Source organism: Galendromus occidentalis, unplaced genomic scaffold, assembly GCF_000255335.2.
Source record: "Galendromus occidentalis unplaced genomic scaffold, Mocc_1.1 scf7180000077440, whole genome shotgun sequence".
NCBI lineage: Eukaryota > Metazoa > Arthropoda > Arachnida > Mesostigmata > Phytoseiidae > Galendromus > Galendromus occidentalis.
The window spans coordinates 422441-553769 of NW_003805428.1; the positions used below are offsets into that span (position 1 = coordinate 422441).

The following is a 131329-nucleotide window of genomic DNA, read 5'->3' on the forward strand; positions in this document are numbered from 1 at the left end:
CTATCCGAAGTCGGTGATTCTTCGTGTTGATGACACCGACTCGGAGCGGCTCGGCTCGCTCAGAATCGACAAGCCATTCCGACAGACTCCTCTCAAGAACGGATACGTTCGGGATCCTCCTCACGGTCCAGCGCGAGGAATCGCGAAATCATTCGATAAAAATAGGAGGAAATAGCAAATCTGAAAACAGGAGCCAGACTGCCAATCCGTTGCCAGTCATCTACTCTGCCGGCATCGGAGGGAGTAAGGCGAGTGGGATCCCTCCAGCCTCGTTTTCGCTCTGCGTCCGCGGGAGGGAAGGAACTCCAGGAAGGCCTTCTGAAGACTCCCGTACTCGTCGCGTGTCCGGATCCACTTCGGAGAATTACCCAGGAGTTCCCAGTTCGGAGTGGTGTAAGGAAGGCGAATGGGAAGTTCAGCCCCCGATTGGATTTGGGACGAAGCGTCATTTGAAAGGATTCGCTCAGGCCCGGTGCCGGGGGCATTTTTCTGCCGACCCTCGACTCCATACGGTCTCAATTCATATTAGCGGTCCAGCAGAATCGCTGACGAGCTGTACAAAAACCAAGCGCATTCCATGGGATTGACTCTCAGCCGAGGCGACGTGTGCTTCCTTCTCCTGCATCATATCTCCGAGCAACCTGACTCGCGTCGCCAAGGTAGGTACATCGCTCGTTTGGTCGGTCGATGATTCTCCGACGTCCACTTGTTCACTTTGTCCCGATTCTCGATCGATGCTTCAAGGACTCCGCAGGATGACTTCAGGCCGCTCAATTCCGGAGCGCTCAGAGAGGCTCTTCCCAATCAGGCGGCCTTGATGCAATGATGAATCCGACTCTGATAATCCGCACGCTCCTCAAAGGGAGTTGCGAGAAGGAGCCGCTGCGCCGTAGCCGTCGCCCCGTGATGCAACAAACACAGGCCAACACACAAAAACCAGAGGAAGGCAGAGAGGCCCACGTGCCCAAGCCGAAACTTCGCGTCTCCGAAATAGGGGGCAGGATCCGAGCGAGCAATCGATTATTCCTTCCCCATCACGGAAGGCCTCCTGAGAGAGTTGCTCCCCATTTTCGAAAAGTCGATCTTCCGGGAAAAGAGTCCGCCCGGGTTTACGATTCGATAAGAAAATGAAATGGGAGACTACGAGAAATCGCACCGATCAAAAGTATTTTCCGGATGCGTCAACACTCGTTCTATCGGGGTCTTCCTCGACGGCGGATGTACGGTTGTGATAAACCCAGAACACTCTTGAAGCCCTTTGGGGAATTCCAGCCGCCATCGGTACGCAGAGACAACCGAAACGATATCCATTGTGACGGTGATTGGGAATCAAAATCAATAACTATGCCAGGAAGAGTCAAAGAAGAGCTCGGAGAACGCGGTCTCCGGAAGACATTAGGTACCAGACAGGAGAGCTGCGTTCTCTGCTCGCCCTTCTCAGCGGTGACTGCAACAGAGTTTTTCCCACGTCCGCCCTTGACCTGCAATGGCTCAACCGCGTTCTCTTGCTGTAGCTCTCGGCGTTGGGGGAGCATTAAGAGAAAGGGTGCAACACGAGGGGAGAAATGGGGAGAGCTCTAAGCTCTTTTTCCTCGCCCGTGCTCCGGCAGCTTGCTTCCGCGACTAATTTTCGGAGCTGGAATCGCGTCTGCACCTTCATCTCGCCCTGCGCTCGAACTCAGCACGAATGAGCTCCCAGTATGAGCATAGGCTAGCGAAAATTATTCTCAAGCACTCAAACCAGCCGCTCGAGTACAAAGCACGTTTGTGCGTACAGGTGCCTATCATCCCGTGAACCCTCCCTCGAGTTCTAGGCTACATGCGTCTTGCTCAGTTTCCGGACTTTGATGGACACGAACTGCATATTTACCATGGAACAACGACGATTATGAAGAACAAGAGATTGCGGAACGAATAAAGGCAAAACCTTTTTCCGCTCGAAGCGCCGGTCGACGGTCACCGATCCCATTCCTGTGAGAGGGTGTGATGGAGTGGAACGACGATTATGATGCCGGTGCTTCGAGACGATTATCACCCAATATTTGAGGGCAACTCCGGCACCGGGAACTCCGGTCGGGAAGTCGGCCGATCAATCCCGGTCCACCGTCTTCCTGGAGCAATCGGGATAAGCGACCTCCGTCGGAAGCCGTGTGCGCCAGGAGTGCGAGCGCCTACCCAAGACCCATGGGAAACCGGCAGGAACTCTTGCCGTGGTAATCGATTCACGGCGACGTCGACCTGGAACGCAGAAGAACTCTCTCAAAGGGAGTCTTTGAGGAGCGCGGATTCAATTTGTGCGGCGCGAAGTCAGGTAAATCCTGTTGTCTGTTTCTAGAGGGGATGGATCGACCGCCTCGGAGAGAACGTCAAATTCGCTTCCTTTCAGAGTCCATGTACAGAAATCGATCGTGCTCGCATACGTTCTCGATGTCGTTGGGTGGGTTCTTCTCGCGGACGCCGATGTCGCCGCATAGCTCAGTATCTGCCTATGCAAGCAAAATAGGTCCCTCTCTAAAAATGAGCGCCCACCGACGGCGCCGCCAGTGTGTACCGGGTATATCCGTGCATCACGTAGCGAGCTCAAAGCTGACTGCGATGGAGTCTGCTCAGGGTTTTCCAATTCCTGCCCTTGTTCGTCTTCCAATATAGCTTAGGCAAAGCCTCATCCGTCGTCTTCAACGTTGGCCCGCTCGTCCGTTCTGCAGGGAGTCCGCCGCCGCCGCCGCCACTCTGTGGATCCTCCTCGCGGGAGAACGCGTGTTGAATAATTGACATGATTTTAGCCTCCGGAAAACCGAGAAGAGAACGTGAAACTGGAAGAAAATCGCGACTTCATCGGGCTCGCTTCTCCACGGAGAAACAGCTACCCGCGTATGTCGCGTTGGAGGCGCCTCGGGTCCGACCGGCGACCCAGCGGAGGCTCCAGAGATGTTCTGCTTCGACGTGCCCCTCCTGCCCCTAGTCTTCTCAGGTCAAATGACATCGTCGAGGCTCTGCTGGCTCCCACCTTGTCGTAGGGAAACTCACGCCAATGAGTTTCGGGACCGCGCTTCCTCAGCTCGAGCTCTCCGTTCCCAGTCATCGGAACCTTTGGGGAGAGATTCATTTCATTCCGATTCTGGGCTCCTTCGAGGCTCCGCATTTTTTATGAGTTCCCGAGCATCGCAGCCCCCTGCAGAAAGTTGTGGCTCCCACACTCTGTTTGAGTTATAAATAGGAGAGTAAGGTAGCGATGGCTCAGGTAGCTGCAGCGGCTGCGCGCGATGAGACAACCTGAAGAAGTTTCTGTTCATCCCTCGACCCGGAATCCTCCCGCACGACACAATTGAATGTTCATGGTTGCTGGAAGAGTTTCTGCTCGGATTCGCTCCGAGCGATCATCAAACATTAACGGATGCTTATTCCGGAGATTCGTTCATCAATCCAGGCCTCCCTCCTGCCTAATCCATTCCCTGATCTTTCCGGACGAAGGAGGCTGCGATCAGAGTAGGACGAACTCGATACACTGCCCTGGGGTACTTGGTGAATTATTCGTTCCTGCTGCGGGCTTCCAGAAAGCTCGTAATATTATACTTCCTTGATTTTCCTGGCGCGAGGAGTTCATCTAGAATCCAAGACCCCACACGGCTGAATCTTGTGAGTTGTGCCTGATCGATCCCCGATTAGCTTCTGCATTAGCGATCGCTCGAGGTTTTAAGCTTCACGAGAAAACGAACACAGATGTCCGGATATACCGTTCGGTCGATTGGAGATCTTTGACAATGGCTGAGCGAGTTTTCAGAATGCCTCCAAGCCGGCTCTGAATCCCGCTTGCACTTACGGTCAACATTCAATTTCAAGCGACCTTCTGGAAACGTGAAGTCGGCGTCGCAGCTGACCTCATAGACGACGAACAATTATTATTGCATAATCGAATCTTTTCGTAAGTACCATCGACAACGAGATAATTTGATTCTATCGTACTACGTGGGAGCAAACAGCGTGGCGACAAGGAGAGCACACGGAAAGTTGACCGAAAGACGAGCGCAGACTGTCTGATTGGGGACAGGATGGTTCCCAATCTGCTGCCAATATCAAGACGATCGAAATTCTCTCGAAGGCACAGAGAGAAGCCAACGCTTTTATCGCAGGACCGATCTCTTGAGTTCCACTCGTCTCATGTGGCGCAAGCCCGAATCCGCCGCCGGAACTTCGACGACGAAGTCGTCTGAAGTCTAACTGCATCGGTTTCCCTGATCTCCGAGTGATTCCGTCGCATTCCTTTGAAGTTCTCGAAAGCCTGATCCCACGCTGGGGGGTTTCCGCGGAGATATGAATTCCCCATCGTCTGTGGCTGGCAAATTCAAGGACGTATCATTTTTCCCGGCTCTAGCGTGGAGCATAGCTCAGGCCGGAGTCAGGATGTGTTTCGATCCTGATTGCAGACTCCGCGCTTTCCTGCCGTCGAGGAGCGCCTTGAAGCCCTGACGATCAACCATCCCGGAACATGGTGCACAAACTTTTGTATCCTCCCCGTTCACATTCACGAGAGAGATACTCAGACCCAGCGCTTCTTGGCTCCACCAAGCAGGAATGAAGTGAAGCTTATCCCGATGCCGATTCCGCTTGACGAGGCGAGTATTGAATGTCGACTACTCGATAGAGCTCCGAAGAATTCTGGCTATCGCTGAAGATCGAGGAGCTTGAGGCCCCCACGGAAGAGTTCTGACGCTAAGAAGCCTTCCAAAAAATTCAGGCATATGGGAATATTCACTGAATGAGCACCCGAAACTGGAATCAGAAGACGCAACCTGGATAGAGCGCTCGGCTCTCGGACGCGACCGAGTTGACTAGAGTTCAGACACCTTGGCCTCGCGTCCTGTTGCGATCGGAATACTATATCATATCCATTTCATACGGACATCGATCCCCGGAGCTCGATAAATCCACACACCCCATTGATTGAATTTTGAGCTTCAAGTGTCGAAACATCCAGAGAAGACCTTCACGGAATCTTCACCCGTCTTCCCCATTCACTTGGAAATAAACCGAATACTTCGAACCAGTCCGCGCGGGGCTTGATTCCTTCCCGGAGAATCATGTTGTTCCTGCCCTGTCTCGACATCCGAGCACGCTTGTCGGGTGCTGCAACGGCTGTTCCGGTCTTTCTTGCTCGAGTCGATTGAATTTCGCTTGAACAACATGATCTCATTACACAGCGAAGTTCACTCCATTTGGTGCTGCGAATGCCGCGTCAGGGGCATTCGGGGATTCCAGAGAACGACGGAGACGGGCACGCTCCTTGATGATGTCCTCCGCCCACAAATACGAATTGGATGGTTCAGGTGGGAGCCAAAGCTTCTCCCACGCGGAATCCGTCTTAGACTTGCCCCCATTTATTTCGCTGCTCTCCGAGAGGGCAAACTTCGAGAGATGATTTGATTGATCCGCTTTCGGGAGCGACGTCGTGCAATCTCGCATTGAGAAAGTCGTCGGGTGGAGTGCGGGGAGCTCCGCGAATTCTTGAAACTCTTCACGCGAGCTCGAACACTGCAGTTGAGGATCGACGACAGGTTGCTCCCTTTATAACAGACTTCCGCTGTCAGGATGCGTTCGCGGTCTAATCGTCGGAGACAGCGCGCCACCCACACAGTTTCGACCCGTACAATACATATTCCACTCAAGGAAACACCTGGAATTCGAGGATCGGCTTTGGATCCCGGGTCTCGGACTCACGTCGAGATCTGGCTGACGGAACATTCCGTCTTGCGACGTGAGATTCGACCTGATTACCACAGATGGTGAACCAAACGCGCGGGAATCAATTATTCGGCTCGCAGCGCGAGCGTCTAAAAGGGGAGAAGGGGCAGTTCCCCCAAATATCAGGACGGAGAGTAGTGATCCCAATCTACCAGTCTTCCTTCTTTAGACGAGCATCGGGCTCTTCCGCTCGAAAACATGCCGAACGATTTCTCAATGCTCCGCGATCCCTCGCCGGAAAAGCTCCGTGAATGTCGCAGACCGCTCCGAATGCAATCACGTTGCTCCCGGAGTTCCGGGTCTCGGAATTCCAAGGGAGGATATCGCGGACCATTTTTCAATGACGACGAGTTCCTTTCTTTAATCGACAAAATTGAACAAAAATTTCCTCGAGCTATCGAGTTCCGTTGCGTGCGCGCCAGAATCTGCTCATCGAAGATACGTCAACCTGGAAGCTTGCAGCATCTCTAATACCTTCTAGAGCCGCCCTCAAACTCCAAGCCGCTCCCGACGTCGATGGAAAATGAAGTTTCGCAGTCTCATTATTCGGGACATCGGAGCGAATCGATCGAGGGCTTAAATTCTACTCGCTCGCGCCGCCTGGGCACACTCTTTGATCACTTTCGATAATTTATTAGGAAATACTGCTCCATTAAGGGAATATTTAAGCTCGGCGTAAGGAAGTTCAAGATGGCTCCCGAAAATCAGCTTCTAAGGATCGAGCATCTTCCCGAATGCGCTCGGTCACAATTTGATCGCGGCTCACGCGATTCAGTGTTTACCTCTTGGAAGAGCTCTCCTTGGAGCTCGAATCTGATCATCCGGTAAATGAGAACTCATTGTCAGTGTGCTCCGAGTCGAGAATAGTGCGACGCTCGATTCGAATCACTGACAGCTGTATTGTCCGAGAATCGTTCGAATCGGGATTCCCGGATGGATCTCCGGAAGAATCTCGCCAGATTCACAGACCAGACGGTTCATTACATTCTCCTAAGGACGAACGAGCTCCCGCTGAACATGCGCCGCGTTCGAGATGGCTTGCGTCCTCGTAACGTATGCGTTTACGTTATCGCAAGCCTGGATCCCGCTCCTCATACTACCGGCACAAACGACCAACGCTACCTAAGAGTCCTCCGGTTTCTGCCGGAGGCTTCCAGCAGATCCTGGCCGAAGAGACTGTCGAACCAGTTCATCGGAAAGTCTACCGCGCGGTCTACTTGTCATAGAATCACCGATGCGCAGGTGGTTTATTGCGCCCCTGAGATCCTGTCCGGCTGGAAAATTCCTGGAATCTTTCCGGATCCGAGCAATGGATTAATTCTCGGCCTGACTCCGATCGAATCCAGGATCGACGTCGGGATGAGGTCATCTTCAGAAGCATCATCGAACTCTTCTACTCCGTCAGAAGAGAACTTCCTCTGGCTTGTGGGACCGCACAAGGTGCTCTAATTCTCCCCGAACGAGGCAGAGATCGTACGGGGGAGCCCTTGACATGGAAGCTTCCGTCCTGGGAAGTTTTGCCGAATTTCTGGAAGGTTACGAGTGCACCGCTTGCGGTCCCGTTGGATGTAGGCGCCGAACTCGGGAAGCTTGTAGTCTGTGGCAGCTGATTGGAAGCTCTGCGACACCAGACGAGAAGCAGAGCCGCGGCTTGCGGTCCAAGGGGACGTCACTTAAACTCAATCAAAGTGGCTCCTCTGTCGCTGGCCGAGAGGACCTGAATGGGCATCACCTGTCGCTCAAGCAACAGCCATCAGCTTCTCGCACTCTTACGCGATCGGACGGTCAGCCGACGGTGCCTCTCGAGCCGGCCGACGGACCGACTAAATTTTCTCTGCGCATTGCGCGCGCAACTGCAGGGCTCAGCCGGCGGCCACTCGAAAGGTTCCACTTGTAGGCTTCCCTTCGCGAAGCCTCATCCGAGCCTAAGCCGATCGCGTCATCATCCATCGACGCCGCTCTGATCCATTACGCAAACTCAGTCGGATGCAAGCTCGTCGACTGATGGCATCGATTAATAACAGAGACCGATTGAGAGCTGCCGAGAACAGGATCAACGCCGGCCGAGGAGGACGTTGCGTTCCGGCTAAATTCACGCGACACATCATCCCTCGTTCGGGAGACGGAGGCGCGGCGATGTCCGTTGGCCTTGGAGGCAACAAGTTGTTTCGGTGCTCTCACGGGCAGCTAACGGGAAGTCAAGACGACACCATATTCGAAGGGAATATCGATTCCGATGCAGGAGAGGACGCAATTGCGCCGCCGCCGCCAATACGTATGAACCGCTTCCACGTGAGCAGACGCCGCCGCAATCATCCGCTGATCCGTTTCACCGTTGAGGTATCCTACGCGTTCGATTTCAATTCCTGTGGTCCGAAAGGGACTGGAAGGTAAAAACCAAGAAGGCGAGGACAGACTCAATTGCAAGCGGAGTATCGTGTTCTACTGTGCTAGATAAGCATGCAATCCGGAGCAAGGAAGCCAGGGGCGGACGGAAGGGCGGGAGCGAGCGGGCGCGCGGACTGGGAAATAGGCGGGAGAATAGACGTGCAGGCACGCGAGCCGGCACGCGAGCTAACAAGCTCCGCTCGCAGGCGCACCGGGTTGACGTTCTTCAACGTTTCGAATTGAAATTCCCATTCAGCAGCCACTGATTCACCGGTCCATGAAATGGGTTTTCCGAATTCAGACGGCGGCTGCTGCAGCTCTCGCAGAAGCAGCAGCAGCAAGTAGAGCGGTGGCGGCGGACAAGGGGTGCTGGACAGCCGACGGCTTCCGGGGCAGATTCACTCAGGGGCGACCGCACGTCTGGTCTCTCTTCCTCTGATGCAAATTTCGGAGGTTTCTCCCGTCCTAAACAGCAAAAAGCCAACTCAAGCCACAATGACAATCCAGACAGACCTTTGTTTCGAAACATGCACCTCGGATAGAAAACGCGCGTTGCCTCTCGCTCGTGATTTTCGCTCGAGCCTTCCGAAGTTCGCTCGCGTCTCCCGATGCGGCTCGCTCTGACGGAAAAATTCCTGAGTCGTGATCGACTGTGCAGCTAGTCTGTAAGACTCGTCGTGAATCTCAAGATGACTTCAGCTGGGACCGATCAGTTTCGGGAGCCGCTGCTCCTCGCAGTGCAAGACGATCTCATGGATCTGAGAGCTCGCCCATCGGTCTCCGAAGGATGCGCATATGAACGAGACTGTTCTTTGTTTTCTCCGAGCACGTACGAAACGTCAAAAGGGAATATTCGTCCGGAAGAGCCCCACCGGTTCTCCCCCCGTGTTCCGCGGGTGTTTGCACATATTCAATGTTGACATAGGGCCAGGATCCGATCTCCGACATCGCTCTGCCGTAGATGCTCATTCAAGGTAGGATGTCGCGTCGCTGGGGAACACGAGCGGTGCTGATCGCGTTCGAATCGAATTCGTGCATCGATGGACGAATCCAATCAAGATTATTGTTCTCTCCACCACTCGTCCGGTCGCTTCACGCATTCTCTAGCCCTTGTGGGTCGTCGCTACCTCGGGCTAAACTTGGCCTTAAAATAGACGTCTCCGAGGTTGTTGACATTCAGCGGGAGGCTGTCCGTTCGCACTGAAGATCCTGTTCCCCCTCCTCCAAATAGTGCATTGTTCTGTAGCGGAGGAGAAGCATGAACTCAGCCCACCACTCGATATCAACAGGTGTTTATTTCGAGAGGCAATCCGTGCTGCTCCGAGGCCACCTCCTCCCACGGACAGACATCGCAGTCCTATCAGTCCCAGACAACTGCAACGAATAAGACGTGAGATCCTTCTCGCAGAGAAAGAGTGCTCGATTGTCTGTCCGACTAATCCTTCAAACGAAATAGTCGGGATCAAAAGACGATTCGGCACCCATTAGCAGCCACTTATGCACGACGGATTCGTAGTGAGCGTTCACAGAAGGATGTTCTCGCTCAAATCAATTCGCTTGCTGGGAGCTCTTTCCGGTGGCTCCCGGAAGGAATTTATGACTTTTCTCACATTCGTTGTTTGGAGTGGAAGTCCAAAGGTCCCAGAGGAGCTGGAAACGTTCGCCTATCGATCATGATCCGAGTGGGCGAAAAAGACAGTTGACAACTGGAACCGTCGACTCGGATGACGCCCCTTCGGTCTCCCTGCGGATTTCTGGGAGTACCTCTTGACCGACCGGATAAATCGAGCCCCAGAGCAGCGAATCGCAAAGCTAAACGACCATTTTTTGTCGAGCTCGATTGCTTGCCTCCCAAGAGCTGAATTCTCGACTGAGAAAGTTGGCTCCATCGGTACTCCCTCCTACGGCAGGCGATATATTTAAGGAGTCTACTCCGTTGGCTAACGTGCCTCGCAAGCTCAGTCGCCGCCAGCTTGCCTGCTGAATATCCCAGACTGTAGATAAAGCCTACGTGACGACGGCTCGCAGGAAGCTGAGCGCTCAGCCACCCAAATGGGCATCACACGTTTTCCGGCGAAAGGGAGAACGCCATTGGTACACAAGCAATGTTCACGTCGAAAACTGCATTAGAGTCCACCGATCAGGAAACTCCTGATCGCCGGTAGAGGGATCGGAGCTTCGACGGAGCTGAATAATTTTAGAAATTCATCTCCAACATTCCTCGGGCATTCGGATATCAATTAGGTACTGAATCTGAATGATTCCTTGAATCAGCTCCGCCGATACATTCTCCATAGAGATCGAATCAATTTCCCGATGCAGCAATTTATTGCAGATTGACGCTGAAGCGACTGGACGTCGCAACAAGGAGCAACATCTGCTGAACTCGGTAAGTTGCATGATTCGCTGTCCGTGTACTCATTCTTCCGTTTGCCATGAGTGTCAAACAATGAAGAATATGCGACGGATATGAGTCCGTATTCCTCTCTGCGGCGGCTGTCGTTGACGTCGCCGTCTCCAACAATACCCTCGTCGTTGTTGTCGTTGTCGACAGTACCCATGGTTGTTGTTGTTGTTGGCAGCGACGTCGCCAACTGTGGCGGCTATGGCGGTCGCGGCGGGAAAGCAGCGGGGAGCGAGTGCGGCTCTGAGGAAGGCGACGAGGAGAAGGGTACACGTTGCCCACGATGACGACGAGGACGATGGCGGCGGCGGCGGCGGCGGCGGCAGCAGCATCGGTGGGTGAGGGTCATTCTATGCGGGACAGTAGAGGGCGCTCGTCCCGCAAGGTGTACCCACCCCGAAGGCGCTTTGCCGACCAACAGCGCGCGATACTCGGGCCGCACTCTGACGGAGGGCGCCGCTCGTCGCAACCCACTGTGTCGACACAGCGCCTTGGCCCCTTGCAGCCCCGCAGCCAGCCCGCCAGGCAGTCAGCCAGCCAGCCAAGCAGCTCGGTAGGCAGGCAGGCAAGCAAGTAAGCAGACTAACCGACCTACCGACACACGGACGTACGGACGGACAGATGTTCAGACCGACGGTCGGACAGACGTACCGACGGACGAACAGACCGACAGACGCGCAGACCTACCGACCGACAGTCAGCCAGCCAGCCAGCCACGCAGCTAGCCGAACTGGCAGGGTGGAAGGAACGAAGAAGGCACCAAGCAGTCAGCTAGCGGGCAGGCAGGCAGGCAGCAGGCTCGGGCCCCGAAGGCATCAAGCAAGCTGAGAGAGCGGCTGGCTGGCTGTGGTGGTGATGCTGGCGGCTGCTACAAGCGCTGCGGCTTTTTCTTTCAAACGTTAGTCGACGACTATTCCGATTGAACAACAGTACAAAAACAAGTAAGCAGCCGTCGTTCTTCGAATATTGCCCGACCATTCGGCCGAGCTGAGGAGCACCTGCATCGGTCGGCCACCGAGCGACGACTCGTCGCCCTGCGGCAGCTCGAGCTCCAGGCACTCGGGCCGACCGATTGCAAGCAACGACACGATTGAGCCTCGGATCGGCCGACACGCTACTGAGCTGGGCTTCGGACCCGCCGTGCCTAGTGTTAGTTTTGCACTCGGCCGTTCTGGAGTGACCCGTCGAGCGACCGTTCGTGTGACCGACCGACCGACCGTCCGGCCGATGCACTGACGATTCGGGAGCAGTCCGAACGTTTGATACAATGATTATTTGATTGGTGATCGCTTAGACCGGATAAGTGTACGAGTGAAAAGTGCGCACTGCAGCAGCACCCGACGTGCTGGTTTCTGGATAGCCAGTGGTGAGCAAGTGAGCCATCGAGCAATTCTGTGATCGAGCATCAAAGCTCGGATCTCAGCGGGCCGATTGGCTTTTCCTTCTCCGATCGAGAACGAAATAGAGAACACTGACGCTGACAGACAGACACACTGGCTGACTTGTTCGGCGGTGCTTCACTGGAAGCCTACTCGTGTGTCCGTTCGCGCAGGCTGAGCCAGAGTTCGCTGGTGCTGGAACCGCAGCCGGATGCTGCCGTTTCGGACATAGCTTGTGCCCCTCAGCCGAACCCGATGCCGATCGAACTGTCGCGTAGCGAAGATCCGCCGCGGCGCGGAAAAGATCTCTCCGCGCGAATCGATTGACTGGTGCATTGACGGATTGACGATCTGGCAAACTGACGGGTGCCAGGTAGGTGATCGCGCGCGCGAACGCTGGCGTCTCGGCAGAGCAACGGAATCGCGCAGCCGTTCCCCGACGTCGTCGGAGAAACAGCTGAGAGTGAAACACCAGCCAGAAAGCACTCATCAGTCAGCCGGACTGGCTCGCAGCCGATCTTCCGCCGGCGCATCCGACAGGAGCGGCAGCGAACGTGGAGACGGTGCCAGCGGCGGCCCAGACGAGGGAAAGACGTCAAAGGCTGTGAATTTCGCAGCCGAAACCAATGCGTTCATGAGGGAGACGCAAAGTCACTCAGTTTGCTTCGTACGGCGTCGACCCATCATCCCGATCGATGCTCTTGTTGTTGATAATGTCGTAGTCGGCGTCGTCGTCGCCGGCCGTCATCGGGCTTTTGTCGGCAAGCTTGATCCAGATGCTGCCGCGATTATTATTATCGAAGCTCTGGCAATACGATCAGGCCGGGGACGGCGACGTAAGTGAGAACGGCGTAAGAGGAAAGAGAAAACTTGCATCATAAACACAACAAGAGAGCGGAGACGGACTCGCGCAGGCGAACAGACGACGACTGCGGAACTTGCAGAATGTTCTTTTCTCTCGTTCACGTCCCGTAATTGGCGAGCTAGTGCCAGCGTTGCGGATTACTGGTCGTCGACGAGAACAAAGACCACTTCGTGGGCTGCCTCTGGATGTGCCACCGGAACACCACGAGGTAGGTCGCGGGAGACGGTGGCGTCGACGGAGAGAGAGCGTGCGTGTCGGACGCTGTCGAATCGAGCAGACTTCTGATCATCAACAATAGCCCAATAGTGAGCTTTCCGCGCGTGTCACTTCCTAATGTGAATTCCGAGGAACCTCTCGATGGACCATGCTGTCAGACGATCGTGTAGTCGATCTCTCCCGTCCCCGATCAGTGGTGCCGTGAAGTTAGGGGAGCGCCGCACACTTCGCAGTTCTCGAGGTCCGGAGCTATTCTCGGTATTCGACTATAACGTCTATAGAGAATGTGTGATTCTCGCATTGATTTTGAGGCTGCTAGGGAAAACTCAATTTGCTTAATAGCTCACTGAGTTTTCTGAGTACCCAATCAGCTCGCGATTCCGCCGGACTTGGGACCGAAAAGAATCGAGCATACGGATTGACTAAGGAGCTATCAGTCAGTTTTTAAGGCACTTATGAGATTACTGCCGCGACATTGGGAGGAGAAGATCCAGGACGATCCTGGGTGCTGTAAAACGCAGTCAAACAGTGTGTTTTGGATCGATCGATCGATCGGAAGCACAACCGTCGAGTCGGTCATCTTGAACTGTATATTCCTTGAGAATGTATAATGTTTACTGATCTCGGCTGCCAAGGTAATACAGCTGGCACTAATAGCGCCGGGTCAACCCTGAAGAGACAGTGCACAGACGGGATCATTCTACAGATGCCTGTCATTGTTCAGTTTTTTTTTCCGGTCACTCATATGATGCGGCAGCGATGCCGTTATTTGAATCGATTGGATGACTTCGCCACTCATCACTCTCATTACACACTCCAGAGCTTCTGACGGTTGTGCTCGAAAATAATTAACGTTGATCCTTCGACTTCGCAGGCTTCGCTGCAACTTGGGGTGGATTGTCCACAACAAGACGATCATGGTTCAACAATTCGTGCAGTGTTGTGAAACGTAAATCAACAGCAGCTATTGAGGGAACATCAATATTAAGGGTCGACGAGATCAATCGCTGCAGTGGCAGCGGTTACAGTTCGGCTTGAAGACAACGTCGTAGACGACGACCATAACCACATAAGCGGCTGAACTCGGACTGCCTGAAGACGGTGTGTGACCACGCGCTCGCACGCGTGAATGCGTGTCTGCTCGTTGTTTGTGAACTCTCGAGCTCCGCTCTACAGCATTCTTAATCGATTGAACTCCCAGATCAACTGCCATAGTTGTTGTGGTGCTGCCACGGCGGAACAGAACTTCACACAAATCGTTCTACGTGCAATAAACGATAAGGATTCATCGACATCAAACGAGTTCTACAAAAAGCAGCGATGGCGGCGCCACCTACGCCCACAACTCGCTTCAGTGATAACTACGAGCTCAAAGAAGAGCTTGGAAAGTGAGTATTGCTCTGCCGGTCTTCATTTCAATTATTCCATGTATGAAGCAATAATAACTTTATGTGAACATTGCGGTGTCACGTCTCGTGTTAGAGGTTGCGTGAACGTCGCGAAGGCTGTCACGGATAGCGTCGACATTCTTGCTGCTCCACGATGAGCCGGGTGACCGACGGAGAACCAGAATCACTTCGCACTGGATGCAGTTTTGCGGATAGCGTCTGTGCAGTTTATCGTCGTGGTTCACACCGACCTTCCGATCTGGATGTTTTCGATTCGCATCGTTTGCTTTTCGCGCGATCAACCGCGCTCATCCATTCGGTCAGGCAGGGGGACTTTGATTTGATTTTTTTTCACTCCTCAGAGGTCAGTGTCGACGATGAGTGTTGTTCTCCGAATTGTGGCTATTCGCGGATCGAGTTGGTCGACGACGGCGCGGCGGCGGCGCGGGTGGATTTAGTGAACGCTGCTGGGCAGCTGATGGACGTGAAACTAAGGCACGAGAGAGGACGTTAGTGGTTCTCGTTTGGCCGCACGCCGCTATATGCAGTACTTTGTGCTCTGCTGCTGCATATGTGATGAGTTTGGTCCAGTGTGCTCTTGCTGCTTCACTGACCGGCTCAGTCCAAACCGTGTGTGCAGACCCGACGTAACTACGATTGCCGGCCGCGCATGCCCGGACACCGAATGATTTCAGTTCCATCTGAATTGTTCTGTATTGATAGGGGCCCATGGAGATGATCGGATATTGATAGAAAAAAGAAGATCCCCGACAAAAACAGCGTCGTAGGAACAGACGAAAGAAAGGAAGGCGAGCTGAAGAGGGCAGCTTGGCTGGCTTGCTAGCTAGTGAACTGGCTCGTGGCCGGCTAGCCAGCCAGCCTACAGTGTTCTGAGGGAGGACTAGAACATCAGGCGTTGCTTCAGAATAGTGAGCCGGCGAGCATTCAGATGGCCCACCGTGGAATTAGACCGTCCCTCACTCAGTCAGTGGCTTGTAGCCCGGTGGCGAGACTCACGAGTCAGTTCAGTCGATTCACTCCTCGAGATCGTGATCAGCACTCGCTTCACGAACCGTTTAGGACTGAACAAGCCTAATGGAAATCAAGACGAAGCTCGAACAAATTCCATCCAGGCCGGGCATCCTAATCGTATGACCGTGACCCACTGAGCGACCCGAGCTCCGATCCTGAGTTGCTTGCATTAGGCTCTGTATCGATTTTCCACGGGAGATTCTCTCGAGCAGCGGAGTTGAGACCCCTCAGAGACTTTGAGGAGTATTTCCCGGTAGAGGTTCAAACAAGAGCATCGGACGATTCGATCCGATGAAAGTCAAGGAGCCTGCTTGCTCCCCCTCAGGGGGCTCATGTAGTCCGTCTTTAAGAGTTCGAGCTCGCGGAAGATATGGTCTCTAGAACTTTCTAATTCGCCCATCAGGAATGGCCGGAATCGGACCACTTGTCATTGATGGAGGCGAAGGAGGAAAGCCGCGCCGAATTCCGGGAATTTTCCGCCATAATGCTTGCTCTCAAGGGTCCAGGAGCAGAGAGATGCATCATAGGAATTTCACGACTTCGAGGAACCCGAGAACATCCTATGCCACCTTGCGCGACCTGTTGCTCGACAGTCGATCGCCTCGTGGCCGTGGAGGCACAAATACCGATTTGCCCTCGAGAGGGCCCCGATATCAACTCCTTCACCGATCCTTATGGCGCTGGGAGCTTCGTCCCCTCGTAAAATCCTTGAGTCGTCGCTGGCACGGGGACGAGGAGATCGAGCAGTTATCAAATCAGAACTCTCACCGGGACCTTCTCCTAGAAACGATAATGAGCAGCGATTGCGGGCATTCCTCGGATGCATGTTGAGCACCGCCGCCGTTCCGGCGTGCCGGAAAGGAATTGAGACCCCTCCCCTCATCCATTCGCGTCGAGGAGCTCTAACAATCGGGAGGCGGTCGATCAGAATATGAGCTCTGCTCGGACGGATGGGATCACCTCTTCCGGGAGATCATCCCCGCGATGGCATCTCAGCCAGACCCGGGATCTCGTGTATCAGGATCATGGCTCGTCGTCTCGGATTCTCTGCATCTGATGAGAGCTCGTGTCGTAACTTTCGTTGATCAGCGGAAAAAGACTCATCTCGACTCTGATTTGCTGTTCACGTCGCGTTTTTCCTGCCGTGATACGCTTGTCGTGGAGTAAGGTCTCGGGAGGTCGGATATTTTTTTTATGGACGGATGGAATATCGCGAACTGCAAGAAGTCGGCTGAATCTTTCACGAAGCTATGTCGCGGAATTCCCTCCCCGAGGGAAATACGCATTGGAGCCAGCGGCTTCGCGATCCATCCACTCACGCGAGCCCGCACTAGCCGCTGGACCCGCACGCAGACAAACACTCACAGATATACATACATGCATACAGCCACGCAGACTAACAGACAAACAAACGAACGAACGGACGGAAGACCGAAAGGAGGAACCAACCAACAAGCGGAGGAACACCCCGACTGACAAGAGCACCGAGGATACTTGAATGGCGGGCTTGCACGATAAGCAGCAGTCGAGCCTGCCTTTAGAATGACTGCACGGGCTCATTGGGCCGTGGCCAGCGCTACGACGCCATGTCGTGGATTATTTACAATAGCACCCCTCTGGCCGAGGTCTATGGTGCTTCTTTACGCAGCGGGGCCCGTACTTACCATAATGAAAGTTCGCATCAGACGGTTACCCCCTCGGTGTTTGCGCGCCAGCCCACTACCCGCAAGCGGAGGAGAAAACCCGCAACTTAGTTCGCCAGCTAGCGCGTCTGCCCAGTAACAAGCTCTACATGACAAGGATGCACCCGCCGACTTAATGGCCATGCCCGCAATATGTTCGTCGTGAGACGGACAATGCTCACTCGAGGAAACACTTTCGGAAGTCGTTTGCTGGAATTCATTAGAGTCTCTTCGCATTCTGTCCTCTCCCCAGAGGATATACGTATGATGTGGACTTTGAAATTCTGGAATTGAATGGGTCAGTCTGCGGATCGACTCTCCGACCAAACGTCCAGCGAGACCGGACTGACAGGAACGGCAACTCGGGCGAGATCTCGAGTTACAACGAGTCCCAGAAGCCAACTATTTTCGCTTCGTGGGCCTCTTAGAATCGTTCGAAAGGGGACGATCGGTAGTGTCGGTCGATAATAATTTCACCGTGATCATTGTCTGGAGACAATAGCCGATTCTTGTGTTCCGCTGAATACACACAGAGTAAAACTCGGATCGTTGAAGGGGTTTTCCGACCCTCGGAACGCCTCCAGAGAAAAAAACAACGGATATATCGATGTGAAGTTGGACGAGACTTTGAGGCTCCTGCAGGCTTCCTATTCCCTAGAGCAAGCCAAATTCCCATGGGGAATCGATCGAGCGTGGCCACTTTCGCCCGTCCACTGTGGACACCTCTATTGGGGTGAAGTTGCTGCGAAGCAGACGGATTACGCCGACACCGGATTTGCGTCGCCCACCGCTTGATCATAGTCAAATATTCTCGGAACTCACTGCTGCTCGCTCGGGTCTCCGCCTGCACCGGGAGAGTGGCGTTTGAAGTTTCATGTCTCTTCCGTCAGCCGCTAGTCACTGGAGTTTTTTTTTAGTCCCTGAACCTCCAGGAGCTCGGGCCGGAGGCCTCGCTACGGGCCATATACCTACACGGATTCGTATCCTCTCGAGCGGGGCTTGAGAAAATCAATCAACGGTAGATTCGCTCCGTAGGGACGGAGCTCCGGAGAAGCAACGAGGTTTTTTCCGATCTACCCTCCTCCCCCGCCTTTTTTCTCGATGTTGACACTTACTGGCCGTGAAGACGTCGCTGCCAGCTGACATCATTCTATTCTACTCGTTGCCGATTCCCGGGCAGCCTCTCGGTCGTCCCCAGAAGAAAACCGAGCGAATAATTTGTGTTGTGCTCTTCCGAGCGACCAGTCGGAGCGACTTAATTGAGATTGACAAATTCCATGTGGAGAGGGTCTGGCGTGGGTGTTCGATCGATAGCAGTATCTGTTCGTAGCTCATCGCAACGCCCAAGAATCGAGCGAGTGATTAATTATCAACCGGGCGAAATCGTCATCGGGCTCTCGAATTTTCTCTGATCTCACAGAAATTTCCCGCGACCGATCGTAAGTCGTCGAGCTCGTCGACGCGACGGGCGCCTTCGGACGGATATCGAGGTCCTCTCCCGTGGCCAGCATTGTTATCGATTTGGGTCCCGGAAACGGGGAGAATGAAAACTTCTAGGCGTTTTCGTACGCGCTTTCGTCCACACGGACTTCGTCCGAGGTCAGCGTGTGCGAGGAATGGAATGCTGCGCACGTTCCAGTGATGGTCGTGAAGATCCGCTCAGATAAAATAAACTGCGTCGCTCCAGACCTCCCGTACGTAGACTCGTTCGCTAAGGTCCGAATGGAAAGAAGTCCCTCCTGAGAGCATCTTTTCGGGGAATATAATTGTGAGAATCACATTTTTTGCTTCATGGAGTCTTTTTGACCTCGCGCCCATTGGAAGCTCACTGTAAAGCACTTCCAATGTTAAAACTCGATTTGCGATTAGGTAGCCGACCTGGAATCCAGTCAGGTGGTGACCGGTGATTAGTGATCTAGTGATCGAGCTCATGGAACAGGCTGCTTTCACTCGCTGCGCTCGACTGTCCGTGCCCGCTACGCGCCGTTCCTTGTAAGGCGCGGCAACGCCACGAGGAGCGGGCGTGATCGTTGCCATAATCCGCGAACAGAAGTTTCAGTCCTTGAAGTCTCCCGCCGATTTCCGATGAAAAAGTTTTCGGACCTTTTCCCTGCTGCACACGATGGCTCGCGAGGCTGTCCCCCTGTCCCAGCGTGATACGAGCAAATATCATTGAAACTAGGAATTCATTTACCGAGGCTCATGCATCATAACTGCGGCTGCAAAGCCATCGAAAGTGCCTCGACGCGCACGTTGGCGTGCAAATAGCTCATGGACGGAGACAGGAGGAGAACGCGAGGCATTTCACGCCGCGCCGGCAAACGATGTAGGTGACGTCTGCAGCAGGACTGCGCTGAACGGCCATTAGAGCAATGGGCCATGCGTATTATACGGCACCGCTTCCCGACGCAGCCGTTCCAGACCGGAACTCCGAATACACACCAGTCGGCACCACCACAAACAAGTGTTGCGACGAATCACTCGAGTTTTGAGTGAACGGATATAGTTCCATGAGTATATTCATGGCCTGGGAGATTTCACGTCAGTTTACGCCGAACAGCCGGTTCCCCGAATTCGAGTCTCCCTCTACCTCTACGCGCACCTAAGGATTCTCGGAGACACGTTGTCAGCCGGTTCGGCGAGTAGATGAACGACTGGCAGCCGAAATTTCTGAGCTCAACCCCTCACGGTTTCGCGGAAGATCCCATCTCGTAGGATCGTAGCGGCTTAGATTCAAGGAAGAGCTAGCGGCGATCAATTTCCGGCGGGTAGATATTTCTTCCGAGGCGCCATCGATACCTCCAATGCAGCGAGTAGCAATTAGACTTTCTCGTTCAGGATCAATGTCTCGAATCCATACGCTGGAAAATCATCATGAAAAAGAGATTATTCATCGGGCTCTCGGAAACGAAGCCAGACCTCCGATTGCGTTCGGGAGGCTCGCGTACAGATCCTGACCTTCCGGGTCACGTTTACAATCGCTATTCGGAGGTAAAGTATTCGGAAGACCGATTTCTCGGCCGCTAGCTAGATTAAATTCAACGCATCGTTTGTGAGTCGACTAGTTGAAGATCCAACTCAGCATCGAGCACGACGAATGATCCACCGGAGTTTCGAATAAACAAACTCTCCGCCCATTACCTACACCCTTCTGATCCCAGCCAGCGAAGGGCTGAGCACTTTCGGAGCGGAAAGTCCGTTTTGTGAGTCGCGAAAGCGTCTTGGAACAGGATCAGCTGAGGAACGCCGCCAACCGAGCGAGATATTTTAATTAGTTTATCAGTTCTTCCTCGGAGACGAATTGGAGTGGACAGACACATCACAAGCTCTCCGTCACTCGTGGAGCTCTCGGTCGGTGTTAATGGTGTGCCGATAACAACAGAAGAAGCTGCAGCAGGGTACGGAGCGGCGGGGAATGAAGCAGGAGCCGATGTCGGCCATCTGCTGCTCTCCGGTGTCCGTGGCTCCACTCATGTTCTTTCGTACACACTCTTTCTCTCGCTCTGATGAAATTCCGCAGCGCAAGCGTACAAACGTCAACAGGTGGCCGAGTCGAAGGCTGTCCTAGCGTGATGGTCGTTCGCCGTTCACCCGCTCGCTCATCACGCCGTCTTCGTGTGTGTCCACCAGAAGCCCCCTCTTGTCTTCTCTCTCTTTCCCCCGCGACTTGCGCATTGTCTCTCGCTTCGCGACTCTTACTCTCTTGGATTTGCGCTGTCATATTGACGGTGTCTATTCACCCTTTCTCTCACTTCATATGGCGGTGGCGGCCGCTGCTGCTGCGGCAGCTGCCACCGCTGGTACCTTCCGCAGGGCTCGAACATTTTCGCTGTTTTCGGAGTTCGAATTCCAGACGGAGCTTCCGTTCGCCCGTAGGATGGGAACCAATCGTGTATGGACGACTCTGCGAACTTTCCCGATCACAGCATTAGAATGTCGCGCGTCAGAGTTCGGGCTCCGCAAAAATATTCACGAGGAGACGACCTCCACCGAGATTGAGATTCAAAAGGAAAATGCGTCCAAGGAGGAGCTCAAGTAGGTTATGGGCCGTGCTCTGAAAACTGGCTGGGTAGAGTCCTGTAACGTGATCGCCGTCCCTCGGACGGAGGACAATCTCATCTGCTCGGTACGCGACCATGGAGGTTATTGTAGAGCCTTCCTCAAACTTCCTTGGGCCGACGACCTGATTAGAGGAATTTGGACAAGCCCTCTCGTTCTCGTCGTGCTCTGGGAATTGGTCTGCTTCGTGGAGACGACCGAGTGGAGTCTGAGGGACCGGATGACCGACTGACCGACCGACCGACCGACCAGCGGTGGGTATGCAGCAGAAGTAGTACTGCTCCCGCTGGTAAATAAACAACCGCCGAGCCGCCGACAGTGGCCTATCGCTGACCTGAACCGCCAGTCTCATAGCTGCCACCGCTGCCCGAAGCGGCCGACGACGTAGAGAACGTCGACGACGGCTACTGAGCGGCAACAATCCCGCAAGCACAATATGGCATTGAGTCGAATCAGGATGCAGAGAACAAGCGCAGCTCGGATAAGTGTTGCGCGGGAAGAAAAGACGTCACCAAAGTTATCCGTGTTACGCGGAATTGTTTACCGAGTTACACTGGCAGAGGTCAGGGTCAGTTATAATGTCGCGGAAACGAGCGGCACCGAGCAGCGGCAGTGTTCATTTTTCCGCATCGGTGCCAGAGGTGGAGCACGGATTCAATCAGACGACAAGGACGGTAGCGACTACTTTGCTGTCAGGTCAAACGACGATTTCATAGAGACGAATGAATACGAAGCGAAATCCTGGAACGAAGACTGCATTCATCTCGGTGCCCCCGTTTTCCTCGAGAAGACGAGGGAGAGAAATCAATAATATCTTATTATTATGGCACAACTCTCTGTCCGTGCGAGGCAGTCCATGGTGACGACAAAGGGGACGGATAATTCGCGAGGGAGCCTAAACCTAAAGAGCCTAAACCGCTGGAGATTCAGATCTCCTCCCGTGCTCGGAGACCTCGATGATAGGCTCGTAGAAGGATTGGAGGAAGATTGGCATAGATGAGTTTCGATCGAGTTAAAGTGAGATCTCGGACACCAACCACGCCCTCGCATCGGAAAATACCGCTCGAAGTCGCTGTCTGCTGCACAGCACCTCAAAGAGGTGACGTTAATTAATCCGATTCACGTATTTATACTGCGGGAGCGCAAAGTGAACCCATATTGAAACTTTAATCAGCGGCCTCGTTGACCGGTCAGCTGTCTATCTATCTTTTCCTCTCGTTTGTCCTTACCCTCTAGAGTTTTCCCGAGTTTCGAAGTCAGCTCACGCAGCTCACCTGAAGATCGAAGGAATTAATAAAGTTGAAACCTCCCAGGCGCACTCGAACTACGACGACGGCGAACTTTCGTGGCTCGTGCCTCCCTGAGGGAGAAGCGCACCAGAATACCTCGTGGAAATCTTTCCGGGAGCCCGGAAAAATACTCCACGAGGGTCGAGAGAGCCCAGTTTCCTGCATCGGAGTTCTTGACATTTTCTAACTTCTCTCCATGTATTCCTTTTCAGGGGAGCGTTTTCCATAGTGAGACGATGCGTACAGAAGTCCAGTGGACTGGAGTTTGCAGCGAAAATCATCAATACCAAGAAACTCTCGGCCCGAGATTTCCAGAAGCTTGAGCGCGAAGCTCGAATATGCCGGAAGTTAAACCATCCAAACATTGTCAGATTACATGACAGCATACAGGAAGAAGGGTAAGTCTCAAACGCTCCTGCGTCTGGAATCCGGAGCCGCCTCGTTTCCCTCAACGAGCACCGCTGCAGGAATACTCACGAGCCGATAGGATCGGTAGTCAGTAGATATGAAGGTGATAGAGGACTCGGTTTTCTCTCTTCGCCACCCTTATTGTCGCATCCTCCGGGAAAGGTTCGTAGTCGGGAATCGGCTGACAAATGCCGCCCCGAGAGGAGCACGGCAAGCGTTTGCTCCCTGAAGAGAAAGAAGTCATCGGTTTTTCCGTCAGTTGAACATTCACTGAAGTTGACGCGTGAAGAGTGAATCTGGAATCGATTCAGATCGCCCGACCCCTGCATCAACTGTCAGGACCGTCGGCTGGCAAAAACGCTCTCCTTCAGCCTATGGCTCACTAACTGGTTGGGTCTGGAGTTCCGGAGAAAGGTGGCATAGATTATCATGCTCCCCTGATGGCTCATTTTCCCCTCCAGGTACCATTACCTGATTTTCGACCTGGTGACCGGAGGAGAACTATTTGAAGACATAGTGGCACGAGAGTACTACAGCGAGGCCGATGCTTCCCACTGCATTCAGCAGATCCTGGAAAGTGTCAACCATTGCCACCAGAATAACGTCGTCCACAGAGATCTTAAACCAGAAAATCTCCTTCTTGCCAGCAAAGGTGAGCTCAAGGCACAACAGCGTCGGGGGATCAAGTCATTGCTTAGCGTATACCCCTGACACAATGTCCCCGCCTCCAGCGAGGAAACAAGGGAAGGATAGGCGGCGAAGAAGAGATTTTCTCGGATCAGCGACGGTGGATTGAAACGTATTCGTCTTCATCCTTCAAAAGCGTCCCGTCCTAGCCTTATCCGACTTTGTCTTCAAGCTGTTCGACTGCTGAATTTGCCCCTTCTCGTTTTCTCCCTCTTCAAGTACGGTCCCGGTAGACAACACGAGGGGCTTGTGAAATGTTCAAGTACGCTTGTAGACAAACATAGCGAACTCCTCGCGTTCCCTTGTGGGTGTTTTTTGAACGAGTCTACGTCTCTCGACGTCTACTCTAAATTGAATCAAACGATAAATTCGATCGAACTTCTCAAGCGCTTGACGCAGACCATCCTGAACTCTCTCGGCTCATCTTCGTCGCCCTTGCTTCATGCACTCAGGAAGGCTCTAATCATCTCTGCCCCTCCTGATCCCGAAGCAGTCGAACACTTAAGCTAAAGATCGGACTGCTCGTGAATACGAAGACAAGGGTGATCTTTTCTTACGGCACAATGATTCGGAGGGCCGCCCGTCGATCCTCTCCGATGACGAACCTCAACTGGATCTGACCGCAATTTTTGCGATTTCCAGCCAAGGGAGCTGCTGTGAAACTTGCTGACTTTGGTCTTGCCATCGAAGTGCAGGGTGAGCAGCAGGCCTGGTACGGCTTTGCCGGCACACCGGGCTACCTTTCACCGGAAGTTTTGAAGAAAGATCCGTACGGGAAGCCTGTAGATATTTGGGCTTGCGGAGTGATTTTGTACATTCTGTTGGTCGGTTACCCGCCCTTCTGGGACGAAGACCAACACCGACTGTATGCCCAGATCAAGGTGAGTTATAGATCACAAAGTCAGTTGAGGCGAATGATATTAGTCTGCTCGCGAATATGAGTGCTTTCATGATGGACTCGACCAAAAGAAAGCGTGCTGCGTACGGCATCCCACCCCTTTGCACGCCCGCATTTATTTACTGGTGCGCCGTCGGTCGCGGACCGGTGGCTGAATGCTGGCGGTGGTTCTGCTGCAGCCACCGCCGTCAGGCCACGACAGAGTGCAGTTTGCATCCAATGGCGTGACCATAGGAATGCCGTGTCGTGCCGTTGCGCAGTATTTTGTATTGATACTTGTAGCGTAGCTAGAGTCAGCCGAAGGATCGTCGTCGACGGGAACGACGACCTCAATGGCAGCCGCTGCCGCTGTAGTCGCTGGTGGCTTCGTCGACGCGAATTTTAATTTCCGACGTAAACTCTGCGTCACGCGACTCGTTGGAAGATGCTTCATTCTACCTGTTATTGTTGTTTTTAGGCGGGTGCCTACGACTACCCATCACCGGAATGGGACACGGTGACGCCCGAGGCCAAGAACCTTATTAACCTGATGCTCACGGTCAACCCCGCGAAAAGGATCACGGCCGCCGAGGCACTGAAGCACCCCTGGATCTGCCAGAGGGAGCGCGTGGCGTCCACCCTCCACCGACAAGAGACCGTCGAGTGCTTGAGGAAATTCAACGCCAGAAGAAAGCTCAAAGGGGCAATACTCACCACGATGCTTGCCACGAGGAACTTTTCGAGTGAGTGCTCGCGGCTCCCAAACTGCCGATTATTCGAGACTTATCTTCTTCCCCCGTCGGTTCATCCCTCTAGCTCTCGGCAACAGTCGATCCCGAGGCTACTTCCTCTTCCTTCACCCACGGAAATATATCGATTACACCTCAGATGGCGAATTGCGCGATCTACGACCTCTTCGATTCTCGTCACAGATTCATACTCAAAGCTCTGGTCGCGAATTCGGATCGACCTCCGTAAATTGATTCGAAAACTGAAAGGAGAGATCTGTGCACAAAAAACCTTCGGACAGTTCTTATCGATTTCGTACAGATTTGCCCCGATAGTGCGAGAGTAGAGGAGGAGGGTTCTAGTGGGAGGGAGCTTTGAAGAAAGACCCCAAAGTACGAGGCGGCTCGACGAGAGTTCCTCAGTGACGCGTGGCGTGCCGGCGCTGCAGCCTTACTCCAGCTGTCTCATCGAATCGCGCGATCGGAGTCGATCGCATCCCTCTCTCTCAACCTCAAGTGTTTTCGATTTCTCGCTCTCTGGTCAGAATTTCCTGGAGCCATCGTTTCCTCTCACTGTCCTACACTCTATGACTATGTTCCTCGCTTCTGACGTTCAGAATATCCTCTCAGTATTCTCTGTACGTATGCATTTAGTTTCCAGTATCCATATCGATAGTAGCACGCCCCCAATCTGCGGTCAAGGTCATCCACTCACGGCCTCTGTCGACCCGATCGATTGCTGTGTCGCCCAAACTTTCGCACTTCTACAGAAACTAAAACCCTCATTCCCTCTCGTATATTTTCCTCGGTGTCAATCTACACTTGGGACACGTTTTCAGATTGATTCGGAGAAGAGAACTGAGCTCGCCGCTCAGCTTCGCTTCGATTCATTCCTAGGTCCACCGTCCGGTGATTCGTCCGTTTGTGACATGTGTTCAATGTCTAGTGTTCCCAATAGATATGTCTAGATATCTGTAGTGATCTCTAAATGCACAACTGTACTGTGATGGAGGAGGAAAAAATCTGAAACACCCGCGATCGTATCTAAATCAAAGGACTAAATATCCGTCACGGATCACAACGACACATGAAGAGACGATTCAGAAAGCGAATAATCGGGGGGTATTGAGCCCGTGAACGCAGCCTGCGTGCGGTCGAAATCGAAGTCACCGATGGGGCTGTGGATCCCCGAAAGTCGAACTGACTAGTGCAAGTCAGCTCGACTTTTGTCCTTGTTCGCGAGAAGTTCGTGATCTCATCGGCCCCCTTGTTCCTGCGGGGACAAAGAGGCCTATTTTTCGGCCAAGGCCGATCTTCGGTGACATAACAGATCCATGTATCCGATTCGCGCTTACTGACACGTACACAGTCAACGGTCCCCTATCAATGTTCTCTGGACGGACTCCATGAGGTTCCCTAAGGATCTCACTTCAGCCGAGGAGGGCTTCAGCTAATGTATCGGAAAACTTACCTGGAAACCAGAATCCTATTGAGTCTTTGAATCAATATTGCGCCTGCATCATTTTAGGTCGAAGCATAATCACGAAAAAAGGGAGCCAGGTGAAAGAGTCGACAGACTCCGCTAGCACCACCATTGAAGAAGACTCTGAATGCGTCAAAGGTATTACTATAACGGTCATCTCTCAACATGAATGATTATGATTATGGAGTATTATGAATGGAGTCCGCCTCTTTTCACCTCCTCATTTAAGCTTGCTCTTCTGTCCTTTCTCTAGTCTGCCTTTGATTACTGTTGTTGTTGCTGTCGTTGATGTTGTTCTTGCAATTGATCCACAATCGCTCAGTCGTATCGACCGGTCAGAACCCCAACATACTAACAATTGGACTGATTGACTCATGAAGTGGTCTCCTGTCTTTCTCGCTTTCGATAATCCCCATACTCCTCATAGGCGGAGCGCCGAAATCCATTCTGAGCGAACAAAACTCCTTGACTCTCCGCGCCCACGCGAGAAACGATAGAGCTTACCATTTTGATGCATTCTCTGCGTGCTAACATGCTTCCGCTCCTGCCGTGTGACAAATCGTTTTTGATATCCTCAAGTTTTCCGATAGCGAAACTCCCAGCAGACGAATCGTGAAAAATCGGTATCTCGCCTCATCTAATTTCTGCATCACCTTGTTCCTCATATGATATCTCTAAACTATCGGCTATGGCGAAATACTAAAGCGCAATCCGCGGATTTCGGACACATGGTCGAACGAACACTCAGCCTGAAAACTTCTCTATCGAAGCACATATTTGCTTGGCCCTGTTTTTCTGCTGAGCTTCGTCGGATCGATTTGACCATCTCATGACCCAAAGAGGATCACGATGATCGCGACAACGATCAGAATGTTCCAGAATGACAAAATTTTTCTTCCCGTCGCGCGTGAACAGAAGAAAACAAACTCGGGGCTCTGACTCCACTTGCCTAGCGAACCACACCATAGACTCTCCATTTGTCGGAATTCTTCGTGGCGGACTTTCGCTCTGAAGCAGTGGCGGATAGCCTCGGGAGAAGTCGACGATGTCTTTGGGAAGACGGGCGATCTTCTCGCGGGTAAACGAAGGGAGATGCCACCATCATTGGTGGAGGAGTCTCCTCTCTGGATGCGTCATTGCGTTTCGATCGACGCGTCGCCTGCCAGAGGTTCTATGCTGGAGCCGTCCCGCTCCCTTGTCGCTTGGGAAGGGACCGTGAATTCGGGGGTCGAACTGACGCCGAGACCACGGGGCTCGTTTTCCCGGAAACGTTCTGGAAGACCATCTTTCTGATTCTCGAAGCTTTGACGAAGCTAAGCTCCGGACGAATTCTGAGCCTCCGACAGTTAGCGTCCCCGATAGGACGAGCCCTGAGCTTGGCAACTTCTCATTCATTGGCCCGCTCTCGATCCAATGGTATCATCATCCCGTTTTGAGTCACAACCGCATCATGCTGATTCCGTACAGACACCTCCAGCCTCCAAGACCATGTCGACTCGACATCACTGTCGCCTATTCTGGAAACAGAACTTCGTTTGGGTAGTGACACGCATTATAAGGTCCGTCACCTAAAAAAAGATCAACGATCGGCGTTCTCGGGAGAGCATGGACTGATAATATGGAGTCGCAATGACTTTGCTGAATAATATTTGCGCGCGTAGAAAATTGTTTTCGTTGCCGCGAGGCGGAGGAAGTCGTGATCGCGCATCGCTCCGCTTCTCACCTTGAGAATCGCACCTCCATGGCTGCGACTAGCGATCTCCGACCGTTCGCCTGCAGGTTGTGAGGTAAAGAACAAGCAGGCCGGAGAAATGCTTGGATGAAACTCGAGATCCGAATCAGGAATTTCACTATGCTGGATCATCGCTTGTTCTATATTTCGTCACTGAAAAATCCGCTGCTGAAGCCTCTCTCACTGCTGCTACGCGAGGATGCCGAGTCAATCCTAAGAGGACAACCGTAGGGCAGCTCGCAGCATATTACAATACTCATGAACCCGGATCATATTTTCTCCTCAATTGTTATCATCATCTTTGTGATAATGCTGATGATACATTAGTCCTGGGATCGTCGATGATGACAACACCTATATTACTGTTTCGCTTATGGAGTTTATCGATTGTCTTATCATCTAAAATCGATCTACACTGTCCATAAAGTCTCTTGCCTTGGAGACGTTACGGACATGATGCATGTGACACATATTTTTTCAATTTGTCGATTGTTCCATACCGGCAAAGTTTTATTATGATTGATGGCCGATCGAATGATAGTGTTATCGATTTGATGCATTGATTGAATCGCAGATAGATGACGTTCGGGACGAACTGGCGATCATAGCTTGGTTGTGTCCTCTTTCCGTACAGATTCCTATGGATCGGCGGTTCCGACATGCTCAGACCCGAGCATAGTGTCGACATTCGTTCCTTGTCTCAGATGGGAGTTCTTCCCCCCGAATATTTTTCCGTCCATCGAGTCCCCCGAAAGGAATGCCTACGACTCGAAAAACCTTCACCAAGATCTCCCACTCCGAATGGTTGTCGAATCAGTCACTTCACCCGGCATTCCAATTCGAACTGTTTTCTTTTCGTGCTGTGGAGTGTGCTGTTCGTGGAGGATATGTTTTTAGTAAAGGGGAAACGGTTCGTTTCGCTCCATTTTCCTCACGTCCTCTGTATACCGAGAGCAATATCCCATGAGTGCGTTAGAATGATGGCGTGCTTTTGAACATTTTATCCGCCAGCTGACATCGTATGTAGTTTTTGTTCTCAGTGTCATTGTAGGAGAGATATGTATTTTACCCCGGGATCCTGCCTTATTCAGACGCGCAAACGCTACCCGGCTTTTCCGCCTGTTGAATGCGATATCCATCCAGAGGGAAATTTTGAAACCGTTTTTTTTGAGAACTGGTGACTTACCTCTCCGCTTTTTGGAGGAGCGTCCTCGCGATGCTGCTAGTCTCCTGATGCAGGACACCGCCAGTGTGATGTTGGCTGGATGCTCTATGAGAGAAGGACCCTGACGGGAACGTTGGCCGTCTTTTGCGTGCTGTGTTATTGGAGTCGATGATTCAGGACAGCTCTAAACCCTTGCAACCACGAATTCAGTCAAGAACCATTTCAGACGTCACCAGCCATGGATCCGCACACAGCGGTCCAGAACGAAGCAAAACTGTGATCCAGTGCGATCCGCAAGGTACGATAGCATTCAGACAGAGCTCGGTGTATGACTTTCTGCTCAGAAAGTTCTAAGTAAAAGTACATCGCTCATGATACGTATGGCATTCGGCAATCCTTATCGAGATCGTCGTCGCTCTCGATCTGCAATGGTTGCTGCGAGCGATGATGACAAACGAACACACCGGTAGAGCTTCTGATAATCGCATCTGATTCGCCGGAGCCGTGCTTGTTTCATGGCGCTCTCCCGTCGACTCGAGCAAATAGTGATGGAGAAGGTTGTCATGACGTGTCTCCGGCTCAAGCATGGCGGCTCAGCCATCCACTTGAGGTTGCGGCCTGTAGTTCGTGCCTGTATTCTTGGAATAACCAAGTCAATCACCGCGCTGTCCTCGGATGCCCACAGTGCATCATCGTAGAGCATTACTCTGCGGCTGCCAAGAGAGAGTACTCTGCGGAACCGGGAACCCGACGGCCTGAGACCGGCATAGACTTGCTTTCCATCCAACGCAGCCCATAGGGACGGAACGTCAGTGCTGACTGAGGGCCACCCATGCACCTTGAGCAAGTTCACCGGGAGACCGGAAGCGAGACTCCGGTCCATACTCCCGGGGAAATGTAGATGCTGCATCGAATCCAGGGGATTCTATGTACGAACACAGTTCTTATGAGTTCCGCTGTCTTATTTTCCAAAGGGAGGAAAATCCTGCACTCTCAGATTTTACTGTCGGTCGTCTTATCTTCGTTGCAGAGAACAAGGCCCCTCTTTCAAAGTTTCGAAATTCGATTTCCTGAGGATCGAGCATGTTCGATGAGTCCTTCTCTGCTGTACCGATTGGAATCCGCGATTGAGTCCCGTCTGTTTCAATCAGGGTTGCCTAATCGGAACATTCGTTCCTCAGAACTTTGCTCCAGGGATTATAATTGAACTACTCGTCTCTGACGCTTGCATGTTTCAATCTACTCGATTTTAATCCTCCGTCGCCTCTGTCGACGATTCGAGTATGGCTTCCTTTCCTGATCGGGACTCTCAAACTATCCGGGAGCACTTGTTGCTGCTTGCATATTTTCCGCTGCCGTGGGGTCGTGGCTTTCGCTAGTGCTTCGGCCTCTGTCGCCGCGCCGCCACCGCTACTGCTGCAGCTGCCGTTGTTTCTGCTGTTGCATTTCCTCTCCGACCCGTCAAGCGTCGTCGCTTGGATTGGACAAGAATGGTCGGTCAACTTGGAATCTATATGAGCAAGACTGACTCTGAGCGGTCGACCGAACAAAAGCCCCCGTCCCAGGGGCGATAGCAGCCGTAGCTCACTGGAGGTATGCCGCGCCATATCCTGATGAGACAGTCGCTTCGCCGAGGCACCGAAAGCTTGCAAAGACGTTTTTACTGCTTCTGCTGCTGGGGCTGCTGCTGGTACTGAGCTGACCGAAATGCACCAGGAGCGACGGAAGGTTTTCAAAGCAGTCCGATATGCCTGTCGTTCGCTACCTGTCGATTGATCAGCGAGATCAGGAGAAGGACTCTGAAGCCTAGAGCGATCTGCCAGACGTTTTGAGAGACGCCCTAATTAGAAGTCTAAAATCATCAAGTATATTTCGTGTTTCCTCACACCAGGCGCCGTGATCCGCAACGGAGGAGTTGGTACGAGCTCTATGGGTTCTCCAGCAGTCGTAGACCGTAAGTACTGCAGTTCCGTCCACATGAATGGCTGCTGACTCTTTGCTAAATGAATTTGTTGTTGATGATGATGTCGCCGCTTCCATTGCTGATGCGAGAAGTCAGCGAAGGTCCCGAATGCGATTCTCGAGTTCTGCGTTGACAGCAATGGCGAGGCAACTCGTTTGAGGGTCGCCCGATCGCTTGTCAGCGCGGTGATCGCCCAAGTTGAAACTGCCGAGACTGTTGCTGCTACTGCTCTTACAACATGTGCTACAAACGCCAGCCTTGTCCTGCCACGCAATCGAATCTGTTTGACATGGAATCCTCTCTCACTTGCTATTCTCGCTCCTCCTCATCTCTCGGGGACGTGGTCACCGGAACTGCTCTTGTTGCGCGCGCCTGGTAGCGTGTTGTGTTTAGTTTATGTGATCGTATTTGTGTCGTGTATCGAGAATTCGACTGCATCGGCTCAAGTCGGCGTCTGAGTCGGTTTGGCCGGCATGCTTGCTATCCTTCCCCGTATGAAGGGTTCCTACTAACGATATTATCAACCGTGTCATGCTTCCGACGTCTATCGAAACCTCTGTCGGGACGCCGAATCCTTCGTCCCAGTTTACGAGGTTCACGCGCCAAAAAGCTCCCCCCTGCGAAAATGTTACCCACTCCGAAAATGAATCGCCCAACGATCTTTTGCCACCCTCGATCCCTCCGCGGTTCCATCCCGGTCGGACATCCGAATCAGGAATCGGCCCGTTGCGGGAAATACCAATGAAAATCATACGCGAAACCGCTCATTTGTTCGTTCACCATGCACACTCCTAAGCGGATGCGCTTGGCCTCAATACTCTCACCACCATGCCTTCGATAGAAATACTAATGGTCTGTCTCAAATCGAGGAACACGAATGCTGATGTATGTACGGGAACAAACGACAGCAAATTACTATAATTGCATAGGACCACAACCTCAACAGCCCATTTCCGCTGCTCATAAACCTTTCCCTGAACATTAAACTCCGTACTCCATCAAATGCCCCCACCCACCGAGTCTGATACTCCCTGACCCGCTTCAGTTTCGCTTTTTCCGTTCGCCGGCTCTTGTTGTTCAGCTTTTGGCAGGAATCCAGTCCGTAGGAATCGATTCTGATGAAATTCGAGCCTTCCCCGCCCGATTACGTTCGAAATCGCCAACTCCGTCGCTAACCTGCCCTTTCTCCAGCGCGCAAGCAAGAAGTGGTCAAACTCACTGAGCAACTCATAGATGCAATCAGTTCGAGCGACTTCGAAACTTACACGTGAGTGGGAGCACGACTTCGTATAGAATCTGTCCGCCAATGAAATTCCGTCTCTCGACTACTTCGAATGCTTAATGAGCGCCTCTCCTCGAGAGCATCGCTTTCGCATCTTTTTGACTGCGGACGCTTCCATTGCTCAGGAAACTGTGCGACGCCCACATGACGGCTTTCGCCCCGGAAGCGATGGGAAACCTCATCGAGGGGATGGAGTTTCACAAATTCTACTTCGAAGTTGCCGCGAAGCAGACCAAAAGTGGCTTCAATACAACAATTCTGAATCCCACAGTCCATATGATGGGAGACGATGCTGCCTGTATTGCTTACATCAGGTGAGATATCTGGATTAGTTCAGGAGTGCGCTGTCTCGGAGAAGGGAATCGCGCCAATCGTCCCGAAGCTGCTGAACTCCAGAAGATCATGCATCAAGTTCCGTGCTGATAACGTCATTGAATCTGATTCCCGGTCGCTCAGAGTTTCCGACCGAGACCCTAACGGGAGCGATCACTTTTTCAGGTTGACTCAGTACGTCGATAGTCGTACAGGACAAGCGAGAAGCAGGCAAACCGAAGAAACTCGAATCTGGGTCAAAAAGGACAACAAATGGCAGAACGTGCATACGCACCGGTCGATGAATTTGCAAGCCCACACTGATTAGAATTGGGAGGGGCATCCTGGCCGTCAACAACAACAAATATATCAACATTCAGAAGTACTTTCCCAACAACGTCTAGAACAGCGACAACTGCATCAAGGAAATCAACAGTCACAACTAACGATTCAACAACAACAACACCAACAAAAACGACGACGAGACCAGCAAGAACTACCAATTCAGCGACTCCATCAATCACACCAGCAACAACAAGTGTCGAAAGGACCGCAACAGGATTCTAGGGGGGGCAGAAAGCGAGCGTGCTCGACATCGAGCACTAGCAGCTCGTTACCGAGCTCAGGATCCTCCATCCTTATATCATCGAGGAGTCCTTTGAGCTGCTTGTCTAGTGAGCATGATCCCCATGATCAGTCACCGATCCAAACCAACTTGAGTGAACCGACATCCAATACTTCTCTGACAGCAATTGCGGCGTCCACAAACACAATCAAGAGCGACCGGACCGTCGGGACGGCAGGAGACAGCTCTGCGAAGTCGGTCACGCATAGACACCATGGACGCAGAGTCTGTCTTGGAACGTCTACTAGCGAGAGTGATTATGATGACAATTATTATGGTGAACTTGATGGTGATAAACTGACCAACAGAATATCCACTCCGGTGGTCTCTGGCTCATCAACAGCGCTCTTTTGCAATTCTCATTATTCGTGTGATGATTCTTCATCTTCTTATCCGGATACTGCTGCCGCTGCCGCCGTCACTATTGCTGGTGATACTCTTGCTGCTGCCGCCGCCGCTGAAGCCGCTGCAACAATTTCACTCAAGTCCCCCGAGCCAGGAGACCCGAGCCACTCTAGCTGCTGCGGCTTTGATCCTACTGTATCGGGAGGAGGAGGAGTTTCTCCCCTTAAACAGAACGCTGCAAGTGGTTGCAGATCGTCTTCAGTGATTCGCTTCAGCGAAGCGCGACGGCGCGGATTAGGCAGTCAAGTCTCCGATTCGGCACTAGCTCGTTGTTCGTCGTCTTTTTCTATCTCAATAGCGAAGGATATCACTACTACTAATGCTACTACTTCTGATGCCACTCTTACTGCTGCTACCGGAACTCCCGACGAATCGATGTCCACAGACGGATCTACCACTACTTATGCTGATACAACCACAATTACTAAGACGACTGAACCCACGTGTACTACTCCTTGTACTATCTCTTGTTCTTGTACTTCATTCACTATGATATACGATAGCCCTGATGGCTGCTGCCGTCGCCGCCGCCGCCGTCGCTGTTGTTGCGATGCCTCTTCTCCGTGTTGCTACGCCGCAGTATCTCGCGTTCGATCATCATCTCCAGTTTCATCTCGTTGTTCATCGTTCGGGGGAGGAACAGCGCGCGAGGTCGCAGAATCAGCGGCGTCGACATACCCCCGAGGAGCGGATAGCTCCTCGCGGCCCGCAGATGAATCCTCAGAAAACCGATTCGATGAAATCGAACAGCATGTACAGAATCAACGAGATCAGCGATTTCGAGCGCCACTGCAAACAGCGGCTGCAGCTCGTCGACGCGCGGCTTTTCGTGATCGTTGCACGGACAGTAGTGAGCCAAAATCGAAGCGAGCGAAAAATGTCTGATTGATGGAATTTCTAATCGATCAATTGAATGATTGCTTATCCGACGACGAACGTACGGCTGATGCCCGACTACTCGGGCAGATTCACGAAGTGAAATGAATGTGAAATGTTTTCTCGATTCTCCTCGATGTCTCAAATCCGACGTGGAGACTTTCGAATTTCGATCGCTTGCCGACGAGCGGAATGTTTTCTCTTCTCGTTGTTCCCCATGTTGCTGATGGTCCTGATGCCAGAACTCATTGTCTTGACTGATATACGGTGATCGATCGATTAATGAACATTTTTCGCTACGGGCATGAATGAGTGGAAGGAGGAACTGACGGCGTGTTTATACGACGAAGACTTCATATCTAATCCAGGGGGAGGGAGCCGCCGCTTACTCGCGCTCTTTGTCGCCATCAATCGAGTGCTATCGATCCGTTAGCGGTTTGGCACGAGCGAAATTCAGTGAAAGAAGCATGCCTGTAGAGTCGGCTCGAGCCCCGCGGTATGGCCGCCTGATCCAATCGAAGACAGGCAGGTGGGTCGCCTGACGGACGAAAGCTCGATCTGAATGATTGATTGATTGAATAATCAATGTCTTGAATATGTGATCGATCGGTTCGAATGGTTCATTGATCGGTCGATCCATCGACTCAAAGACACCCAGATATCCGATGGTGTACTCCACTAAATATTTTGTTGCCTTTCATCGATCGAGTCGATTACTCTATTCCAGACACAACATAGATAGTACTTCTTAATTACGAAAATGATGATGATGAATATAGAAGGCGAGAATGTTGTTCATCTGGATAAGTTTGAAAGGATGACTAAGTGATTGATTGATTGATCGATGAGTGATGGATTGAACACTATGGAGAGGAAGCTCGGTGAGCATGTTGTATTTTTTCTGATTAAGTGAGCACACTCGCGATGGAAAGAGAGACGACAGTTTGCAACGCTGAGAAAGTCGGCGATGACGATTTTCGGTTCCGATCTATGTTCGCCAATTGAATCAGAAGTCTCGGCTCCTATTACCCGAGCTCTCTCCCTCCAGGAGACAAACCCGCTCGAATTCTAGGATACGCTTACGAAGCAGCGAATGATCTCTAGGACCTAAATGTCGTGAGTTCAAATACCGCTGATTCCTGATCGATGACTCATCGCCGACAGGACTCCTTGAAGACTCCCAAGGCGTGTTTTCTTGAAAGTATGATGGTGATTATGATAATACCGAGCCGTCGGCCTCAATTTGATTATTGGTTAACTGATAATTTACCGATGGGTCGGAATTTTCGGCGTGCGCGTTAAATCCATTCAATTATGGTTAGTGTTATGAGTGTCTCTCTTTCGGAACTTGCCTCCAAAGGTGATTGACATGACGCATGACCTTGGAGGGAATGGATAGCGATTTTTGACGATGATGACTTTCGAAAAAATAGGTCGATAAAAACTGACTCAATTCGGTGAGTGGGGCGTAACTAAAAGGAATCTCTGTTTTATCTCCTCTCTCCTGCTGCGACATAGTTGTACTGCCGAGGCGGCGAACGATGGAAACAGATTGATTATAAGGGCGAATAATCATCGATGATGACGAGTATACGCTGGAAATGAGACTGTAATTGATACTTCGATGCTACTCTACGACCACTATACCAGCACTGATTTGATAATGATGATCATGCTCATACGATGTTGCTCTTACCGTTGACGCCCATTCGAAGCCTGTCTGCCTGTCGTCCGTCGGCATCTCGATATCTTGGCATGTCTCACATACGGAAGAAGACGAACCGACGGACGATCGGGCGGACTATCGAGTCTCCCATACCTGCAACTTTTACAATATATGTATCCATCGATCGATCGATTCTACTATCTGTCCTAATTCCTCGCGCAGTTGCAACTTTGAGAGAAGGAGCCCTTCGGTCAGTTCGTCCGTGAACACGCAGAGGAAATCGGAACTAGGTCTTTTCACTTCGCTCATTAACTCGCAAGACAACCCAAAAGAGACGAGAAGCATCTCCACAAAACTCAACGATCCGCCGTTGATTGTTTTACCGGCTTCAGTTGCTCCGATGTTTGGAGAACTTTTGCGCCTTGATATTCCAGTGGGCTCCCGACGCGCTCATTGTGTCGAGTGTTTCCCGTCGACATTTCGACGTTGCGAGCGAACTTTTCAATCTCAGGAGAAAAAAACACTTGCGGAGTTATCGGCCAAATAGCGACCGACCGTTTGAATGACTATATCAATGATCCTACGGAATTTATGTTTTTTCCATTAGATTCCACAGGACCGATCGCTCGTCGAACTAGCATCACTGATCGATATGCGGAGCGTATATTATTCGTTGAGACAGGACCTGGAGAATCCGATCTTGGCGGGCTTGAAGCTCTCAACCACTGCCATCGGAATTCCAGTCGGAGGGTACAGGACATATGCGCCGAGATTGGGTACCGCTCCCGGAAAGTAGACCCGATGTGGCCAACAGTCCTCGGCATCGTCACGAGGGCTAACGTCAGCTCGTGATATTGAGTTCATGCGTCGCAATCGCTCAACCCAAATGGAGACCTGTTCTCACGACCCTCGAATACAATAATTGGATGTATCAATTAAAGCCCTTCGAGCCTTCCCGGTGAGGACCAGCAGAGATCGCTGAAGGCATAGCGAAGATATCCATTTGCGCCGCAAGATTCGGGCCTTCCTCTCGGGAACCTCAGAGTATTTTCAATTGAGTTCTCGAGGAGTCCTTGCTTGAGGTTTCTTGGGGACGATCGTCTCGAGAGCAAAAGTTCCTCATCAAAGTACTAGAACAAGACGTTATCTCTAGTCGTGCTCGTTCTTCCCCGGAGGGATGAGGGTCCAGTTTCCAGAGAAGACACCACGCATCGCCCCATTTTCGAGAGACCTCGATTCTGAATCAAACGTTCTCTGTCCGGACGAAACCAGGAGCATGACGCTCGAACTCGTGTCACTGAGTCATTCCGACCAATATTATTTGGAGGAACCGTCGAGCCGTCCCCCTGGATTAGTTTTCCGCTTTCAGTGATACGAATAAGATATTTTGCGCGAACGACAAACGACAACCTCTGATGGCGAAAACGGAACTTTCCGCGCATTTACGTAAACTACGTTCCAAGAATCGTTTTCCCACGGCCGGACCCGGCGCTTCCTCGCATCTTCGGGTCTGAAATCAAGCGATCTGTCGAGCGAGACGATCCTTCCGGTGTTGTGATTCAATGTCATCTATCAATTCTGCTCTCTGAGCCGGCGGGGACTCTCCGACAAAATATATCGGAGGAAGAGTCTAGCTTTCATCCAAATCTAGGCATAACTTGAATTGAATCGCCCGTAATATCTTGTTCAATTTTTCTAATACTGCTCTGTTCGACGGACGATCGTCAACAACCACACTCTAGCACATGTACTTCTTGGACTTCTTCAGAAACCCCCCAAAATAATATTACCGATACGAATTGTTCACAATTATCTGCGCTAAGGAGATGGTCATTTCGGGAGCGACAATTCCAAGAAAGAGAGGAAAAATAAACTACTCAACATGAGAAAACCTCAGATAGTATTTGCTTCGATTTGCTTCTGGTTTCGTCTTGTCCAAAGCTTGATTCACGACTTACGACCCGCGACTCGAAGTGCGGAGAGGGGTAGTTCGAGCCTCGAGCCCAATAATTCTGATTATCCGAACACCTTATTTCCTCTATCTCGCTTGTCGATTCCGCAGCGCTCCGGAATATTTCACTAATGAGCTCACGATGCCACAGCTGGATCGGAGAGCCCTAATATGGATTCGGGATGACACCGCTGACTCATAACGATCAGAGGAAATTCGGTATAAACTCGTCTACTCAAGATCCGCTCCCCATCGGCAGGTAGTCGAGTGGCACATTGTCTGCAAACGATCCACGAATGGCTGACAACTCGAGCTTATTCCGCGATCAAAGTATTCGCAATTATCTCTTATCAGATATCAGTGATAAGCTATCAGATAAGGGTCTTCCACATTTGCGTCCATGGGGACGAAGTCCCTACTTCATATGGATTCTCTGGGGAACGAGAGGTTTCTCATAAGTGGGACTTCGGAGTACTACGTGGAAAACACTACCAATGGGGAATCGTCCGCCAGAAAACTCCATATATACGGACCGACATCATCTGCGATCAGAGTTTATCGGATTGTTCTATTTACCTGATTGTGAGGCTGCGCCTCTTCATGAAACTTATTGAAAGACGTCAAGTTGAGCTCGGGAAGTCGCGCGAACAACGCGGTGCACAACGGACTCGAGTCACGATCCGACATCTCTTGACGCCAATGCGGAGAACCTCTCGAGCTCGGACGTCGCTACAATGACTACGCGGCCGGGAGATGGAATCCATGAATGAAAAACCAGGGTCATCCTTTATCTACCGCGAGTTTCCACGCGATAAAGACTCATATTATTATACAGAGAATTTCCCGGCCCACGACGAGGCTGGCGCGGGAATTCGAGCGAAATTCAACAAGCACTGTGTAAGCTGGGCCTTTCCGTGAGTACGTGAGACCGTCGAATGTAGTCCACGTTGTTCGGTGCTCCGGGAACCATCAGTAGATCGAAAGTCATTTGTTTAGCAGTTCTTTTATGTGCTTCGCGATGAGATCAATGGCAACTGTTGAGTAAATCAAAGTAGGTGAGATTTTCGTTCGGCGCTCAACCCGCTTTATTCTCCTGTATGAAACCCAGACCTGAGGGAGAAAATTCTCCTTCTCTCACCTCCGTTGTCGGCTCCTCGCGGTACGATGACGTCTGCGTACTTCTTTGTCTGAGAAGCGAGATACTTTTTTAGCCAAATATTCCCGCCAAGTACCTCCCAGGTACCAGCGGAGACCGTTGACGCTTCCGAATGTATCGCATGACACTCACCGGTAAGCAGAATTCCTCGAAAGCTGGTTTCACATACTTCGTGTACTGATGGAGAACCATTTCGAGATCTCGTTTCCACTCCTGAGTGTCCCTTAAGACACGCCGTGAAAGTCGAGTGTCGGGATCCGTGTCAACAAACAATTTCATGTCGAACAGGTCGCGGATCTGGCTCACGTGACAACGGATGATATAATAGATACTTTTCTATATCAGCGTCATTTCAATCGAGTTCCATTTGGCAGACTCCTTCCCTAGAATACCCTCAGTGTTCCCCAAGCTTCTTCCCCGATGATCCGATCCCGCTGCCGAGCGGCCATTCAGCGTCGAGCACTATGGGTCACCGCTATTCATACGTTGGAGAGTCTTCCATTGGAAAGGAAGCGGTCATTCTTGTGGGGGCCGTCTTCGCTGTGCCTTCGTAGCACCATAATTCTCGAGAAACCTTGCCGTGATGCCGCAAGCGGGGAGAACAAATTGAATTTGGCAAGAGACGATCTGTCACCGAAAATCTGCCGTGCGCCAAGGGTCTACAAGCGAAGCCTGGGACCCGCGTGAGGCCTAGTCACCTCCCCGGTAGCATGCCCCTCTAGTCAGAAACTTACACCTACCTGAGGAAAGTAGAAGATTAAAATTCCCTCGATTAGATACACGTCCGCAGGATGAATAACGTTGAACTCGTTCTGTTTCCGACAGTTGTGCTGGTAGTCGTAGACAGGAATCTGGGAATAAGAAGGTTCAATCATCGCCAAGCCGGAGGAAGAATGGTCCCCCGGCACCGGCTCGACCATGTTCTCAGTGGTCTCTAAGGGGGGCGGAGAATGATTCCGGAGCATCATGATGATGTGTCACCGCAAAGTCGATTTCCCTCACCTTCACCACACGCTCTGCTCTGATATCACGAATTGTTTGCAACAATAACTCCTCGTCGATGGCATCTGGGAAGAACGGAAATTCGATCCGGATCATTCCGAGTAAAGGAAACTAGTGGAGGAATATCCACAGCTGTCAGTTCACCGATTCCGAGCCCTCTGACTCGTCGACTCCTCTGACTCACTCGGATGATCGAAATTGTAGTTTCTCGGGACGACTCCGCCATCGATTTCCCGGTAGAAGGAGTCGAGGCTGATAACGACGACCTGTCGCCGTCTTGACTCCATTTGGTTTTGCCCCAGTTTCTCCACTATCTTGTGGCATACCGTCGTCTGTCGAGACGAGCTTCATTACCAGAGGTACAATCATTATTTCCATGATCGAAATAGAGACAACGAGGGGTCGTCATATCGTCCGACGGAGATCTCACGGAATTCTTAGACTGCCGGAGAGTGGCCGCCTTTGTAGCGCGCCGATTCGGCACAGAAATCGAACGTTACCTTGCCGGATGCGGTGCCGCCAGCGACACCAATGATGAAGGGCTTCTTGTACTGAACGCTGGCCTGACGGAAGGGGGCGAACGAATTCCCCTTGCTGAACGCAGGAATCTCTGCGTCGTTTGAGCTCATGGCGCCACAGGATCCCCCCGTACTTTCACTGCGCAGTGTTGTTGGGAGCCAGCTGACAGGATGATGATTGTGATAGCTAACTGCTGCGGTCGATTACTCATGCGAGAGAGCTCAAACTGATCTTGAAAAGCACTCTCTCGGACCGCACTTCGCCAAGACTGAGCTTCCTCGTTCGAGGATTCGGAGCAGTAAGCTTCGAGAAGTTCCAACGCGGTTCCAAGGGCCGATCGCAGCAGAGAGTGTCGAAATACCGAACTTGGATATTTTGAGGGAGTCGTGATTTCTTTCCAAGGACCCGCGCGTGCTCGACAAGAGGGGAGGAGAATCTTGCTCGACTCTTATCCCAAAAGAAGCGCGATACTGTTCACTTTCCTGTCCGGGATGAAACAGTACACCGCTGACCACAGAGCACCGCGACAAGAACGCGAGACGAGCCTGACGACGCGACGCACCAATGGGAGAACAGATGGATGGTCTGCATCGAAATTAGGTAATCCAATTCATTGAGCATGCTCGAGGAAAAGCGGAACTCCAGGACAGCTCTACGGGTCTTCCTGGAGCAAGGCTGTCGTACTCATGCGCTGATCGCCCGCAGATTCAGGTTGCAGATAATTCCGAGGATGAAGCGAAGCGGGGGATTAGGGATTGCGTTCCTCATCTCTAGCTGCCCTCCACCGTGAACGAAATGTCAAGGGAGTGCATGGAGCATAAAGCTTGGGAGATACCAATAATTGCCGCATAGCGAACCATCAGATGCCGGGTGCGTCGAAAGCGTGTTCTAATTCATTTTCCATAACGCACGGGCATAGGTTAGCTTCGCCATCCAGAGATCTCCGTCATGACCAGGATGAATCCTGCTCCTTCCCCCTCGACAAGGAATCCCAGGTCCGGGGCTCCTCTCGGAGCCGTAACTCCGAATCCTCGGCAAGTCTAGATACTGGCTCCGTGCGCCTCGAGTATTCGATCAGATGCGCTCAGTCGGGTACGCACACGTTAGCGCTCGAATACGAACTTCTCTCCCGGTTTGATCTGTCAGCCATGGCGGGCGATGATCGCCCCGCGACAAACTGGAGCGTATATCGGCGCGATCCATGGAATATTTCCCCTATAAATTCAGGGAGTCATCGGTAACCGATAACTCGTGATACTAGCCATACTGACATTCAAGAGTGTGTGTATACACTTCAGCTCAACTCCCTCTCGACAATTTCGTCAGACGGCTCCGATCTCCTGTAGAACCTCGTGTTACGCTTATCTTGGAGGGGATCGGGAATAGGTGAAGTATCGTGACACGGAGATTGCAGCCGCTCAACAAAACCGCTTTCCAGCGAGGATTCCATAAGTCATCGCGGTGTCCGGAATGAAGTATAATACCCTGAACAAATCATGTTTCCGGAGGCTCCTGGGATTTTCTCCTCACTCCATTGTGAGAGAGTGACAGCGCAGCCGCTCGAGGCCTCTAATACATGCACCAAGGTCCCGAGGCATGAACTGAGCTCCTCATACGTTTATCGAGCTCCTGAATCATTGACCAAGCTCCGATACATTGGCCAAGATTCTGATACTTTTACCAAGGTTCTGATACATTGACCGAGCTCCTGATACGTTCACTCCTGAGGCAACGTACAAGGGAGCGGAAAATATCCAGCGAGATAGAGTGATTTCAGCCGAGTTCCTTGGACAATATTAGTCGAAACGTAAAATCTATCGATGAGAAGCACATGCACCAAGGAACCGAAAAGCCCATGATCTTCGAAACACTCGGATCCATCGCGCTCGGCACCACTGTGGTACTAAGTGGATCGCGATCTGGACGTGAGACGGCTCTCTCTTTCTGAATAAAACCACTCTCAAAGACGAGTCGATACTCCACTCGGAGACGGTTGCGATCACCACAGGATTCCCAATTGACGCGTACCTCGGTTCTCGAGCTAGTCCTCATCGACTCGGTGTATGATCACGAGTGAGCCGCCCGAACTGACGGCGCGGCGGATCGTGTTGACTCTCTGCTCGCCGCAGGGATCTGCGCTTCTCGCTCAAAACAAAAATGGCGACTCTCATGGAGGATTTCGAACAGCAATATGCCATACTTTCAGCTGAAATTACCACGAAAATATCGTCGCTATCCACCGCAGGCGATGTCGATCGGAACAGTAATGTCCGAGGAACCGAGAAGTTGCTCGATGAGGCGAATGAGCTCGTAAGTTGAAATGTCCCGATTCGAGTGAAACTCCGCAGCGAGTGACAGCGCGATCAGGCACCATCTGACACTTGTCTGGCCAGAAATTATCAATCGAACCCAAGCCCCCCGTTCGACCGCGGCTCACCCTTGGTCCATTTTCGGATTATCCCTCGCGAAAGATACGGAATGGGGTTTACTAGTCTATGCCGCAGACACAAACCATAGGATCAATTTTCTTTCCAGCTTGAGCAGATGGAACTTGAAGTTCAATCCATGGTTCCAGAACTCAAGTCGAAGTACGCCAACCGGGTGAGAAGCTATCAGGTCGAATTGAAGAGACTCAAACAGGAATACGTAAGCTATCCTTCGGTTCTGCTTGTCGCCGGATTAGTCCTCTGACGTAATCGGAAAACTTTTCCCTCACATTGAACTCGTACAGCTTCCCGGGATCGCATTCTTCGGCGATTCAAATTCGGAATGGGCTCGGTCCTCCTTGAGATGAGGCTGGAGCATAGGAGAGGCCGAAGCTTGGGCCATGACATCGGTGCGAAATAAAACCGCTCAATTTGCAGCTCGACGCGAAATCGACATCTCGGGTGGATTTATATTCATCGAGAGAAAGCGGAGACTTCCCCATCGACGACAAAGCCCAGTTGCTGGATACTACAGAGAGGCTCGAGAGGAGCACGAGACAGTTGCGGGCGGGTCGGCAACTCGCTGTGGAGACGGAACAAGTTGGAGCAGAGATCCTCGGGGAGCTCGGAAACCAGCGGGAAGTGATCACTCGAGCAAGAGAGCGGGTAGGTGTTGCGTGATGCGTAATTCAAGCTTGTGATTCGATACCTTAGAGCTGACGATCTGCTCTTCCATTCCAGATGAGAGAAACGAGCCACGAAGTCGGGCGCAGTTCTCAGCTATTAACGTCCATGCTTCGGAAAGCGTTCCAGAATCGTATCGCTGGTCAGCTGGCCATTGGGACAGTGGTGTTCGTTTTAGTTCTCGTCGTCATACTCAGTATCAAGAATCATATCTAAATGAGGTCACATATTTCTCGGGACCCAGTTCCAATTGTACATATACACGAAGTTATTTCTTGAGCAACGCAGAGAAATGCCCTCGCGCACCGGGCAGCTTTCGAAGAAGGTCACTGTTTCCCCTAGTCTAGTGCTGCAGAGCCCGATGCCCGGATTTCGCCCGATGCTCGCCGTTCATCGCTTCAATTGAACCCTTCCAATGGACCGGGAAGAAGACCACGTGTCCGAGCTCTGGATCCATGTGGTGTTCGGGACAACTATTTTTCTCAAGAATCCCTCGATTTAAAATTATTCCATGTTCGAATGGAACTGGGAAAAATAGAGCGTGCTGCTATTGGAATAAATCGGGATACGATGGTCTCGCCATACGAATCAAGTCTTGGTCCGTTTCCTCCCTTTCGAAGATCACAACGTCAGTTCGGAGACGGTGGGTCGGTTTGGGAAACGACCGCCGAGATGACTCCTCATTTCGATGGCCGATATCCGGGTCAGGTCGCGAGACAAATCACATTCGCTATCGGATAGCGTCTTGCTGATCGGAGGCCTACGTATAACAACATGCTGACTGAACGCTGACCGCTTGCAAGAAGAAGTCATCCGCTAGCGCCCCCTGCCTCGAGGAAACAGCGATATGCAAGCAATGATGATGACGAATGATACCTAAGGATCGAGAGTATGAAGATGGAAGATCCTAAGAACAGCATCTACGAAGTCTCGATACATGGAACTAGGAAAATACGAGATGAGGAAGACAGGATCAATATTCTGAATCGCGCAGAGGAAACGCACGTGTCAATTAGAGTTAGATCGCTCCGACACAAGGTCAAAACGAGGAAAAAAAGCTCATATGTGCATGTAATATATCATTCGAGTCTTCGGCGAGAATTCGTCTCGGATGAATTTATCTAGCTCAGATGTCTGGACCAGAAACTCGGAGTGTGGCAATCGGAAACGCTTCCCGCTTGTTTTTCTCATTTTGACACAGAGTGAGAATTCGAAACGTTCCTAGGAAATGTCGCCCTTATCTTCGAACGGAAAGAATTGCATTCCACCGGCGGAAGATCCCGAGCGGGAGCATTGAACTTCATACCGATCAAGCTCGGCTCGAGGAACAAGATATCTTAGGATGATATCTATCGGTGTCCGAGAGCAAGAAGATCGGCACGCTCGAGTGGTGGTGATAATCATGATATGATGTTCTTCAAAAACACTGAGGATGATCATAATGATTGTGACATTTAATCTAATACATGCCAATCCCTACCCGGAATGAGCTAAGCTTCCACCCTCCCGAACTCCGCTTAGATCAGAGGAAAGTTATCAAGGAGCTCCGCTCGCGAGAGACTCGTGACCGACCGATCAATCTCATTAGAATAGTCATCAGATCGGGTTTCTGAGTGAAGAATCGCGAGACATTCGCTGGGAATCCTCGTTCGAGTCCGTTGAGTCGGACGAATCTATTCTGGTTCCTTGATTCTTCTTCTCATGAGGAAACTCGGGATCCAACCTTGACGCAGTCCCTCCGTATTTTACGTCGGAGAATGTTGGAAGATCTTCGGTGTCTGGAACAGTCTTAGAGTTTGCTATGGAAGGGAACGGATGTTCCAAACTTGAATCGGTGGAGCACGTTTCACGCCAAACATCTCGGCCGAATCCGGGTTTTGAGGCGCGAACGTTCCTGCTCGCCGGGGGATAGACACCTCTCGCGCGTCGAATTCATCGAATGTCTGCCTTCAGATTAGTATTGCCGAGAATGCCGCTTCCGGCTTGATTCTCCAGCTAAGTGCTCCGGATCGTCTGGAGAAGAAACTGCGAACCATGTCATGTCAGGGAAAATAGTCCACCTCGTTCGCTAAGCTTCTCTGAACTCTCAACGATCAGGAAAAACGTGCCAAGCTCGAACGGAGTGTTTCTGGGTGGCGACGCTGTATTATTTTTCTTGATAGACGTGAGCTTAGCTGTGAAGCCCAGCGATCCGAAACGTTGATGTGGAATACAGATGTCAACTTCCCGTCCTTTTTACTGCAAACGAAAATCGAGAATAACTTCTTTCCTGTGAGATCATAACGCCAAAGACGGACAGCGCGCTCCGGATCGGAAGTCGAGGTTTCGATCTTTCAGAAAATCCCGGCCCAGCAGTCCGAACTGATACTCCGCCGCGCAGCGCTGACTTATCCTTTCGCCGTAGATCCATGGGGTCAGATTGATGTTTCCTTCCGTTCCCGTAGGCGTCATCCGTTCTGGAACATTCCCAAAATTCTTATGATTTCTGGAAGGCGCTCTCGCGTCTCTCTTCGATGTTTTCCCTGCGTCGTTCGTCGACATGGGATCCCAGCAGATAAGACGGCTATGCTTTTCATCCTCACATCGGGGATCCAAAGAGGGATGCGCCGCTATCTCAAGGCGAATCGATCGGACACTCGTGTGCAGGAAACAATATTTGCGTCATTCCGAGTCGTCGCCACAGAATTAATCAATCGGGGGCGATTTCGACTGATTTTTCAAAGTTCATGTCGAGCTCACTCGTCACACAAGAGAAGAGAGGACAGTGAGTCCGTGTCTGGGAGACCCTCGGATTGTGATTCTCCTTCGGAAGGTGACTGAGATGAGCATACCGAATAGCATTCAGATGAATGGAGAGGTGTGATGTTCGTGATCTCCCAGCGGATGGAATTCGCACGCTCTATGGAGTTGAAGTTTACTCGTACCCAAAAGTTCAGAGTCGGGCTGAAGGCTCCTGTCTTAGAGAATGGTTCGATATCCATGCGAGAACTCCGAGGTCACTCCGAGAGTGAACAGCTTCCCACAGCACCAGAGAACACAGACGTAATCGAAACGTCGAAGAAATGTTCTTCTCACTGAATGAGCCGCGAAAGACCGGCTCCCTGACTACCGTTTCCACGGCCATGCGAATGTTGGCCGTCCTGTGTCAGAGTCGGTCCCGAGAATATTCAACATCTCTTCCATCGAGTTATCTAGATTATTATCGATTCCGGCTGATGTCTTTCCGATCCAGAATCAGATAAGGTGGAACGGAGAAGCCACGAGAATCGATAGAGCATAACGGGGCAAACTCTCCGATTAGGACGAAGAAACAGGATTCGGGAGGCTCTTCGTCTGGAACATTTCCGTCCAGCGTCGAGAGTCTAGAGCTTAGTGTATTCGCCTTCCGACCCATCCTCTTCATTATTTGGATGCTGAGACGGAGCGAGACTGCCGATCTCCGACTCATTTGGCGTCAATCAGAATATGCCAGGGCTCCAGAGGTCGATAGATCGGAATCTCGATCCAATCGTGAGGGAGAAGAATGCGTAAATACATATTATACATACAGCTTCCGCGTTTTAGCCGGCTTTTTTTTCGCTGATTTACCTCGGTACTCGATCGAATGAGGACCACTGGAAATCTCTATCCGAAAGCGTCATCAGTCAACCGGACGTTCCATTCAGAGTCACGTTCAGCTCGCAAAATTTCATGTGATATAAAAGACCGGGTTCATTTGAGCGAATAAACTAAACCAGATTCCCCGCCCGAAACTCCAATTTCCGTCCCTCCCTCACTAGAGGAGCAGGCGAGCACTCGTTCCTTACCAACCTCAGTATAGCTTGCCACGGCCCTCTCTGTCGAGCCCTCCTCTCTTTCGGCTTCCTCGCAATGTGAGTAAGTGAGTGAGTTGTGCGAGAGGAGCTCCCTCTGGGAGTACCAACACCACCACAAGCGAGCGATTCTTTCCAATCAATCTCATTGAGACTTCACCGGTTCTTGTTTAGTTCTCATTCCGAGTCTTGCCGGTCAACAAATCGAACGATCGGTGGCACGATCCCGAAGCAGATACATCCCCATCAACCGCACGTGAGTCCGTCGGATTGGATTACCGTAGGCAGCTCGAACTCAGAGACCCCGTTCTAATCGATTCAGGTGCGCGGTGAAAAGCTCCCGAATAGCGTTCGAGTCGCGCCCAAGTTTGAGACTTCAAACTGGAGATGGGAACACTCTGTTCCTAGTCCAGTCTTGCTCGGCGACTTCAATCCTCGCGCGATCCGGCTATTTCGAAGCTACCTGTTTGTCGGGGACTTTTCCCCGCGTCATGAATTATGAGACTTTGCCGTGATGCTCTTCTGAGCCGCGCTCCGGAACGATGGCGAGTTCCCATCCGAAAACATGCTTCAACCATATCGGAATGAATAAGAGCAATGGACTCCTATCGTCTGATGGAGTCATGTGTTGAGATGATTCCGAGCGTGATGGCGCGACGAAGTCGACTTGCGCAAACTTCAAGAATCGAACACGACCGAATGTTACATGCTTGATTGGCTACGATCGCGGACAGACTGTGTAATGACCCTGCTCTCGACACGATAGAGCTCTCCATTCTCGGGCATGATCGATAATAATTCGAGATATGCTAGCTATCGCTATTACCTGATAAATGTGGGGGAAATCGATGCGATTTCGCCAAGCGGTACATGCGCGCACCTGGAAAAAACAAACGACGGGAGGAGCCGGAATTGGTGTCGATACCTTGAGATGCAGCCGCAGTCTTGAAGCATCCGAACGTCGAGTACCACATCGTCATCATATATAAATCGCCCGTATGCTATTGTGTGCCGCGGCGAATGGTACTGGCCCCGAACATGAGGAACTACCGAGAACTTCAGGCCTCCGCTCAGAGATATCTGTGACTCGGATTCAAGTCGAAAGCCTGGTTCGACAGAGCTGCACCGACCAAGCCGAGTGACCATGGAGCGCGGGTGTAGCGTTCAATTCTTTGCCGGTCGGCGACGTTGCTGCCTCCAGTTGTCGATGCATTCGACGCTGCGAAGTCTGTTGGCTCTGTGGAAACCGCGAGTCGACCATCGAAGTACAAGAACTCAATCGACTAGCCTAATTCTATCTCCTCTTGCAGTTTTCGCTTGCTTGCCCCATTCAGCTGAAGCATGACTACTATACCCGATTTTTTCGCTGGACAGCACGTGTTCCTCACCGGCATCTCCGGATTTCTCGGCAAGGTTAGTGAAGATCGACTCTCAGGAAGTTCTCTAATCGCTACAATCGCAATAGCTCAACTCTGGCCGTTCTATCGGGAACTCGATCGATGTGTTCTCTCCGCGACCGCAGGTGATGGTGGAGAAACTGTTGCGGTCATGTCCTGACGTGGAGGCTATCTACGTACTCATTCGAGAGAAGAAAGGAACTAACGGCCAAGATCGCCTCAACGCGATCCTGACCGAGAAATTGTTCGATAACCTGCGACGTGACAAACCCGAATGCTTCACTAAGGTGAGCGATCGAGAGCAATGTTCCCTACTCCCCGGGAGGAGCGATTTGCTAATCAGAGGCTCGGGAGGAGCGATCGGCTGATCGCATGCGGGGAAACGCGAAATGTTTGCTCCTCAGAGGCGGTCACCTCAAATCGGAGGCCGCCTGAACTTAAGACTTCTTCTCTCGCAGGTGAAGTTCATCTCTGGAGATCTGTTGAAGAATAAAATTATACTCCACGACAATGACCGAAGCATGCTCCACGACAAAATCACTGTGGTTATCCATTCGGCTGCTTCGGTGAGTCCTATCACCTCGACATATCGTTCGCCCATTCGGCGAACTGCAATCATAACTCACTCAGCTGATTCGGGTTGCCCCTCTGAATTTGGAGCTCACTCAGAAAGCGCAGCGAGTTCTCTGGGGGAAATACGAATCTCAGTATCGCGTCTTCGAGAGCAGGAGCTCCCCGAGAAAGGAGATAAATTCCTAATCCGATGACATTCCTAAAATGATTCGATACGATCCATGGCGCCTTTCCGTTCTAAGTCCACGTAGATGCCGTCGGGTGAGCGCGGCCATTCTCAGGAGAAGCGAAAACGGACCTCTGCCTCAACATTCGGGTTTCCGCAGCAGCCGTCCACCTTCGTAGAATTCTGAGACGTAACGTTCGGGACCCCGTTTTTATGAGCTGCCGCTCTTCTCATTGCGTGGCTTCCTTGTAGAATGTGGAGGATAATCTCATCTTCTAGCGCTGACGTCAGGAACATCATCGGGACAGACCTTCGAGAGCGATTCCTTCTGATTCCGTGATATTCTTATCAACCTGATCGGGACGCCCCGTGACGGATGCTCTTGTTTACTCTCCTCACGCATGTTACCCCTGAGACTGATGAGCGGACGATGGATTTGCCCCGAATGTCCTCCTTGGGGAGGAGCACGTCGATTTCGGTTAACATGAAGTAATTCCGGAGTCGATGCGGTTTCTGTATGAGAAGGAACCCGGAAAATGCCGTCCGGTTAGCTTAGCTCATCGCCGATGAGGTGACTCCGCTCCATCGGCAGCGTATCAGTGCGCGTCGAACGCCTTTGATGCGAACTTCCGCTGCGGGCGACGGAGGCAATGATTTCTGTGATTCGCGCTTTCTCGACTCAATTTTCACTTGCAGATCTCATAGCGAACGTCCCTTCACTTTTCCAGGTGCGTTTCTCTGAACCACTCCGTAGCAGCGTCGAAATGAACCTCAGAGCTACCTACAAGGTCCTTGAGTTCGCGAAGAGCGTGAAAAACCTCGTTTCTTTTGTGCATGTCTCGACAGCTTACTCGAACTGCCAGTTTAGGGACGTCGGAGAGAGGACTTACAAGTGCGAGGTAATCATGCGCTCAACGCTAGAGCTCTCGAGAACTCGAAAGGGAGAAAATACATGTAGATAGAGGGGGAAACACATGTCCCAAATCGGAATCAGCTTCCCAATTCATTCGAAAGTAATTTTCCAAAGAGACGGAGAAAATGAATCTGATACGAAACCTAGTTTGCATCTTTGGCCCTTACGCACCCTAAAAAGTGTATCTCTCCTCCCTTTCTCCTGTCCAGCTGAAGCCAGCTCATGTGATGTCGATGTGTGAGTGGATGACCGAAGATCTTCTCGAGCACTTGACCCCGAAGCTCTTGAAGGATAGGCCCAACACCTACACGTTCACAAAAGCCCTAGCCGAAAACCTGGTTGAAGAATACTCTCACAAAATGCCCATAGTGATAGTTCGTCCATCGATTATCACCGGTGAGTGTCACCCGATCCCGGGGCGTCCTCCCCACAACAATCGAATGTATGTGAATCTCCACGCAAGCGAAACTTCATGGCGTGAAGCTCAATGACAGGACGAGGATTCTCTGATTCTTGCGGAGTGATTACATCTCATTCGTTTCGTAATGGCATCGAAGTCGGAGAAGCGGATCGCCGTTTTCTGTGAACACTCGACTATGTCGACAAGGCAATGCTGTGTGTCGATCCGGGTCGTCGTGGACAGACTTCGTGAGCTGCCTGGAAAATTTTCAGGCGCTGACCGACGATACCGACAGCGGGGATAATCCCCCAATTCACTGCGATGGTGTGAAAAGCGGTGGTAGTAACTCATAATTTGCCGATCCTCAGGGGCCGCTTTCGAACCGTTGCCTGGTTGGGTGGACAACTACAATGGCCCAAACGGGCTCTTGATCGCACTGGGGACCGGAGTCCTGACCAGTCTCTACACTCAACTCGACTGCACTGCTGACTTGATACCCGTGGATCTTGTGGCGAACACGATCTTGGCAGCGGCGAAGGACACTAAGGAAGGTTTCAAGATATACAACTGTACGTCAGGTGGTCAGAACCCCGTGAAATGGTGAGGACCACAGCGTTTCATTCAATCGTCCGCAGGAGACCTCTCTGATTCGGAGGAAAAAACTAACTCGCTGAAATTATAGGCGGACATTCATGGAACAATCCGTCGACTTCCCGCACCAATATCCGACGACGTCGATTGTGCGTTATCCGCACCCTCGAATCACCTCGTATAAATTCTTGCATCAAGCTCGTCTCTTCCTACAGCATTACGTACCGGCACAAATGATCGACGCCGTGCTACGCTGTGCGGGCAAGAAACCGGTGCTCGCGCGTCTCTACGAGCGCCTGTCCAATTCGATGGGTCTCTTGGAGTTTTTCTCTACGAACGAATGGACTTTCGAGAACACGAATACTCAAAAGCTCTTCGAGAGCCTGCATCCAAGCGACAAGAGTGAATTCAACTTCGACGTGCGCACCATAGATTGGAATTCCTATGTGCAAAGTTACTGTTTCGGTATTCGTCAATATATCCTCAAAGAGGACTTGACGAATTTAGATCAAGCCAAGAGTCATCTCAGACGTTTGAAGTACGTGAATTACGCCACAAACGTAGTTTTGGCAGTCGGAGCCTGGAAAGCTTGCTGCGCCGTACTGCCTTGCTCCGATCTTACCGGTCTTTGTTAGGCGTGGCCAACGATTTGATTATTTTCCCTCATCAGGAAGACTCTGTGAGTGAATATACGTTTGTTATTGTTTGCTTTTGAGCATGGCTTGAATTCGGCCTGAAATTCTCGTGTCTCGGTCTTGTTTGTCGATTTGACGGAAACCACCTAGACCGGAGTTCATTGAGGAGCTGTCTAATTTTCCAAATGTTTATATCTTGGATACTTGTCCATCAGTAGGACGTTGTGCCAGGTGATTGTGTCGGACAACCACATGTAGACTTCCTGAGCTGATGCAACGGACGAGCTCAGCTTTCCAAGTTGTCTTCCCTTCCGTAGTCGAATCTGGAAGACGAAACATGGGGGAGGGGGGTCTGAGATCTGTGGATATTCGTAATCATTGTAGACATCACACCGTGGAGGAACGATCCTGCTAAACTACTAAACTTTTCTAATCTCATCTCGCGGGTTCGGGTGATCTGTGTAAATACTGCGGTGATCGACTTCGGGACTCGGATACCCTGAGACATCGTCAGCGGGCCACCGAAAGATCGAATCGGAGATCACTGACTCAGATCCTCTGAAGATTGTCTAACAGAGTTTTCTACAGCGAATGATGATTTTGGGGCCATTGAGAACCGATCAAGAGGTGATGTCATGTCGTTCTGCGCAAGCCATGCGGTCCATCGTCGTCCAAGGTAGCATTTTTGGAAGGCGGAGTTTGAGGGGGAAGAGAGCTACGATAATCGTTTGTAAATATCGACGAAGATCGAGATGAGTTAAGGGACGACGTCGGAACCAGATGAAGGACTTGCTTTTGAGCACGTTTTTAAGAGACAATAAAGCCATCTCTCACTCGGGAACAGAACAAAGAGGAAATCTTACGCTCGGGTCCATTTTCCGTTCCACATGATTCACCCTGGAAGCAGTCATCGGGGAGCAGCAGTGCGATACATATATCATTCCGTACCGGATACCTTCGAGTCCACCAAGCGCCCGGAGCCGACGGACCTGTTTCGTTTCCGCCAGGACGGGGGGTCTCAGCGCCTGTCGTGTGACGTCGGTGGAAACGATCTAGATTCGGTGGAATCACAGTTGGTGGTGAGTGACAGAGTACCAAGTGGAATTGATGCTCCCACGAAGGATTCCCTCCGCTCCCCAGAAGAAAATGTTTTCCTCCGAAGCTCCTTCGCTCACTTCACGTGAGCAAAGATCCCATTTGATCCGAAAACTTGTTGCCATCTGCGCTGGACAGGAAGCCGCCATGAGCGACGACCGATGCCAGCGATAAAATTTTAGCAAAAGTCGATTTCTCGTCTGGTCGTACCCTTCTGGGATTGATTAAAGACATGTGGATCGGAGCGCGGCTCCATCCATCGCCAAAATCTCTGAGGATTTCTGGGGAGGTTCCGAAGTGCATTGAATCTCATTCTCGATTCTCTACAGTATTCCGGCTCAGTAAAAAGCGTTTCCCTCCGACCTAAATGAAGATACATTGCTTCGAGATTCCATTGATTATTATCGAATGCAGAATGAAGATTCTTTTCGGTTTTCGGTGCCTGATGTTATCAATGGGAAGAGCACCCGGTCGCGTGCTCGACTTTCGAATCGAAAGCCGCTCATATCCAGAAACCGAAAGAAACTGCTCAGCTCGGAACATTAGCCCCCTCATTAGGCTTCATCTGAAAATGGGGAATGCGAACCGAATAAATCAGAGTACCTTGAATGCACGCCGCCTGCATTCATGCCGTATCATTGGCGTCACGACTTCGTTACCACGATTTTTACCAGCTGCGATAGCAAAAGTATTCGATTGACCCTCCACCCCGTCATGGATTCAGGGTCCACGAAATCGATGATCATGAAAAGGAGTCCGCAGCGGACTCCTACTTCGGAGAATGAAATGAACCGAAGGTTCCTCGTGATGTTCGCTCGACACATACACTTTCACTTTCGATCAATCGAGTAGCCGGACCAATGATACAGATCAGATCCCTTAATGGAAGAAATAGCTCTTCGAAGAGAAACTCATCAAAGCTGCGGAGCACCATAGGGTAAATCTTTCATTCGAGTGATGAAGACTTTAGGTTCCCCGTAGAATGGTTCCAAAAAGCCGCTCCGAGAGACCCTGGTTCAGCCGATTCCTAACCTATTCCGTTTTTCCTCTCCTGCCTGAGAGCGAGACACTTATGCTGTGACGTTGTTCATTCAAGTCGGTTGAATATAAAGAGTCTCTGCGGGATTCGATAATCCCCGTCTCGTAAAAACTTTCGCATTGGAGAAATCGACCCTTGCATAGGTTGTATTACCCTGAAGCTCCACGATCAAGGAGCGCATAACGACGTTTCGTGGAGGGAAGCTCGAAGATGCGGAACCTTCCATATAGGGAACTTCAGACAAGGAGCCCCGCGATACGAGCCCATTGAAGGAGCCGGCACTGCTCGGCTGCCATTCTTTCGATTTGAGTCTTCTCATTATTGTCCTCACTCTCTGCTTCTCCGAACCTGCCGCGGCTTCTACACAGATCGAACAATCAGTTTTTTTCGAAGATGAGGATACCCACACGGCGGAACGCAAGTGGGAAATACTGGCTTACGACTGACTCCATGGCCTGCTATCTCGATGAAGAATGAAGGCAGGTCTCCTTCCGGAGACCCTGAGAAATCATCGAGCATTGAGGAAAGGAAAACCCAAACTCTTCGCCATTGAAACCGAAATCGAAGAGAAGGTCTTGGAGAGAATAACGCCGAGCACATCGCGACGTTCAAAGGCGGGCTCTAGGAGAAGCCACGAAAGACGACATCCACGATTTTAATGCATCATTGTGAATGGGTGCATTCATGGAGCGGAACAGGCTGAGTGTCAGGCGGCCCACTTGAGAGACTCCGTCAGCGAGCTAGGAGCTTTCCGCGACTTCATCCCGGACGCTTTCGGAGCGGTTTCGTATGGAAGCATTGTCAATGGTTCTGATTGGGCTTCGAAACCAAAAATTGCTTTCACACTAGGAGGGGTGTGCCTTCTAGCTTCTAGCGTGAAAGTCAAAGTGATATCGCCGCATTTGCCCAATTCTATTTCCCTCCTGTATGCCCTCGTTTAGACTCCGATTTTATCCATCATGTTCATGATGTCAGGCATGGATTTCACTCTGCTGACATATTCTATCTTACTCTGGGCCTCTCTAGCCTTATATAAAAACCAGCCCAGTCCTTCGGTGACGAAGTCGTTTGCCACCTTACTGCAAGGAACACCGAGAGCATTTCTCCGCTGCGTTCTGATCTGTCGATAGCCTGTTTTCCAGAGTTTTCGTCGTGACTGTGACTGCGTTTGCATAGGTGAGCGCTGGGACGGCGACTGCCTTCCACGGAGTCTTGGATATTTCAAATCTACTGAATCCCCAGAGTGCCCTCGCGTGCAGTTTCTTCAGAACTTTCTGGGACTTCTCTTCCCAGACGTCCTCTTGGATATCTGGGTAGTTCCCAGAGTCTGAGACAGTGATTCCCAAATATTTGTAGCGCGTGTCCTTCGGTACATCCTTACCTTGGATTTGTGAAGTCTTCTCCGTACTATGGCTGCTTTCCGAGAATATTACTACCGCACTCTTGGTTGGGTTGGATTTTTTTGTTTTGTTTCATCTCGTCCCCAAACTCTGACGTGGTTCCTAAGAGTCCTTCCATTTCCGAGAAATTTCTCCCGATCAAGGTCAGGTCATCGGCATATAGAAGTCCAGCTATGTTGAGATATTTCTTTTCTCCAACATTCCAGAAGTCTCCTCTCTTAGCCACCCTGAATCCCGTGTTCTCCGTGTAGCAGCTTGCTTTTGGTGTCTGAGTATAGACGACGGAGCAGTCCTATCCATGTTGGGTTCAATCCTAGATTCTCCAGGGTTCTCCACAAAATCTCTCTACATACCCGGTCATAGGCCGCCGAGCAGTCCAGAAAGCAGCACACCAATCCCTCTTTTTTCTCCGACATGAGTGGGGTGGTGTCCTCTGAGGTTGGCTGGGATCTCCCCCTCTCATCCTTCAAATTTCCCTTTCTCTGTATGGTATGGTATGGTATGGTATGGTATGGTATGGTATGGTATGGTATGGTATGGTATGGTATGGTATGGTATGGTATGGTATGGTATGGTATGGTATGGTATGGTATGGTATGGTATGGTATGGTATGGTATGGTATGGTATGGTATGGTATGGTATGGTATGGTATGGTATGGTATGGTATGGTATGGTATGGTATGGTATGGTATGGTATGGTATGGTATGGTATGGTATGGTATGGTATGGTATGGTATGGTATGGTATGGTATGGTATGGTATGGTATGGTATGGTATGGTATGGTATGGTATGGTATGGTATGGTATGGTATGGTATGGTATGGTATTTATTGATCCTCTCGAGCCTATATATACATATAGGCATGAGACCCTGTTTCAGGGCCGATTTCTCAGCAGATGTTCGCTTCTAGTTCTTGGGAGTTCTCTATCGACAGAGCTGCTAAGTTACTCAAGCGTGGAGCCGACATGGTGGATCGTAAATATGACTTAATCAATTTGGGGTTGGAAAAGGAACGCTCGCAGCAGGCGACATTGACGGCGACGGTCAGGAAGTTTCTCGACAGGATAGAAATATTTGGAACACTGTCCGTCAATTCAAATTTCGAGATGAACCGCAAGAGTGGGAGACATCCTGGAATGCAATCGTCGGCGTCCTCTTGCCTCTCGACTACTGCGACGAAATGACGCAACCGCTTTCGCTAGATCAGGAATTCTTTAGGGCTCATGTCGTCGTTGCTGATTCCCCAAGTAAATTCGTCAGCCAGCAAGGTCTTTGGCTCCAGAAACGAGTCTCCGGAAATTATGGAATCTTGCAGCTATCTCCCGTAAGATCCTGTAGTCATGTCCTCGCGCACATCAGCCCCTAGGGAGAATCTTCCTGTTCTTCGCTGAGTGTTTAGATCCTTCTCCCCCTTCCGCGGCGTTTCTCCCGTTCTATCCCGAATTTCGCACATAGATCATCGGCATAAGAAATCACATCAACGATCGTTTCCCATCGATTCTCGTCGAGGATCCTCTCGAGAGCTTCAAGCTTAAGATGACAATTTTCGATAGCTAATCCATCGGTTTGGAGGTACTCTTGCGTGTCATTTATCTGAAGCAATATCGGTGTCCAGGAACCGAGCCAGCGAGGGAAGGAGAAGCTTCGCAACCCGTCGAGCAAAATCGCGGCAACCGATCTTGTCGTGGCGTTCTCCTGAGCGCCCGGAGGTCTCATGAGAACTTCCACGATATTGGAAAAGAAGCGATATGTTGCATTCACCGCATCACCTCTTGAGCTCTGACGAGTCTTAATGATTCGCTTGACTGAGCCGGTCATGGCGGTTAGAACGGTCCATCGGTGCGTCGAGGCCGAAAAGAAGACGAACAATTGTTCTAGAACTCCGGAGTACTTCGAGGACGTCTTCGACAACGAATCAGCGTGCGAATAAGTCAAGTTCAGAGTGTGATTCGTGCAGCCTACAAAAATGGCTTTCTCGCTGATTTCTCTGATGCGGGCTTGCACGCCGGCATGCTTACCGGACATCACAGCTGCGTTGTCATATGCCTGCCCTCGGCAATTCTGTCCTCAGTAATCCTGTATGTCCAGACCGTCCCGCTCGATTTTCTTCAAGATCATGGCAGATATATTTTCGGAACTCTTGCCGTCTGTTTCAAGAAAGTTGATGAAAGATTCTTCAATCCTGACATCGCCTTCTTCAATGACAACGCCCGGAGGATCGTGCTCATCTGATCCTTTTGAGCTGTATCAGGAGTGCTGTCCAAGATGATTGAGAAGAATTTGGCTCGGATGATCTTCTCAAGAATCCTCGTTCTCACCTGCCAGCCTAGAAGTTCTATGAACTCGTTTCGGGTTCTCGGCGGACGATAAGAGAGGCTGTTGCTCTTTCGGAGCTCGGTCCTCGTGATGTGCACGCGCAAAACTGGATCATACTTCGCAAGCAGTTCTACAAGTCCAAGGAAGTTTCCCTGATTGGCGGCCGATATCTCCGACGCTGGGACAATCGAACGCCTTTGTTCGCGATGCTCGCGCAGGGGCAGATTTTGCTTTGCCAAAAACATTACCATGTCCAACAAGCGGGTGAGAATGTGTTTCCATATCCTGCTCTCAGCTTTCACACGGCTTTGCGAGCTGTGACCAATATTCGCGTTTTTAGCTATTCGGAGATCCATTCGGAGATTTCATGTAGCTCTCATTGTGGCATAGACTGCGCTCATGCATGCCCAGCTTAGGATTCAGTTGCCACCATGGAGTGAAACCCTCTGGGGAACCGAAGACCGATCTTTGATTTCTTCGCGGGAATAGTCGGCCACAAGAGCAGTCCAATGCTTACTTGGCTGGAGAATAGGCCATCCACCACCGCAGAACCTCCTCGCCATTGGCAGCCTCCGATAGAACCAATCTCTCGTCAACTTCCTCGTGGTACCTTTGGCGGCGGAGCCTCGGCGTGTGACCTCCTTGAAGCCATGGCCGGTATGTTGAAAGCCGGCGCATTTTCGGACGATAGCAGACCTCGCTTCGTCGCTCAATTTTTCGGGCAATATTCCTATGTCAATCAATGGGTGGCCCACCTCCCTACTTGCTCCGAAATCGGAAGTCGCAGCGGAGTCTCCATGACCAGGCATGCTGGACTCATAGTTTTCATGAACCGGAGTGTATTTCCCGGCTTCATTCTTACAGTCGTTTTCCGAGGACGGATTCTCGGTTAATATCTCATAAGCGCGACCTTGCGGATGAAGCTGTGAGTCCATTTCCGGCTAAGGAGTCGGTGGAAAGAACTCAATGGAGACGCATCTCCAGAGGAAACCCATCACCACGATTCCGAGAGGGGGAACTCGTTGAAAACCTACTATGGTCCTGCAGCTAGTTTCTCATCGACGCATGGTGCCGCAGCGGGCCTAAAACGGCATCCAGCCGATAATGGGAGGTCGACAGACCACTGTTTTCGGCGCTTGCTCAGTTTCCCGCTGTATTCACCAAACCCGTGCGCTCTTACACTGCTCCTCATGAGACGAGTTGGCAGAGTTTCTTCCCCATTCCCGGAAGGCCGGGCTCCCCGATTCATTGCCATTCTCGAGCATCATTGGGGACAGGCGAACCATCGTATGATCTCACAAAATGGTTTCGTCGAAGAATGTCTCGATTGATGATTTTATCACCACACCCAACTTACATACAGTGAAACCAGACCTATGGGACCGCCCGCGGTTCCGGGGAAATCCGGTCCGATAAGCCAGGTGGTCCTGTGGCTCAGGTTATGAATTTTGAACCTTTAAAAGTCAAATCCGTATCTGACCGAATTCGGCGGTTAAGAATGATAAGAGATATCGTGAAGCGGAGCACAATTCAATTCATTCCTCGTCCATGGAGGGAATTCTTAAAACATCGCCGCGTCAATGTTGAGCTCTACAAAATAATGAATCTAAGGTGCTTTGTCGCTTAGCTCGTAGCATCTTCTGTATAACGAAATCCTGGATCTGCTTCTCTTAGTCAAGCAGCGCACCGTGCGCACCGTTAGAGAGCGCGCTCGACGTGAGCGCGAACAAGCTGAGGGTTTCGACGGCATCTAGCGCTTCGCTTGCAGATGGAGGCTCTCTGGGCGGGTCCTCCACGTACGTATCCTCTTCTTCATCATCCGTTATGTCCGCTGACTGAGGACAAGGCTCATCGGAAGAAGCGCTTCGGAAGCTCTCGACGTCTTCCATGAAACACGGATCCGCGACGCCTGTCCGTGCACACAATTGTAGAAGGTCGTCAGAGAGAACATCCTCGGTCGGGTCGCGTTCGCCTCCGTCCGTACCAATGATACCACATTTACGGAATTCTTGCGATGGTCTGTTCTTGGACTTTACCTTGAGCGTGAACCACCCATCTTATAGCTTCGAGAACGTTGATCGTCTTTGCGAGCTCTGACGCCAAACGGCAGTCGTCCACTTTCGACACCAACCATCGTAGCATCAGATCGCGGTCCTGAAGCTTGAATGCTTGGATTATGCCTTGGTCTAGAGGCTGCAACTCGCTAGTCACGTTCGGGGGTGAGAACAACAGATTCACCTTGCTCATGGTGCGGTGACCATGACAGGGAGCGTTGTCAAGCATCAAGAGAACATTTCTGTCCTGGCTTTTCATCTGCGAATTGAATTCAGCGAGCCATCTCTCGAAAATCGTCGTTGTCATCCACGCTTTGGCGTTGGCTTCCCAGTAAACACGGAGTCGCTTCACGTCCACACCTTTGAAGCGACGGGGTCTCAGGTCTCAGGGCCTTCCATATGACAAACGGTTGAGTTTTTCCTCCCACGGCGCTGCAGCAGAATGCGATGGACAGCCTTTCTTTTGCCATTTTACCGCCGCGGCATTGTTTTCTTTTTTCCACGGGAGACTTGTTAGGGAGGGATCTGAAGGAGAGGCCGGTCTCATCCATTTTTAAGATGTCTTTCACCTCGTACTCTTCGATCAGATCAGGCAATCGTTTTAACCAATCACTCACGACTGTTTGATCAACGTCCCCAGATCCACCGCACAGAGACTTGAAAACAATGTTGCGTCGCTTTCGGAAGCTATCGAGCCGTCCGTTACTCGCCGAAAACTCCGCGACCCCTGTTTCGCGGGCCAAGGACTTGGCTTTCTCCTGAATCATCACCCCAGTTACCGGGATCCGTTTTTCCGTCATCGAAGTCTTGGTTTCTAGCTTTCTGACGTCTTCTCCTGCCTTTTTCGGAAGAAAAACTTTCCCATTCTTCCAGGAAAGCTTTTTGATCCTTCGCTATCCTTTGTAGGGACTAACTCACGCCGAACTCCGAGGCAATTTATCTCTGGCTCTTCCCCCGATTCACTTGCTAGATAACTTCGACTTTTTTGTCTAGAGCGGGCTCGTTCCGTTGCTTTCCCATGCTGGAGACCGGGCGATGGCTCAACTCGACTTGAGAACGGAATTACCGCTGACGCGATGCGGCTGTTCCTTGAAGCGAAGCCAGATCTGTATTCGAATTCATCGATGAATTCGAATACAGTTAGATCGAATGTCTGGCGTTGCGTGTGGGGAGCGAGACGTGCATTCACGCATCACGGTAGCCCCACGCGACAATTGATGTTTGTATTCTAATTTCGATGATAAACTCGAGACGTTCCGAAAAATGGGCTCCGACTGTGCAGGTAATGGGGACCCTCGGTTGCGGGGGAGGTGGTCCTTGGACCCGTTGCTCAGGTGGTCCCATTGCGCGTTAAGAATGGTATAGAATTCTATGGGAGGAGGATCGGTGCCAAAGAAAAGTGGCCCGATACCTCTGGTGGTCCCTTTGTACGGTGGTCCCATAGGTCAGGTTTCACTGTATCTCAATCATTCTGGACTTTTGCGTTTCGGCTCCCGCTCCATTTCTGGCTCCCAGGAGATCGTTTCGACATGGGGTATTCGTCCCGGATTTGGCGGTGATGTGTGCCAATGCGAGATAGGGAGTATGATAGGAGCGGTCCTACAAGAGACGTCGTGGGCTTCCCACGCCTAGAAATCTCAATTCACACACCTTGACGATACGCAGGGGGTTTTCTTCGAGGGGTGCAGAGGCAATATTTTCAACCCTAAGCCGGAGTAGGGGAGCTGCCAGCCGAAGCGCCTCCTCGGATGAGAGGTTGCTCTCTATCGATACTTCGCCCGTCTACGTCACAGTGAGCGGTGGACTACCCAGCAGTGAGTTATCCTCGAATTTGTAGTCGGTCATGTAGCTTACTGAGACCATAGGGGCAGTTCTCACTCTCTACGAATGTTCAGAGTATAAGAAAGAAATTCGATGTGCTCGTGTTCATTCCCAGTTTCGGACACCCTTCACCGCTCACCGCGAACTTCACTGTGAGCTCCTACCAGCGTCCACCGCATTCGCCGAAATCCGGTAAGTTCAGCAGTTGGTCGTCGGCTTTAAATAAAATCCAAACTCAAATCCGTAAATACGGATTCTCCGGGTCTTACACGAGTAATAATAATAATACACGAGTCGCGGTTCGATACTGAATTTTGAGTGTGCCCTGTGAGTGTTAGATGCATCGATTCGGGAAGAAGTGAGTCGATGGATGACCGATTATTCAGAGTGATGTACACGCTTGCTTCGATAATATCGATGGCGTCTAATGCAAGGAGACGCGAGTTCGGGTCGCACACCCGGGGACTCCCCTTGAATAGTGGAGTTCTCTGATTTTTTCCGGTCGATTGCGTCGGTCAGAAGACTCCCAGAGATGGATCTTCTCCAAATGTGGTGCGTAGGCTTCGCGCTAGCGGCTCGCGGCGCCTCCACAACCAGAGTCGGGACCGGAGGGAGGTGAAGCCTAGTGTTCTCCCATGCCATTCTTAACATGTCGCTCATGTTCGCGATTCGACCTCGACGAAGTCTCCTCTGTGATCTGGAGGCTTCCGCGAGCCAAGCCTTCAAATTTTCAGATCGGTTCCTGAGACAGGCAATGACACGGGGATCTGACCGAGTCGGAAGCTTGATGAGCCTTGCCCCAGTTGTCCAGATTCATTCGGTGTTCAGTAAGTTGGTGCTCCCGCTTGAGAAGAACTTCGCGAAGACCAAACCCGGACCCGGTACTCCGCGCCCTCGTGAATGCATGCCGCCGGCGCGATTGATGGCCGGGATTCAATTTAGGCAATCTGGACGAACAGTCGCCGGCCGCGGCTCTACTGGGTAAACTTGGTGTCTAGGCTCGTCCACGGAAGCCTCACTTGGATCGAGGCTAATCCGTGGCTCAGAATTCGCCCTTGGACCTATGGGGGATGGCCTAAAAGAGATTTACCTAGGTTTCTTCAATCACGCGGAACGAAACAATGGGGAACCCCTAAAAGGGTCGTCTACCTCTATCTATCTCGAGTCCAGCACTGGGGAGAGCTGCTCGTCCTCGACCTCCGACTCAGCTCGGAGCGCGTAGGGATGAAGCTTTCTTGAGCCGCTCGAACCACTAAAAAATATATAAGCTGCCACCTCGAAAACATTCGGGCGATCAAACATCGATTAAGAGATACCTGTCGGATCTTTCGGAGTCCCAGAGGGGACACAGATGATTTCGGAGCTACCAGGGTGAGATGAACCGCGCCACAGCACGCGACCCATCCACCACTGCTCGAAACAAAACCGGTTCGGGAGGTCAGCAGTGGAGCTCGCCTTCTTCGGGGGTATTCTCTCACTAGAGGTCCTCTGGGGGAACCGATGCGACATGATTCCTATTCCGCAGCCGCTGCACCTCGCTTGGTCCAAATGGACTGACTCCCGACATAGGGATCGCCTCGTTGCAGCAATTGAGACAACTACCTCTCGCAGCATCCTTGACTCACCCTCGACCGTACGCGGGCGTCTCGTGACGCGCAGGAGCTCCACCGAGTTCCGAGCCTTGAGTTGCCGTAGCTAAGCATTTGATCAGCAGACGATCTCGAAATACTGAGGAATAGTAATAAGAAGCCCCCTGACCGTCTTCTTTCAACCAATTATGGAATGCTCTCTGTTGCAGATACACGATATGGCCACGATCCCCGAATTCTTTGCTGGGAAAAATCTTCTCCTGACCGGAGTCTCAGGATTCTTAGGCAAGGTGAGGCGATACATTCAGAAACTCAGCATTCTGCTTCATTGTTCCTGGCTCAGCGCATGCTTTCGATTCCGTCTCGCCTGAAAGCGTGAGGATGAGATCAGCCAGCGGCGGGGCTTGTCATTTCCATATTCTGCGTCGATGATAATTGATCTCTCGTCTTCGATTCAAGGTATTGGTGGAGAAACTTCTGCGTTCATGTCCCGAAATAAATTCCATATTCGTGCTCATCCGGGAGAAGAAGGGATTGAGCGGTAAAGATCGCTTGGCGAAGATACTCAGTGAAAAGCTTTTTGACCATCTCCACCGGGAGAAGCCGGAATGTTTTTCGAAGGTGAGCGACTGCCCAATGTGAAGTCGGACGGCTACGCTGGTCATTCGGGTCCCGCGGATGCTTGGAGGCCGTTTTCGACCTTCTCCCGACTGAAACTCCCCAGGGACGAAAGATTCCGGCATTTATGCATCGATCCTCTGATTCCCTATAGGTGAAACTCGTTCCGGGTGATCTCCTCGAAGATCAGATCATTTCCAACGAAGATGACGAGGAGATGCTTTTAGAGCAAGTCAACGTTGTGATCCACTCTGCGGCTTCGGTGAGATCCTCCCTCCTCAGAGATAACACCCGTCGAAGGATCATGACACTTCACCTGGAAAAATCTGATACATCAAGATAAAGTTCAAAAGCCTTGTGTTAAAACGCAGTCCGATATCACATTTCCATATTCGCAGGTACGTTTCTCCGAGCCGCTCCGCAACAGCGTCGATGTGAATCTGAGGGCCACTTACAAGCTTCTCGAATTTGCGAAGAAAATGAAAAACCTCGTATCTGCCGTTCACATTTCGACGGCGTACTCGAACTGTCAGCTGAGAACAGTCGACGAAACAACCTATAAGTGCGAGGTATGAAAACGCTGTACGATGACAGAGCGAGCTTCCTTCATATACGTATTTTCCGCTTGAGTTAGTATGATTATCTTACCAATGACCTCGGTTTAGGTGGACCCGTTCCAAGTTATGTCGCTGTGTGAGTATATGTCTACGGAGCTTGTCGAAGAGCTTCGCGCGAAATTACTGAAAGATCGACCGAATACGTATACATTCACAAAAGCGCTCACGGAAAACCTCGTCGAAGCATACTCGAATCAGATACCGATAGCGATTGTGCGACCATCGATAATTACCGGTGAGAACAAAGGAGCTCCCGCTCGCATCTTCGCTCAGGAGCACATATCCGAGCCCAGTCTGGAATCTCGAGTCGCCTCTATAGTCACGAGACTTACCCGAGTAATCATGACTCGGCATACACGGGTAACTAACAGAAATTTTCGACCCTCCAGGGGCCGCCTCCGAGCCATTGCCCGGATGGGTCGATAATTATAACGGACCGAATGGACTCCTGATCGCTCTCGGCACAGGAGCCCTCACGACCCTGTACAGTCATCTCGACTGCACGGCCGACTTAATTCCGGTAGACTACGTGGCTAATACGATTTTAGCAGCAGCTTCGAAACAAGAACTCGGAAACTTCAAGATCTACAATTGCACATCGGGTTCTCAAAATCCCATAAACTGGTGAGTGATAGGCAGATGAATCTCCAAGGAGTCCCTCAAATCCGAGACCGTCCCGCCAGGACTCCTCCCCCTTGCCGTTTCCCTTGCCCCACCTCCACGCCCTCCTGGGGTCCGGCTGAGCGGCATCCAATAGCACGAATCTTCTTTTCCAGGCGCATGTTCATGGAGAAGTCTGTCGATATTCCGCTTCGATACCCTTCGACGACGATGGTCCGCTACCCCAGACCTCGAGTCACATCTTACAAGTGGCTACACGAAACTCGTTTGTTCCTAGAGCATTACGTGCCGGTCAGAATCATCGATTTCGGACTACGTTGCGCACGCCGGCAGAGCAACGCGTTCCGCCTGTATCAGCGTCTGTCGAACTCTATGTATCTGTTGGAGTTTTTCGCCACGAATGAATGGAATTTCATCAACACGAATACTCAGAAACTCTTCGAGAGCCTGCACCCGAGCGACAAGGCCGAGTTCAACTTCGACGTCCGCACGATCGATTGGGATTCCTACGTACAAACCTACTGTTTAGGTATCCGTCAATATGTTCTCAATGATGATTTGTCAAATCTGGAAGGGGGCAAATCTCACTTGAGGCGTTTGAAATGTGTACAATACGGGGCGAACCTGGCTCTCGCGTGGGCTGCGTGGAAGGTGTGCTGCGCCGTGTTGCCCTGCGCCGACTTGGTCGGGCTCTGTTAGATCTCCGCGTGAATCTGAACCAACCTCGACGTTCCGATCCCGCGTTTCAATCAACGCCAATAAATATGAAAGACTTCCTGGAGAAACAAACAGATTTTCTTCCTCCAACTTCACCGAACTCAAACGCGCGTAAGGAGGGAGTATTCGGAATTCTCTTTCGACTGCTCTCACGCTCACTTCGGAAGCTCGGACTCCGAGCGAGTATGCGCGCTCTCGAAGAAGCCGAACTTTTAGAGTACAATTATTGTCGGTGCCGGTAATTCTTCAATAACTTATTCGTGCCGGCAATTCTATCCAAGTGCTCAATATCCTACCCGTGGTCAAGATCAACGCGATCAGCCTTTTCAGAGTGCCTCGAGTCGATCCGAGAGCGACATTGAGGAAGAATGGCGAGTTTCCTCATTCGATGAATCGGCGTGAGGTGGAACTTGGAATGATCCGAGAGGCACGATTCGCGCGCGAGCCAGACACGGGAGAGGAGAGCGGACGGGCAGACCGCTGCTGCTGGAGGGCACACTTTCTCGCGGGCGAGGGATAGCTGTCTGGCTGCACGACGGAGAGGCGATAGCGAGACATGTCAATAGCGCGAGGACTGTGTTGTACTATACTGTTTCCTCCGCTAGTTCTTCCGCTCCTCTCAGGGAGACTACTGTAAACAGGACCCGCACTACAGCTGAGAAGTTCACGAATGCGAACACTTGCCAAAGGATTCATCACGACAGCGGTCAAAACGAGAAACGACAGACCCGACGCATCGACAGGAGAGAGGAAAAATACTTCCCAGTTCTCTCATCACTTTCCTGCTACCTCCGCACCATCGGTGTGCGCTCTAGAGAAGTCAATGTATCCTAAGTAATACGGATATTCGAAACGCACCTCTGTGAGTACAAGCCGGATAGCTGTGACCGTTCCCGGGCAAACAAAAGATGATTGATTATGGCGATTTCTATCCACGAGCTGCGCGAACGGTGTGCAGCCGCTTCCCGGAGCACAGGTGTCGGGCCGAAGATTGACACGAGACTCGTTCTGGAGCCGGCGCCTCGCGCATTATTCTTTTCCCTCCGCGCCGAAACTCGCAGGAAAAAAATTCATGGCTCGCACCACCAGCATGACCATCGAGTTGTTTGACGGTGACAAGCCGGCTCCGATTTCCGCATGCGAGCGTCTGATGCCGCGGAAGAATAGTCTCGTCTTGGAGCGTGTCGTGACGTGGAACGAAGGTAAAATCGCTCTTAAGTGATTTTGGTTGGCCTGTATCGTCGGCCGACACCACGAACGAACAGAGAGCTCTGACAGTGGGGTTTAAATCCTGTGGAAAATAATCCAAATGCGAACAATCCAGGATCAGGACGATGCCCATGTGATTTTTTGGAATCAAACATTGAGAATGAATCCTAGTGGATTTCTCGACAGGACTTGAAGATCACCCACAATAATTGTAGATTGCCGTTCCCCCACAGATCAGCTCGGAAATGGGTCAAACGCTGTCAGAACCCGTGACTGTCAAGGAAACCTCCTGCTGTGGGAACGAGATGCTCAAGGTGAGGAGAAGAAGTGCTCTGATTCGAAGGATGCTTTTGGCACGAGCTGGGCTTTCCTGCTCCCAATGGGATCTTGGACCTCAATAATGCACCTTGGTGTTTCGCTGAGCGTCGCCGCATCGGCGCTTTCACTTGCTGGTTTCCTAAAGTTACTCGGGACACTCTTGCCAGGTGGGAGCATCATGTCTCCAAGGCTGGCGGATCAGCATGGAGGACGCGCACACTCATCTTCTGAGTCTTCCCGATGACCACGACGCGGCTTTCTTCGCGGTTTATGACGGCCATGGGGGCGCGAAAGTTGCAAAATACGCCAGCTGCCATGTGCATCGGTAAATAAGTTGCAATCCGCATGATCGAAGGCTAAGCGCATTGAATGATGACGTGATCAAATATCGCCTAAAAAATCAAATCTCGATGTACGTTCAATGGGTCACTGACGGTGATGTCTCTCGCCTTCCAGAAAAATCGTAGCTCAAGCCGCTTATCAAGCGGGAAATTATGTCGAAGCGATCCAACGGGCTTTCCTTGAAGTGGATCAAGATATGTTGAATGGTGAGCAGAATGAGCGGAAATCCTGGAGGGCAATCGTCCCAAAACTATCGCTGAATAATTTCTCCCATACTGGCCGCATCGATGACGTATTGTCAGCAGCCCACGCGAGCGGAGGAGTATTACATTCATAGTGGGCTGATTACATAGCGTTTCATTGATCAACAGATGACGTAATGAAAGAAGAACTAGCGGGCTCGACCGGCGTCATCGTCCTCATCAAACGAGGTGTGTAACGCAGAGGCTCACTCGTATTGTTAGAGGTGGTTCGTACAATCTTCTAAATAAGATTGTCAGTCTTAGTGATTGGCCTTCGCAGATGATCCTAAAACTTTGGGAACGCTCTATTGCGGAAACATCGGCGACTCGCGAGCCGTCGCGTGCGTCGCTGGACGAACGGTTCCGCTATCGTTCGATCACAAACCTTCGAATAAAGAAGAAGCGAGACGGATCAATGCGGCCGGTGGATGGGTAGATCTCAACAGAGTTAATGGTGAGAGAGGTGCAGGGCTTTAGCTCCCGCTCGGGACGTCCTCGTTGCCTGAATATAGTGTGTCGAGAAGTGATCCTTCTTCCCGTCGCATTCTTTAAGCCGAACGTCATCCTCAGGAAACCTAGCCCTTTCTCGAGCCTTCGGCGATTTCGTCTTCAAGAAGAACGAGAAGAAACCAGCCCATGAACAAATAGTCACAGCGTTTCCAGACGTAACGGTCGAAGCGGTAAGCCGCAGTGGCAACGCCAGAAGGGATGATGAAAATTAGCTAGGTCCTTGGTCATCAGATCTAAAAGCTTTTTCCCTTAACGCGTCTACAGCTCACGCCAGATCACGAGTTCGTCATACTAGCTTGCGATGGCATTTGGGACGTCATGTCGAATGAAGAAGTCGTGCAATTCATCCGCGTCAGACTTGCTGAAAGGATGGAGCCGGAAATCGTGAGTGAGCGACGACCTTCTGTGGTTCAGATACTGAAGTTCGAGCACTTCAGCCCGGGACAGCCCCCGAATTCGTCGACGACGATCCCCGACGTCTCCTATCTAAATAGAATTTCGTTTCCAGATCTGTGAGGAGCTGATGACACGATGTCTGGCACCCGATACCTCGATGGGAGGCCTGGGCTGCGACAACATGACGGTAGTGCTAGTCTGCTTTCTCAATGGACGGAGCTTCGACCACTTGGCCGCGAAGTGCTCTCGACACATCCAAGAGCAAGCAGACTATCCTAGAACCATCGGTCTGGCCCCTCAGAAACAATCGATAGTCACCACGATGGCTCACGCCCTGACTCCGCCCGAGCTGCCGTCTCCGGACGATCACGATTCTGTGCCAAACAGTCCGATGTCTGAAGAAATTGTCGAATACCCCGGGTATGCGGACAGCGCGGTCGGGGGGTACGCTGAGAGCGCGTACACGTTCGACTCCGAGAAAATCGTCCCCGTAACGACGCAAGCTGTACCTTCTACGTCGGCCCAAACTCAGACGGGAGACAGCAGAGCGTCGAGTAGACCCGATGATCCAAAGTCTCCCGCCGAGAGAAACGACGCACTCGCAGACATGAGCGAGGCGACGAGCGAAGCCGAACGCTCCTCGGCCTGAAAGTCGCGGAGCTCTCCAAACTCGTTGGTTCCAGAGCTACACAAAGATCTACCTATATTCCTTGAGAGGGACAAACGCTAAACATTCCCCGGGTCTAGTCTCGTTCGAAAATTTCTTCCGATCTGAGGGTCAGATGCCCCCGTGAGTTACCTGTTAGACAAGAGCACCGCCAAGCGCATCCTAGCCGCGTCGGGTATCGAGGAGCGAATGCCGAGCGGCCTCGAGCTCGTCCTCAGAGGTACTTTAACACCATCCACCTGCCTGATATGATAACTCCATCATCGACACCATGACTTCTGGTGATGGGTTCCTCCGCGCGTTCCGCGAAGAGGAGTCGAGGCGGTACCATGGAAATTTGAGAGGAAATGAGTGTAGATTGCCCGATGTGTGGGACGACGTTTACTGGCAGATGCATGATAATTTTTCCAATATACGTACATTTTAGATACCAATTCTGATCACCACGCCTCGTGGAGGAACGGACCTACTCATAGAGCTTCTAGGAGGGCAGTCTGGAGAGAGCATCAAATAGAGCGCTGCCGGCACTTAAACGCCGCTTCGGCGCCCTTGACGTTCGAGGAAGACTCTCCGATCGAAGAGATCCCGCATGATACCGGAGTGATCTTATCGAATCAAAGTTTCTAGACGAGGCCATTGATCAATAAATTGGTATCACGAACTTTGAAGAATTCACTCTGCGACATGCCGATATCGATCGATTCTCTGTTTTTGACCTTGCCGGTTATCAATCTGAAAGTACGCTCGATACTCGATGCGCAGAGCGTTCGGCAATTTATCCACTCCTCCCTCCCTCTTCGAGTATGGACGGTCGCCAGACGTCAGAGCAGCAGACTCCGTGGGCAAGAGAGGATCAGGAGAAGATTTCGACGCAAAGGACGGGATTCCTGCTCGAAAATGTTCCTCCGATCTAATCCAGTCGTTTACGGAGACCGTTTGAGTCACCTCTCACCTCTCTCTTTAGTAACTCTTTCACCGCTCATTTCCACGTGACGACGAAGCTTAGCGATTTCCTGCGTGCAATCTCTGGACATCCCGCGAACTTCATGAAAGAAGCCAAAAAAACCTTTCCCTCCAAGCACCATTCCTTCTTCCGAAATCGCCGCTTGTCGAGCTGGCTGATTTTGATTCTCTTCCTTCTAGTTCTGTACTTCATCATCTTCGCATTCCTCATCGTTATCCTCGTCCTTTTCCTGCAGAGCATAAATTCCCGATATCCGTCCTGGACCTTCGGGCACGGGGGAACTATAGGACCTGGAGTTTCGAAGCTGCCAAGACCGAGTAACGACTCTGAAGTAGATAGGTATGAGGTCATGTTCTATGATTCGCAAGATAGGGACAGCCACTCAATGTATCGCGAAAGCCTACACCGGTGTTTCGGAGCTAACAAGGATAGGTCTTCTGAAGAACGTAACGGCATGAGCTGCCGATTGAAAGAAATCAGGGATCTGGAGGAGATCAATTCGTCGAACTGGTTCAACTTCAGAGACTGCAGGGAGGTGGATTTCGAAGATTGTCTACCGTGCTCGGAGTGCGGCGATTACGGGTACTCAAACGAAAGTCCTTGTTTCGCAATCGGTGCCAATCGGGTACTGAATTGGCGTCCGATACCCTACAGAGCTCAAGAATTACCTCCAGACATGCCGGACTACTTGACGCAGATCTACTCGGAGGAATGTCTGCACGTTTCGTGCGATGGGGATTATCAAGAGATCGGATACAGGGCCGCGAACATTAAGAATATCGAAGAGATCAATTATTTCCCCAGTACCTGTATACCGGTGACGACCTTCCGCGATTTCTCCAACCAAACGTGTCGATCGAAATCCATTCGAGTGAGCTTCAAGATACCCGCGAACATCCCCGTGACGGTAAGATGTCGGCTATGGGCGAAGAACATCGACTACGACTACCGTTTGCGCAAAGGCACCACGACGTTCACAATCATGCACGGAACAGATGCCGGGAAAATAAGAAGTAGGCTTGGTAAAGCCACAATGGGTTGATGGCATCAACTCGATGATCACCGATGCAGCGCCTCGCCTGAAAGCGATGACGTTCAGAATCGTTCCGATGCTACCTTGAAATCCGGGAAGAAATGTCGCACCGGTCGAGAACTTTTTTGGTAATAATAAAGTTTTGTTCATTCCAGAATTTGAATCATATTTATTCGTTCAACATTCGGACTTGAGATCAGTGTCGGTCCAGAGACCTGTTCAGTTGAATAGAAATATACAGCGACCAACAACTACCGATTCATTGTGTAGAAAAAGCGGTGGCTCGAACGACAGCATCGGTACTTTGCCTTAACGAAAGTAGCACCTGTCAATTGAGTTGGAATTTGAGCTATTCTTAAAGTACACGAGACGGAAGAGAACCGTTCCCAACCATCTCAAGCTACCGAGTGACGCGATTCAGCGGGTACAGCACTACTCCTACGAGATCCCGTAGGGAGACACATACCTCCAGAGACTCGAACCGTATGGATAATTGTTCGATGCGTAGCCTAACAAACGTTTTATAGCTTTCCTTCTTGGTCTCAACTTCTAAAGATCGCTCACGATTCGTTCGAGTGGAGCGGCTCCCTCCTGGACACACATATATATTATATAAATAGGGATCACCCGAATGAGGTCACTAGTCGTCGAGCGGAACATCAACGAAGTCCTTTTTCGACTTCTTCGGAGTTGAACTCAAAGCTTCCTCTATGTCTTTGAGTTTCTCGGGTAACGACGAGACAGAGGACGCGATCGAAGAACATTGCGAAATCGAACAATCGAAACTCGCCAGATACGAATCCGATCCCAACTGCGACTGCGAGTACCCTTCATCGGTGAGCTGCCCCATGGAGCCCTCCAATAGTCGACCAATGGTCTGATCGCAGAGATCTGGAATAGAGAGAAACTTCAAGGTGACCCCTCGCTCGGAAATATTCCAATTCTCGGAAATATGCATATTTTGATTTCGGATACTCGTCTCGAGTGGGCTCAATTCGAAGCCTTATATCAGTCCGATTCGGCTACTCTTTCTTCGTACAACTCACCTCCAGAAGTGCTGCTTGTAGGCGTTAGGTGTTGGAAGCCCGAATCCCGGAATTTCCGTTCGATGTCGAGCTCGAGTCGAGTCTTCCGTCGCTCGTGGATCTCCGACGAAATGATTTCGAGGGCGTGGAGCGCCCCATTGTATTGCTCTTTCGAGCGCGCCACGTTTCCACGTTTCTCCTCGATCCTGTTCCGGAAATGAATGATTTTTATTCCGGATTGAAAAATTCAGCCAATTCGCTCAGAACGGAATTCAATGACTGCGGAGTGGAACGACAGCCGGAGGATCACGTAGTCAACAATAGCGTCGAACTTGCCTGGCTTTGATCTCTTCAAGGCTGCGCTCGAAGCGATCCTTAGCTTCGAAGTACGTTCTACTTTTTTTGATCTCAGACTTGAGTTTCTCCTCCATGCACTTGACACACTCCTCGGCCTCCTTGAAAACAGCCGCTCGACGTCGGTGCTCACTCTGACTTTCGACCATTTGAGTTTTTGCTACTGTGACCTACAAGAATGATGAATGTTCGAGTCAGACATCAGGCAGAACGACTTTCGAAGTTGTTGTCCACCGTAATTAAGTAGGAGAGCTGATTGAGTGGAGGGCACGCGGACTCGGAAAGCTTCCCGGAAGTGCTGTTAGTACGCGCCAGCGGGGAGAGTTCAGCGTTCATGAGGAAGTTTCCGACGGGATCGTTAGGAGTCTAACCTTTTCGGTGGCATGATTCAACATTTCCTGCCATGCGGTATCGAAAGCCCATTCGCTCTGCTTGCTGAGGAAACGTTGCTCGGCGAGCGCAATGGTCTCGGTTGCCGCCTGGTGTATCTCCGACGCTCGTTGGTATTGAATTGCGGCCTTTTGACATTCCTGCTGAGCTCTGTGTGCCCGATACTTCGCCTCGTAGTACGGTCTAGCAGCTTCAATCGCTTTATCTGCGGGAAACATTCATTTAGGCGGAAACATTTAATTGAGATAATGAGCGCCAACCTCCCGAGATTCCGCACGCCGGGATGGCGCCCGCAGGAGAGGCCACTCGCGCGAGTCTTCATCGGGTATGGTCCCGCTTTGGAGACAATCTCTTCCGTCGAGAATATTCATGATTGGCACATATGTTCATCTAAAGCATTATTCTTCTGATACCACAATTACGAGGGTTCAGCGCTAGAATTCGTGCCTCTTGCACTTACCCAATTTCTTTTTAAGTATGTTAAGCCTCTGCGTGGACACCGATAAGGTGTGACGGAAGTGTGCATTGGCTTCGTCGAGCTCGACCTCTAACCGGTTGATCTCGTCTGTACATGAATTCAATTTCTCTAGTTGTATCTGCGAAAGGGAGAGCATTGTGTGAGATTTCGTTCAATTCAGAATCGCACCTAGCCACCTATTCTCCTAAAGTACTAATGTAACTAAGTAAGTAAATTCAATGATGACCGTCGACCCGCGCATCGCTGTCCATGTGGCGAGCAAGCAGGGACTCCGCTGCTCTAGCGAAAGTTCGGTTGAAAATAAGGAACGCTCGCTAGTCGCCACTTGCGTGTCCACGTAGGAAGCTTGAACAGCGGCGGATTGAATGAATGACGGCCTACATTGTCTATCGTTCCGTGGCTAGAGGTCATTGCACCACTGGCCCAGACTTCAATGGACCTCGTTGATTTCTTAGCGTGGCACTGGGGCGTCCGTCTTTTTCAAAGTTCGGCTTCCCCGCGCGCTTTGTCGGTCAACCTCAGATATGAGAGCCCGTAAGAAATCGGGACTCCGCACCTAGATGACTCGAAATATTAATTTCGCGAAGATTTGCTCCACGCTCACGTCATTTATTGAGGTTCATAAAAAGCTTGTTTCCGGCGGAATAATTAGACCATCGGAGTGGTTGCCTCTGATAGGCAACTGATACCTACCGCTTTTCGGAAGAAGCGCGTAGGCTCCGGAGCGAGACGAAGGCGTCGGAAGACGGAGTTTTGAACACTTTTCGATAGCTGTCACCCAGCAAAGCGATAGATGAGGTGGATGGACGCTGCCCTTGAACTTTAGCCGTGAACCACCCTTAGCGAAAGCTCGCCGATAATGACAGACGCACTTTGAGCTACCGTTCAACTGACGCGGGTATTACGTAGATGCTCACAAATCGGGGTGTATCGCGCGGCCATTGATTGGACCGTTGTTGACATGCGAGCCCCGCGACTGGAGCTCACAGCGTCATGATACTCGGATGGCCACAGAGGAATTCTGGTAGAGTTGACGTTTGCCGACGTGTCCAACTGGTAATTTTGTCCGTCTCCGAGGGGGATTCCCGGCTCGGGAGGCTTCCTAAGTTTTCCTCCTTGCGTGAATCGAAATCGGAATCTTCACGCTTGGAAGCCTTCACATGCGTAAGCGTTCGGCTACGGGGTGTTCGACGAACGAAACTTTTTCCGCATTTTTCTATTCTTTTCTCACGTACCTCTAAATAGTATAATACCGACACACCGTGTTTCGTATCTTTTGTACAAGCCGATCCGACAGGGCGATGATATTTCACCCCATTGTCTCCACAGGATTCACATACCGAATATATATCTGAATTCCTCATTTTGGAGATCCGCGAACCGTCATGCTTTGTCTCGATCGGATCTCGGGATCAAATCTCCGTGGAATCGGAAGGGAAACACACTCATAGGTAGCTTCGTGCCATTCCAGTGGCGTGCCATCTTTCTGCGCGGACATCGACAAAGTCTCAATCCGTTAGCCAAAATCGAATTTCGTCGCTTGTCGGCCTCGTGTTGACGAACCAGTTCGAACACAACGAAGCATTTTCCGAACGTCGTCAATCGATCGCGGAGCTATGGCTCGTCCGAGCAGATCCTGAAATCTCCCGGGATTTCAAAAGTGTCGAGCGAAGCCCCGTGATAGTTTCCACATTTACTCCAGCTTTGTGTCGCTGACGTCCCGACGTGGTCAGCAGGGACTGCCAAGCTTCGATTGTTCAAAAGTTACGGAGCCTACACCCGAAGCTTCATTTACTGTTACGGTTTCGCTCTTGAAGCGCGACCAGAGTAGCGAAAACTTTTCGTAGAAGTGCGTTGGTCCACTCATTGTATATGTATATCGAGTTGTCAGGCTGGGCGGGTCCATAGACAGTGACATCAGGTTTGCTCCGCAGCATAAAGCCAGAGACCCGCAGTCCGGGTCGAAAAGGAGCGCGGATAAGCCGAATGGCCAAATCTTTGAGTCGCTGCGTATTTCCCTGACGTACTTTCCGCATCGGGCTAGCGCTTGAATAATCATTGGTGGAGTGCTTTTGCGACGGCGCGGCGGTCTTCGCGACGGCTCTAGGAATCCGATTAGGCATGCGACTAAGGGAGAATTAAATGGCTCATGAAGTGATCGTTCTCTTTGGAAACACAGTTTAGGTTTTCGGCATAGACATCCGCAAAGCATCGCGTACGGATGGATCTCGATGAGCTCTGATAATCGGAAAAGATGGGAATAAGTTAGGGTCTAACTCATCCCCAACTGTTAGACGACGACTTCTTTGACTGAGGGGATGATCGTTCCAGGTGTCCTATTGAGCCCTTGACCCATAATCGCATGGATGCTAGGCCGCCCCAATCACAAAGCCTAGAGCCAATTTCGCTCGCATCTATCTTGGATTATCCGCCGATGAGCCCGAGTCGCAGTTCTCGACCAACTAGTCGGGGAAATCGATCCGGGGGCCGAAACCGCGACACAATGGGTTGCTTTTTATCCGCTCGTTGATCTGTTCTCGATGTAGGGGCGAGCGGGGAAACAACTACCGGGCCTCTCTTTCTCACGACGGGATGCATTCATTTCCATGGATGATCTCACGCCAGAATCTTCCCAGAAATATCCACGCTAAAATCACTACTCCCTGTAGCGGCGTACAGCGATCGCCACCACCATTGCGACTTCTCGATTCCTTACCGCTGGAAAGCTGAAGCAGCTGAGGCGGCAAACTTTCTGAAATCTCTGAAGCGGCTCAAGTGCGTTCCGACCGCTCCGGCGCCTGTCGGAATCCATTCCCTCGGGAGCGAATGGCTCTATCACGATGGGTGAGCGCGAGACCGTGGTAGTTGATTTCATAGTTTGGAAACTCGGAAATCCCCAGTCGGATCTCTACCTCAGCAACCAGTGGAGGGGGAGTCAAGGTCGATATCGATCGGGAAAGATCATCGACCTAACTCGCCTTTTCGTAACCCATGATGCGAATGACTCCAGCATCAACCGCTGCGTCGATAAAGACTCATACGAGCAGAATAACTGTCTCTTCATATGACAACAGCTGACTCCTAATCGCCTACCATAAAACTTTGCTTTCGGATCATTGATTGCAAATATACATTGGAACTCAGGGACCCGCAACAGATCAAACGAATGGCAGGCGCGAGACAATCCAGGTCAAAACAACGATGCCAGCAGCGGTATGCATCGCGGTCACACACTCGGATAGTAACCTGGAATCCCATCAGATGTCGGTCGAGCGAGAGTCGAGAAATCGGACGAAAATCTAAAGCATCGTTGAAGTGAGTGTGAGACCTCTCGTGAATAAATGTACGTATACATGTAGCACTTCGAAAATGTATTCTGACAGGTATGTCGATACTCCTCTAACTTCTGTCTTTCGTTTGACAAGTCTTCAACTTGAGTCCATCGACATTCCTCGCAAGGGCTCATCGATGCTCAGATTGAGAGGCAGTCATTCAACACGTCGGAGTCTGAAGCTGAACCCGCGTAGAGCAGGTGATTGTGACCCAGGGCGATTATTTCGGGCGTGAGAGAGAGTCGAATTTGGCTGCGAATCCGGAAATCCCAGCGCACTGGCTTCTACTCGGGATTTCGAGCGCGCATCCATATTTACCGCGGAGACCCTCTGATGAACGACCCGCTCGCTCCCAGCGGACCTCGCGAGCAACGAGGAGCAGCGAGATCCTCGTAAGCCTGAGCTGAATTGGAAATGTGGGGATGGGCGATTTGATCTCTTCCAAGAACGGAGTCTGCACGAACTCAGCGGCGTCGAGGGTCGAGCGAATCGTCTCCGTGGGCACCGAAGCTGCGTTGAAGAATTTTCGCTGTCCGAATGCGCTAAACCTGCAGCTCAAAATCAACCCATTAGGTCGAAAACCGAAGTAGGCCACACAGCTTGCTACATGGGAAATTCCAAAAACGTACCATCATGCGGCATCGCCCAAGAGTGACAGAACGTCAGAGACATATTGTGACTCATAGCGACTCGGGCGCGAGAAGATGGTTCTATGATGATACAGCGCACTCGAGCAAAAGTTGTAATCCCTTATTGAGCTGAGCCATGACTCATCTCATGGCATGCGAGCGGCTAATTGTCCTCTCGAAATATTCCTCGATTCTTCGAGTGCTCAATTCCCGATATCTCGTGGGCATTCCCCTACCGTGCATGGCCGTACGCATCTCACGGTATGCGGAAAAGCATTCCCGGAGGAATAGATCCCTCTCAGGCCTCCCGAGGTAACCGCCCGCAGGAGACCTTTCGGCTACGCGAAAAACAATCTCCTGAAGGGATCGCGTTCTTTGTTGACACTGGGCAGTTGCCATCCTCCCACGTTCAGCGACAGGCGTACGAACAATCGCGGCGATGCAGCTATACTTCCATCCAACCCAAAGAAACCTCAATGGCTGAATTCGAATAGAGTGCAACCTGTACAAATTCGTTCCGCAGGACATCGAAACTTCGAAAAGCCATCCGAGGTCAGTGAAGCATTCGATACGCCTCCTGGAACGACTCTCGAGCAGCGTTCTTATTATTCCCTGGAAGATTCATGATGGTCCGAAAACGCGAAATAACAACGGTGACGAAGCGCATCTATTTCAGGATGGTGTCTGATTCGAGAACCGACTGATGCTGATTGTCCAGCGCTAAATCTACGTAAGTGAAATAAACTTAGCGCCGGAGCCGCGCAAATTCATTCACCGACACGGTTGAGCCGCTCCGCCAAGAGTCTGCGGATCGTTCACTCGTCATCTGGCCATCTATATACGAATATCTATTTATCTATCTATCCATTCGCTCATTCACCAGAACGTCTGATCGTAGTGAAGTAACATCGTGTTTCATCAGATCTACATCTCGTCGACAGACGCGGGAAGTAGCTGTGACTGCTAAACTGCTCGTAGATCATGAACTACGGTCGCGGTTGCTGGATGAGGAGCAGAATTATCATTGGTAACAATTAGGCTAAGCTTCCGTCATTAAGAGGTGACGCAGCTCATTGGGGTTGTGATGGGGAAGAGGTTCCTTCGTCAACACGTAGCAGTGTGAGTCCTAATGGGGTGGTATGGTCAATCAAGTCAGAATTCAGAGTTGAGCGAATCAGGGATCTCTGCCGTGGTATGCCTCGATCGTCCCGCTGTTAGCCATATCAGTTCGCAGGCTTCTGACACCGTGCCATCACCCCGTCCTCCTCGTCGTGTTCATGAATGTTCTCCGCCGTCCTCGTCGTGTTCATGAATGTTCTCCGCCGTCCTCGTCCATCTGAAGTTGAAGCACGGAGCCCGTCTCACATCCCACTGAGTGTCCTCCAGCGTACACTTCGGGAAAAAAATCTCCGCGGGCGCCATCAGACGATCGTGTCCGCATTACAAGGAGCACCGTGGGCGTTCACCGATTTTTCTGGGCGCGTCTTCGAGGAAGTTTCTCCGAGTTGATTCTCTGTGTACTGAATTTCCCGGGCGGATGATTCTGACGGTCCGCGTGGTGACAGAGATCCATCGGCATCATTTCTAGTGATACCGAACTTCCCGCGGCAACCGATGACATGTTATGCAAACATTTCCGCGGATCGAGATCGGAAGGGTAAGTGAAATCGGTGGGAACCATACCTAGCGGCAAACCGTGGTCAGTGGTATGTTCCCTAGACGACATGGCGGACCCGAAAAATGACAAAGACCGGAAGGCTTTCACGCAGCATTCGCTCGACGGAAAATCCGTCGTAGCGTCAAGTCCCAACTCAGCTCTTGGTTTCGCGAACGTTTTGAAGTCAAAACAACGTTCAGCAGTCCAATCGAGAATAATTCGTATCCGATACCCGATTGAGATTTGTCATGTTATGCGATCAATGACAAATCATAAGCGTGGATCGACAGGGAAGCGGTGAAATCCATGCTTCAGCCGCAATCGTTACTCACTTGCGCGTCAATTCACAAGATTCACTCCCATCACCCCAAAGCCGGATAGGAATCGTTTGGAACGTCGTCAAAAAGCCGTGACGCCTGATCACGGATCGTTTCGGAGCCAAGTGAGGGATCTTGCGAATAAGATAGGGAAAAAAACATCCATAATGTAATAATTTGCACTGCCTCCTCATGACGAGCTGGGCCCCGCATCCCAACTTTCAGCCGCATCGCATGTTGTGTCGAACCTCAGGTCTCACAAAAATTCATCTAACGCGAGCTTGGGAAGAAAGCCACCCAAGTCGTGTATTCAGAATCCGATTCCGAAGAGCTCTATCGTCTCGAACGCCGATCCTAGCGAATAAGAGGAAACAATTGTGAGAGAGAACACACCAGAAGATTGGCTCCGCTATCGGCAAGTCGCTGGAGGCCGCCCGTGAAGCATAAATTGATTTTCGGAGAATCTAAACATTCTGCGATGTCCCGGATCATGCGCAAGGGTGCCTCCCCGGGAATTGCCAAGAGAAAGGCAGCATCAAGAAACAGAGCCGAGGCTCTAAGCTAGGAGCCCTATCGTCGCTTCGCATGGCTCGCGAGACAAGGGGTGTCAATTGGATTCTCGGTCTGCTGTCACCGTCGGCACCGAATAAAATCAGTCGTGGGTCCCAAAGTGCGGTGCACAATAGGGAAAGTCTGTTCGGGATGCGCACGCTTCATTCCTACGACGTGCACTCGGTTCCCAAGTCGACAACCTCCACAGAGCGATTGGGGGCGGGCGGCAGCCCAAGTCGCTATGAACCGGATCCGGGACGACCTCGATAGGGGGGCTAGGTCGAGCGAAACCATCCTTCATTGCATGACAGCGGATGAACATCGGCGCCTTCCCTAGCAGAACCATTCCGAACCGGATCCGAGCGAGAGGTTCCATCGATCTCGGGTCGATTACTATTCTTATCTCGACAACCACACAGAACACCGCTACGAGCCAGATTCACGACTCGGAGGAGGCCGGAAGTTCTCCCTTGAGCTACTCACCTGCACCCGGGGGTCAAGCTCCTCTTCTTCGATGTCACACATTCTGCGCTCCAAGAGCGTTAATTCCAGCCAGCTACACTCCTAGCACGAATTCCGGAAGGCTCAACACCACGAAACAGCTGAGCGCTCACTTGGGCACTCTTCCCCTCACGGGCAACTCGCTCCCACCCGTCCGAGGCTTCTTGTAGTCAGCTTTGTCGGTGATTGCGGTAAGTCAATGGGACGGACGGACGCATAGAAGACACTCCTCACTCACTCACCCGCTCACCCGCTCACCTGGCTGCAGAGTTGTTCCCCTGTCTGCAGGCGGTGGTTATAGTATCCTCTCCGCTTGCTGGATTAATCCTTACTCTCTCCCTCCTGTCTTTGGGCAGAGAGTATGGGCTCTCGCGTTTTCCGCTACAGGACCGCTCCTTGTGCTGTTCCAAAGCAAATCGAGAACCTGTCGTGTACGCTCCTACGCCTCATTGTCTGTATCAATAGATGTAGGCCTGGGCGCCGTGCAAGGATAGCACGGTTGCATCCCCTTCGGATCATGAGAGCCCGAGTGGACCTCCCCACCAATGGATTCTGTTGACAGTTCTCACCACAGGGAATGATGCTGATGATCTTTGCCGAGAGTCCCGAAGGCGTCGGGCGGTTCCTTCCTCTTCGACGGAGTCGGGGCTGGTCTTTCGGTCTCTCAAGGGACTACGAGCACAAAGCTGGATCATGGCTGGGAACGGCTCCTGCATCACAAGCGATTCCGAGATCGACCTAAGATACTCTGCTGCCGAGTCTCACTGCGGAACTCTCCGAAATTCACATGAACCTTGATATTATTCCCACCATTCCTACTCATGACTACAATCATGGCAGATGGCAGTCTATCCTGCCTCTTAGGTTCGGTAGGAGCGAGACTGACGGTGCTGAGAAGACGAATACTGAATTATTCGCTCTAGTTCGCTCTTTTTGTTTTTCCCCCTTCTACAATGACATGCTCGTGTCGAGGCTCATCAATGCTGAAATAATTCTGAAATCCGGGTCTTTGACAATCCGAATTGACAAGTCAGGGATAATCTCACTTAATGAAAATTCGATTCCACGATGAGCGGCGTCGGTCTCTCAGCCTCGCGAGAGATATCGGATCGAGAATAGGTGCGTGAACTGCTCATCGGAGAAGGAAGCCAACTCTGAAGGGGAAGCCTCTGAATGATTCACATTTTCTTGGTGGCCTTGCTCAGCTGAGCCTTGACAACTCCAAGCTCTAGCGAGAGGTTATTTGTTCCGGAAGAGATATGATCTGCTGACCCATCTTTTGCTGACCCTGAAAACTCACCCAAAAGTGACTTCGGACAGATGACGCTCGTTCTGTACACACAAAAACCATGCTCACAACCTTGAATCGATGTCTAGATTCCTCCGAGCTCCATTAGAGAATAGCGTTCGAGTTCCGGTTTCGGAAACAAATGTATGCAAATGCAGCCAGGACGAAGCGTAGGCCGGATCAGATGAACGGCGGAAAATGCGTGAAATTATCCCGTGGATGGACGAGGAGCTCGAACACGGTATATCGTGCCCGAATGGCACCGGGAATAGTGTCGAGGAGTGTAAAACTGACCAAAGTAGCTCTACTGGCATTTTGGCATTTCTCCCTCTGCTTTGTGCCATAGATAAGGTAATCTGCCTCAAAGGAACGTTCGGGACTTGAGGTATACGCTGTAAAAGCGTCAAATCATAACTTTCCCGGATGCGGGAGCCTATTGAGCTTCATAGCGCGACTGCGAGTATCCGCTGTGGGGATACCCGCCATCCCTTCGTTCGCCACCTAACCGGAATGAGACAGAGACGGATTGGCGATCCAGGACGGATGGAATTTCCGTGAGCAAGCTTCTAGGATTTAGATTTTGTGGTTTCTCAGATGTCAGACTCGAGGATGCAGAGTCATGGAGGCACTGCTGGAGTCCGAGCGGAGCGTGAGGACATATCATGACATTATATCACTCGGGCTCTCCAACCCGAATAATTGGTCGGGCTCAGTTTCGCCCCGGGAGACTCCTGGGGCTTGTCCTGAAGTAGGCAAAGCTCGATGGAGGCTGGAACAGCAAACGAGGACCAATGTTTGCGGAACCTCGAGACCTATTTCTGGCTCACCTCCAGCCAGGATGGAGCCCAGCTCGGTGTGAGGAGGAGACCTGGAGGTCTCGCCGAGAAACTCTCTCAGATCACGCGTGACGAACTTGTCCTTGGGGGAGTGACCGGATCCATTCCACCATATACACCCATTCCAGTAACGGTATTACGCGAAGGACGTCAGGGAACCTAGGATACATCGCCTGTCCAGGAACATCCAAACCCGAAAAGATTAGAACGACCAGCTTTTGTGTACTTATCATGCCAGATTTCGACTATTCAATCGATATTCCATTCAGGCTCCGTGAATTAACCGCAAATCATGCCGCTCTCCCCGTTCCTACATCTTCCCCTCCCCGCCTTCTTCGGAATCTGGCGACTTCCCGGAACTCCCGAGAAGCCGGATTCCTCGCCCATTCGGTTGAGCTAAGCGTATCCGACCCCGCTTCCTGGTACAATCGGGACTTGAGGCTTCAAAGCGTAAGTATTCATGAATATCGCTAGCTTATGAGGGATCCGCCTGACTCACATACATCTTTAAACATCTATGATGCGCCATCGAGCCTACATTAAAATTTTTGACTTCTTACCGCGAGGAGCCGCGTTCTTCCTTTGAAGCTTTGGAGGCCCGTGCAATAGTCGCCGTTAGCGCGAAACGGTAGATTTCGCTGGGAGAAGATCAGAGTTATCAATCATTATGTCATAGCGGAATTTCGTCCGTTCACGAGCGTTTCGCGTCGTGAGGCTTGCTTATTAAGAATCTTCAGTTTCTCGAATACACATATACAGGGTGGTCCCTCACTCGGTTTTCCTCGGAACCGGTAAGGTTCAGAGGGAGAAGTGCGATGGGTTGCCCTCCTGGCTTCTTGAATTCTCATCGAAAGAAAATGTAGCCCACTGTCCCGGGGTCGATGTTCCGGAGGAAAAGCATCAAACTTGATTTTTCCGTACAGAAAAAGAAAAAGCATGCCTTTTTTCCTTGATTGTTTTCCTCGAAAATGGCTTGGTTTAGGGAAGAAAGAGCGATGCATGACCCCAACTTATTTTCAATTTTACATCCGATTATGATGTCTTCACCTCTTCTGCTTGCTCCGTGAACACCCTCCAAGATCTGCGTCCGTGAGAGTAAACATATGTGTATAGTCTCTCCCGCTCAACGTACATGTGCATATCACCAAACTCCCCTGGAATATGAATGGATATCATCGAATGCACTGAAGCGCATTATTCCATGCAGACTATGCTCTCGATTAGACTTCCGTCAAGCGCTGGCAAGGTCGGAATTATTTTGAGCCTGCTGGATCGGAATCTCGCTTCTCTCGCTCCAATTCTTACAAATCGGACTTCGCCCCACGGCGCACGAACTATAGGTTACTTCGTTCCGATTCCAAAAAATCTTTCGTGTTGCCTGGTCGAGATCACGGAGAGCTCCGTGATGATTCGATGGTAGGCGGCCCGTGATCTACCGCTCGGAAGGGTTATTTCCCCTTTTCTAACCGAAATTCCCCCGGATGTTGATCTAACAAAACCCCCGGCTTGATTCAATAAGCCCATGTCAATCGACGTCGATTAGAACGACGAGCCTGTCAGGGATCCTGACAAAGACCGACAGAATCCCCTGGAGCGGCCCCCTATATCCGACCGGTGTGAGGTAGTCGTCCCCGATAGGATGTAGACTCGAAGAGGACGACTGGCGTTCGGGCGTCCGGGACTATGTATGATATGAAATTTGATCGCTACCTTAAACAGAGATTCGAATTCCAAAATAGTTCCCCTTCATCGCAGAATCGTAGCAGAGGCTCCGTGCGAGTACGTGGGAGAGCGGATGATGTGGGCAGATATGGGATACGAATAACATGGGAACTATGGGGAGGTAGGCGTGGAAGCGATACCTTCGAGAGCGAAGGTTTTCCCAAAGAATCGGAGGGTAGGCGAATGGAGATCCTGACATCGGGGCATATCACGGTTCCCTCGCAGACTCCCTGATTGAGAACGAGCAGATTCTCGTGCTGAGGAGAAGATATCTCCCGCCCGAGGTATCGTCCTCTGCATCTTGAATCGGAACATCCTAGCGAGCGGCATGAGTTCATAATCGGAGTGAGCCACTTAAAATTCGGGCTCCAGCCCGTTCAGAGAAGAATCTGCCTCCTTGTTACCACTCCCGAAGACATATGCGCATGGGGCGCGTTTCGAGAACCTGATTCCAGAGCCTGATCAGGAGTCCGGGGAACAATCAGCGTCGTTCGACGGCTCGCATCTCGGGGACGACCTGGCTGGGTTTGGACATCCTCGAATGCTTTGCGATAACAGCAATCTCGTAGAATATCGGTCTCCGGAGATGCTCTCAGAACAAGCGATCGAGAATCTGGAGTGCTGCCTGTCAAGAACCCGCAACAGATGTTCTCCGAACAGAAAGTCTAGGGGAATCGAATTCCCAAGGCGGGGACTTTCCGAAGGTCCGACATGTTCCCCTGGGTATCGGGCGGTTCTTGAGATCGGACCTTCCGCGCCGCCCTCTAGAATTTCGGCTGATCCTCAGATTTATCCCCAGATGGAGCAGGGAGCTCCCTCCCAACAGTGCCGGAACAACCGGATCCGCGGAAGCGATGTTTTTTCTTAGCTAAGAGTCGGACAATCCACATTACTCATGTCGCTCTTAAGTGAGATTTCCTAAATCCTCCGAAAACTCCGCCGAGTCCGGCTGAGTGTAAAATGGAAGTCTCTGTTCTAAATATCGGCTAGGGCGGGCTTTTCATGAGCTTATGAGCCCGTACGAGAGGGCACTCTTTGTCCGACATACAATGAACCATGACAAGACCGTTCGCTGCCGTCAAGACGCTCCTCTGAGTTCACAGCCGAGTTTTTCCCCGGAGCTGTTTAATAATTTAGTGCTCTCTTGGCACATCTCACGGCTCCGGCTGTGCTCCTTCTGCCACCGCCTGGGCCCACTCCGACCTATTCTTCGAGAATAGCCATCAACATGAATGATACCGAGGCTCTCACTGTCGTTGGCATGGCTTCACTTCCTCCATATTCCGATCCGGACCCGTTGAATCCTGAAATGATACGTGTGGGCGCTTCGCGGTGCCTCATCGGTTTTATTTGCGGGTCTTCGATGTTCCGGAAATAGTACGCCGCTCGTATGCGGAAGTTATTGCTCGGACTCCGGGGAAATACTAGCATGATACGTACAACGCCGGGATGTGGAGCGCTGAGTGAGTGATCTCGCCAGAATCTCGGCGTAGAGCGACTTCGGAGAGAGAACTGGGATTTGCGGTCCTTACTCGTCCCCCAATGCGCGAGTGTCCCTATGCGGAGATCACCCCTCGAGCGAGGATTATCGGCTATCGGGGGTTTTATTTCTTCCGCTCGAAATTACCCATACGTGAAATTCCCCTCAGCAAAGTTCCCAGGTGTGATTCCTCATAAGGAGATCTTCTCTGTGCGTGGGATCTTCAATTATCTGTTCCAAGGCCTCTATGAGCGTTGTACGGTCATAGGCGACTAATTCTTCCAGCGATTCATCGGAGGCAGAGCAATGGAGGAGATAAATGCGAATACATGCTAGCTCACAGGGTGAACTTTATGGATCATCATGGCTCTTCGGGCTATCGCTCATCCCTTTTCGCTTGTGGCCAATCGTAAACAGAGTCGTGCAGTCTGTACGTTCGTCTAATCAGAGTATGTGTTGACGCTCGTCACTCGCTGATGAAGTCCCGCTCAATAGACGCGGACTTGAGCGATTCCGGGATTCAGAAATTCAACTCATGAAGCAGCACGAGGGAACTTCGGATATCATGCGGCTGCAAGCAACGTGAGGCTCACTCGGAGTTCGGACGGTCATTGAGAGTACTCGGAAATATTCCCGTCGGACTGGAGAGAATCTCGGGAAACGCCACGGCGAACGCTCGAAAAAAATCTTCAGCTCGCAGCTCTGGAAACGACGCTCACTTCCACGGGGTCGACTTTGGTCACCTCGCTTGCTTCGGATTTGAACGCGCTCAGGGATTTCCGAAAACTCCGCTCCTCCTCGAGGAGCACCCAGACTTTTCGTCTCCCTTTGAGAACTCGGAAATCAGGTGATTTGGAGGGAGTACGGTCTCCGACAATCTTTACGAGCTTCTCCTGTCTCCTGGGTGAGGTCTCGGAGTGTCGAGCCCCTGCCTAATGCGACGCCGACGTCGGCGTCGATCTAATTGTCTTGAAAGGGCCTGTCACGACTGTACAAGCGAAGGTTCTACCCTGATTTATAAAAGCGAATTGAATACCTCCGATTTCCTTCAACAATTCGAGGACCTCCACAGTTCGGACGGCGCGGTGATTGTTTCGAATTCATTATAGAATGGGATGCGAGAGACTCGGAGGCAACGCACTGCAATGAAATACGGAAAATCAGACCCAGCATTCTTCCGAGGTGGTCGGACGCGGAATCGACCGTCGATCGATCCTCCCTGCGTCCGGAAACCCTTCCCGCTCGGACATTCCTATCGACGCTGAAAACTTGCAAGCTGATGCACTTCAGATGCGGCGCCGTTCCGACTTGATTGGTTTGTATCGATATAGCTGCTACGGTGAGCTCAGACATTCTGAGATTAGGATCATGACACGCCCTGAATGTCGCTCCGACGCCCCGGCATCGTGGTGTAGAAATGGGGGAGGGGGCGTGGGTTAGAAATAGAACTTGAATTACATACATTTTTCAAGCCACAGCAGTCCCTCTATGAGGAACGCCGGTGCCGCGCCCTGAGCCCAGCGAGCGTATAGGCGATCGAATATCCGTCCTAACTATCTGGCTGCTTATTCATTCGCGGAAATAATATTAGCTCTCAGAATGAGCCTGATGTTCGATGGATCGTCCGGGCGTTTCCGGTACAGATAGCATGATTACGAATTTCATCGATCCCAATCCGAGAGGGAATCGAATATTGAGGAACCCCCAGAAACAATGAAATCGGGCTCGGTGAAGCTTTCGACTCGACGAGAACTCAGTCTTCCATAATACGAGACATAGTTCCGATGTCTAAGTCCGAGCGGTGATTGAGAGTGATTCCGGAGCTCGAGTGAGGAAGGTGAGGCTCGCGATTTATTTTACATATGTACATAGGTCGGATATCCTGTTCGCGGCTCGAGACCGAACTTGGGAAGGGCCCACGCGTCACTTTCGTCGTCATTCCTCTTCGGCTTGTCGCGGGAGCCGACCGCAATCCGAGAAGACTTCGCGGAGTTCTCAACGGAGTATCGGATAGAGTTCAAGAATTCCTGCGATTGTCTGCGAGTTAACATCGATTCACAGAAGAGCAGCTACGTCCGGGGTGAGTGGGCAGACAGAATATATAAATAGAATATCATAAATCCGCAAAACCGAATCCCAGTCTCTCGCCGTTGTCGTATCCCATGGATCCAGAGCTCGCGATTCGAGCTTCTCGATGCGGGCAAACTCTGTCGGCAGGCCTGTCAAGATCGTTCCTGCTGGCTGAAAGGAGCTTGACAACGTCCCGGTATTTCCAGAGTCGTCTGCTGCAATGCATTGTCGTGGGGCTTTTGTTCTTCAATTTGCCTTTCTTTCGCTCTGCAGTCCACTCAAGTTGGGACTCGTACTCGCGCCGCCGCAACTTATTCCGCAGAGCGAGTACAATACCTCTAACGACCGGAGAACAACCGCTACCAGGATATTCGCAACATTACCGCTGCGGAGGTGAGAGGAGCGCCGTCAACGGAAATCGTCGCTCATGTGTGTTGATCTGGAAGCGTGCATACAATTCCAGACCGCGGTATGCGGTGAAATTCCGATTCCCGGGAGGCAACGATATCTTGATTTGGCTGACAAAAGGCATATTTCTATCAGACTCGTCATAGGGAGCAGGATCGGAGTCGGCAGGCAGCCTCCCGTGATGCAAACTTGACAGGAATAAACAAATGAGCTACCGCTCCGACTCCGCGCGACGACAAGATGACGCCATTCGGGGAGGAGACGGGAACCCGCGAGAATCGGTGAAGCTCTTCGTTCCTGCAGTCAGAGTGCTGGTTGGAGTTATGACGACGACCATGCAGAAGAATGAGAGCAAGGCAGCGAAGATGAATTGTACTCATGGCACTTATTTCCTGTCAACAAGATGTCAAGTCGATTCCGATGGGCTCTTCTCTGCCGATCGATTCCTCCGTCTTGACCATTCGCCTCATATGGACAAAATATGGGGCCCCAGTTTTGATGGCCAGACCACTTTTCGCCGAGAGATCTGTGCGGAGCTATTCTCAAGGTCGCAACACTCGAAAGGACAAATGACGCCTGCGAGCAAAGACCGCGAGAGCACTTCCCTCGGAGAGGATAAGAAGCCGTCCTACCAAAGCCTGACATCTTGCGCAGCCCTTACGGCTACGGCGCGGCGTTGGAGCAACAGAGCCGGAAGAATATCGCGGAACCAAGAAGTAGCGAGCTCGTTCACGCGCATCATCCTCCCCGAGAGACCTCTGCTGCACCGACTCTCGCGTCGAGGATCCGGCTCTGATGATGAAATACTGTGGAGTTCAAAAATAGAACGGACGCATAAAAATAAATTCTCTTCCGACTCGCTCGCTTGGTTGTACAGGCAGATCCGCGTAAAGGGACATGGGATCAGACTCTGGATTCTAGATCATTCAGGTGAACAAGGGGGAGCATACGGAATTTCGTGGATGACATTTCAGACTATTGAAAAAGCGGAACCAAAGGGAACACGTGGAGTCGTATCAGGCCTGAAAGCCTAGGCATCCTAGACTAGTCATCCTGTTTTATTTCTACGATAGAAAAACGGCAGCAAACTATGGTGGCGGTGACAGACGGAGAAGTGGCGCCGATGCTCATTGGGGTGCGGCGCAGCTTTCAACACAGACTACGAGGGATAAGCCTTTGATGGGAATACCCATGACGGGCGTGCAGAGGGGAAAAGTCCTGCCAGCGACTTCGCTCCACTGAAATTCAACTTCAGCATCACCTTCTGCGTCTTCCAGTTTACGTGCCGACGGGATCAGGGGGTTCGGGTGAGCTAGATCAGGTGGGTCTCCGGGTACTCGATTCCGCGAGGGGCCGACTTGCGAACCGGCTTGAGCCTCGCGTCGCCTCGCGCGAGTCGAGAATGAGCGATCGGACGGCCCTACCCCGTAGCCTCTCGGGTCCCTCGTTTGTTTCTGCAGTCCCGTCGCCTCCGAAGAATTCGGAATTCTCCGACCGTAATTGAGCGTCGCTTGATCGACAGAAACGACGAATCATGAAGAATGAGGAATCTGAGAACATCAGCAGCGCTCATTGTTCTCGACTTTTCTCTGGGAAGCTGCGGGGCTTCATGCGTATCGTGAGACGTGAACTCCGACTACAGTGGGCACTCCGTGGAGAGGTGTCCTGCAGTGCCTTAAAAACGCTCCCTTCAGCGAGTCGCTCGCGAGCAGGTTCTCCATGCGGAGCGGAATGAGCTCTGTCTGATCGATATCCCATAGGAAGTTTTTGTACGCAGGAACAATGATCCTGCCAGGTGTTACTTTGCTTCTGCAAATCGCGGAGTTTCGCAGACGCTTCGCGAGGCTGTGCGCGGGGACCATACCCGTCACGATCCCCGGAGGTCAACAGGGTGAGTTGCCAGGACGGAGTCTATCATCCAGTGCCCAAAGCCTAATTATGATCTGATGCTGTGGGTCAGGTGGTGAGTTTCGCTCTCGAAGATCAGCACAGCCTGCGCGTCGACCGGTTCACGGGGGCGGACCAGACCGCCGGGAAAAATTCCCCGTCCACTGGGTGGTATCGAGGAGAGCTTGTCTGGCACAACTCCATTCATAGGTAATTCCCGGAAAAGTTAAATCGACTGATAAAAGAGCTTCTCGCCGAATGACATTCGATCGTGTATTCCGTTCTCGCTCTCTCCGAGCTCTTGGTTCGCTGCCAGCGAGGGTAAAAACACGTCAAGACAAACACATACTCGCTGTGATGCTCGCTCACAATTTGTGTATATCCATGCCTCGCTCACTCAAGCAGCCGAGCTCACTAACAGGCCCGGCGGGAAAAAATGTTATTGTCATCGTTCAGAACGCCGCGCCACCCCTGCCTGTGGGAAAAGACAAGAATGCTGCGCTTATCATCCTTCGGTCGACGCAGCTCGGCCATGTTATTACCATGAACACTTTGTAGTCCAGCGTCAAATATTCACAAGCTCTAGACAGAGAAGCAGAGCGCACCAGATGAAACTGTTCGCCTCCTGCCTTGTTATCATAGTTGACCGGATCATTCGACTTCACTCCTCAAGGCCTCCGGAGAGACCCAACGCGACCTCGATTGAGGTTATTTGCGCTGGGACTGCAAGGCTTCGGTCTTATCAGAGCTTGTGAATCTTTCTCACGGGGTTCAGAGATATTTTGTGCTACTTCCCGATCAGGTGAGGCCAAACTTTCGGAAAGAAACTCGGGAGACGTGAGGAATACTTGACAGCAGCTCCTCCAGAGGGATGGTGTCTCTCTCCCCGCCAGGTAGTGGCGGTTGTTGTGTTGATTATGACGATGGAGGTCTCCAGCCGCCGCTGGAGGCGTCGCACGGAGTGAAGAGCACCTGCCCTCGAGCTGGACGGACCGCGTTCTCTTTTGAACTGGATCGTAAAGGACACAAGGAGGAGGTCGATAAAGGCCCCTCACAAGCTGTGGTGCCGCTAGAGTTCACTCAGCTTTGGACATGTGGAATCCCTCTGTAGTCTTATCGATGTTCACTACTCGATAACAGGAGCAGCAGATTCCACAATCTGGAGCCAAGAGACACGTATCCGAGCCAGGCGCCTCGGTTTAGGGGGAAAATTTCCCGCAGCGTAGCTTCGATCTTAGTATATGTATTTGTAAGCTATCCAGACTCGGAGCGTTTCCGGCAGGGGCACGGGTCCCGACCGTCCCGACCGTCCCGTAGGAGCCGGAGTTCGAATCGATTCAGTCGTCTGAGAAAACTGACACGTGTTGCGTTCCCATCGACAAGGCGCCGACATATGTATGTCACAGCCTTTCAAGGAAACGATCTGACTCGAATTCCGAATCATGTAGCCGAGAAGCGCCTCGCGATCTGTTGAGTTTCCCGGGAGGGAATGATTCGTCAGCAAATCACAAGATGGGGACAGCGGCGGACTTGTTCGGGAACAAATCGTGGCGAAGCTCGCGAACAAAAGGTATACGATTCCCGAAGCGACAAGGAATCAAGAAGGCTCGAGTATCTGGCGGGCGGTGAGCGAAAGGGGGAAAAAAGCTCTCATCAATCTGGAATTGGATGCAGCTCTTTCGGAGCTCGAGAACCTGTCCTTCATGGGCTGAGCTCCCGCGTTAGTTTCACTTCCGACATCCCGTGGTTTCCAGCAGACGGTACGTTTCTACGGCTCCGATCCCCTCGAAAGGTTATGTCCTGCCACTCCGCCACTTTATAGATGTGTTCGAACGCGCAATCATCTACGATGACGGAACCGGGATAGAGACGGGGCCGGAAAGTCTGGGCTGCGGCAGGTGTTCGGGTCCGAAGGGGAGTGATGTATGCTCTTGGAGTTTGCTGCCGAGTTCACCAGAGCGAAATAATTCAAAGTTTCGGAGAAATAAACGACCGATGATGCAAAAAACACAGATGCGGTCGAATGATGTCCCGAGTCCCAATGACCCGCCGCGCCGTCCGGACCGTACTGAGAAAGAAAGTTCAAATATTTGTCCCGGGCGCCCTGTCCTGCTTCGCAAGGAACTCTGCTGCTCAAGCCCCTCTGCGTGAGTGGGGTCTCAGTCGCGTGGTTTTCTCCGCGTATGGGAGGGAATTTATCTTTTCCATTTAGTGGTTTCACCCCGTGTCTTCCTCGTTCCTTTCTTGCTCCTTTTCAGCTACGATTTCGGTGAGGCCACTGCGACGACAAGTACGGCGACGTTCGAAAACGAAATTTACGTCGTTCGGACCTCGGGAACTTGACGGACGCAGCGAAAATGTTCGTATATCTGATTTCGGGAAAGAAATTGGATAACTCCGAAGGGTCAGCTGGGACTTGACCGACGGCTCGCCCGAAGCGACGAAGGAAGTTCGGCGTTCCCCGTAAACGATTTCACCCTGAAATTATTTCGGGCATCAACGTTCTGTTGCGAAGAAGTTCGGCTCTTTGACAAATGTATTTCTTGTCGGTCGCAGCTGGCGTATCTTTCCGAGGGTTGGGCAGGTTTCGCACAGGAAGTCTACGGAATATCTAGCGGGCCCCTCGGATAAGCCCAGATTGGCGCTCTTCCGATTCCCGGAGTCACTCCTCGAGCGAGGGAAAATCATTTCTCACGCGAGAAGTGCTCCCTCTTGCATTCGAGCAGGAGATGTACGGAAGCTCTCGTCTGCCTTCTCTCCCGTCCCGAAGCTGCGATCGTTCAAATCGAGTATACATTAGAAGACGTCAAGTAGCTCCATAAAGGCTTATAGGGAGACTTGGGCATTTCGGTGAGGAGCTGGGAGGCGCGGAATCACCTGCTCGGGGAACTGTGCGACCGTTCCCCCAAAGATAAAGGGGCCGTGATGGTTGGCGTCGATTGGAAGCACTCAATAATTCGAGAAGAGAATGTCGCAAGACTGCAAATTTGATGCCTCAGATTGCATCAAGCGCAGAGTAAAAACCTTTCAAACATTCAGGACTTTGCGAGTTCAGAATGAGATCGCGCCTCGAGCCGTAAAATATCGCCTCCTTTGAGGACCTTTGGGGGAGATGTTTGCGGAACCTCGTCGGCGACTCACTCAGACGTATGAATAGCTGCTAATTCGGGAGGAACATCCGGGATTCTCTCAGGTGTTGGGGCACCGTTCCCTCCAAGATCGAAGTTACAAACTCGACCTCTGACCTCTCAACTCTCAACCGCTGAACCCCATGAATGTCCTCAGCAGAGCTGGGGTGGGTTTGCGACATCCGAGCTGTATATCGTAAGGGGTGAACATTGATCATGATTTCAAGAATTGTGAAGGGCGCTGGCATGAGATCGAGTCTGTGCAGCGGCACCGAGGGCCGTCGCGCCGGCCAGACATCGAGGGTTGCTCTCGAGTGGTGTTGGCCACGGTTCGAGTCATCAGCGATGACTCTACCTGGCTAGAAATCATCTCGCTGTTGTCGCCCACGGATTTCGATCGGTCCGACGCAATTTCTTGAAGCTCTGATCCTGCCCATGCATAGCGGCCGGTAGCTCAAGCTTTCTCCCGAGCGAATCCGGACCGCGGCACTTGATTTATAACAATCTAAAGCGAACTAGCTCCCGAAAGAGAACTCGAGTAACTTACTCGCCGACTGAATTATCTCCAAAGCAGCTGTATCCGTCCAGGTGAATCTGGAGTGGATGCTGAGCTCCTTCAGAAAAAGACTTCTCCAATAAGTGGACTTTTCGGAAGTCGCTCCGAGGCTTTCCTGTTCGTCGGAAGGGCCCGTGCGAACTCGATGGGGAATTGATGGCTCGAATTCAGTCGCATCCGGAGCACGAGAGGATCATTACGCAGGAAAGCTCTAAGATCGGGACGTACATCTCAAACTGTGGGCCGGACTCCTGATGTGTATCCGTCCGATACAGTAATAAAGATGCCGAGAGCTACTTATGCGAGCTGGTCGATAATATCTAGGTGAGGATGTCCTCGCGTCGGACAATCCACAACGCGATAGACATCACACCGGCTCACTTTCACTTCTCTCCGGCGATGCCGAGTCAAGCTCCGCTTCGGGATTTGTGTTTCTCTCGATGATTTTTTCGGAAAGGGGATCCATGGAGATCACAAGGACTTGACCTGCTAGACTCCCGACTCCCGCTCGAAGCGACGAAAGAGAGTAATTGAATGAAAACAGTTCCGATAAGAGATTCGAAACAACGAGCTCACTCTGCCTCGTGTGAGGATCCCGGCGAAACTCCTAAAATAGGAAATTCCGAGAGCGAGTGAGAGACAGAGGATGAGCGGTTGACCTGCCTGGATGTTTCTCGATGGGTGGATGGGATGAATATTTCACCTTGCAGATAACGAGGGAAGACTTCCGTGAGGTTCCAAGGACGTGATGGTATTTCCCAAGAGAATATCACTATCGAAAAAGGATGTGTACCTTTGATTTGCGGCTTCTGCTGTCGTGCCCGACGATCTGTAAGTCGGCGATGCATCCGTGAATGCGCCGCCCGTCAGCTGCACCTTTTGTGTCGGTCGATTCCCTACTCAGAGTGATGATGTTTGCATCGGCCGGGGCATATCTAACCAAACTTCCTGAGAGGGTCCCACCGGCCGACCAGCATTTCTTGTTTTGTCTCAGGCACGTCGAAGGTGCGAGCGCTAGAAAAGGATGAATGGACGAAATCTTGTTCCCCCTCCAGTCGGATCCGATTCAGGAAGCCCCGAGGGGACTATTGAATTTTGAGTCGAGACTTCTCGGGAGATTTCCCTGGTTGTGTTGCTCTGAGCTCCACCGCGGGGATTCTCTCGCAGAAGTTTATTGATCTCATGAGCTAAGCATCTCCTCTTCAGGCTGTCTTTTATTCCGTGAGCTCCGCGGCAACAGGAGACTTCCGAGGCACGAAGTCCACCACTATGTCACTCGTACGGAGTCGGTTTCATGGAAGGGAGGAAGCTTCCGCGGCCTTCCATTCGATCTTTCGAAATGCTAAGCCAGAAAGCGCCGAACACAATGTTTCTTTCACTGAACTCACGGAGTGAACTCGTGAACTTAAGAATCACAAACGATATCGTAGCGGGTCGGTCCCGTGTCTAAGGAGCCAGTCGTATTATCCTCCTCCCTGCTTGGAAAGAAGATACCACATCGCTGAACGAGGCGACTTTGCCTGAGAGGAACGCGCCAGGGGCCAAGTAGAGCGGGGTACCAAAATTCTCCCGAGGGTGCGGGCCCGAATGAGCGAGTGACCGCGGCATTATCAATTTATCGTCGTATATTGTGTCATCCTCTCTTCCTATCGCAAGGCCTCGCCCAGCATTTGTGGGCCCCCGCATCCGAGAGAGGTACAAAGCGAGCACGACAGGTTTGCGGCTGGCTCTCGAGCCCGTCAGCCACCCATCCAGCCCGCGGCTTTGCTGCGGCCAGGACAGGGGGCGCTGTACGCGTCATAGAGAGGTAAGCTCTCTTGGTCTCAGTACGGGCTAGACAACGCTGGGGACTGGTTGTGGTTCGTGCTGTGAATTCGAGGTTCTCGAATCGGCTGATGTGCAGTGAAATTTGATGCGCCACACAGGAATAAAAACTCGATCGAGTTCAGCGAGTTTCCCACTGAATTTCGACAACGTTGAGGAAACTTTGGAAATTCTGAGGATTTCTGCTCTAGGTGAGTCTTTGACGTGAAGAGGAAGTTCTCCGTAATTTTCGATAGGAGATGCCGAAGAAGACAAGGAGGGAGGAACTCGAGGAGGAGAAGAATTCGAATCGATGGGGAATATCGTCACAATGAGTCTTCCCGCATAGAAAAATACTAGAGAAGAACTCCCAAGCGAGTAAACTTCACGCTGTGTCGCATCCTGTGTTTCCCGCCACAAGTTCTTTCGATTTGCCGGGAGATGGTCTCTGATTGGGGTTCGAGAGCGATTTCGATCGAATCCCCGGAAAACTAGGGTTTTCGGCCGACGGGAAGGGAGATTGTGATATCGTCAACATTTCACCGAGTGAGCAAGCAACCTGTGGCTTCCTTACCCGTAACAGGTGGCATAATACACGCTACGACGGACGCCCACCTCCGCTCTCTGACAATGAACTTGGGGTCCCGTTCAGCGGGCCGATTTATTCCTTTTCTCGATTTGGGAAGCTGGAATGAGAATTTCTCGCTCATGCTTCCTTAGGCTAAGTGGGAGCCCCGATCGGTTCCGTGCGCGCCCACAGCGATTCCGCAGATACTTGAGCTCCGGCGCCTACCTGGATGAATCGATAGAAAATGAAAACGACTGGGTGGCGTTGGCAAGGGAGTGGGGAGAGGATCGGAGCACGGCGGGAGATTGACATGCGGTCTCCGAGATCAAGTCTCCGGTTCTGGGGAGGAGCCGCGACCGCGGATGATGAAGACCATCGGACAGAAGCAGCGTACGAAATCACTTTCTGGTGCCGCCCCTCTCCTCTGCCGTCCTCCTATCCGTTCTTGAACAGCGCTCGTAGATGCATCCACGATCACGCTCACCTCTGCGGATGCCGAGATTCTCTGACGGCATTCGTCCGGATAGCTGTTCCTGTCTCCGCACCTGAAAACATTGACCTCTATGGCGTCGGTCATTCATGAGCGCGATCACACCGCGCAGGCTGTCTAGATGAATGCTGAAGTGAGAAGACGACCATATACAGTCTCCGAGTGTCTGGTCTGCGAGTTTATGGTCTTGTCCTTCACTGCGTCAGTCCTGGTGTCCTATACATAGGTGAGACGAAGCACGCTACAGCAGCTCTATACGGACATGGGCGATGGACGGTGAGGTTTGTGCTCGAGCCTGAGAGGGATGAATTCCATGCACCGGCTCCGTGATTCTGCAGAAATGATCCGCGAACAGTCGTCCACGCTGATGGAGTCGCAAAAACTGTGCTCATTTCTCACGAGCAGCTTTAGGAATGTACGGATTCGTATCGGTCTCGGGGCGATTTGCTGGAGAGCGGAAAATTCAAGTCGTCGTCGTTTTCGGGAAGAGCTCAGTATCTTATAATGATTTTAGAAAACCGTCGACTGAAGCAAGAGCGTCGCGGGGGGAACTGAAGCGCGGTATCGCTCGCCCGCTGGCACATGCGACGCCCTTCGGGTGCTCCTTGACGTAACTTTGTACAAGGTGGGGGAACCCGTTTTGTCTTGTCCGCAATTGTACTTATCGACGAATCTTCTCGTACTCGAGGTCGATGAATGATTCGAATGCTATTCGGAGACAGGCCTCGCATGAGTTTCCCTCTGCGAGACAAGGCTCGTGAGTTTGAGCGCAGGTGCCTAGTGCCGTGAGAGTGCGATTGAGCTGCGCGCGTATCCGAATGGAAGCGGACCCGGAGCATGCATGAAGGAGGAACTCTCCGACAAGGGATCTCTCCAAAACGCCCTCCGAGGCAGCGCCAGACTTGAGGAGCTCGGGGCGGAAAAGCTAATTTTGGTCGGCTTACCAGTTTCGACTCGCGCTCTCTACCGCGACTCCTGTCGTGTTGCACCTTTTACTCACAACAATTACTCAACGAGTTCGCCTCGACGCTGTCTTTGTCGCAACACGCGATCCTCTGAATCTAATAGATCCGAGGAGCACGCGACGACGCGACGCCGGTGACAAGATGAGATACGCCGCCGCTGCGAAAAGAGCGGATGATTCTATTTGGAGGTAGACGAGTGGAACGATTCCTCAATCCATACATTCTTTTCATCGCTCGATTTGCATAAGTTCGCTCTGCGTCGCTTCGGATGCGGCTGTTAGCCCGCCCGAGGCTCATCAGCAGCGGCAGCAGAGACTGCGAGCCTGGGAATCCATTGTTGAGCTTCATTGGAAGGGGACGACGTCAGGGCACGTTCCTCTTTTCGCGGTCTGTCTGAAAGAGACTTCACCTCACCAACCACATCGAATGGGACAGTACGATGAGCACTCCGATCGTGGAGAGCTCCGAATGCGGCTCCACGGATGATTGGATTGACCATCTGAAGTCTCATATCTGAAGCCAACGGATTCTCGTGGATCGAAATAATGAGACCTCGGAGCCCGATTGCCTTACGCTCGACAGTTTTCCATCGGGAAACCATTTCATTCCCCACCATGTAGCAGAGAGCAGCGGAATGCTAACCCGAGCGAGCCCGGGTATTTCGGTTGAAGGTCCCACATGGACCGAGCTCTCAGGACAAAAGCTTCCGCTCTGAAGATTTGTGCCCGATCAGCCGCTAACAGTGGACAGCGATAACAATTTTCCTTTTGATCTCGAGGTGGTTCCGACGAGGCTACTCGCTGGTGTGCGACCGCTCGCCTCGGGAAGTCGCCTCAGGCAACAAAGCTGTCGTCGGTCAATAGAACGAGCACAAGTAGTACGCTCAATAGGAGGTTGCCTCCTCCAGAGCGTAACGTAAGTCGTCGGCCAATATTGACCCGCGATTGCTCCATTTTCCTCCGGCGGTCCCGCTCTTAGTAGACGGAACCCATTGTGAATACTCATCAAGTTTCCCGCATGATATTTTTCTTCCTACTTCTTGGGAAATTCATCCAGCGCGCTCCGCAAGCTCGGAGCTAAGGACTCGCCGACGCTGATCCAGGGGGGGCGCGAGGGGATCGAGGTATCAGGCCCCGTCCATTGGTCGAATTCCTTCCTGTTCCTCCTCTCTCTTTTTCTCTCGTATGTCTCGGCTACGGAAGAGCGATGCCGCCGCCGGCCTCTGCGGAAGTTCGGATACGTCATGCCCGAACCACGGTGCCATCGCGCTCCGGAATCGCTGACTCGACGGAGCCTGATTATGAACAGAGGAAGTAGCGAAATACTGATGACGACGCATCAGTTCGGATCTGCGGAGAGATCAATGAGGGAAGTTGCTGCCCGGAACTCGTGAATGTTTCACATGCATAGATTGAGCGCGGCTAATGAATGAAGACGACGCGCGATCGCCTTCGATTAGCTCAAGTCGTACATACATCGGCGTCGCCCGGTAGCGGGGCGATCGGACGTAAGCACAATAGCGTGTGGTGTCCCACCGACGGCTGACACGGGATGCGGAGTGGCTTTCCCCGCCCTATCTGGAGCGTTACAGGGTCGCATTTGCGGCGTAGGTGCAATCGAAATCCGAAAAGCGTTGAGAGCTCAGACAATAGACACTCCGGAGAGCCTCAACCGTTCAAAGGAATCGGATTATCGCTTTCAGCCTCCTCTTTTGGAGCTTCGCGCGAAAACCTCAGACTTCTTACCGGTTCCGTCTTGAACTACAGTATCTTCCGGGGAATTACGACAAGCGGAGAGGTCCGTGGGAAGCGGCTTCATGGTTACAGGCGAGTAGGTAGAAGGAAAACCGAATCCATCGCCGAAGGCGACTGTGACACGCTTTATTGCTCGATGCTGCTGCTGCGAACGTTTACTCCCGTTTTATTGTGAGGGCCTCTTGTATCGTCTGAACATCCCATGTTTCGATTAGATAATAATTAGCTGTCACGCACGAGAGATGTGCGCGTTGCTGGGCTCCTTCGATCTGGTGGGGAGGAATTCACCACGGACGTTGCGAGACATCTCCAGGCTGAGCGCCGTGAACGATTCGATGCAAATGTTCCAAATCTGTTCCGGGCTGTGGCGAACTCGTGAGCGAGCGCCAAGGGCGCAGCCGCGCCGCAAGGTCACGCTGTCGGCGGTCGTCGTCGGTCCTGGAATTGTTTACGTAAACGAACAGCGCTTTCAACGAGTCGAGAAGGCCTAATTCCATAGTGCGGTTCGAGGGCGCTTTTCAAGGAATCGTTTCCTCCACCTCGGAGGAAACGCCGATCGCATCTACTCGGGCCATCGTCATACAGCGTTGGAGTGCCGACTCGGATCGGGAGGAGGATGAAAGCGAACGAACTCGCAGTCTGAAATCCGATCGGTCCCATGAAGCCTTCCTGAAAGACTTCCGAGAAGGGCCGATCGCGGGAAATTTTCCCTGCCAGCACAATCGATCTGTCATTCTGCAAATCTAACTTATCACGGTTCCGAGGAAACAGTGAATCGCACAACCGTCGGTCGGCCCGAGCCGCAATCTTATCGCGCTAACTGCGCGAATGTGGGCGAGTAGAAGATCCATGACTCTTCGAGAGAAAGTCGCAAACATGCAGCCCATCTCTGGGGAACGGGGAGCGAGGGGCTCCCTTCGGTATGATGGATGGTCATGAATCTGTTAGCTGCGATTCATCAAAGCTCTGTAGCAAGTCCCCACGCTCGAGAGAAGTGCACAATGAACGTACTCGTCAGTCGTTTATGGATATTAGAAGAATGAGCCCACAGAACCCCCGGACGATAAACAGATAGAGAATGTTTCCTCTGAGCAGAGGCCTTCTGGAGAACTCTGTAGACCGCATAAACAGACGGCTTGGACGTGCGGCTCACCGGTCAGCCGAGGAAGGAGCGAACACTGTCGGACTGACGAGCAAACTGCAACGGGGGATAAGCATGTATTGCGGATTGCCGTTGTGTGGATGGGTTGACGCATCAGAGGTGGTCCGAAGACTGGCCCAAATAGCAAATCGCCGCCTGTCGGGCTCTTATGTGGCCAATTCTGTGTCCTCCGCCTTCGACTGGCATTCGGTCACCTCATTCATTCGGAAGGGGGAAAAAACTTGCTCACATCCCTCGGGATCGCCGTTTAAGCGTGAAAGTGAGCGTGCCAGAGCCTCGAGATCGGGTAGCTCTCCTCGTCTTTCCAGGGTCCGCACTCCCATGTGCTCGTTTGCCAAAACGCCCGTCGAAACTTCCGCTGCGACGACGGATATGTCAGCGAACGGTTTGCTTCCACCATGCCTGCGGCTGCCAAGCGAGGCGCTGATCCATCAGCACATCAGAGCCTGGGTCTCAACGGGCGAGTCGTTCCGATTGCAGCCCGTCAGGCGGCCTTTCGCCCGCCGTCTACGTCTTCCGCTCACCTAGGTATCCAATTGAGCCTCTACAACAGCCAAGCCGGACCAGCTTGGGCCCGAGTCCGAATCTGTTCGTTTTCCAACGCGATCCGTCGCTTGGGTGGCGAAGTCGATCAGGACGCTCCTTCCACGGAATCGGCGGACCCACGGATTGGCAAAGTCAGCTCCACCCGCGGAGTTTACAGTTGGAGCAATGTTTTTCGGAGCGACGACTTTGTATTGGCACGTTCTACCGGAGAGCTGAGTCCGCTCATTGGGGACCCGCTCTCTCATGTGCAGCTGGGTGCGCTCTATTTTTAACTCGTGTTCTGGTCATCTCCCCTCCCGGGACGCATCCATGCTTGTCTCAGCCGTCGTTTCCTCTCGACTTAAGTTGCCGGCCACTTAGATAGTTGCTAGGTTAGGACGACGTTGGCGTCGAACTTGCCGCTTGGCTGACCACCAGGTGGACCTTTTCGGCTGCTGCTCCTGCAGCTACCGCTTCCCTGAAGTTCGATCTGCCGTCCGAACGAGAGACTGACTGTTTGGCGGTCCTGCAGAGCTAGCAGCTACATACCCGACCGACTACAGATAGACTGAAGCACGAAATAAATGGCCGGACCGGCGAGGGGGAGGACTCGCCCGCGTGCCCTCCGGCCCCGCCGTTCTTCGGCAGCGGGCTCCGACCACCAGTATTCCGTGTCCAGGAGAGGTTTCTTCTCAAATTGGCCCAGTTCGGGAGGTCTGGGTAGCTATTGTTCTTCGTTCAGCTGTTCCCGCAGAATTTCGCAGCGCGAGGCTCCCGATCTCAATTGGTCGGGACCTCCGCTGGGCTCGTACGTGAAGCACTGACCATAGAGACCCAGACTTTTGCTCACTGACCCGACTCCGCTGGAACGGAGAGACTGCTCCACAAGGTATATTCCCCCGACACTTAAATGATTACCGCCGTGCGACGCACGGCACGCGCCGAGGAACGGACTCCAGGCATGCTTGCCCCACAAGGACAGGAAACGGAGCTACTGCAGTATCACGTTCATATTGGGACATCTCCCACTGATTATTATACGTACGGCAGCTTTCAGATTGCTCTCTATGAGATATCACCGAGCTCTGAAAGATATGGCCCCATGCTCGTTCTTGTCCCGCTGAATTCGTGAGGGAAAACAAGAAGAGGGAATTGTGTCTGGCCACTCCGTGCCGAACGGTTATCCTCCATGGCTTTGTGGAAGCTTCTCTCTGCACAACGACTACGAGCTTTATCGTTGCGAGCGATTGTTGGCTCAGAATCAACTCAGTCCGCCGATCCCAATGGGCGAGCCAATGAGCCAGACGGCGCGGCGGCGCCGAAGAGCGTGCGGGACAGCATGAATAATGAAATCCCCCGTTCTTTCGCTGAGTCGGATTGGGTTCTGGGCTTGGGACACGATATGAATCAGACATTTATTCCAGCCGCCGGGTCCACGAGCTCTGAGTGCGGTCTCTGCGGATCGACCTCGGTCAGCGGACATTTCGACAGTCCTCGGCAACTTTTCACTTTGCGAGCTTGCACTCCGCGATGGACTGGACAATGATCATTTGGCGTTCGGTCGAGCTCGGAGAAATTTTCATCACGTGCAAGGCCGGGGCGCCTCGGTATTTTCAGCTTCTGGTCGGGTCACTTTCTTCGGCGGATTCAAGTTCCCGGAGTTCCCTCAGCGATCGAATTGAATGCGCTCCATTATCTATTTTCGGGAGCGATGAGAGCCGCGGGCGAATCGGAGTTGAGGTTCACGCACGCACGTTCGCGGTAGGCGTGCTGTGACCACGATGAGACAGCGTGAGCTCCGCGTCAATATTCACGACGTCGCCGTCGATGGGAAGCGATTCGTTGAAGCGGTCCTATCGGATTTCGGACGATTGGATCAACAGTCTTGAATGGGATGAGTGACTTATCCTGGATATTGTGTGCGGGACAAATGTCCGAGAAATAGCACATAGTCCCCGAGCTCGCGAATCGTAGTGAGCAGCCCAAATCGACTCTGCACTGATAGAGTGCAATACATTCTGGCGCTACGATAATTTACCCTCGACGAATTCCAGATTGGGACTGGGACCCATCGATTCCGGGATAGGGCTCCTTGAGCCCGTCGTCCGAGCGGAGGACCAGTTTATAGATCCGTGGTTCGGATGCAATTGCCCACCGATATTATTTACTGTCAAGGTAAAGTACCGCGGATAAGATACACCCTTTCAGTGGTGAATTGTGGCCTTCCACCGAACAAATATTGCCCGCGGAAGTGGTGTGCTCTCTGCTCGCTTGCTCGGTGAAGTCAGTCGGTTGGTCGGTCACTTGCCATCAGAAGGTCTCCCGAGAGTGACCATTGGGAGTCTGCGTGCCTGCCCGATTCTCTCCGCTTGGCCTTCCGAACGCTCAGAGTGCAAACTGCCTCTAGGCGATGCCGCACGCAATCCAACAAGGTGCAGATGAACGGAATCCGGCCCTCTCCGGTCGCGCTGATTCGTGGGTACCTTCCTCTCCTGAATACTTCCAAACAATTCTGCGAATGCTCTACTAGAAGTTCCGGCAGGAGCGATCCAAGTCGCGTTCCTAGACCAACGAGCCCCTTCGATTGTTCGAAGGTGACTCTGATCGACGAATCCGACCCAATCGCTCCACCTGCCGCGGAGTATCTGATCCCGCGACAGTAGTTCTCGCGAGGTCGGAGTCCCCTCGAAACGAGGACTTTCCCGGTGCCGCCGACCTCCACAGCACGGCAGGAAAAAATCAGAGGACACAACGGGGAACCGTGTTGAACACGAGTTGCGAAAACTTGTCGCACGTTAGCGACCACATCGTCGTCGTCAACTGTCGCTAGCTCGCTCGGTGGCTCGCTCGCTTGCTGAGTGTAACTCGAGCTGGAAATTCGGAGTTCATCGCTGTCATTACGGGTATTGCCACAGCCGGGTCCGCAGTGCGGTCGAGTGTCCGGATGCAAACGCTGGCTCGAGTCTTGTGGCCAGAAAGTGTGATCAACCAACCCACAAACAAACCAGACAATAGGTTGACTGAGTTTCAAAGTTTCCGTAGGGATGCAAAGTCGCTGAACGCGGCTGCCACAGGGCTCGTGTTGTCTGATGAGAGGGGTCGACCTCTACCAGCCAGCGAGGTCGTGGGGACCCATCGACACCGCGTCTCTCCTTCGAATACCGGCCTCCAGACTAAATGGACACCACGAAGACCGGTTTGGAGGTTATTGATTCGTTTTTTATTGACACCTGCATCGATAATCATCTGGAGAGAGTTCAGCGGCGACCGTCCCTCTGAATTTTCGAGGCTTCTCGTTTTCGACGAAACCTTCCAGCCGCTGTCTCGCGGAGACACGAGCCCGAGGAATCCTCTCCAGCCTTAAGTTTCGAGAAATTTTTCCCGTGATGGATTCTCGCCGTTCTTCAATATCGCTGCGAAAAACCTAGGAACACTCGTAAAGGTTCTCGGTGGGTCTCGACTGAGTTAGATGATTCTTGTCGAAGCAAGCACCGCGACGGGACGGCAGGAGATCGCAGCGGTTCTTCTCGTTCTCATCGTCGCCACCGCTCCATCAGACGTTCTCTCCATCTCGGACGGAATGCGGTACTCGGAGCTTCACTGTCATCCCTGCCGGCAGCTGGAACTCTCGAGGTTTGCTTCCTGACCGGCCGTTAGAGCGAAACTGGCGAGCAGCCATCCGGTCGGAGCTGCTCAACTAACAACAAAGTTCCCTTCCCGGTGGAAACACCACTTGTTTGCCTCCGCCAGCTATCCCTCCACGGCCTGGAACAGTTATTGTTGCTCCGTATCAGGGCTGAGTGGCGGGGCCTAGCACGTCGTTCGCATGAATTGTAATGGATTGAAAGCCCGGCCATCCATCGTGTTTCCTCCCGCACTTTCCGGGACGATTATCAGCTCGAGATTTTGCTGATTAAACAAGATGAATGAAGTCCATCGTCTGCGTCCCGTCAGTTGCAAAGTACACATGTACGTATTCTTGCCGTGTCCTCAACAGCGGCTCGAGCTCTCTCTTGCCGAGCTCGGCAGGCGTTTTTAGTTGCTTGCAGGGGAGCGCCGATTTTTATTCAAACCAGGTACACTTCGCCTGTATTTTATACCTGATCGATATTTCATCTGCATGCGAATGAAGAAGAAGACGCTCTCTTCTCCGCATCTTTCCATGCCATGGACTTTTTGGGGTTCATTCTCTCGGCCCGGTCAGGGTTTCATTCGGAGATGGAACAGTGGGGAAATTTCCCATGACCGATGTCGAATCCTGCGCCATAGGCAATTTGCAGGACTTGGTGCCAGACAGAATTCGTGGTCTTGGCTCTGAACTAGGAACGCGGTCAGAGAGAGAACGGTCCCGAATAGAGTAATAGAGCTTGGGGTCTACTGCTCTGAACGATCGGGGCTGATTTGTACAACCTACTCGAGCAGCCCAAAAATCTCAAGAGACCGACGATTGTTTGCGCAGCGCTTCTTTTCAATCTGTGCTTGGTCGGCGACCGCTTGCTCGAACTAAATTTATACATTAGGCGGGAACGGAAACCCCGAAGCGGACTTGGCTTCTGTGGACGTTTTAACGTACAGCCGACGCTCTGGTCTTCGGTCTCCTCGACCTGGATAGTTTGTTCAGTTCCTTTGTGAGCCCGTTCACGATTCCCGATGCCAATCAGTCATTCATTCATTCATTCGTTCATGCATCCAGCCAGCCAGTCCGTCAGTCAACTGTGCGCGGCGCCATTAAAGTGATCGATCGATCGATTCTGTGTTGAGAGCTTTCGCTCCTTCGGATGAACACGACGAAGTCGAAGAGGTTCCCGCAAGGGATGGCGAAGAGAACCGCTGCTCGGGTCGACGGCTCTTTCGTCGTTTCGCTGCTTCTCCTCTTCCTTGCTTCGCTTGTCGAGAGTCGCAGGACACAGTGTCTTATTTTTATTCAGTCTCTCGGTCTGTTCCAAGGTCTGGGAGTGATCCGTCACTCGGGACTACTCCTGCAGAATGTCTCGACGATTCAGAAAATCCGCAAATGAATATCCGTTCATGACAGGAGTTCCGAATGGGACTCAGCTGAAACCGAAATACATTCGGGCACCGAGAGGCGGCTGGAAGCCCTATTCCCTCATTTTCACCCAAGTCGAGAACGGGAAGGTTAAACTCCGAGCTGAGGGGCTGGAGCAGATTCCGGTGCTACGGTGGGCGTTGAGAGCAAAAAAAAGTTACCACGAGTGAAACATTTTTATAGGGAGTCAAATCGAGAAGATTCACCGGTGGATGTTCCACTCGCCGTTGTCAAGATCAATGATTTTCCCGCAAGCGTAGGATCGTCGTTTGATCAGAATCTCTTACTGACGTAGAGCCTCCTCCGAGTTGTCGCGAAACTTCTGTGCAGATCCAGAGGATCGAGAACTACGACCTTTCTGGGCATGAAAGCGAGCATGTCTGGGATCATAGGGCTCGCCTGCTTCGACAGAATTAGATCGCAAGGGACAACGCTCAGCACTCCACGACTCTCGTCAACCTCATGTATGGCAGCAGCTACATGATCATCAGGCTTCCACGGAATCGTCGACGGGACCGACGTCCGGCCAGCTTCCGAAGATAACCAGCCGCTCATTTTCGAGTGACAGAATGCTGCAAGACACTGCGCAACTCGATACAAACCTCTGGACTCCCAGAACGCTCGCTCAGATTCGCTGTTCCTTGCCCAGAAGCGGGCTCTAGTAGAGTCCAGAGAAGGAATCAGTGGAGACTGACGATGATGTGAAGACGGAGCAGGCTCGGTGGGAGCGGAATCCTTTCCCAAACTTGAGGATTTTCCTGAGAATTCGATTTATCAACCGACGAGCGTGCCGGAAGGTCCGACAAGTCAAAACGTTGAGCTTGTCCACGGACACCCCGTGCGGAGACCCAACGGAAACTGACAGCTGTGTTTTCTCCGGGAAGCCTCCGCTCACGATTCTCTCCGCGCAGATGTCGGAACACACCCCAGAGGGGATGGGTCACCGAATTCTTGCGAGAGACCTCCGCGCCATAGGCCGCTACCTACTCTCCAGTTCCATGAGGATTTTCGGGCTCAACGACTCTTCTCCGAATAGCGTTGCCCAGCCCTTCCGCGCGGAGAGCATATGGACTTGCGGATCTTCGATTCGCGACCGTTCGGAAGTCTTCGGGCTGAGATGGTCTGTGGGCGCGGATACCCGGGCCGCGACCCAGTAGGAACGTGGCATAAATTCTGATCTATGAACATGCTTGATGTTACAAGTCGAGACGGAGCGATAAGACAGAATGTCTCCTCCGGGAGATTCCCTTTATGCAAGCCGTAATCTCCAGCGTGTGCTGTGCGGAAAACTTCAGAGAATATGTTTGCCTTAGCGTCATTTCTCCTCTGTGTCCGATTTTTCTCGCATTTTCTCCCATTTCCAGCGTGTCCGATGAGAGCACCTTCATGGAAACTATGCACGCGTGACGTATCTTTGCAGATTCTATCGAGCGAGACACGTACAACGTGTATCAGGGAAGGAGGAAGTCTCCAGACACAGGGTTCATGAGGAGAACGTCGCGCGAGGGAGAGAAAGGCATCCGTGAAATTGCATGGGGAACACTTGAACAAGAGCATCGGAATTGGAATCGGAGATGAGTCCCGATGAGGACCAACAGAGACTGCAACGAGAACAGAGGTCATGATGAAAGACAACTCACCTTGAGTTCGGTCGACGATCAGCAAGCCTGTACCGAACCGGATGTCCGGAAGGGTTGGAGCCAAGCGGGAACGAAATGGCTCGGGACAAGTCCCAGGTTGGATCTCATGAATATTGAGCAAAGCGAGAGATGCGCCATGCAGAGCGCACGTTCGACGGGCCACGGCTCGTATATATCCCTCTATGTGACCGAGTCGAATCACATCAGAGATCGGGGAAGCACTGCATCGAGCGGAAAAGCAAGCATCGGCGTAAGCTCTTCACAGTCTAGGTACCAGTTCTCCCCAATTATTCATTGGTTTCGATCCATGGTTACGGAAAGAGCAATGGGTCGGCATGAGACTCAGCTTCCCGGGGCTCGTCAAGCCACCCAGTGATCGAGCAACGCGGAACTCCGACTCATTACGCCTCCTTCTCAACAATGATATGAATTAATTTGCTTCCGCTCCTGATCGTTCCACGGGAAGGCTCTGCACTGCCTATCCTCCGAATCGAATTCTTTTCAAAACAGCTCTCGCCCAACGTCCCCCCCCCCCGACTTATCGGAGATCCAGAGTTTTAGCGCGAAATCCGAGAGAACAATGAGGATACTATGCGCTGGAGGGCTGCAGAACCTTCGAATTATTATTGAAGTCCAATTAGTTTTCATGAAGCAGAGCCTTAGGCACAGATCTCAGGTCACAAAACTTCGGCGGATGTCCTTTCAATGTCCTGGTGGGGGTCAGGAACGCGCTCGCCGACGGTCACTAAGAATGCGTACGCGAACTCCTGGGCCTCCACGCACGCGCCATTCATGCATTCACTCGTTGTACACTATGTGGAAGTCCATTGTGCGTAGCTTTCAATTTCGAAGCATTGGGTTGTTGTTCGCTCAGCCGACCTGAATGTCCTGCTGCCTGAATGTCCGCAAGGCGGTGTGACTCGCGGACAGGACCGGCAACATGAACGTAGATTTCCTCGGGATAGTGGTCGCTCACGTAGTCGGCGCAGCGGAGGCGATCAGATCGCCGCGCTGGAGATTGAAACGCCTGGCAGGCCTCTTCATTTTTTACTCTTCGAAAACTTCTGCTGACTCGCTTGCCGGGCCGAGGAAGAAGATAGGTTATCGAACGAGAATTTCTCAGCGAAAAGGGAAAAGCTCCCGCGACAAAACAAAGTCCCCCTGACGCCAGCGGGTGCAAAAATGCAAATTTTCCTTCTTCCCGCTGTTGAGTTTGGCTAAAAGCCACCGAGCGCAGGGAGTTTTCCTGCTAGCCGCCCGTCGCTCTCCTGCGCTCCGCGGATTCCGGTCCGCTTCTTACCTCTACTTTCTAAAGTAACGGCCCAGACGGGAAATGTATCAGGAGAGCGAGATTTTTTGGTAGGAAACTTCTGCGGTGGGATTTTTGCCAAACAAAGCGTTAAGGCTGTTGCGTTGTCAGACCCGTCTTCGCGACTCCACCAGCGAAAGCTCCGGCCCTCGTAAGTGCGGAAGACGGAACTCTGTTCCCGAGAGCAGTCGTTGCGCTGGCGAGCGTTCCGTTCTCTTATTCGTTTCCGATCTTATCCTTCAATTGAGCGGTGACGATGCAACGGAATCGTGAGCTCGGCCTCGTTTGTTTCCTTCCCGCCGGAATGAGCAATAATGCCTAGAGAGCAATAAAAATTCATCATAAAGCCGACAACTCTCTTATCTACTTCCCGCCTCGTCGCTGTCGGGTCGTGTCTCCGCTAGGATCTGACAACTCCTTCTAAAGCCGTGGATTTCATCTAGCTAGATGGATCATTAAGCAAGGACCACGTGATCCGCGATTTCGGATTCCTCTCTTGAGACCTCCGAGCAGTCGGTTCAACGTTGTTCGTGAGGTGAACATTTCCGCTCGACCGTTGCTGACACCATGGAGACGCCCGGAAGTTCTTGTCTGGAAATGTCTCTGAGCCGTCGCGCCGGTGGGGGCTAAGAGACGTCCACTGTCCTGCGGGGAGAACAGCGGCTTTATCTGCTCAAATCTGGAGTCTAATGTCCATGGGACAAGTTTTCGTCTGGCCTCCCGTCGGTCAGTAATGGCGACACATACCTCTACACTAAGGAGACTGCGATTCCCTGACCGCCGCGCCGGAAGATAAGCGATGACCTCAGGACCGACCCATCTCGGAACCGCGCGAGCTGACTCGAAACACACATGGTGAATGATTTCATTAGATTCGCCCCGAACGAAATGAGCCGGATCCACGAGATCGAGAGCGTCGGCTGCAGGGCTCATAAAATCCTACATACCATATGGAGAGGCGGATCAGCGCTTGCGTCACGAGGGATTCGATGATGAGGAACCTAACACGACTGCGTACGAATTGCTCGCCCGAACTTTATTGGAATGAATGGAGCGTGATCGAAATGGGGAAATACAAAGGGAATGTCGCGATGTCAGGAACGCTGATGAGTATCCCGCTAAGATATCGTGGTGGCATACCGATGATAGCAGATGAGCCGGACGTGAATGGGAGGTTCAGCGAGACTTAAGCGGACGTCTTTCACGCGTCGCTTTCGCTTGTTCCTACCGGTCCGGCATCGCTCGGTTGCGCTAATTTCGAATCGTTCACTTCACTTACTCACTCGAGTGCGTGAGCGGTCCATGGTTGCGAAATGAAAATGCACAGCGGAGCCGAGCTCCGCTCGAGCAATAACATGCAAATCAAACATTTGCAATCGGTATCGCGCCCGCCGCTTTCGCGTGGCTTCTCTCGGCGATCGGACTGTTGGCAGCCTCCGATGCCGGACACTGATTGTCGTCGAACACGGACCGCTTTGTGCGCCAATCTTCTCGGGCGATAGAGAGCTCGAGGGAGCTCGTTGTCTAACATTTGCTGTCCGAGTCTGCAGCGAGTGAATTCTTAGCTCGTGCTTGGTAAAAAAACGTTCCCCGACGCCATGTTCGCTGTGTTCGATTTCTTCCCTTGCCTGTGGGTACTGAGCGGGATCAGCGCACAACATATTCCCACGCAGGTGTTAATTAACATCTCATTACGCATTCACTGCTGCTTCTGTCTCTACCTGAGACTACGAACGACTGAACGAGTGAGCCGGCAAATGAACGCCAACCGGGCAGTCGGTTCCTCGACTCGAGCTGGCAAACGTACGCAACTCGTTGATGCCGATCCTTTTAGCTGCTACGATGAGCGACGCTTCGGGGCATCGGTCGCGAGGCCCTGCGACTCGGACGGCGACTTCGTCGTACTGCTAACGGAAGTCGCAGCCGGCCGGTTTGAATCGAATAACGTGTGAAGGTTTCGCATCGGGGTCTCTGAAAAGGCCCACAGGGAGAGAATCACTGGGAAGACCTGGAGGGAGAAGGAGATGGTTCATGCTCCAGTGAACATCAGCCCCTTGATTGGACCACAGGGTACTCGAGAATTCGTGCCCGCTCCTTCCGTGCCACCGCGACGGGAACGGAAAAGAAACAGGAGAATGGCAGAGACTGTCCCGCGCTGCGCCGCCGCCCTCTATTGCCCAAAGGGATACGACCAGCGTTTCCTGCGGCGATTGCTGCTGCTTCTGCTGAGGGGAGCCGAGTCCGGAGCAGCCGGGTCGACGGCGGCAGCGGCTCCGGCAACCGAAAAACTTCCGTGCGTTCTGGTCAGAGTCAAAAGCGAATCCCGTGGGAAAGCCCCTCGAATAACAATACTTCCGAGGAGTCTACCGCGGCAAGACCGGCGGAAAATGCTTCGCAACGCTTCAATGCGAATCTCGGTCGTATTCAACAACCGGCGCGGCGGACCCAGCCGAGCTGACAGCCGCTCGACCCCGCGACCGAGCAGCGGCTGCTCAGATGGCTCGCCCGCGGTCCCCGGGAGCGGAGCATTTCGGAATTTACGGCAACAGTCACCCTAAATGGATCTCATCACGTCCAGACTTGACGCTGTGAAGCACAGAGCTCGCATTTTTCCTCCGAAACGTCACCGAGGCTATCTCTCTCTCCTCCGTTCGTCCCGTGACTCCGTTGGACCACGCGGCATTTAGGGAGATACGCTGTCTTTTTTCTCGGACGAACAACGGCGATTCTCGACGGCAACCGTTGAACCCCGCGAGAGGAGGGCTCCGAGCGAGGTGCGACAAGAATTTATGATTACTGACGACGACCGACGCCGACGTTTAGTTTTTGCCCCGCTCATTCAGACCGACTTGTTTGCTTTTGGCGCAGATGTGGAGACCCAGTCTGGAGTCAAGTAGCTCCTCCCAAAACAACATACACGCGTCGAGAGTTCAATCTATGCCAAATCGAAATCATGTTTTTGCTGCGAGCGAGCAAGCATCTGCGTCGAGCGTTCGAGATTCTCGAGTTGGCGACAGAATCAAAGTAGTCGAGAGAAGAACTCAGCGCCAAAAAAATCCCACCCGGGAAGGGCTTAGCGAACTCTCCCGCGCTGACTTTCCATCGCTGCTGAAATCAAAGAAGAGACGCGTTCTTGGCTCCGGCTAAAACAGGCATGTAAACACTCAGTGAGTGCAGCTAGAGCTTCGATTGGCTGTCGAGCGAACTTCACTGCGAAGTTTGAAAACGTCGGGAAAAAACAATGTTTGTCAGACCGTCAGCGATTACTTCGAACATGGACGCCGTGGAACTGGGGAACCAGTAGGCTGCTCTGTATCGCACGCCTTGAGTATTCTCCGGCGAATTTTCAGCCGATTATCCAGCGCCGATTCGGCTTTCCCGCGTGACTTCAGCGAAAATCCCCGAGAACCGTTGAAAGAGCCAATGGCCTCTCGTGAGCCGGGTTAGGAAGCTGTCATTGCGGTCGGCATTGTTTCGAAACTGAGCCTGGAAGACGACCTTCGCTAACCATGCGGTCAGAGAAAAGTTCTTCTGATGTCTGATTCTTACCCTCGATGCTATAACTTTTCCCTCGGAGTTCTTCTGCCACCAAATGCGACTCCCTTCGACTATTTCTACGATGTCGACCTCGCCCACAAAACCGCCTTTTCTCCTTATCGAAGACCGCCGATCAACCCGATCGACCGGGACGGATTTCGGCTTCGCGTCGTTCCGAGAGAAGAAATTCTCTGACCGACCGGGCGATCTTACCGACTTTGTACAGAAGCTTCCACGTTGTTTTCGCGAAATGGTTCGCAGGAAACAAGCTGGAACCACCCATTTCCTTCGACTTTGTGCCCAATTCCGGTCCCTACTCTCGTATGTACTGTTGTACGCTCTCATTTTGTTCAAGACCGAAATAGGGCGGACGTACGGACAGCACAAACGTGCGGATTCTACGGATGAGCCGTCGAGTACGGCTGTCTGGAAGCCTTGACTGCCTACTGCTTTCAAAGCAAGTGGGTAAGACGAGAGAGGGGCTCGAGGAAGAAAGAGGGAGAGAGAGAAGCGAGCAGGTCGACGAAGCCTTTATCTCCAATCTGCTTGATGGACACCTCGGTGAGCAAAGTGATTCTCTTTTCTTCACCCTTGGGATTGAAGGCGACTCGGGACTGTTCGCTGGAAGTTCCTTTTTCCATCTTCGGACTTTCTTCCATTTCTCAAGCAAGGCGTCCGCTCAACGGTTTCCATGAGATCATCCCGCTCAGCTGGACCTCACTAAGCGACCTTTTCCAATTTCAAATCGGGGAGCGCCGCCTTATCGGAGATCCTCGCGAAGGCTCCCGACACGGGACGCTTTTGCTCGCCTCCGCGTATTTTCCACTGGAGGATATCGAGACCCACTCATCCCATTCCACTCGTCCCAGATACTCCCTCGGCTCGTGAGCACTCTATTCGACGGTAGCACAGGTGTCTTGGCGCCAGAGACCACTAGAACGTGCAAGGCCCCATACGGACTTCGACGAATCGCCAATCTCACTTCGTGTACGGATATCGGGAGTGGCATGGAGAGGAATGACGTTGCCGCTCCACATGATAAATGTGTGAGAATCCACTTCGCGCATATGAGGCGCGATCTTCGGCAGTAGGGGAACCTTGCACCAGTCGAAGCACCTACCGGCTTCGTTACACGGACCGACTGAGGGGGCGGTAGATTGTGTGAGGTCGGATCAGCAGGTGCCAGCTTGGGCTAATGTTCTCTAGTCCTATCTGAGTTTTTATCGTCAGTTCGAGGGCAAAGTAGGCAGTAAGCGTCGAAGTTTTTCCTCCGGAGGGGTTAGTGCAACCCGAGCGTGAATGTAAGCGGGACCTGTTGTTCTACCGGACTCGATTGCGCTCCACGCGGGGTTAGGTGAAGGAATCCTTGGAGTCGTGGAGTCCGGCGACGGCACCAGCTCCGTCGATGTCTTTGCATTAGACGCGCCGCTTCAGGCGAGGGCAACGCTTCCCGACGGAACCGTTCCGTAGGCGCGCCAGCCGGCGGGTGGGTGAGCTCTATCAGATTAACGGAGTCGGGAAAGTGATCATGTCCTATTGGATACTCGGGAATTCGGGAATATATCTGATGAGGGGAGAGCGAAGTGTATAGATTCGGGACATACTGAGGGGCTTCTATTTATTCTCTTCTCTCCTGCCTCTCTCATAATTTCGATAATGAGTTGAGCCCCCTTGATAGCAATCACAGTCATGACGACGACGACGACGATGATGATCCCCTTTATCGTGAGGGAGTGAGATGCCTATCACCACATGCTTCAGAGGGGTTGTGGACGTTGGTGCCGCCCTGTTGCGGCCGAACTCACCGTTAGCTAAATGCGTTGCCGGATTTGCTCGACCCTGGAGATTGTATAGCTTCGCTCGACGCCGCATATGAGTGAATCGATGAGCTCTTCAGGAATTAAATATTTCTGGATGCAAACGTTTGCGGCAAGAGCATTATCTAGCCTCCGAAGCCATTTATATCGCAGACCCACGTCACGTCGTAGCGCAGCTCTGCAGCAGCACTTGGTGCTGCCCAGATTTCCTGACTGAGCCGAGTTCCGGAGCTCGTGTTCCTGAGCCGAGTTCTCCCGAGTTGAGCTGAAACAGAATTTTTCTGAGTGGGACACCTGGACCCGATGTGGGTGTTTCATGTTCTTGCCACAGATCCGTCCACTAAATTCCAAGAATAACTTCCTCTCTGTGTCCGTGTTCGTCGACTCAGAGGTACGAGACGTTCGCTTCCAGGTAGATGTTATTTTCCTCGATATGTCACGACCGGGTGTCGAGTGATCGCATGGTCCCGATTATAATGTCGAAATGCGAGCTGCGAACCGCAGCACCGGAAGTATTCAACACCTCTGGCGCGGCCCGAGTTCTCGGCTAACCAGCTATGGCTGAGAATGTCTCCGTGACAATGATTCCCCGATCTATCGGAAGGATTGTCGACACTGTCTCGGCGCGGAACGTGGCCTTGCGCGTCAATCCGATGAGTCGGCCATCGCGCTCGAAGTCCTTAGTAATCCTTCCGATCCTAGACGGGGTTAGGCAGAGAACCACTTCCTAGCGCCTCGAGTCAGGCTTCATTTAGTGTACGGAGAGACAAAAGCTCCCATGATCGTTATACGGGAGAGGCGACGGTAATGCTCCTGGGCGCAGGAGCTCTGTTTCCTCGCCGACTTGAGGACTCGCCAGCAAGTGAGCGAGCCCAGCCGACCGAAAGACTTGGCGGCGATGCGTTGCAACAAAAGTTCACAGCAAGCCAAAAAATACACAGCAGACCGATTGAAACGAGTACAGACATAGCCCTCTCTGCGGCCTCCGCCGTTGATGTCAATGTGCTTGTTCCGGTTGTCATCGACGATATCAAAAACCTTCTTCCAGTGTTTTATTCGCTCCCTCACAACGACTGCTTGCGTCCGGGGCGTCATGCGACCTCCGCCACGTCGTCGGACGCCTTCATCAACATCGCCCTTAATCTCAATCAAGGTTTACTGGAGAGCATCAGGCGGACCAGCCGCGAGCAGTCGACGGTCGGAAGGGACCTATCGGTCGCCCCTCGCGGCTGCGCTCCGCATCGTCTCTCTGTTCCTCTCTCAGCACCTGCGTGATCACCGCTCTCGGAACTATCGCTGATTGATAGCGGTTGGGTATCCATTGACTGGGAACGATAAGCAATCCACCACTATCAACAGGCTGACTGTACAATCGATCAGACATGCGACGATACGGAACTGACTGAGGAAACCTCGCTTCCGGAGCCAAGGGAGAGATGTCTTCAGATCTATATCGGTTCGGACAGCTCATCCATTTCCCCAGTGGCTGCTCTTACGAGTATATCTCGATCATGGACCGCGACGGATATTTCCTTCGGTGGGACTAGGTACTTGGATTTAGTCCCGCGACCGATTGGTCGATCATAATCGGGACGGGGGAGCGGTCGAGTAGACTTCCGGAAAGACAATCGCGTGTGAGCGTGGAAAAACTCACCCTAGGTCCGCGGCGAAGCACTCATGGGCAGAGCCTGATCGGGACGACCACTTCAGCATCTAAGTACGTCCGCTTTTCCGGAGGCCGAGTTTCGTCGTTGCACGCGAGAATCAGCAGAGCCGTCTGCTGGGATTCCCCGCATCTCGGAGAACTCGTTGGCTCGACGCCGCACCGTGAATAGAGGCTGGACCCCGATGTTCAAGCAGTCCGCCGCATGCATACCTAGATTCGACGGCTTGCTCATTGATTCCGGTGTCTCTCCTATTGGGATCTTGAGCTGGACTAAGAAGAGACGGAAATTCTCGTCCTCAGCTCCGAAAATACTTTAGAGCAGCTGTCACACTGTCCGGGCCGCTGTACAGCTGGTGTTGACGGGCATGGGAGCGCCCTCGAGAGACACGGTTGTGAAAATGCGAACATTCTACAAAAGGCTACGAAAGCTTCCGGGCTCCACTCGGTCGATGGGCTCCTGTACGGTGCAAGGGGGGACGTGTCGTTGGCGTCCACAGTGAATCGTAAAAACCAATCTAGACGCTCTCACGGACGACAGGTCGCAGCTATCGGTCGGTGTCATTTTTTCGCTGAAGAACATTTCAGAGTTTTGCGTCAAAGAACACCGGTCGACGACGCCATCGCCATTGCTTGGTCCCGAACTCGCGTCTGCGCGGGCAAGGAGTCGAACGCTCGAACGCCCGGCTGCAGGTGCAGGGCTGTCGCGACGAACACTTTGAATGCAGAGGCCCCGTCGACGGGAACGATTCGCAGTTTCCGCCCCATTTCGTGTGTCCTCTCTCGAAGGAGACGGGTAGACGAACGGACGCGCAGACGGGCGGACGGAAGAGATCAGCCCCGGGAGAAGCGGAAAAAATACCGCGGGGACCACAGCGACATCGTCGTGTCACTGCAACAGCGGCAGCGAACAACACATTCCAATGGTCAGATAGTCCTTCTCGCAGATTTTCAATCGGACAACAGTTGCCGAAGGACCGAATTCCATATAGGCGGGAGCTGCGACGGTGTCCGAACGCTGCTTTCGTTATATTTGTTGGTAAACGTTGGCCTTCGCTATCCGGTGTTTGTTCTCTTGTTTTATTGCGGATTCCTCGACTCCCGGAGATATGAAGAATGTTTGGTGAGAGAGCCGCGCGTCCCTCCTCCCTGGCGCAAACCGCGCTCAACCCGGAGACGAAGTTTGCGCGCTCTCGAGGGCGAGACTTCTCAGCTGAGATTAGCGACTGGCGAAGAGGATTCAAATACACGCGATAGAGTCTAAACGGTGTTTGTTCACTCCTGACTCCGATAGAGCATGCTGTGTCCACAGGGAGGCCAACCCCGAAAACTCCGTCGGTGCGGCGTCGCCGTTGCGGACGGCACTCAAATTTAATTCGCGAGCGGCTAACGCATGAGGAACAGCGATCGATCGTCCGGCTGGGCGATCGTCGACGAAGTGTTTGGCCGTCGATCCGGGTGGGGGGACTCCGAACCGAAAGAAGTATTTGATGAACCCCAATGCATGAATAAGTCCCTGAGTGACACCGAATCCATTTCGTTGATCAATTCCCCGGATTCTCGTCGCCCTCCGTTGAGTAATTGGATTTTCCCGCGAGCATCAATGAGATTGAACGAAATCATGATTCGCACGAGAGGAGATCGGATCGGCGAACTGAGATAGCGAAGACACGCTTAGCTCTCTTGCTGTGTCCTACGATTTCATTGGACTCGAATCGTATCAAACACCCACATATCTCCCGCGCTGGACCACACAATCAAACTTTGATGCCCGAACATTCGACCAGCCGTCGGTGAAACATATACGCCAACTCTCACTAACTACGATCCGACGTCCGTCCATTTCGTAGCGAGCACACCACGAGATCGACTGAGCGGCAGATTCTGGGCGAACCGCGAGCCCGCGATTCAAGTCGGTCTCGATACGGGTTTGTTCCTCCCCGGACGTGGCGGTGAACCAAGCTCCCATGGCGTAAAGCACGATGGCGACGCTGCGTCGCCCGACACTCGGAAAAGGGACATCGCCGTTCGTCCCCTGCTATCCGGAGTCGGTCGATCCAGGCTCGGGCCTCAGCGAGCTCAAAAAATGAAAATGATACGCGTCTCTTGCCCCGGAGCTTTCCGCCTCGTCCTCCTCCTCTTCTCCTTCTGTGTGCGAATCCGATAGTCTCCACAGTGACATACACTGAGTGTGACTGGGAAGCTTGTTTTTGTCTCCGTCTGTTCAGCATATTCGACCACGGAAAGCCTCACCAACCCGTCATGGGATTTGCCGGGCTCGAAAACGCAGCAAGCCAATCCAACAGCTTGGGAATCGGCAAGCCCCGAGAAGGCTCCGGTGCTTACAAGCCGTGTTCCCGAGGAATAGAAACGGGAGGCTCGCTCGGATTTCGTCCGAGCGCGGATCGTGTCGGATTGACCGCAGATTGAATGCAAACCGAGAGTGGTGTGTTTTCTCAGAAAGCGTGAGGGCCAGGCTCCGAGCGGAGTTCGCCTTCCGTCGTTTCGACCTCCTAGCCTGTGTACTCTCTGAGATAGTACCGGACGAATTGATAGAAACGCGATAAGTATCGGGTCTTGTTCCACGTGATCTGTGATCTCTCTCCACTAGAGCCGAGTCCTCGTAACGAACTGTAACGAACAAGATGGGAGGCAGCTCCAACGTCAAACATTCCACGAACACGGATCGGAGAATGACTGATCGACTCCTAGATGTTCATGCATGCGCACCCGCAAAAAATAACGCAAGGTAGACGGCGGTCGCAAGCCCGAGGAGCGTCCGCCGACGTGAAGGCAGGCTCCGGAAAAAAGTTTTGAGAATACAGCAGCTGCTGATGACTTGAGGGATTATTCCTGTCGGTCGTAGTCATCGTCTCGGGCACCTGCTGCTTGTCTCGGAGCAGCCTCTCGAAAAGCCAGAAAGATAATCTGTTTGTCGACTCATCGGGACGAGTTCACGTGCTGTAGCCTACCGCGTTTCCTCTCCAGCCGCTCTCCCTTCACAGAGTGCTTCCCATCTGCTTGAGTATCTCTTGCCGAAAGCGCAGCGGCCGGCCTTGCCGAGATGATGAAAAAGCCTCATTTCGCCGGTAACACTCCCTTTTCGCGGCCGCGAGGCTGCAGCTCTCGCGGCCGCAAGCCCCGAGAATGGCGAGTGAATAGGTATTCTCTTATTCGGTGAGGACCCACAGCGTTCAATTATTCATGATGATGCTCATGATTGCACGTACGGTATGTACATACAGCGAGAGCAGCAGCAACAATACGGGGGGAGCGCACGGTACCGTTGACGAGTGCGCTCCGATCTTCTCGATGCGACCGCAAGTGACCTCATAGCGACCGAAAGTTGATGGGATCTTGTTCTCTCACTTGGCCTCTGTAGTAAATGAGACGCTCGATACTCCGATGGATCGATTGCGGATCCCCCGCCCCATCCCCTTCACAGCTTTTGTTGTCCGAAGCGTCGCCATCGTTCACTCCGTCTCTCCCGCACTTACGACCCGACCTTCTCGCCCGGCTGGATGTGATTCCTCGGCGATAGTTCCCCGGAGAACGCTCACGACGACCGTCAGGAGATCTAGTAGATAGAGTAGGTGCTCCAGAAGGCCATCCCGCGATCTAGCGGGTCAGAACGACTGAATGGAGCGGTAGCTACGCAGTATTTGTGACTCAGCTCCGAAAGCAGTCCCAATTCCCGTCACGTCGTCGCTTTAATGAACAACAATCGTTAGCCAAAACGTTCGAGGAGCTCCTGACCCCGGTCTCAGGGGCCGAACTCGGACCGGGTCGGCCGTTGAGAACGGACTCCATGCGTGGTGGAATCCCGTATGGGCGGCGAGTCCCATCGTTGTCGAAAATGATGGCGACGCATTTCTGTCGCGTTTTCCGTTCCCCGAGACGTCGGCCAAAAATCGAGAAGATCGTCGGGACTGGGGACTCGATTCCGGTCGACCGATTGCCGAAACTGCGAAATCAGGCAGTTGACTGCTCATGCGGGGAAACGTTGCTTAGCGGGGCCAGACGCACTCGGTCGACTTCCTGGAATTGCGATATTTCATCGAGCGCAACGAGCTCGAACAGAGAGAGCCTGTGGGCCTCGCATTTGCAGGCTGGGGGCGGGAAGAAGAGGAACAATGTCAGAAGAATAGTATCGAGGCTGGGGACAGAAAGTTTCCGGTCGTACTGCTCGCCCGGATCGGGAGGAATTGGTAGCGAGGGGACTCTCCCGAGAGTGCTCGCTGAAAAAGAAAACTGCACCGGTCTTCAAGAGAAAGGCAGCGAGCCTCGTTCGAATTTGATGATCCGGGAACACGATAGCGGTTCATGTGCTTGACTGCCTCAACGATTGGCTGAAGCCGGTATCCGATCGTCCTTCGCATGGACCTCGATCCGGACACGCCGTCCACTGCCTATTACGAGTGAGTGTCGTCATTAGACGCACGACGACAATGAGGAGAATGATCGTAAAGCGAGGGATCCCGAAAAATGGGCTCATCGTAGCTCACAGCTCGTTCTCTTTGCGGTGTCGAGCAGCGTGGGCGGATGTAAAATCGGAGTTGACGTCCCATCTTTCCGTTTATTGAAGTTCCACCGATCGACTGCCGCGGCGGGAGGTCGAGCTCGATTGGGCCTTGGCTCCCCGCATGGGAGGAGGGAAGTGACTTTGGACTCCGGAACTTGCCACCTCGTCGTTTCACTTCGCAGAAGTCCAGCTCAACGTCTCTTTTACTGCTTCCGCGCCGCCTACTCACTAGCGTGTCTCTCGTGGACATTCTGTCGATGCTGTCGGAGTTGCGTCTGCAGATGGTGTTGATGCCCGGCCTGATGCCTGTGTCGGCGATGACCTATTGTTGAGTGCTTTCGGCTTGGGGAGCGACTGCGTGCCGTAGTCGTGAACTCCCCAGAGTTGAGCGAGCTTGGAACGAGACTTAAACTCCCTCATGTTTTGGCATGGCAGCGCGGGAAAACCGGAGTCGCTCCGTACTCTCAATTTTTCGGGGAATGGCGATAAGCACTGGCGGCCTCGAGGGCTCCACTCATCCGTTGACGCAGGGATGGAATCTGTCTGTGAGTCTGGCGAGCAGGCTCCTCCAGTCACCAAGTTGCACGCAGCGTAGTGATCGAGCCTAAATATCGATCGCGAGGACTGTTCTCGGAGAAGGGATCAAGGGATTTCCGGTCTTGCCTCAATACGTTTTTCTTTCCGGGAAATACTCAACGGGAAGAGCCATATAAGTTGGGTACACCACTTGCTCTCGTTTAATTTGCGTGTTCTTCAGAAACTTCACCTTGTATTGCCTGCAGCTCTTGAGAGAACTGAGCACTGTCATGGTTCGTGATTCGCAACATGATCGGTGGCTGATCCGTTCCGATTCCCGATTCTTCCCCGTGAGTATCTGGCGGATAATGGTACGGTGTGGTACGCTATGATATTGCCGCTGCAGAGCGAGAATGACCCGCGAGCTCTCCAATACCCGATACGCGAGTGTGCCCCTGTGGGTATAAGGGAGCGCGTCGCGATTCATTGAGGTCAACGCCAGAGAATGGAGGCTCCGCTGTTCCAGAGGTACGTCCATTTCAATTAGAGAGCCCCAGGCTATCGGGCCGACATTCCACCGGAGCTACTCGACCCATGGAAGGACAGATTCGGCAGGGAAACCGAGGGTACATGTGGGACGGCGAACATTTCACGAGATGAATCTCTAGATAGACGTCGTGCCGGTCCCGACCGGAATCGATTGGCAGAGGAGACGAAAGTCCGGCGCGAAAAAATACTCGTTCGAGTGAACGTGAGTATTGTTTCGACAACGAAGCTATCCTACATAGATCGGATTAAGGACGAAGCAAATCGAATGCGACGCGTGCGGTCTACTTCTAATGAAATCGGTGTTTCGAACTCAATGCATAATGTAACACGGTGGAGTCGAAACCAATCGGGCAGAGCTCCGAATACCCGTCTTGCGGTTCATGGTCCTGGGTTCGTTAGAAATATCCTTCGGAGGCCGAATTTCGGATCTACCTCTCGGGAATTCCCGTTCCCGGAAATCGGGGCTATTAGCGCGTGAAAGGACTTCAAATTACTCCGTGACGATGCAGAATCATTCCTGCTAGCGTGAGAAGCAATTTTCTACTCGATCGATCGCATCGTTCTCAAGTCATTCCGGAAAATTAGCAAGTTTTTCTCCGGTGTTCGCTGGATGTTTCTCCTCTCCAGTAGCTCTCTCCAGATGATGCTTCGACCGTTCCGCCAAGGTGCGATTCGAAAGACGACGCAGCAGCCTACTAAGTGAACATGATCGGAGTTATCAGAAGATCGAGAGCGCTTCAATGAGTTGCATTCCCTCTAGCCTCAGAAGCTCATCTACTCCTGGAGCTCGCGAGTCAGCATCGCATGAGTGTCATGTTGTCATTCATGGTATCCCGACCGCCCGAGTCTGCGAAACTGCGAGGACCGCTCGCTTTACATTACCCGATGAGCCGATAGCTTCAAGATCGAACGCAGGGCTCTCCAGAATATCTTCAAATGATATTACGACTGCTCCGGCGACAATCGCACGATTCGAATGACGGCGCAGAAGCCTAAGGAGCGAGCTTCCTTAAACCCCTACGAAGGCTCGAATCGCCTCGGGACCATGATCGGGGTGATCCGAGGATCGAGGGTTCCAATAGATTTTATTCCTGCCAGCCTCAGGAGCTCATCGTCTTCCAGAGCTTGTGTATCAGCGTCGCATAAGTTTCATGTTCTTTCGCATTCTATCATGTTCCTTTGCATTCTATTATGTTGTTCCGAGCGCCCGACTTTGTGAAGTTATGAGGACAGCTCCCTTCGCGTTCCCATAAGAATCGAGAGCTACAAAATCGAACTCAATGCTCTCCAGAACTATTCCACAAGGAGGTTATATATCTTCCATAATTCTGTAGTGTCCGACTCTGCGTCCATGTACCTTCTCCCACTCCCATCGGAGCTCCTCCGTTTTCGCGTTCGCGAACGACTTCGACAGAAAGAACGTTTAGACTCACGCTCGGACTGCGCACATTCTTCAAGAGATTGAGCGACAAGGACGAGAAGTCTAAGCAACGGTTGTCCGTGATCAGTGCTTTCTGTCGACAACTCTCAACAACTCTTGACAAACTCGCTCGGGGCTTTGAGAGCATCGCATCCGGCACATGGGCAATTTGGCCGTGAGGGCGCGAAGTGTCCTCATGGCTAGTCGCTCATAATAGTTTCTGATTGTTCGGATGTCGTTACACGCCCGTGGGTTTGGCTCCCGAAGCCGCGGAGATTCCGATGGAAGCCGGCTATCCGGGAGAAATAGTGTTATTTCTCTTGTATCCTATGCGCATACATATATCCGGGAAGGTTTCTGCTAGGAGAAAGAACAAATGTGATCAACCCCGGAGCCGAAGTCCCAGGCGAACACATTCTGTATAGAAAAGCAATAATGGGGAAACGCTTCCCATTGGAGTTGCAGAAATCCCTCTGGTTTACTGGCCCACCAGCCGGGTCACTCGCTCGGGCGACAGCTGCATATGAAAGTGTTGTCGAGCGTGAGCAGGAGTCGAAATCCATTATCATCTGTGCCTCGGCGTTCCCGAATCTGCGGTCCCTGTGCAGTTGAGTCGATGGGGAAGAAAGCGACTGAGTCGAATGGGATGAGAGGAGAAAGGTTTTCACCGCACGTACCCGTCGTGATGTGTGTACACAGAAAGCTGAAAGTTTTCAAAGCTTCTGCTCCATCGAACCGATAGGTTCATCGGTGGACGGAGCATGCGATAAGCGAGGCGCATTCGTGCATCGGCGATGCATCCGATACTTCTCCGTCCTTCCGGTCGGTGCAAAAAGAAACGCCAAGTCTCGGGATGGGCGATTTTAGCGCAAACTGGAAGTTTCTGCCACGGAACCATCATCAGCGTCAGCAGCGCAGCTCCGACGATAAGAACAGTGTGTCTCTTAGCTGTGCGCAATCCGACCCCCCCCCCCCCCGAACGCCGAAAAACCCTCGGTTCCTCATTACCAGCTGTCTCCGAGTTGCGCCGGATGAGAGCTCCCAACCCGTTGTTGGGAGAGGATTTTCCATCAGAATTATCTGTCACACAAACCGACAATGAGATGTCGCTCGGGATGCCTGCCAAAGTTAGGCGCCGCTGGTGAACGAACTGATACACAGAAGGACTGGAAGGCTCCTCTGGCGACGACGACGGCGCGGACTCGACATGACGTCGACTGCGTTCCCATTCAGAAGCGAGCTAGACGGTGGTGGCGGACTCCGTCCCTCGTATTTCCTAACTTCCCCTCGAGTCTGCGTTTGACATCTGAGTCTGGGGGAATCGCAGGAAGAGAGTGGAAAATAAAGAGAGCTAAAGTCGAAGGTACCTCAGCAAGTCGTGGGTACTAGTATGCTCAAGCCATTGTCAGATGTGTTAGCCAGGCTGGTTGAGTTACTGACTGACTGACTACTTAGCGAAATCGTCATGCAAGCCGTCGTGAACGTCGTCGTTTCGAAATTGTGCGTCAGCCTGTAAGCCAGTGTGCTGGCTTGCTGATGGTGTTTACGCCGCGAGCAGGCCGACGAACGAACGGGCTGGTGGTAAGGTCGCTGAGAATGGGTAAGGGCGCCCGCGAGCGGGACCCATTTCCCCGTGGGCTGACATTCGAAACGAGACCGTTTGTGTGTTGTGAAGTGCATTCCGTCACAACGCCGTAACCGGTAAGGAGTACGGAATTCCCCTTGCCCCGAAGCTGCACCCTGGCTCGGTGGGGGTGCCCTGATTTTCCAGATGCCTGCCGATCGCGTCAAACGTACGCGCGGTCTGGAGTGCGGACAGATTCAGAGACCGATGACAGATAAGCCTCCGGGAGGGCTGACGATGCTCAACTGATAGGCTCAACAACGTTTGACGGCTGCAGGTACATACCTATACTTCATATGAATTCCAGAAACGGCTGGTTTCTCGATTGCGCTCTCTCGTCAGAGGCAACGGAGAGAGACTTCGAAGCTGACCATTAAAACCGATCCGGAGCCCCTCCCCTAGACCCGGAGCTCGTACTCTCGGGTAGTTCCTGTGGCGATGCCGACATTCTTTGTCCTTTGACTCCCACTCGGAACGCTAATGCGAAGCACAATCTGGTGCGCCAAAGATCGGAGCTTTCCGGACACGATACGTGTATCTGTACAAGCGATGATCAGCTTAAAAGTTGAGAAGCCCTTCCGGAAGAAGTCTCGATGCGAAGCGATACTTTACTGCTTCTTCCGTTGAACGCTCTCGCTAGGAAGCTTCGGGCCATCGCGGCTCCCGCGGTTCTTACTTGTTTCGTTTACGTTTGTTCTGAACTGAGCATGCTGGTAGCTCGTCTCGATCTAAACTGTTTACGATTCCGGTTGATAGTTTCATTGCCGATTACGATTGTTCGCTCTGACCTGTGCTCAGGAATCGGCTCGGGTTTTCGGATGGAGCTCACTGCTGAGGTGCCCGAAGCTTTCTAGCGAGAGCGTTCAACGGAAGAAGCAGTAAAGTATGCTGAACTAAGGGGGACTGGATGCACTTTTCGAAGGACGAAGAGAAGGGAATGATGGAAAACATCGGGATAGTCCTCTCGATGTGACAGGAATAAGAGGAATCATAGCACGATCACGAGCCTCATTATCGGATCTCGAGACGATTCCAAGGGCGTCGCTTTAACCTTGCGACCGCTCGAACCCGCTGCCGATGTCTTTGAATTCGCTCCAAGACCTGTCGGGGAGAACAACAGGAAGCGTGATGATTGAGCCCACAGGGCTGGTGGGCTTTCTTTTCGTATTGCCATACCTACTCGGCTGGAGTCTGCGTTTCGTGCACTCGGTCGAGAAGACGCGTACGCTTTGCGAAGACTGTATGTGTCTCTTTACGAGCGGGGGTGAGGTTGCCTCAGCGACTTGCTCTGAGGAGTAAACACAGAAGCATACTGATAAGAAAGCTCGAGGCGGCCTGAAAGAAAGACGGGAGCCCTCAGGCCGGCTTTGCTTTCGTGTCACTCGATCTCGCTCGACTCCTTCCTCTACGGCGACGCTGTTTATGGTGGCCACAGGGATCGTGGTGTAGCGCCAATTCTCCAGATCGATCAATCGACTCACCAAGCAGCCGAGCGACCGACCGAGCAACGGAGTAGCCAATCCTACCGGAGCCGCATTCAGCACCTCACCGCTGTCTCAGTGATGCCTAGCTGTTTAACTTGCCAACAGCATTGGATTTTTTTTCGCTCGATTTCACGCGTCCCTCGTCGCATCCACACGATAAGGCAGCGACGAGGACCGCGAGCCGAACAGGGGGAGGGGTAAGGAGCATCGCATCGAGGATTCTGCACGATAGACGCTACTCCACATGGAGGATGTCAGGGCGGAGGCTCCTGTCTGTCACGTATTAACGGCCAGCATGAGCGCCGTCAAACCGAACAAATTTGGCGAGGTCCTTTTCAACGCGTACCCGAGCTCCTTTCCTGAGACGGGAAGGAGAACACCTTGCCCCCGGAAGGTCGATCGGTGCATTGATGGGCAGTCGTGGCACTGGTGCTCGTCAACATCGCGTCGACCTTTTCTTGAGAGCTTGCTCTAGGTAGCGAACACACCGTCAGACTCTATCCACGCTTTTCTACCACCAGCGAAGCATTGCGCATCGCAGGGTTGAGCCACTTACGGAACTACGTTCTCCGCAGCGTGGTGCTCCAACCAATCAGACTCTTTACACAGAGCTGCGACTTTGAAAAGGACTATTCCGCCCGAACTCGATTCTAGTCGCGCGTAACGACGGAGCATCCTACGGGTTGAACGGTGAGTTGTCAGAGATGTCAAAACGCTTCCAATCGAGCGGAAAAAGAAGCGCTCACTGATACAGCGGGAAGGGTCGCCAGCAACCGGTGCTCGCTCGGCGTTATTTCAGGACATCCTCAGCCTCGAATTGTGTTCTTCCCGAGGAATGCCGTCTGAGGTTCTAGATACAGGATTTCGACATCAATGTCCTTCCCCTCTCTCCCTCACGTCCGGCGAGTCGTTATCGAAAGCTGAGGTGACCGGATTCCGGCTGCCTGAGGTGCCGTCTGACTGTTTTCGATGTGCGCAAGGCTCTGTTGCACGTTGGCCGAGCGATGAGTCGGTCGTCGGAGTAGCGAGTGGTCTCGTCCGCCGCGGAACTGTGGCTGCTTGGTACTCAAATGAGGAAGGCAACGTGATCATTAGGCTCACTTGGAATCGCAAGCAGCGAACGAGTCCTGTCGGTCCCATCAATATCAACGTACCATCATTATGAAGGCGGTATGACATGCTCCATCACGATCGGTCGACCGAGAAACCTCCGGATGCCTGAGTGAAGAACGGTTCCGTCTAGGCTTCTCTCTCGGTGTATTCCCTGGGCCGCGAAACCTTACTCAAACATCCCACGGGAGGCGTCGAAATGTTCTCGTTAATGTTCCGTCGAGGGTTCATCATATCTCACCCGAGCTCCCCCCCCCCCCACGGATCCATGAAGAAGTCGATCGCTCGTCGATCTTCTGTTTTTTTTTCTCGTCTCCCATCAAAACTGCAAATGGAAGGCTGTTGCGCTCTCTGCGGGAATTTTCCCGCCAAAGTCGAACGCACATCGTGGCGAACCTGTTCGAAACTGATTGCGAAAAATGCCTGCGTGGAAGCGAATTCGCTCGATTCACCGGCGACTGCAGCAATAAAGTACACCTGTTCCAATTTCAGGACTCCTGCCGACTGCGGGAGTCTCGAAACATGTAGTTTTCCAGTCGGTCCGCGAGTGAGGCAGGAACGTTTCAAAGGTTCCTCGGATGGATTTGTTTCCACGAGATGCCCTTTCAAACTAGCGAGATATCCCCGAATCGATTTTCGAAGAGTAATGACGCTCTGTGATCGCTCTTCTTCTCCGGTAAAGGACGGCCGACTTCCGACCGATGTTCTTCGACACGGGTTTCGAAATTCCTTAATGAGAGTGCAAGATAACAAGCAGTTTCCTTTGAACGAGTGGTTCGGATTCCTTCTCCGACCGACGACGGAAACGATACGCCAATGTACGTAGGATACTTCTGAATGTAATGTATTTGGAACGTTTCCCCGATAGCGTGCTCGCTTGAGTTTGTTCCCCGCGATCCCCGACAGAGAGCCGCGGGCTCCGAGGTTTTGATGTTCTCCCGACAACGAGTCAGACCATGTTGGCCGGAGGACTTCGGTCTCCATGCGTTGACACGTAGGACGAACGCGAACGATATTCTCACGTCGCGTAACGGCCCGATCAAATACATGCGTCAAGTGTTGCGAGAGAAACGCCGACCGGATTTTCCGGCCATGTGCGCAGTGCGGAAGCCAGAGGAATGTTGTTTGGAAGAAATTGCCTGGCACGAGAAAGGAATCCGAATTAATGGCTGCGTGTTGCATTTGCATCGTGATCCGAACAATTGTTGTCCGTACTGCAGGCTTCCCGTGGTGAATCCATGGGACCGCACGGCTTCCGCAATGGATAGAAGGCCGGGAACGCGGAACGGAGTTCAGAGCGGGAGCGTTCATTTGACCATGATTGTCCCCCATGGATTCATCGAGAATGTGCGAGAAGCGACGCTGGCTCAATCGAGAGCTTTCCTTCACTCCTTGCGATCGCCGTCGTCAGAGCGAGCGAGAGACCGTCCGTAATGGACGCAGATGGACGAGCTCGCTTGCGGACACGAATCCCAGAGAAGAGAGATATGGGCGTGAGAATCCCTGAGCTTCTCTTATAAGCCACCTTAATGAAGACAAGTTGAGGAACGTCGGAATGTTCGAGTTCTTTGGCTCGCCGCACTGCAGCTCCCCGCGTCAGGTGTCACTGGATTCTACTCGTCCAACTCACAAGCGGCGCGAGACGTGTGGCCAGTCTTCTCGATACTCGATACGGTGGCCGGCGAGAACCTGTCCCATGGAACTGATCGCCGGCCTCCGCGCAAAATCGTGCGACGAAATAGGCGTCTCCATGGAATTGATGGTAGCCTTCTGCGAGGGTCACCGAATTAATACGGGGAAACAAACCTGTCGCGAACGTGACAGACATATTATTCGAGTTCGGGGAAGCGTATTACGGCCGTGGATGGGCGTCATGGATACGTCAGGGGTGGGTTCCGTAACAAACAATTCGCCTGCTTGACCGGTCAGCTCATTCGGGGACCCGCGGCGGCCATCGGGAAGTCTCCTTGTTGCCACTCGCTCCAACTGAATCGGACGGATAAGCTCTGTGAGATAATCCGATTGCGACTGACGGTGCTTTGGCGTTCATTCCGGTCAGTCGATAATAGCGGTGATGATGATCCTCGCACTTAATGCAGTTAGCGATCGATGAGACCGGAACGATTTAAGGAAATTTAAGGAAACTGATGCTTGGACAAACTTTTCAGAATAACCGAATCTTCGATCAGCGCTGTATCCAGGCACTCGCTCGAGTTCGTTTTGGTGGAAACTTCGAAGCTATGGAATGTGAGGCTCATGCAGAGCCTCGCTCGGGAGCGTGCGGTCTGTTCTGATCTTGGCTCTGCGTTCGTTGGCTCGGCTGTAACAAGGCGCAAGTCGCGACCGGGAGGATCTCACAACAGTGATATTATCATTACTCATCGGTTGGGCGGTCTGTTACTCCTCCGAGGAGCTCTCTCGCCGAAGTTCCCCGAGAGGTTCCGAACAACAGCTCGTTTAGGAGTCGCGAGGCGTTCGGAAACTAAGAAAGGGAGGACGGACAAGCAGGGCCTGCTCATTGTGAAGCGAGTCGCGAATTCGGATGACGGTGCAGAATCTGGATCTTGAACCCTAGCCAGGGCAGCATCTCAGTATCTTCGAGGAGCGGAATCTCATTCTATCGGAGGAACTTCCTAGGGAAGCCCAGGCCAGAGCAATGGAGACAGGACATGTTCCCGTTCTCTGTCGTTCGTTGCGTCATTGTTCACTTAGTGCCGATAGGAGATTCACTGACTGAGTCTGGAACCCATCAGACGTACGAGACGGCGT

At 52.2% G+C, this 131329-nt stretch overlaps 8 protein-coding genes and 1 pseudogene across 8 annotated transcripts; 6 read left to right on the plus strand and 3 right to left on the minus strand.

Moving 5' to 3' along the window:
- Positions 1-14311: 14311 nt before the first annotated feature.
- Positions 14312-33997, plus strand: CaMKII (Calcium/calmodulin-dependent protein kinase II). The gene is made up of 11 exons (XM_029111416.1): positions 14312-14379; positions 22654-22839; positions 23311-23501; positions 24179-24417; positions 24892-25156; positions 26670-26762; positions 29748-29819; positions 31413-31475; positions 32676-32751; positions 32892-33080; positions 33265-33997. The coding sequence occupies exons 1-11, from the start codon at positions 14312-14314 to the stop codon at positions 33404-33406; spliced, it is 1584 nt and encodes a 527-aa protein (XP_028967249.1). The 3' UTR covers positions 33407-33997.
- A 5387-nt stretch (positions 33998-39384) lies between these two features.
- Positions 39385-41453, minus strand: Uck (Uridine-cytidine kinase). The gene is made up of 7 exons (XM_003743118.1): positions 41260-41453; positions 40944-41091; positions 40760-40824; positions 40498-40608; positions 39890-40054; positions 39740-39788; positions 39385-39635 (listed from the first exon to the last, which is right to left on the minus strand). The coding sequence occupies exons 1-7, from the start codon at positions 41386-41388 to the stop codon at positions 39586-39588; spliced, it is 717 nt and encodes a 238-aa protein (XP_003743166.1). The 5' UTR covers positions 41389-41453; the 3' UTR covers positions 39385-39585.
- Positions 41454-43435: 1982 nt separating this feature from the next.
- Vti1a (Vesicle transport through interaction with t-SNAREs 1a) lies at positions 43436-44968 on the plus strand. The gene is made up of 4 exons (XM_003743161.2): positions 43436-43588; positions 43814-43924; positions 44143-44370; positions 44446-44968. The coding sequence occupies exons 1-4, from the start codon at positions 43436-43438 to the stop codon at positions 44602-44604; spliced, it is 651 nt and encodes a 216-aa protein (XP_003743209.1). The 3' UTR covers positions 44605-44968.
- A 4573-nt stretch (positions 44969-49541) lies between these two features.
- Positions 49542-52875, plus strand: LOC100908925 (fatty acyl-CoA reductase 1). Its single transcript, XM_003743162.1, has 7 exons — positions 49542-49613; positions 49723-49884; positions 50056-50163; positions 51065-51235; positions 51459-51645; positions 52018-52249; positions 52332-52875. Exons 1-7 carry the CDS (start codon positions 49542-49544, stop codon positions 52873-52875), a joined length of 1476 nt encoding a protein of 491 aa, XP_003743210.1.
- Positions 52876-60725: 7850 nt separating this feature from the next.
- Positions 60726-61581, minus strand: LOC100909214 (tigger transposable element-derived protein 6-like; annotated as a pseudogene).
- Positions 61582-61977: 396 nt separating this feature from the next.
- On the plus strand, positions 61978-66746 carry LOC100902020 (fatty acyl-CoA reductase 1). The gene is made up of 10 exons (XM_003743119.2): positions 61978-62063; positions 62447-62595; positions 62718-62794; positions 64401-64481; positions 64651-64812; positions 64964-65071; positions 65208-65378; positions 65475-65661; positions 65816-66050; positions 66203-66746. Exons 4-10 carry the CDS (start codon positions 64410-64412, stop codon positions 66744-66746), a joined length of 1479 nt encoding a protein of 492 aa, XP_003743167.1. The 5' UTR covers positions 61978-62063; positions 62447-62595; positions 62718-62794; positions 64401-64409.
- A 615-nt stretch (positions 66747-67361) lies between these two features.
- On the plus strand, positions 67362-71042 carry LOC100902169 (probable protein phosphatase 2C T23F11.1). Its single transcript, XM_003743120.2, has 9 exons — positions 67362-67626; positions 68207-68287; positions 68459-68616; positions 68748-68839; positions 69005-69064; positions 69156-69329; positions 69446-69555; positions 69650-69769; positions 69894-71042. The coding sequence occupies exons 2-9, from the start codon at positions 68219-68221 to the stop codon at positions 70428-70430; spliced, it is 1320 nt and encodes a 439-aa protein (XP_003743168.1). The 5' UTR covers positions 67362-67626; positions 68207-68218; the 3' UTR covers positions 70431-71042.
- LOC100909358 (sodium/potassium-transporting ATPase subunit beta-1-like) lies at positions 70720-72454 on the plus strand. Its single transcript, XM_003743164.1, has 2 exons — positions 70720-70729; positions 71592-72454. The coding sequence occupies exons 1-2, from the start codon at positions 70720-70722 to the stop codon at positions 72452-72454; spliced, it is 873 nt and encodes a 290-aa protein (XP_003743212.1).
- Positions 72455-72585: 131 nt separating this feature from the next.
- LOC100902309 (SH3 domain-binding protein 5 homolog) lies at positions 72586-81881 on the minus strand. Its single transcript, XM_003743121.1, has 6 exons — positions 81663-81881; positions 74675-74810; positions 74196-74419; positions 73807-73994; positions 73492-73676; positions 72586-73336 (listed from the first exon to the last, which is right to left on the minus strand). The coding sequence occupies exons 1-6, from the start codon at positions 81702-81704 to the stop codon at positions 73086-73088; spliced, it is 1026 nt and encodes a 341-aa protein (XP_003743169.1). The 5' UTR covers positions 81705-81881; the 3' UTR covers positions 72586-73085.
- Positions 81882-131329: the final 49448 nt, after the last annotated feature.

What these genes read in the sequence shown, in the direction of transcription:
- Uck (XM_003743118.1), bottom strand. Translation starts at nt 41,388, where the DNA reads ATGAGCTCAAACGACGCAGAGATTCCTGCGTTCAGCAAGGGGAATTCG. An exon ending in CTACAATTTCGATCATCCGA is followed by an intron (nt 40,825 to 40,943) that starts GTGAGTCAGAGG and finishes CGTTCTTCCCAG; the next exon opens with ATGCCATCGACGAGGAGTTA. An exon ending in TAATCTTCTACTTTCCTCAG is followed by an intron (nt 40,055 to 40,497) that starts GTAGGTGTAAGT and finishes CACGTGAGCCAG; the next exon opens with ATCCGCGACCTGTTCGACAT.
- LOC100902020 (XM_003743119.2), top strand. Translation starts at nt 64,410, where the DNA reads ATGGCCACGATCCCCGAATTCTTTGCTGGGAAAAATCTTCTCCTGACC. An exon ending in TCTCAGGATTCTTAGGCAAG is followed by an intron (nt 64,482 to 64,650) that starts GTGAGGCGATAC and finishes CTTCGATTCAAG; the next exon opens with GTATTGGTGGAGAAACTTCT. An exon ending in AGCCGGAATGTTTTTCGAAG is followed by an intron (nt 64,813 to 64,963) that starts GTGAGCGACTGC and finishes GATTCCCTATAG; the next exon opens with GTGAAACTCGTTCCGGGTGA.
- Vti1a (XM_003743161.2), top strand. Translation starts at nt 43,436, where the DNA reads ATGGCGACTCTCATGGAGGATTTCGAACAGCAATATGCCATACTTTCA. An exon ending in TCGATGAGGCGAATGAGCTC is followed by an intron (nt 43,589 to 43,813) that starts GTAAGTTGAAAT and finishes TTTTCTTTCCAG; the next exon opens with CTTGAGCAGATGGAACTTGA. An exon ending in TCACTCGAGCAAGAGAGCGG is followed by an intron (nt 44,371 to 44,445) that starts GTAGGTGTTGCG and finishes CTTCCATTCCAG; the next exon opens with ATGAGAGAAACGAGCCACGA.
- LOC100908925 (XM_003743162.1), top strand. Translation starts at nt 49,542, where the DNA reads ATGACTACTATACCCGATTTTTTCGCTGGACAGCACGTGTTCCTCACC. An exon ending in TTATCCATTCGGCTGCTTCG is followed by an intron (nt 50,164 to 51,064) that starts GTGAGTCCTATC and finishes TCACTTTTCCAG; the next exon opens with GTGCGTTTCTCTGAACCACT. An exon ending in GGTCAGAACCCCGTGAAATG is followed by an intron (nt 52,250 to 52,331) that starts GTGAGGACCACA and finishes CTGAAATTATAG; the next exon opens with GCGGACATTCATGGAACAAT.
- CaMKII (XM_029111416.1), top strand. Translation starts at nt 14,312, where the DNA reads ATGGCGGCGCCACCTACGCCCACAACTCGCTTCAGTGATAACTACGAG. An exon ending in CTCAAAGAAGAGCTTGGAAA is followed by an intron (nt 14,380 to 22,653) that starts GTGAGTATTGCT and finishes ATTCCTTTTCAG; the next exon opens with GGGAGCGTTTTCCATAGTGA. An exon ending in TGCCACGAGGAACTTTTCGA is followed by an intron (nt 25,157 to 26,669) that starts GTGAGTGCTCGC and finishes GCATCATTTTAG; the next exon opens with GTCGAAGCATAATCACGAAA.
- LOC100902309 (XM_003743121.1), bottom strand. Translation starts at nt 81,704, where the DNA reads ATGTGTGACATCGAAGAAGAGGAGCTTGACCCCCGGGTGCAG. An exon ending in CATACTTAAAAAGAAATTGG is followed by an intron (nt 74,420 to 74,674) that starts GTAAGTGCAAGA and finishes TGTTTCCCGCAG; the next exon opens with ATAAAGCGATTGAAGCTGCT. An exon ending in TACAAGCAGCACTTCTGGAG is followed by an intron (nt 73,337 to 73,491) that starts GTGAGTTGTACG and finishes TCTCTATTCCAG; the next exon opens with ATCTCTGCGATCAGACCATT.
- LOC100902169 (XM_003743120.2), top strand. Translation starts at nt 68,219, where the DNA reads ATGGGTCAAACGCTGTCAGAACCCGTGACTGTCAAGGAAACCTCCTGC. An exon ending in GCCAGCTGCCATGTGCATCG is followed by an intron (nt 68,617 to 68,747) that starts GTAAATAAGTTG and finishes CTCGCCTTCCAG; the next exon opens with AAAAATCGTAGCTCAAGCCG. An exon ending in GGATCAAGATATGTTGAATG is followed by an intron (nt 68,840 to 69,004) that starts GTGAGCAGAATG and finishes ATTGATCAACAG; the next exon opens with ATGACGTAATGAAAGAAGAA.